The following is a 144,179-nucleotide window of genomic DNA, read 5'->3' as shown; positions in this document are numbered from 1 at the left end:
TTCTCCAGATGATCTGGTTTCCTCCCACTGTCCAAAAACATGTGTTTCAGGTCAGCTGGTGACTCTAAATTTCTTTTTCTTGTACGTGAGTAGGCCCACTGTATGGTGGGTCTGGGATTCGAGTCCTGCTTGGGGTACCTTGCAGTAGATTGCCGTCCCACCCAGGGTGTGCCCCCCCCCCCTCAGCCTTGTGCCCTGCTTTGCCAGGTTTGGCTCCACTTCACCGTGACCACGCTTGGAACAACCGGTTGTAAACTTTGTGTCTGTGTTTGTGTGTGTATGCAAATAAATGAATGTGTGTGTCCTATGGTGGATTGGTGTCTTGTCCAAGACATACCATGTCTCATGCTGTGTGCTTCTGGGATATGCTCCATACCATTGCTACTGAAGAAGTAGTTATTGATAATGGATAACTGATATGCACCGCACACTTATATGGAATGCAAGAAAATATCTATGTACAGAATTTCTTATGAATGGTTACCACATACCACTACAAAAAACAATAGTGTATAGGACAGCGTTTGCAACTTAACACCTAGAGCTGAGCATTATGGTACATTAACAACACATAACAGGCATATATGTTTAGCAAGATCATTTTGCTGCTGCACATAAGCACACTCAGTCTCTGCAGAATCATGTGGAAAGCGTTTATCCACCTTCTTTCTTTCCAATCAAAATTAGTCAATGTCGAAAATATTTACTGGTCTGCAGGGGCCTCACATAGTAAAGTGAATGCAAGGGGTTGGTCTTCACAGCACAAAAAGAACATTGTATGCATGTCCAACGAAGAACAATTATACCATCTACTGAACTCAGGAGTATAAATTACATGGATAGGTAAAGAGAACTCAATCCATTAAGCCATCAGCCAAAAAAAGACTTGAAAGAGTTTTTCAACAATCCACAGACATTAATAAAATTACAAACCTGTAGTTTACTTGTTATTTGTAGACATTGAGATCCACTTAGGTAAATCTATGAAACATATATAGAAGATCTAACTCTTGTACAATAATAGATTATTAGAATAAATGGAGTTACAAGTTAACTTTTGAATACAATGGTTTGCTTATTACTTTTGATAACGAAGACAGGTGTGTCACCCGCTGTGAAACCATTGTATTTGTCTGGTTTTACACAGTGTATCTCCACCAAAGCACTAATTTTTAACAAATTCAAAAACTAGCAACCCAAACAAAAAATGCCATCATGATATGAAATAGTTTCCAAGAACTACACAGCTGTTTTACTAGTCTTACAGATGTACATTTACATTTACATTACATTTATTCATTTAGCAGACACCTTTATCCTAAGCAACACACATCTCGGAGAAAAATACAATGAGTGCATTACATCAACAATATGTTATGGAACATTCTGTATTTTTAAACAAGATGCATTTTTTTTTCTTACTCTTCTCCTCCAGTATTGTACTCCGGAATCAGGCCTTTCAAATAATCTTTCCTGACAGAAACAGCCATGATGCCTCGGAGGAGGTTTTTATAGCTGAGGCAGCTAGAAATAAAATGCTCCAACCCTCCGTCTTTTCCAAAACAAATCTTACAACATCCACCATATAGGCAGAGGACTAACAGCTGAGACCATTGTTTCAGATACATTGCCCACTGCATGCCTTTAAAGCTGTGTATGGGCTAGTATGTTTATTGTTAATCTTAATAAGTTTTCCAATCCCTTTGTAATGTGGGCAATTAAATTCTTCCAGTCCCCGCTGCAGTATAGTATCTTTTCAAAAATCTTTTTTTTATTGAGAAGTGCATTCAGTGTGAGTGCAGTGTGTATTCATATTCCTTCTTCTAGTTTCTGAATATGGTGACCAAAACATCTGCTCTTAATCTTCCACTGGTTTCAAGCTATAATAACATACATAAATAATAACCTTGTAGCACAAAAAGATTCTTTTAAAAAGACAACAGGAAAATTAGCAATGCTGACACTTAGCATATTGACACAATCTTTTATTCACTGGAAATCAAGTAGTGTTGAAAAATATCACACTAACACAGTATACCAAGATTACATAAAAATATAACAGCCTACAATATGCGCCTGTATACCTTTATATAAACTGCAATCTTTACAAATGATTCATTTTGCCAACTCATCTCCAGAAAACATGGAAAAATGTTTCATTGATGGTTTAAAATAACTTCATGCTATTTGAGAAGATAAGCAATGATGTTTCTTAATAGGTCGTTTATCACTTTTTTCTTCTATTCAAAACATTTCAGTATTTTGACTGGAATCAGGACACTTCAGGTTATTTGTGACCATAACCACTTTTTGCTGTCTGCTGTCAAATGATTAGAGTGAAAAACCTGTGGATGGAACAAAGCATAAGAAAACAAAGCCTTTCACTTTTGTGTATTTATTAAGGTAAACAAGATTGTGGTTATAATAATAACATGCATCTTAGTTCACTTTTTAGTTAAATGGGCTGGACAGAGATGAGACATTTTTAATGAGAAAGATCAGGTCCAGACATCTGCTACCAAATGGTTAACAAGGAGGTATGCCTGTACAATGCTTGCATATTAGTCTTGTTTCAAGACATGAGACCAACTGCAGGGCAAAGAGCTCAGGGTTAGCATGACAAAAGGGAGAAATAAGGCAAGACATAGAATTTGGCTTTAATAGAGTAAGCATGACAATTACGGGCATTTGAACCACTTCATATTTAATACTTCATTTAGGCAGGATGACCCTATTCACCACACTAATTACAGGATTTTTTTATCAAGGGAGAGGAACTTGGCATTAGTAAAGCGTCTGGAAAATAGAAAAGTGTGCTATTCCATCCAGGGGTTAGATGACGAGATCCCACTGGAACCCAACTAAGTTTTACCTCCTGCATAGCCTGTGTTAATTTACTCAAAATATTTTCTTGTAGGAAAACAGAGAGGGCCTGTTATGAAACTGCAAATTCTATTACAGATAAATTATGACCTGCCTTTATTTGACATTTCAGCAAAGGTGCGCTTGCAAAGTGTTTGCATTGCTTCCATTTTCAGGAAAATGTTCATCTGGAAGAACCTTAACCCCCCCCTGCACTGAAATGTGGTAAAATATTTGGCTTGTGAATGGTTGGGTGAAGAGACCGTATGGCTCTAATACAGAATTTTCTACAAATCTTCAGAGACCCAACAACAATCAAAGCCTAATAAGCTCTTTTTTGTCTGCATTTCAACTAAAGGTCTCATGAAAAATCAGGAATATTAAACAGAGCCTTTGCCCATCTGTTTCAAATAATTGGCTCTATATCTCCAAATACATGTCAGATGTACATCCTGTTCTCTGAACATTACTACGGCAGTCTTCAAACGCCCCCCAAAAAGCAAAATCTTTGGCATCTTAACCATATTAAGGAATAATCTGTGATTAAAGTTGCCCTTTAGTTCCAGAAAATAGATGAAACTCAAACAGAAGAAACATCCGGTTTTCAAAGTAGGTGATCTCTAGTGTTCCAGCGTTTCAGCACTTCCAGCATTTACATGCTAAATAAACATTTCAACAAAGATCAAAAAAATGACAACAGCTGTTTCTACAGCTGATATATAATATGTATTTCTAATATTAAATTTCAGGATACATACACAATGTGAAGCACGCTCAACATTGTAGCAAGAAATAACTAAACATTCAAATGCTAATAATGAAATATACTTGGAATCTCACTTTACCATGTAAAGTTTATTTTAAAGGGTAGCATTAATTCTTGGAATTCACTTCTCCTGGTCAGGGTCACAGCGTCCAGAGCCCGTCCTGGAATCAGTGGGCACAAGGCTGGGGGGGTACACCCTAGACAGGATGCCAGGCCATTACAGGGTACCACACACTCACTACGTACAGGCAGTGAGTAGCACAGCATCTCACAGTGCCTGGGTGGTGTGAGAGGATGTGGGTTTGATCCCAGCTCAGTCTGTATGGAGCTTGCATGTTCTCCCCATGTCAACATGGGTTTCCTCCCACAGTCCAAAGACATCCTGTTCAGGTTCCCCCATAGTGTGTGAGTGACAGAGAGAGTATGTTCCACCCATAGTGTATGGATGAGTGACCCATTGTAAGTAGTGTATCTAGCAGTGTAAGTCACCACGGTGAATAAGGTGTGTGGGCTGGTAACACTACATAGAGTTGATTGGAAGTCACTTTGCAGAAAAGCGTCCCGCTGACCATCCGTTTAGCTCATTTTTCACATTATGCCCATAGCTGTGTAAATCATCAAACAAACTAAGTCACATTAGTCATTTTGTAAATGTAATATATATATTTAAATGTTTAATTCTAAGTTACCTGTACCAGCTCTGCTTTCACCAGTTACAAAGCCAAGGTGAAGAAATGCAGTAATAAGGACATAATTGTTTCACTGTCAAACTTTTCATGAGATTTTTCCAAATGCATGAAATCAAAGCCCCCTTTTTATGAAAGTCTACTAAAATATTTTCTCATCTTTGTCAGGATGCTGAATATAGTTTTTATTCACAGCTTGTTTATATTTTAAATAATTTCCACTAATGCAGCAACTGACAAATTCGTGCAATAATATTCCTCTCTAACAATCTACTATTAAAATAGGGACAGCCGTAGCTTAGTAGCGAGAGCTGCTGCCTTTGGACCGAAAGGTCACAGGCTTGATTCCCACCTTGAGCTGAAGTACCCCTGAGAAAGATACTTACCCTAAATTACTCCAGGGGGGTAAATTACTCAGCTGTATACTTAGTAAATAATTGTAAGTTGCTTTGGAGAAAAGTTCCAGATAAATGTCATATGGTAGTATAGGATAATTACCAACAGATTAATTCTATGAAAAGTGAGATGCTGGCATTTACTTTAAATAGCATTTAGTCTTTTAATTTTCATATATATTTGTACTTTAAGAAGAAGCCAAAACTAGATCCTTTTTTTCTGTAAGACTGTGCAGAAGGTAATGACAGCCCACTGAAGAGGGAAGAAGAAAAAAAAAAAAGTATGTAAAGGTTGGGTTGCCACCCAAAGAACTGCGAGACAATGAAATGCAACTATTCAAATGCAACAAGATTATGTAATCGTCAGACACCCACACAGAGAAACCATATTCTGTGAGATAAATTTCTACTTAAATAAAATCCAGATAAATGTGTTTAAACAAGAGACCATAAAGCATACAAAATTTTAAAATCTACCCTCTCAACTAATAATTCCATGATCAGCCAGAAAATGTATAGAAAAGTTGAGAACTACAGTCTATTCATTAAAATGGTAATGCCATATATACAAAAACAAAAGAAAACTGTCAGTTACTATAAATGTAATTGTGTGAATACCATTTATTTAAGTGACCAGTGATAAAATTGAATACAGTTTATTACAGCACAGTTGTTTCAGCATAATGTAACTACATTCAAAATACCACTGAATACTTGTTTCCTTAATGGTTAACAGTCTGCCATTGGTTATGTCATTTGAACACAGAAGAAAGATATGTCCATTTCAGCTGTTCAGTACTGACCACTTAAGTGACAGGACAACTATTATTGAAGCCGTTAGGCTCCCTTCCAGCCCTGAAGCCACCATGACTAAAAAAAAAAAACTACCAGTTGCATTCTGTACTGGTGCAATAAACGGTTTAGACTGTAACATGCAAATCTAAGGAGGAAGTGGCTGGTCTTTGCTGGACACTCAAAAATCAATCTGTTGTTAATTAGGGTCTACACTGCACTGAAACTACCAAGGCAACGAATAAGTGGAATATAGCTGGTTCAGTTCCGAGCAGTTAAAACAATTGCACACACAAGCAAACTGTCAGTCTGCACTCAAGACTGCACAATAACCATTTAATGTTGATCAAACTGTATTTTACATCAGTAACACTCATATCATTGTGTTTTCAAGTGACCAAACATGCCAGAAGAGCTTATTGTAATTTTAACTAATTCTGAGTATAACAATTATTCTTACAAAAATGTTAAAAAAAAGAAAACTCATGCCAATTATCACTGAAAGAATTCTATGAGAAACAACTGGATGAAAATTATTTCTTACAGCTGCAAGATTGCACAGTGGTTTACAGTAACACACCCACACTTAATTGAAGAATAAAAGAGAAACATCTTGTGTCATCCTTTGTCATCAACACCAATGAGTATTATAGTGCAGTAATAACTTGATAAGGCTAACATACTCAGAGTAAATAAGCTTAAAGTTATGGAGTTACTTGTTTTTACGGAATGACCGAAACTGACAAAAATATTAGTAGCTAGTTCTGTAAATGACGCTATCAACAAGTGAGAAAGATTCACTAGACCAATGACTATAGCCGACAATAATAATGTTCTGTTGTATCTCAGCAAAACAAAGGTATTAAAAAATGTTTCAAATAAAGACCGGAGCAAGTAATAACCCATTCCATTATTTTTCATTTCGGAAGCTATGCAGATGTATGAATGTGGCAATTTATTTTTTATTTACTTCGAGACTTCCTCTCTGAGCAGCCCCAGGTTCCTTTTGCAACTTGTGCTTTAATACTTGGTTAGTACTGCTATGTGTGATCCTGTTCATGGTGGACAACAGGAGGAAAAGAGAATGAATCCACTATGACACTGGAAATAGATATCTATATTTAAAAAAAGATTAGGGTAATTCTCATTGTGCAAGTTCTGATGCATCTAAAGATGCAAGAAACTGATTTAAAAAACAGTCTCGAAAGCTGGACACTTGTGGCTCCTCAGTTTCTTTACAGCCTTTCTGAACTCCTTACTGGATTTGTCCCACTTGTGGATGCCAGTCAGTAGGTACTGCTTGTCTACCTTTCGCCCCATAATCAGGTAGGTGTTCCCCAGGTGGTCAAGTTGCTGGCAGGGGCAGTCAGCCCCATTCTTCAGGTAGAGCACTAGACTTTTTAGGTCCTTCTTCTTCAGGTTCCCCAGCTTCAGTGCCTTCTTCTTCTTCTGCAGGACAACCTTGCGATCCAAATTCTCCTTTTTTACTTCCTTGATCTTAGTCTTTATGGCTGAGAAAAATCAGACAGATGAAATATTAAACATATATAAATAAAAAGGAGCCGTCCTACTTACCCTCAGACGAAGTCTAATTCCACTTTGAAATAACGCAAGACAAATTTGTCACATTGCCATGGGTGTGTGATGTCACATGTATCTATCAATTACCTGCATATATACTAAGTACTGTACTTCAAAGCCCTTCTGTAGCTAGGCATGCGCTTCGCCCAAAGGAAAATACAGTTATGATACTTTCTAAATTATTACTTTGAAGACTTCAAATCAGTGACAAGCAAATATTACCTGTTAAAAATGCTTTCAGAAATCAGGTCAGCTGCAAATTCATGGAAAGAAATTCAGTAAACTTCAAAGGATTTATTTCAGCCTTGAATCATGACTCAACGCAGACTGCTTCCCGTTAATAAAACTCAAGCCATATACCAATTTACCATAATAATGACTGAATACATACCAATTTATAACCCCCTAAAGAGAAATGCAATTTCAAACCTCATTTTTTTTTCCCCCCTTCCTGACAATGTTCTTCCATATTTATCATTTCCTCATGTCGCACTTGTGTTTAGGAAAACAGCTGCATTTTACTCTTTTTGTTGAAAGTTTTTGTTAAAAGAAAAAATGAAATTGTTTCTTGAAAATACACCATGCAAACTAACATTGCTGAGAAGATACCATACCCTTGGAATTTAGAACAGGCATTTACTTTTACACGTTTTACAGAAGCAACTTCATGTTGAAAGGCTGCAAATGTAGGACCTTTCTGTGACTAAAATCTCCAACCCCTTCATCAAAAGTCCACCTTTTCAACCATTGAAAACTGCAGATAGATTTTTAAGTTTCCTGTTCCCTTCATGGTTTACCCCAAGAAAATAATGTGAACAAGTAATCACACACACTTGTGCATGGTTAAGGTCACAGTGGAGGTGGCCAGTGAGGGTGGTAAGGTTACCTTGGGGCACACTCAAGATTAGAAAAAGAATCAAGTCACATAATCCTTCAAGGCAAGGGTCAGTGCCTGTCAGGAAAAACAAAGGGAGTTTGATGGCCAGGGGTAATGAGTTGCAAAGCTCAGATGGACAGATTCACAAAAGACCGTGGAAAGATTACACCAGGGAAAGCAGAAAGAGAGCTCTGGTGTCCAGTGTCAGCTTTGCTTCTGGGCCCGTGTGGATCGTAATAACACAAGGCCTCTCTGGAAAGGCCTGACAGCCCTACAGAGGAAGAAGAGGGATCTAGATAAAGGTTCTTTCTGTGGAAAATCAATCTACCAGCCTTCCTTTCGATTTTCCCAGTACTGGAATGAGTCCTCAAATTGCTTCTGTCTGCATTCTGCTTCTCCTGAGATAACATGAGCAGATGTTTTCTGTTATTAGTCAATTAAGAAAAGATCAGTGCTCTTCACTGGCCTCTGTCTGAAAGCTCTGATACAGGGAAGGCAGGATGGGTTTGTTCAATGAAAACACTTAATTTTTCAATACTGCTGGTTAGTTTCCATTTATAAGGAAAAAAATTAAAATGTGTAGACATTTAAAATAAGACCTATTTGAAAATGAACATACTGTCACTTTACTGTCTCTCAATATGTGGTCCGACATTCCCCCAGTTCTGCCTGTATAAAACCTCTGATCTCTTTCATCTCTGTCCAAATCTAGCTCTGTCTACCTCCAATTTACGTTAATCTGTCTGATCTTACACTAAACTTTTTTCAACCTCCTAATCTCCTCGTTTCCTTCCCCATCTCTGTCAAAAAAGGTGCAAGCGCTGACCCCATGGTCCTTGGAGTAGCTGTTACACAGGCCACATCTCTCCACTGAGGATTAGATCTCAACACCCCGAACGAAGAGAGGTGACTACACTTTCGCGGAAATGAGAGTACAACGGGTGGTGTCTAGCTCTTGATCCACTGACTTCAGTAGTTCAAGGTCCAGACTGCTGACCCCCTTGTGAACCGCAGCCATTTGCCACCTTACAAGGAATTTCTCCCAATTACTGCCTAGATTAGAAAGCCCCCTAGAAGAAGACAGCCACTGGAAATCAGATTTATTGCCAATTATCCTTATTAAGCTCGATTGGCCTATATTGCTTGTCAGCAAGCAGACCACAGTGTAACCAAATCCTCTACATGCACCACTGAACTTCCACTAATCCCCTCTGTGGCAAACAGCAGAAATGGCAAAAAACCATAAAATGTACCCCTGAACAAACATTTACAATTAATGTTACATTCCAGGTGGCATGAATGAGGCCAAATTCATCCTCATTTATTTAAATAGCTTTATGTGCATTTTTGTTCATGCCGTTGAAGTTATTTTACTCTGCCATTTGAGTAATAAAATGAGTAATGTATGTCTGGTACGTTTCCTGGCTTTCTACAGAGCCTTTCAAAATTTAAAAACTGCACATGTGAAGCATTTAATTATAATAAGCTGATTATTTAACGGATATTTAAAAAAAAAAAAAAAAAAAAAAAAAAAAAAAAAAAAAAAAAAAAATCCAATATCAAAAGGAGTAAAGGATCCAAAAAAGCTCTCTCAATGCAAAGTTAACAAATGTGAAATTTACTTATCCACACCTAATGCATCCTTCTCTGGCCCATTCTTACATCTGTAGCATCACAATCTAAATTCCATTATGTAAGGCACTAATATGACCCTTCAGCCTGAGCCATTCAATTGATTTTCCAGTTATTTTCCACTTCATTAAACAAATGGAGTGCATTTGTTTTTTCTTGTAAATTTCTTAGAACTACATTTTTACACAATTTCACAAATTACTTTCTCATGTAGACAACTGATTTACTTGCTGTCGATTTTACAAAAATACGAGTTCTATTTTTTCCAAATTTAAAAATGAACACATTTTACAAATTAAACATTCAGTAGCTATGCTAAACTTTATTTTACATGTCCCGTAACCTTCATAAACTGAATATTCCAAAGTGATGTCAAGGATATTAGTTCAAAAAAAAAAAAAAAAAAAAAAATGTAATGTTTACCATATACCCAGGTTTAATGTATAAACATTTTTTGCACATATACTGTGACAATTCATTAGTTCTAGATGTGGTAAAATGTTAGCAGACCTAAGAGAACATTCAACGGATCATAACTTGTTTCATGGAATATAACTTAAAAGTATAATTTATTGATTTCAGACAGAAGTTTGTCGGTTATTTTAATCTTCTATATTTCAGTTCAGAAGAGATCTTTCTTTAATGCCTTATATGAGAAGGAGCTTAAGAACACAGCAATAGCACCTCACTTAAACCATCATCAAACCAAATGTTCAATCCAAGATGAGCTGCTCTGTTCAAATCCATAAGGCCTGGACACATTCACTAATGTTAAAAAGTTCAGCCAGTTGGACACACGCATCTAATAGACAGGTCATGTTTCAATAGACAGAATGGTGGCATAAACAGACATTGTACATGAAAGGGTAGGGTTCCTCCCCTTAAATTATGCTGTCACCAATACTGCTCATCTCTCTCCACAGGCTGCCCATATCAAATTTAAAAGTCTTGTTACTGTCTACAAGGTTTTCAATGGATCTCCTCCACAATATCTACAAGAACATCCATCCCTGTACTGCAGCAGGAGCCCTTCATTCCTCCACCTCTGACTTCATGGTGGTCCTACTCAAAAAGGGCAAAGAACTAGAAGTCTGTTGCTTCTCAACTTTGGCCTGATGGAAAGAGCTGAAATGAGCTCCCTCTGCTTCACAAATACCAAATTCCTCCCAGAATGGTCTCAAAACTTGCAGGTCTGTTTTTCTCTGCCGAAAGCAACACAAATCACAAATATCACCCCATCTGCCATGAGCACCTATGTATTTGCTAATTAACTGCAATTTCTGCAGGCAGCTACTTGAGTATTTTGTGCCAGAAAGACAGCAATATCGGAAAAGCACGTCATGCTTTGATGTGCCACCAACAAACCCTGTCTGTATCTAAAGCCCTGTCTGACTAAATGCAGTTTTGAAAATCCTGAATTTTATTTTTGGAGACAAACAGCAAGTGAACAATTGTTAATGGAAATTGATAATGAACAACATTGCTACAATGTACTGTATTATATAGGACTTTTCAACTACACCCTGAGGAAATGTTAGTGAGAAGCAAAAAAGGCTTCAGAAGTTTTATCATCAACAGTTAAGGTTCTCATAAAATTGTTTGCCTTGTTTTGCCAATCATTTAAAGACCACGCTTGGATAGAAGTGTTCAAAATTCTAAAAATGTGATTTCTGTAATGCACCAACTGTAAACATTCCCACAATACCCATTGAAATTGACATTACCTGAAAACTGGGTTATGCAAGTATTCGAGTATCTTTATGAGTGTATTTTACACAATACGCAAACAAAAATTTATTCCTTTGGCTGACACGTTTCTCCAAAGTGACTTACAATTAGTTACCCATCTAGATAGCTGGGTAATTTCATTGGAGCAATTAGGGCTAAGTACCTTGCTCTAGGGTACTACAGCTAGAGCTGGAAATCAAACCTGCAGCCTTCAGATCCAAAGGGAGCAGCTCTAACCACTACACTACCAGCTGTAGTGATTTTAATCCTTACTTTTATTTAAAAAAAAAAAAAAATAAATAAATAAAACTTTTCCAAGTTTGTCTGGACACCTTTTACGGCTGCTCATAAATAGAGATATAAATAAGGCCCTGCATCACTGATACTGTATATTTTTTTTGGCTTTGGTTTTACAGAATTAAGCAAATAGCATCATAAAATATTATTGCGAAAATATGCACTCATTTGTTCTCTTGCCATTTTGTTAAAAACCACATTATATCAACCGTTGACTTGCTTTTAAAATGTTTACTTCTGTATTATCTAGATGAACTTGTCTAGGATTGGCAATACAAAAAGCACTGTGGAAAGCAATTTTAAGTTGAAACAGTAACCAAAACATGTTATTTCCACAATGTTTGTCTTTCATGTTACAGAAATTAATCTCTGGTCAAATATTTTATTGACATGTAAGGCAAAGTACATGGTTCCATTATTTTCAGTGACAAAAACCGGGTTGTCATGAAAAGTCTATTTCCATGCACTCTTCTTCAGAATACACTTAAGTTTAGGATTTTTTTTTTTTAAAGTTAAAATCCATTGCTCTATAATCACTTCTTTTCTGCTAGCCCATTCTTTCCAAAAAACTCAGCATACTGACATTATAATCGTATTTTAATAGAGGGATGCACATACTGTACTTAAACTTAGAAAACCACCCATCAGTAAAATGCATACATCATTACCTTGCTGTAGGTGCTGTTCACCATCACTAAAATATGCTGCACTTGAGTCTGTTTTGCAAACTTTACAGAATACTACAAAATTTATATTTTATTCATAAGAAGGTAACTTACAATTTTAAGCCTTGAATGTTTTATAAAACTTTTCCAAGCTGGGTCTGGACACCTTTAATGGCTGCTCAGTCACTCTGGCTCCAGCTGCAGAATTTGCATGTTGACACGTGCATAAGTGCAGAAGTGGAAATTCCCAACACAAACCCAAAATTTTTATAATGCATGTTCCTAAAGAGTACATCACCAATGTTTAAAAAGCCCTAGATACTGTGAACATGACATCTTGTTGGCAAGCCTGGTCTACAATTAAGACAAGTTAGTTTATTGGCTATGGCTAGCTATTAAAAATTTCAAGATGAATATTTAGAAAGAAGCCAACATACAGATACAAAAATTCAGCAAGTGAAACATTTTTTGTTTTGTATGAGCTGCACATTTATCCAGCTATGACTAGCCCATGAACTATCCACTACCAATAAAGTAATAGACTCCTTATGACAGTCCCATGTGCCCCCATATCATTCAGGGCTTCTTTAATGAGCTACTAAAACATGTACTTCAGCTTGAAAGTACTGCTAATATGTCTTAGATTGGGCATAAAAATGCACACACTTAAGAGATGAGCACTCTTCATTTTTTCCCCTCAAAAACAAGAGAATATTAAATATGTGTTCTTCCCCACATCTTAAGTAGAAAATATGAAGTATGCTGGGAAACCATAAAAAGACTTAGAATTTACATTGTACAACTATAATCCAGTTCATACTAAAAGTGAAACAAATGTAACACTTCCCCTCCCCATCCCCCAATCTTAGTCAAGAACAGATCCAAAATATTTAGTTTTTAAAAAAAATCTGGGGATAAGCACATTGCCATCTTCCAATATTTAAATGAATATTACATTAAATTCAGCTTATGATCTTAATTTACTTCAGAAATGTAAAAACGGCAAGTATCCAAGATCCCGAGTCGGGAGATAAGGGATAGATACAACACTTGGCAAACAAAAAAAAAAAAAAAAAAAAAAAAAAAAAAAAAAACAAAAAAAAAGCTATGCAAGCTACAGTATACGATAAGCTCGTTGACTAAGAAAGTAAGGTAACAAAGCTATGTTCAGGCTATGTACTGAACCCAAGAATGAGGGGTGGTAACGTACAGCTGTGCCCCATGTAAATGAGGTTACCATCCTTGAACAAGTGGCTGCTGTTGTATCGCTGCCTGGATGAAAGGGCCCCCCTTGAAGGAACATCTTAGCTATTCTACACAAGCTTGGCACCAAGTTACAAACCCTCCTAATTTCATGCCAACTTAAGGGAAGGGGAAATTTAAACACAGGAACAGACAGAAAACGTCAGCAATGTAAATAGCCCCAACCACTAGAGCCTGAGAGGCTGGCCACATCTCTGATTGTTTCATGCTAATTATTCCAAGGCTTATAACTCACATCTGGCAGAAATATTCTTTGCTTTAGTCGCTTCTTGTCTGATTATTCTTTCTGCTTTTCTAATTTTTTCTTATTATTCATTTACTGGCCACCTTACCCCAGTGTAATTCCCCCCCGAAAAATCACATTTCGATATAGGCAATAATTTTTCTCTTTTATGGTTATAATTACTATAACTGCAGTTTTTCCCTGTACTTGAGCTTTGATATGCATTTTAAATATTTTAACTGTTGGCTTGTACACACTTGCTGTGAATAGTGTATGCTTAAGGTTTCGGATAAGTTATGATACCTGTTGTAAGCAGACAGATACTTCCACATTTAAATATCTTCATGGAGGTAGAAATGTGGCTTTGACAGGTGTTTTTGCTTTTCTTCAGACTAAGAAAAATACATTAAAACAAGACAAGCTCTGTAGTGGTGGCTAACCATTAAGCTTTTTAAGTCATTACGTCACATAGTTGTCCCGTGACATGTGTCCATTCACACACTGAAAAACAACCGTTGGCTGACAATAAATGAAGCACTGCACTGTTGGCACTTCTGGCATCTAAAATGCACATTTTTTTTTTTGTTTATAGGAATAAGAACAGATGCTATGTTTAAATAGAACTAGCTTGTAAAGATTTACTTAATTTAACCGTTTTCCGCATTCAGCACTATAAACCGTAATGCCAGAAAATACCACAGTTGTACCAGTTTTCTAAAATCGTTAGCACATTTTTGTAAACTACATACATTTATCTGGTAGATACTCAAAATGAAGACAGAATCCCTACAGATTTATGAGGATGTCTTCTGAAATACAGTAGATGTTAACCGGCCTCTGGAATCAGTCCGTTTTAAGAGTTGATTACGGTCCAGGTCAAAGAGCATTTCCCCTAACACAACATGTGGCACATTTGCAACAAAAAAAGGATTGTTTTATGTATTATTAATCCGCAGGTTCTGGATGAGCAAGGCCACTTGATCACTCACAGCTGGGATTGGTTTAAAGCATTCCACATTTTCAAGCTAGAATTACTATATGCCTACCACCAACCCAGCAAAGCAGAGTTTAACTCTCAAACAGGAGAGACTTCCATGAGGCAATGGAAGTACAACTAGATTTGATGGCAGGTGTTCAAAACAACCATCAATCCCAGCTGGATTAGATGAAATACCAAGCATAAAGAGGAGAAGTAGAAATGGAAAAACATCCATTATATGCCTTTACTCCCCTTTGAGTGTGCAGGAAAGCAGAAACATTTAAGCAATGTGCAGTACCAAAGACAGACAGAAACATGTTTGGGGGGGTCATATTACTGTTTAAATTAAAATATCTTCATGTATTATGTTTGACTGCACATCTTCAGTAACACCATCTTTGACAGCAATAATATAATTCTTTAAATTTTTTTGTTATTGGCTGAATTCAAGAGGACAAAGGAGACCTTTCAAAAACCAACCACCTTGTCCAAACTCTCTGCTACCAATCCTATTTAATTACACAAGCCTTGGTTGAGTTCTCTCTTTGCATTGGAGGAGTACCATTTCTACAAATGTTCAAGCAAACAAAGATCCCATATGGCTAGTATATCTACTCATGGTGAGGAGGTATGGACCAATGAAAACTAGAGCTTGCTTTGTGGTTAAAGTTTCAGGAGGTTGGTGACCTTTAGTAGGCCATATCTTTTCCTGCAGCACAGACAGAAGAATAAATAGTTAAATTTACAACCCCAAATAACTACTCAATAAAAGGTTAAGTGCTTCTTGGAATTACTGCTAATTCATTCGTCACAGAGCATTAGCCCATTAACGGGCAATACAGACCATGACATGGATTTAGCAGGGTTAAAACTTCTCTAGATCTGTTATTTCAACATGCTGCAGGTGTTTCTTGCGTTGAGTAGTAGTGTAATTCTGAATATCCCTGGAACACAGTTTAGGCATTATACTAGCATGGTGATGGGGAGGAAACACACACACACACACACACACACACACACACACTTTCTGAACCACTTGTCCCATACAGGGTCGCGGGGAACCGGAGCCTACCCAGCAACACAGGGCGTAAGGCCGGAGGGGGAGGGGACACACCCAGGACAGGACGCCAGTCCACCGCAAGGCACCCCAAGTGGGACTCGAACCCCAGACCCACCAGAGAGCAGGACCCGGTCCAACCCACTGCGCCACCGCACCCCCGCGGGAGGGGACACTTAAATTCAAATGAGAAGAGGAAAAAAAAAAAAAAAAAAAAAAATTCCTCGCATCTCAAATTAAACATTACATGTTAAGGCAGACAATTTCGGGAGCACACCTACAGAACACTGATTTAATTATTTTAAGACTTGCTTGATACATACTCATGATTTTCTTAAATACAAATTTTCTAAATACTTCAGAAACAGTGTAAACCATAACAGTTTTAAACCTGACCTGGTCAAAGTCTTATAAATTCTTGTGTAATCAAAAACAGACCTCTGTCTACCGGCCCAGTAAAACATGACACGATCTTGGAAAATAATTACATTCTGAAATGTCTGCACTTCTGGCTCATCATATAAACTCAATCGTCAGTAAGCTACTTCCCATGGAATGTAGACTGATTACAGTTTTAAAAGATGAATTTTATTCCTTCAACTATAAATCCACTCCACAGTATTTTGACTTACTAAGTTCCTTTAATGCACTGTCATCACCACAAGAATTTGGAGATCAGTTTCGTTACACATACTGGAAGTGCGTACATGTAATGTGTGTTTTGATTTTAAATGAAAAAATGTTACCAGTTCATTGATTTTGAAACCACCGTTCACCATCTATAGAGTTTTATATTACATAACGGGGCTTATTCTGAAAATCAAATGTACAGTACCACTGGCATGTTTGATTATAGTCTCCCCACCTGGCACCATCTACACTCTTGATATACACTACATTCTCAAAGAACTGCAAATTAATCCTTGCTTTTTACATCATTCATAGATGAACAGTAGCCAACAAAGCTACTCCAACTTTGATAATGCTGATTTTCTTATATGAAAGGGTTTCCACTTAAGGCCATACGGTGTAACTATGTTTTATCAGGTAGTTTTTTTGACAGCATGAACTCAGACATACATACATGAATCTAGATTATGAAAGAAATTGTTATGTAGTGGCAAAAAAAAAATCAGAGGAACAATTAACTGGTAATATTGTTACTGTGATTAACAACAATTCCATGCAAAAAAATCATCCATCCATACACAGGAGTTTTAAGCTGAAAGCATATGAAGACATTTTGTAAAACATCTAAATGTATATCCTTACATGTTTGTCTGCCATTTGTGTATCATTCAATTTAGCAAATCTAGATTCTTATGGTATGGCCAGTAGTTTTACCGGGGGGGGGGGAGAAAAAAAAAAAAAAAAAAAAAAAAAAGACAGCGACTATTAGATAATGTGCTGATATTCCACTGTTTCTTGCCGAAACTAAAGAAGCACTTGGCAAAATGCGATAAGGCTTGCTGTGCTGTTTCAGTATGTGCCGAAAGGTAAGGCTGTATAGTTTGCTGTCCAACCTGAAACACTTCCTTAAACAACCGTCTCCCGTTAAAGCTGTGGCAGTTTGACAGGAGGGTACAGCTCCTTACCAAATTCACTGGCACACAAGTGCTCCAGGATGGCGTCTGTTTTCATTTCATTATCACATGGTGGACAGATGGGGGAAACGCCTGTAAGACAGACATGTAGCTGTTAGAGGTGAAGCAAACAACGCTGGCCCCAGATATGACAGCAAAGCAGTGACATTTCCAGGATTACTGCTTCCAGAGGCTTTAACTTCTTTTTAAAAGAGATTAAAGCAAAATATACACGCACGTTCCAATACCCCATTTATACAATATGTTAAATTTATACATAATACCCAATAGTGCATTTACATATTCATTCAGGAGACACTTTTCTCCAAAGAAACCAGTAAAATTACAATACATCCCATCAATTCTTTAATGAAAATAAGCCATTATGAGCAACACACACACACACACACACACACACACACACACACACACAAAAACCGCTTGTCCCGTTCAATTATACACAACTGCTATTGAACACAATGGGAAAACCAGAAAAACTCAGTGTCTTGATATTTTGGTACACAGAACCACCAATTTCTTAAAAGTTAAATTATTTAGAAAATAGATCATCAGAATGAAAGCTTCATCATATCAAAAAAAATAAACACTATACTTAAATTGACTTAAGGCTAACCATATTAATTTTTCTTCAGGAAGAAAAAAAAAAAAAAAAAAAAAAAAAAAAAAATTACATTTATTGATTAATCTCTCACAAACTTAAAGTAATTTATGATATATTGTTTTAAAGAACAGCAATTATATTGTAGATTTTATTTTTTTATTTTCAGAAGGGGGGAGGGGGAAAATCAGCTTCAACCATTAAAGTATTTCAATCAAAATTATTGGATTTTACAATTCAGCATTTTTCACACATAGCCAAAGGTTATTTTGCTCCCATTTTTCCTAAACTTCTCCCCTCAAGTGATGTTCAAAGGGTATTTAGCAATTATTATAAAGTGTTTAAAATACAAATCAAAGGAAGAACTGATTCCAAGGTTGCGCAGCTCTTACACAATAGGTCTCAGATTCCACAAGAATGAGGGCTCTTAAGATCTTAAAACACTTATCCATGTTGTCACAAAGTAGGCTGCATTGGGATTATCAGCAAAACTGAGTTATGAACTCACATGAACTGTCTCATTTCGGAGCTCCTGGGATTAATGCTAAACGTGACAAACTAAAACCCCTTGTGGATGAATCTGAACAATTACACCCAGTGCCTTTGACATATGTTAACGCCTTATCATTTGTAAATGATCCATTGACCCGGCCTTGTCTTGGAATTTGTTTTTTTTTTCCTTTTACAACATAACTAACACCACGACCTGCAATAAAACATGGCTGCTTTTTTTTTAGGTGGTAACCAAAGAGTAAAAAGAATTAGCTTTATCTTTCCACTCCTCTTGCTTCATTCCTGGGCCATAAATACGTTGGTTTCTTCCACCAAGGAAGAGACAGAGTGCATTAAGATTCGAGAGAGCTAAACATGGGCTGGTGTTATAATGATCAAACATTGGAATGGGACATAGCAAAGCAGAAACTACCATTTAACCAAGGCTGTGATTTCACTTCTCTTGCAACTGTGAGGAGTTGTGAGATTGAGTGGATCTGGCCATGCATTTACAGCCCCTGCACTCTCTCCCTGCAGGAAACCTCAATCCAGCTGGCGCTTTGACTACTGCTGCCAGGCTACAAGGATCCAGACCTCCCTTAAGGGATCCAAGACCACTTTATGGCAGCAGCAGCTGACCCCAGTCCTCGCACCACAGCTGGATGTGTTATGCAACACCTTTTATGTCCACTTCTCCCAGCTTCATTAGTAAGTACTTTTAAGATGCCGTTTTGTCTTCCGTAAAACCCAATCAAATATTAATAAAAGGTCTGAGGTCACAGTTTTATCAAAAAAAGGCTGTCTTCACTTCTCAAGGCTCCAAAATTCTGTACATTTGGCTTTTGAATTTCAATGAGGTATATGGTAATAGAACTTCAAAGTTTGAGGATTTTTTTCCCCTTTTGGGGAAGGTGCTAAAGTAACAGCTTAATGCAGTCAAGCCAACAATGCCATTTAACCTTCTGAGGAACACAGTAGTTTACAACAGAAAATTCCTGAGCTGGGACAGTAGGTATCAAATGTATATTCAATCCCAGTTTGCATTCTATTGCATTTGTTATGAATTTTTGACTGTAAATTGCCTGTAGCATGTCAATGTGTCTGTACATGAGACTACTCTGCGATGGCCTAGCTTCTCATCCACGAGGTAACCCACTCAGCCTAGTGCCCTGTGCTTCCAGGATCTCTTGGATGATCAATTACAGACAGACAATTAATGAATAAATAGAAGAAAATTCCTGGAGAATTAAGTATTAAAGCCAATATTCCAAATTCTTATTAGACGATATACCACTAGTGGTAAGATGCACAATGCGCAGTGGTTGCAAGTTAGAGCGCGTAAACAATCCTGTTTTCTGGCATATGTCATAGCAGGGATAGCTCTAAATGACAGTAGCTCTTTCAAAATTTTTTAGGGAAAAGTTCAGATCAAAGTGATTTACACTACAACTTTATTTTTCTGCAAGAATTCAACAGATGCTATCATTACAACATTTGTTACGTCATAAAGCTTTTGTTAAGGGAACCTTTTAAGCAGAAACACCTGCAGTGTGTCTTCACTCAGTTTTACATGTATACATTGTACATTACATAAAATTTGGAATTTTATTTTGATCACAAACAAGATTTAACAAGACAGACTAACAGGCAATTTTATGATCTTCCCCACCAAATAATAAATACAAATATATCTATAATAAATAGAAATAGATGGGGGGAATACTCCTTGGTACTGAAAATTGCAGTTCAGTCCTACACTTTGCATCTGAATAATAAACCCAAAGACTGGCTATCAAACGCTTAAGCAACTGTAAATTTAAGACCCTGGTTATGGCCTACAAAAGCCTCAACAGAATTGCTCCCAGCTATCTACAAAACTTGATCATTTGATACACCCCAGACTGCTACACTCTTCCACATTTGACCGCTTGGTGGTCTCACACATGAAAGGTAAAGCATGGTGATTCTTGGTTCTGGCTCTGTTGTGGTGGAACAACCTCACCCCCCCAGCTAAAAACTGTTGAATATCTTTCCTCATTTAAATAGAGTCTGAAAACTCACCTCTTCCAGACTCACTTCGCCCATGAGCTCTTAAATTCATGTAAGATATAAATGTTCATGCACTATAACTTTAAGATCATGCCTGGATCAATCCGTTACACTTCTACTCCTGTAATGTGTCCATATGTACCGCAAAAAAAAAAAAAAAAAAAAAAAAAAAACCCACACACTACTAGGAAGGTGATCAGAAATCATTGATATTCTAGTAAAGTTTTTATGCAGCTACTCAAGTGAATATCGATGCCTATGCTGAAAGAAAAACTGTACTGAATCACACATCTGCAACTACGCCTCTTTCTCAATGTAATACAGAAATTTTATTTTTTTTATGAGATGTACATCGCTTTGGAGAAAAGCGTCTGCTAAATGAATAAATGTAAATTCTTCTGTTTGAGCAAAAGAAGACAGCCATACAAAAGCCTGTCCCCTCCTAGATTATCATGTAAAGCCAAGGAGGAGTTTATGCCTGCAGAGGCTATGATGAAACGAAGCTCCCTCCAAAGGGGTGGCTCAATCAGCCTTTGACTGGACCAAGAAGAGTATTGTGCACAAGGCAATAAACCCATAATACAATCCAGCTCCAGGATCCACTTCAAATCTGCATTAATCATGGAAAGGGGGTGGAACAGGCTGGAGGGTTTCTATAGAGAGCAAACTATTCACTTAGCCTTTCAGCAATGTTCAATGTGATAGAGAGTCACCAGTATTAGTTTTTATAAAGTGCAGATTTACTGAAGTTAATTCCATGGATAAATTGCATGGAGAAATAAAATAAATGGGCTCAACTTTACTGCACCGATCTGCCCTTCCCTCATCTCTTTGCTTGAGACGTTCAGCGGACACCTTGCCGAGCTAGCTACTTAAGTACTAAAATTATCAGTATGTAAAATGTTGCATTTCCAATAAGCACTGCTTAACCACAAGCTTATACAATAGGGGGGAAGGCATAACTTCAATCCTGAATTTTAATCTATGTGGAAAGAACAGAATATCAAAAAGGTCATTTAGTATTTCTGTACAGATAACAACGATACCAACTCATCTTCAACATATTAACACATGACAGGAAGGTGTGACATGGTTCTGTTTATAAAGAATTTTGTACTCATACTGGACTCTCCTTGAATGAGTGGTTTTGCATCAAGAAAAAGGCCAAAATTACTGGAAAAGACCTGGTTGTTCCATAGCTAAGAATGCATAACCAAATCATAATATGAACTGACAGGTTAACAATGAGTCTCACATTATTTTCTCACAATTAATACTTTTGAAGATATGCCTCTGAATGAAACGAATTTATAAAATCAAATAGTTCTAAAAATATTTCCATTCAATGGGTAACTCCATTATCACATTCAAAAATCTTTCAGATAAAAGTACAATGCCTCATCTTCCATTATTATTCATTACAGATAAATTCAGACATCTGAAAACCATTTTTTGTACTTGGAATGAGCTCCTCAGTCGTGCTCCTGAACTTACATTTCGCACTGAAAATCTTTCAAATATACACTCATTTTCACAGAGGTCTTAACTATAAAAATCAATTTCTTTATACATTCAGGATTGTGTAAAGGAATGACAATGTGTCATTGTCACATACTGCATATTGTTTTTGAGCAATCTTGCCTAAGTCTTGTGCAGCAGGAAAGACTCAAACCTGGAACCATTACAAGGTGACAACCGTAACCAATGTGCTACTTGTTATTCCCATTTGATTAATTTCTGTTTACACCTGTTTTTAACAATAGTGATTTGGATTTATTAGCAACAAAACAAGTTTGCTACATGGTAGTGTGCCATATCAGGGACGATTTAAAAATGAAACTTCTTGGTCAATTCAGTTCAGTTCCTTAACTATGAGGCTACGCTTTAGGTGTCTCCTAGTTTTTTTTTTTTTTTTTTCCTCCCCCTCCCCCCCTTCTTTTCTCCCCCTACTGTGATAATTCATTTTTAAAATATTCCAGTTTTGGAGACAGACTGATGGCATCATGAAAAAGTTCTTTCACATGCACTTGGAGAATGTACTGCATTGCATTCCACTTTTTGGAATGGAGACAAGAGGGTCAAACTCAGTGTCTGACTTACCATCCTGCTAGTGTTCCGTGACAGTTTATGGAGATTGCCATTTAATCTGTGGTCTAACCCTTGTGATAAGATGTGATCTGCAATCATCCGACCTGTGTGGTCATGAAACCCAAGATGACACTTCTTTGCTGCTTTCCAGTACAGGACACAGCCTTCTAAAACACACCGTTAAGTGTACTAGTGTGAGATATTTAACACACACACACACACACACACACACACACACACACACACACACACACACGTGTTTTTAAAAGTGTCAGCCATAGACCATTATGGAGGACCATTGAGCCAATGAATGCCATACCTGGCTAGTTTTAAAAGACTTCAATTAATGGCATTTAGTCAGAAGGAACAACTGAATGATAAGATGTCATCCATCTTCTGTTTGGAAGTAGCTGTAAGTTCCTTTAATGTCTGTCACGTTATCCAATTTTCCATAACAATTTCGCAATCAAATGCAAGAATTGAGTAATAAGCTGGTGTGCAATTCTGTCTTGCAGCTAAACAGGGGGAAGCAATAGATTCAGAGTTGGAAATTCCCTCCAAATTTACGAGGCTCCACCAATGCTTTGTACTTTCCCTTGGACTATATAGTATCTTTGTACAAGTACCAAGGTGCCTTCTAAAAGCTTCCAGTGTAATGTAACGCAGCTCATAACACATGGGATTCCAGAATTCAGAAATGGTTCTTTTGTGGTGCTTTTAAAAAAAAAAAAAAAAAAAAAAGTCACTGCCACTGGAAAGTGTCAAATCTGCCAGAATATGAGCATCAGCTTGCCATAACAGTACATTAACGCTCACTCCCAAAATATAACATCACACAATCAAATGGGATCCCAAGCCATTTTATATTTATTGTAGGCTCTCCGGCTGTAAAAGTCAGTATAAAACGTGCAGTCTTATACTGAGGATATCATTTCAGGATGGAAAACCAATCAGTTACATTTCTGCAGCTGAAAATGTCAAGCAAGTTTGGAAATGGCAATAAGCACACACTTTAATATTTTGTGTATTTGTGAAACATCAAAACAATGGGTTAAACATCAGGGCTTAATACCATTACAAAAGAAAGTTGTCATGAAATGATAGTTTTGACAAATTCAGTGGTCAAGCATCTTTCAGTGATCTGCACAAGTGTTTTTGACAAGAGTCCTAATATTGGACTCTGAGGGAAGCTTGTGGTTTCACTATTAATGAAACACAGCTACATTAAACAAATTACTTAGTTTGACAGATGCAATCCCACAAAGGAGACATTTTCATATTATGTGGATTTTTTCAATTATAGTCAGCTATTTTCCCAGAGTAATTCCAGTTTTCCCCATTTCAACTGAATGACAAGAACTCTGACCCCCTAATTACTTAAGAAGCATATCACTGAGAAAAGGGGGACTTCGTAGTCTTTGCTATCCAGGCCTAACTGGCAAACCTTAGAAAGATGCTCTCAGTCGCCAAATGTGTGAAATATTCACATCCGGTATATAGTGCATGGGGGAAAAAAGGCCAGAAAATGTGCACCGCTTATTAAGAGATAAACTGATACAATTCCAAAGATAGGCATGCTTTACATTAAATTATAACACCTTGTTTGGAGTGCCATTATGGGTTCCAGATAAATTCAACTTTAGTCATTTCTAATCAATTTATTGTGGGACACATTTCTTTGGTTTCAAAAGCTGGCTCTGACTTTTCTGAAAAGGTTTGAAAGTCATCAGGGTCATAGCTGGTATAACTAAGTTTACTGACTTGAGTTTGTGAATAGGGCATGCAAGCAGATCACAACTTTCAGACTTATGTTCTAAACCCATACAAAAAAAAAAAAAAAAAAAAAAAAAAGCAGCTCCCTAACCTAAAACCACAGATCAGTCACAGTCATCACATTTCTGAAACCTACCTGGAATTTATCCGTTTTACAATGGTCCTAGTGTGCTGGAATGCTGAGACAGGGCAAGACGGTAAGATGGACCTCAAGGAGGCACCCAGGACTGGTCTTACCTGTGGGCTTGGTGGCTTCGCTGGCATTTGATGAAGTCCTGGAAATGCACACATCCCCTTCAGGAAACTTGTCACAGGTGAGCATGTCAGGCCAGGGGAAACCAAAGGCCTCCATGATGGGTGTGCAACCATCACGGACCGCTTCGCACAGCCAGCGGCAGGGATAGATGGGCTGCTCCAGACACACAGGGGCGAACAGGGAGCACAGGAACAGCTGAGTATTGGGGTGGCAGTTTTTGTGCACCAGGGGCACCCAGCTGCCCGCCTGCTGCCGCACCTCAGCCATAGTCTCGTGTTCCAGGAGGTTGGGCAGCAGCATCTCCTTGTAGCCCACGCCATGGCAGAGGCGCAGGTCATCCGGGATGTCCACACACCGTGGCGGCTTGACATAGATGGACCCGGCGTGGTAACCGTCTGACTTCCAGCTCAAGTAGTCATACTCAGAAGCCCTGCTCATGTAAACCAGCTTCAGGATCAGAGCCATCTGGGTGAGCTGCAAGAAGCATGATCGTGGAAAGCCTTTCATGGTCAGCAGAGTGTGCAGGTCTACAGGAGCCAAGACAAGAGGCAGCCTCTTGAACAGCCAAAAGAAAAACTCGACAGCTTCGGAAGCACGTCGTTCCAGTCAGTAGAACTTCAAACCTCCCAACAGCAAGGCTGAAGTTCTTGCAAACACCGGCGTGCGCGTGTATATGTGCGCTGCTGTGCCAGCCCCTGCTCCTGCAACTGGTTCACACTGGTGCGCTCCTAGGTAACACTGCTCATAATTCAACACAGCCCTCGTGCACGGGGGGGCGGGGGGGAGGCTGTTCTGTACTTCTCAGCCAATGGGAGCAGACCTGCCTTCCGACACACAAGTGTCAGTCAAAACCCTCAATTATCCAATCAGCAAAGATTGGCTTTAGCATCCCCCCACCCCGTTTGGCCCTGGTGGGGGAGCAAGTTCTCTTTTATTTCGTTTCAGTTTATTACAGATGTACATTCTTTTAAATGCTTTTTACTCAAATAAATTCAGCCCTTTAGCGCTTCACGTTAAAGTTAATTATATTTTAATGACCCTGCCTGTTTACTAATTCAATTGAAGCTAAGGCTTGCTCAAATTGACATTATTTTGGTTATTATAAGGACAGATTATCATTAAGGTTGATATTATTGTCCGCGTTTCCCTAGTTTACGCAGTATAAAGTTCGACTAGGGGGAAGGGGCGCTGTGTGAGAGGGTTAAAAAAAAAAAAAAAAAAGTTTCGCCCGGTCGCGGTTCGGCGGCAGAGGCGAGCAGCTGTGCACTGGTGTGGGTGTCGGAGCTCCGGTACTGCAAACACATCGGAACCGCTCATTTCACGGGTTCTCTTGCCGAGACTCGCAGCACATTTCTCTACATGCGCCACTTTAAATTCGTCGTGATGTCTTTCGGCTGGTATGTGGCAATGACGGGAAAAGGAAACGAATTAGCCTTCAGAAGCTTCTTGGAAGACGCACGTTCGGGAACCTCATCATAGTCATCCTTAAAAATGACGACCTAAGTGTGACAAAACGCATGAAGCGATTTGATTTCATATCGCCATTACGACTTTAAAGTTAACGTTAAAACAAACGTGTAGCTGTAAGTGTATATTATTTAAATACCCCATCGCTAATGAAATCGGCAATGATTATTTCATTTAGGAATAAGAGATCACTGTCCCACAAGCCCGCATTAGGTTTCCAATCACTAAGTTAACGTAGCCTACATACTGATACTGTATATTTCCTTCAGAAAATGCCTACTGCAAATATTGGAATAATGAATTGAATAACCGAACCGAACGGTTTCCTTATCTTTCTTTCCCTATACTAGCCTAGCGTCCTATGACGTTTTGCTTTTGGGCATGAATATCTTTAATATACCGAAAAACATTGTTCTCGCATCTTCGACAATTTCACTGACAATGTTTTTAGGCTTAATTTTTAAACATTCTGACTTGTCTCCGGGAAAACGCCTAAGCCCCAATTAAGAATAACCACTAAACTAAGCAAATGTGCGGGCCACTAACCGAAAAGACTTAGATACTAACACGCTGAATACCTGAATCTATGGAGGTGGTGGAAAGAGCGTAATTGAAAAAGGTTCTGGTTTAAGCTTAATGGGAGATGACTCTTTTCACGGCCCTGAGAACCTGTTTGCCGTTTATTTGCGTGCCATTGTCTTGCTAATCATTAGCAAGTAGCTACTCATTGTTGAACCCATTAAGGAGCGCGTTGAGAAAGAAGCGCGTGCTAGCGCGAGCGTGAGCGCGCGCACGCTACGTTCGGCGCGCCTAGTTGGAGCGGAAAGGCCGCTGGCAGTGCTGAAGCTGGGCGCTTCCCAGTTCTAACGTACCTGCATCTGAAACTGATTTCATTTTGAATAGTAGCATCTCGCAATTCGCAGCATCCGGCCATGTTATACATCGGAGATTTACTGTAATAACTCCTAATAAAACCAAAATGTTATGTCTATAGGCGGTTAAATCATCGATTGATCTTAGATCAAAACATCTGATCACCATACGTGTAATTATTCAGCTGCTTTTTCTGCTGTTCACATTGAAGCAATTGATGAAATTTCCAAATGAATGACAAAGACATTTTGTAAATTGTACACCTCATCTGGAATTTATTCGCTCTTTAACGTGCGGTAATTCCACATATTTTACAGATTGCCTATATGCCATGGTCGGTATAAATTACTGCACATAGAAACGATTCATTAGCTGGAGTACAAAAGGCTGGCGAAGTTTTGGATGCTCTTGAAATGGAAATTTTGGGAAAAAAAGAAAAAACAAACTTCATACATTGGAAGCAAACGCACAAATCACCTTTTTGTTTTATCTATTAATTGCACGTCTAACTTTCTTATTTGTGACTGTAAAAGAAACTCAATGGCATGGTGATTAATGCCTTTGTAATTACCATAGAACATCAATAAATTCTGTGGTATGATTGATTGGATGTGGTATACCCTTTCAAAGTCTACATATTATTGTGATTTCCTTAGCATACTATTTACCACAAGCCAATAGCAAAATATCTCCCTTGTAATATGGAAATAATGGCATCGCTGTCATGAGATGCAGCAGATGCTTCATAATGGTCTATGTAAAAAAAAAAAAAAAAAAATCGTATGTCCTTTTTGCAACATATCACCACTGGTTTGTAGATTTAGTGAAGCTTTTTGTGGTTTTATAAAATCACCCTAGAAAGCTAACCAGTAATTTATTTGGTCATGGACTTGTACAGATCTCTCTCAAGTTATCTGAGACAGCCAGAAAAATGCAGAGTGCAGGTCCGGTTTTAATGTGAATTTATGTGGGCCTATTAGGTAAAATGTTGTTTATAAAACATGCAAGCGGGTGTCCAACAAGCATGCAACTCGAACAGCTTTATGAAGTGTTGGCAATGAGGAGTTTGTATAAGGATGGCTGGTAGAACAACCTTTTGATATATAGATGGGGAGGGTAGGGGAAAAAGGCTGTTGGGAGACATTATTTCTAAGAACACCAGTGTCTTGGTGCAGATGAATGAGACAGTTTCTTTTTTCTATGATGTGGTGGTGAAATTGGTTGTTTAAAAGAAGCTGTAATTTTGATATTCTGCAAATATTCAGGCATTAAGCCAGCCCAAGAATAAGAGCCAAATCAGACAGAACCAGGTAATGTGGTGAATTTACATATAACAACCAGACTTTGTCTTCTGTAGCTGTTTATATGAGATAGATGAGTGCTCTCCTTCAATATAACATGTTTTTGGGCTATATGAACAAACTGGATCATGGGTGTCATTAGCAATTACTGCACAAAATGAAAGAAAACAAAAACCAGTAATTAAGTAGCTGCTTCAAAGGCACTGCAAGGCATAAAAAGTAAATCCAAGACATAAATGGTAGCCTGTCAAGTTTACTTAAAAGCATTCCATTCAGTCCAAACAAAAAGGATCTATATATATATCCTGAAAATTCCATATCCACATTCAAATGGCTTTCTGCAGAATTTTCTCTGTTGCCATCATCAAATTGTAGCGCAAGGAAGACATATCTGTTTATTTTCTTAGTAACGTTGAATGCTAAACCAGGAACACTTTTCTAAGGTTGGTGTATGCTTTAACAATGGAGAATGGCTAAATATTTAGAGTCAGGGCCCAGGAAAATGGACTATGTCCTCTATGGGGTATTACAGAAATCCATTTATACCCAGCAGTATAAATACATACACTAACATACATGTGCAAGAATCTCTCATGAAAGTATATCTGGTAGAGCAGCCTGGCCTTGGAGGTACAACTAAACATCTGCCTTCTGGAACTGGCCCTTATCAGCCTACAACAACTCTGTCAGCATAGTTTCTATACACATATGGCATAGGATGTAGTTAGGAAACAGGTAAACAACAGGGAAGAAAGATCTAATTTAGCAGTATAAGGGAAGAACATTTTCTACAATTAAGAATTTATGTGCATGACACGTTTTCTCCCAATCTCCTCCATGTGTTTTTACTACAAGGTCAAATAGTCCCTTGAAGCAGTAATTAACAACTTTTGTTAGTATTAGTTTTATGCTCTGGGTTGAATGGGGCTGATGACTTTAATGTCACACCACATAATTCCCTCAACTAATGTAACTGACTTATCACAGGGAAATTAATCCCGTGAATTTTCACTGTAGGCCTCCTGCCATCACATTTGAATCAACAGAGCTTAACAGAAGAGGTCTAAGTAGGTGGCCCATTAGTATTTAATGGAGGCCTGTTGTGTGAGGAATGGTGCAGATCCTTATCAAAACATAAGAATTTAAGTCCACTGGATCTCAAGTAATCATTTAACAAACATAGCTATCACCAAGATAGCAGCATGGCATGATTTAAAAAAAGCAAAAAGGGACCAATAAAACAACGTATGATATCTCATATAATCTACACTCACACTCTCTTTGGAATGTTTTTTTTTTTTTTTCCAATATACGTAGATAAATATAGTCTTAGCAAAAGCTTATTCAAAAAGCCCCCACTAAATGAAATTAAAGAAATACATCATAGTTGCAGCACTGTCTTTTACATACCAATGGAAATTTGTGTCTAATTTTAAGACATCTGTTCATAGCTGTTTTACATATATATATAAATATATGAAATACACAGTATTATAATACACTATTTTACTTTCATGAGGGATTCTTGCACAACACACACACACATATATATATATATATATATATATATATATATAGTAAACCTTGTGATGTATTTAAATTTTATCTAACCTTTATGTTACATTATCACAGTTATAATATAGAATATATCTCACAGTGGTCTAAATTTAAAATCTCTCAGGAGCTTGATCTTGACAAAGGATTATTAGAATCCATGTTTCTAAATTAAATGTTCTTAATACCCAGATATAAAATACTATCTTCTTCTTTGAAAAATGCATTTATTTAAAGACAATTTGGCAGAGAATTTTATAAAAGACATAAAAAAGTATTCTTATACTTTTTGCGGCTCTGTTTGCCCTCAAGTCATTAATTAGTATTTAGATGAAACCTTTGCCCAGGGTGATTTACCATATTAGAAAGGCTATACTAAACTATCTACAATCATTCACCCACTACAAAGCAGAGTAATAGGACACACTGACTGCCTCACATGTTTACAGACCACAGCCTTGGTGTTGGCTTTCCTGTATGCATTACATTTATTAATTTAGTTGATGCTTTTCTCCAAAGCACCTTACAATGTTAATCTACCAACAATTATTTACCCATTTCTACAGCTGGGTTATTTTACTGGAGCAATTTAGGGTAAGTACCTTGCTCAAGGGTACTAGAGCTGGAGGTGGGGCTCAAATCTTTGCAAACTTTGGGTCTAAGGGCAGCAGCTCTAACCACTAAGCTACCAGCTGTTACCCTGACTAGGAGAAGCTGAAATGGGAAAACTCAACTGCAAAATTCAGAAGTCTTACCATATTGATCTCATATCTGCAGAGGTAAAAAATACTTTGTGTATTGAATGTGCATGGAATGTACTGGATGTGTATCAATGCACTGGTGGACACAGTGACTACTACAATATTTAGAAGGAATGCAGTGCTGACTTGGTCTATATTAGAGGATCACTGTCAGAGCCACTTCTCAGCAAGTTCTGAAGGGCCCATGAGCCACAGTATTGCAAGGGATGGCATGTCACTCTTCATACTGCCTGTGTGAAATATTCTGACTTTAGAGTGTGCAGAGCCTCCCGGAGGCAAAAATTATTTATTCTGACATATTCTGGATAAATAGGGGGTGCAGTGGCGCAGTGGGTTGGACTGGATACTGCTCTCCGGTGGGTCTGGGGTTCGAGTCCCACTTGGGGTGCCTTGCGACGGACTGGCGTCCCGTCCTGGGTGTGTTCCCTTCCCCCTCCGGCCTTACGCCCTGTGTTGCCGGGTAGGCTCCAGTTCCCCGCGACCCCATATGGGACAAGCGGTTCTGAAGATGTGTGCGTGTGTGTGTGTGTATTCTGGATAAAAGTAAAAAAAATAGCAAAATTCTACAAAAAACATAATGCGGAATTGTAGTGCAAAAAAAAAAAACCCTTAGAGTAACCACCCATTTTGACCCTAATTGCTATTTTGAATATTAAACAATTTAAAAAGTCATTAGTACAGAATGTTAATAGAGAACTCAAAGCTGATATTTATTTTCAACTAATGTAAAGAGTATTAAAAACATTGTTTTTTCAAAATATAAAAATATAGTCTTTAGCAGGTTTATTGCTGCATTATCTTCCAGGTCACCTTTGTGCCTTATTGAGCCTGTTGTGAAAAACCAGAAACTTAATTTTTCTAATACAATTTTTCTGTTGTACAGTCTGTGATAGAGAAAGCACTCAGAACCTGTGAAACGCATCATTCAGTGTGTCACTTGGGAGGCTGTCAGGACTCGGTCCATAACGTTCCCCCGTGGACCCCTGCGCAGCAAGCTTCTGGTCTTCGGCCAGACGTGTCAAACTGATTTGTGTGAGGAGAAAATGGTAAAACAAACAAACCATTTGCTTTTCTTTCCAAGTTCCTAGCCAAGTGTCCATTTGCTGCTGAGCTCATCTGCATGTTCTGGTGATGGATCCCTACTCTTTGTTAACACTCAGTATACATACACAAGTTTCAGTTCAATTTTGATTTATTGTTAAGTAAACATTCATGGAAAACTGCATTATAGATATGTATGAAAGTTTAAAAAGCATTAGAAATCACATGGGTCTTTATATATTTGTGGTAGAGTATAGAGTTTGAAATTTCTCAAAAGAAATTTACTGTTGAGTTGGTTAATTTACTGCATTTTATTCGTACAAAAATTTATGATCAGTAATGCTCGCACATAAAGAAGCTTAATGAGCTGAAATTATTTCTAAACAAAATATTACTTTATGAAAGATTGGTATTCCCACTGGCAGTAACACCACTGATGAAATCTGAAGAATGGGTGATTTTCCAATACAGAGGATGTAGTGTCTAACATAAAATGTTATATTTCTATTGACCTTTAAGTGATGGGCGAATGTGATTAAACATTTAAAATATTCAATCGTGACTCAGTTGCAACATATTTAAAAATATAATTTAAGATCTGTTGGCATGTCTTCATTCATTATTGAGAATCACTTGCCCAAATGCAGGGTCACAATGGTCCAGAGACTATCCTAGAAGCGCTGCACACATGGAAAGGTAGATCCTGAATGGGACACCAGCCCATCACAGTGCAGTCACACTGCTCAAAATTTAGAGTGACCAGTTCACCTAAAATGCGCATGTTTGGGAGAAAACCGACATGAACATAGGGAGGATAAGCAAACTTTAGACAAACTCAGCAGTGGTCAAAGCTACATCTAACTCTACAGTCCAGGTATTGTAATGTATCTTCAGTGTGCTTAAATTGTATAGATTAATGGTAGACTAGGTTTGCTCCATGGAAAAATGGAATGAAATGAAGAGGACTTGTTCCTTCCAGAGACAAAATGTAGCCTCATATAAATACATATTAAGTGAAAAATTACAACAGGCATCTTGTTAAAAATGGCAGAAGCTGATTACTTTCCCAAAAGTGAGAGAGTGTGTGGATTTCAAGAACACTGCAGTGGCTATTACCCTCAAAGGATATTTCCCAGCTACCGCATCAGCCCTGGATTACGAAAAGGCCAGTTAGCTGCACATTTTAGCAAAATGGACTAAAATCCTTACAGCGCTGGATCCCCGCAATATACCACTGTCAGTCATACCTCTAACAGGGTGCTTTGATGTGGCTGTTGTGTTAAACAGTTTACAGCAACTAGTTTTTTAAGTCAAGAGGATGAGGGCATTTGTCAGCCAAATGTTTCACGTTCAAAGGTGACATAATGTCCCAGGTCACAAACCTTTCACATGGTTTAGCGCCAACAGCCTCTTTAAATGTGAGATGCTTGTCCCACATTAAGTATCGCCTAAAGAAATTAGCAATGGGCGTCAGTGGGAACTGTCACCCCAATAAGAGTCCTCTGTTGGCCTGGAGTGCAGTAATTAATCTCAGCAGGGGTGTGGCTTTGTGTACTTGCCAGGATTTCCTCACTAAACTGCAAATTGTGATTGCAGTTTGTCCGCCCCCCCCACTGGTAATACCCTAACAATTCTTTAAGTCCTTAAAAATAACTTACCTGAAGGCTTTTGGGTCTAAGAACTGGTTTGTACCTTAAGAGCAACTGAAAACAGTACGTTTTGTAAATTTTGCCACTGTATGCATTAAAACAAAAAGAAATGGAATATGTACTTCAAACAAGTGAAAGGCTATGATGTTAATTTAAATTTTGAAATATTATGCAAAGGTGTAATCTTCTGACAACAATTGGAGGGCCTTAAAAAATCTCTAAATACACAAAAACTTCATCCATCGGCACTGACTTTACTTCCTTCCAGTCCTACTTTGCCAGCACCAGCTTGCTATGCACACTGGTACGCCTGTGAAAGTAAAGCAAAACAGAGATGAATTCGCTCTCTGCGGACACCAGGCAAGCCCAGCGGTTTTCCTCTGTGACCCACCGACTCACAGTTGTGAATAAAAGCAGGACCTGAAGGCTGTAACGCATTCCCATGCACTGTGCTATGCAGCATTGCCTTGCAGGGTGCCTGTTAAACGCCAGACAGCTGAAAGAGCCGTAAGAGCGGGCTGACAACCTCTCATCTCTAGATGAACGTCCACATCATCAACACCTTTGGTGTCCAAGGGAAATAAATAATAACATGGTGAATTTTCTGTCCGAGCTCTTGACATTACATCGCAGCTCATTGGGTCAGTAATGGGTTATATTTGTTGTATATAAACTCCCGAGTTCCAACAGGTTAAAGTGTAATAAGAGAAAGTGCTCATTTATTTATCACTTCTTTCCAGAGCACCTTACAATGTTAAGTTATTTATAATGGTTCACCCATTCAAACAGCATTGTAGCTTCGACTGAATCAGTTCAGGCTAGGTACCTTGCTGAAAAGTACTATAGCAGGAGATGATATCTGAACCTGTACCCTGTGAGTTCAGAGGCAGCAGCTCTATGTACAATGCCATATACTACCCATTGTCAACAAAACATTGATTACATTATCTTTATTAACCTTAATTTCTGTATTAAAGTATGTTTGTGGGTGGGGGAGTGTGCCTACATAGTTTAAAGTTCATTTGACACCACTTAAAGCATCAGATATCATCTTATTTAAGTACTGTTTAAACCAGCACAGCTTAACACCTTTCATTTGTTATGTTGCTGTCTATAAACATAAAGTTTCCTTAAAAAATGAGCAGAAATGATTATGAAAAACAAGAAGTCTTGCAACTGCATAGTTAGACCTGTGTAATGATTTAGATGCTCATTAATTGAGATTATTCTATCCAGGGGGGGCTCACCATAAAACAAACACTGTGGTTTATTTGTGCTGTGGGAGTTTTATTTGTATTATCGCAAATATTACAAAAAGAACCTACTGGAAAGGTGCTGGACTGCTTAGAGTAACTGAATTACAGTGTTGTGAAATTTTTAATAAAATGCAGCTCAGTAATGCAGGTAATGCAAGACAGGGACCAGTAGACACCAACACATGTGTTCTGGTGGCAGGGAGGCCTGCAAACTTTTCTCAAAGACACCAAAACGGCGCAGTGCCGCCAACAGAGTCCAGGCTTTCACTCGCATGCCATCCTCTTGATGTAGCACAGAGTGCTCTGTTGAATGTTAGCACTCGTAAACATTCCCTCTAATATGGTTTCAGGACTACATGTGGTTAAACAGGCATTATTTTCTGTGAGTCTTTACAATAGGTTGTATCCCAGCTTTTGGTCTCAGCAAACTGTTTGGCAAAAATTGCCCAGAGTGGGATAGGTTCATTACCAATATGTTATCAGTTAATTATTTATATCGGATGGTTCTTTTGAAATTCTCGTATATAGTTACGTACTACAGCGACCCTGTTCTTGCTGCGTCTGGCTCAGGGTCATTAGCAAGCCCTCTTGTGAAAATGGATGGATGGATGGATGGATGCAATAATTTTCTACAATTAATTAAACACAAGTATCTTACACAGCAACGTTAGAAATGAAGTCTAAAGTTGAAGTGTCGTTACCAATATCTAAAGGTATACTTTCCTAACAATTAGGTCCAAGATCAAAAGTGGTTTAATCAGGTTACACCTTGACTGCATGACTGCTTTATTATTTCCATGAAAAATTCTTGTTATAATACAACATACTATTATTGCTTATAAAAATACTTCTGATTGAAATTCAGTTTTACTGAATTATTGCTGGGGGGGCGAGACAGGTTTTGCCAGTGTTCTCTGTGTGGTGGATCTGGGGTTCGAGCCTTGCTTGGGGTGCCTTGCGATGGACTGGCGTCCCACCCTGGGTGTGTCCCCTCCTCCTTTGGTTTTGTGCCCTGTGTTGCCGGGTTAGGCTCCAGTTAGCCGCAACCCTGGTCAGGACAAGCGGTTGTTGACTTTGGTTGGTTATTTCCTATTTTTTTCTTTTTTTTAACTGAGTGTATTTTTTTCCTTTTAAGTATATTTGAAGAATTACAATATCTTTGTGGTGTCTTAATTTATATCGGTTCATTTTATCAGTTTGAAAGCTTACTTATGTAAAAACATGATTTCCTTTTGACGTTAGTATTCATTCTTTCGGAAACATTATCATGTCTGGCTACTTCTGAACAATAATTTATGTGAATGGTAATTTAATATCTTCCTGGCTGTGCTGACTGACACAAATGCTGTCTAGCAGGAATTTTTACAAGAAACCACCCTTCTGTAAATTACAGTGCTTTGCTACTTGTCATGTTAAACCTTCTATCCTGTTTGTTTCTGCAATATGAATACCATCCTGCTGTCACCAAGTGACACCGTCTCACTTCCCTTCCCTAGGACTTTGCGAACCGTTTCATGCCAAGTGGCTCCGAACCAAGGACCCGAGCAGCCTGCCCGCACCCTGTCCATTGTTTACAAATCTACCCACCACCAAAATTGTGCTGGCTAATTTCACCCATTGCTTTGTTTTACACCAAGAACCTCTACCACACACAGCTTTTTATTATGACCAGTCAATGTGCAGTGCTGTGATGCCAATACAAAATTTTCCTCATATACCTGATATCACTCATTGAAAGGCCGTAAAGGTATAATGAATTAATAGTTTGTCACTTTTTTAACATGATACACTTTAACAAGGAATCTTAAACCAAATCTCATTAATAAACACACACACTGTCTGAAACAACTTGTCCCAAGTGGTATCGTGGTGAACCGGAACCTAACCCGGCAACACAGGGCACAAGGCTGGAGCGGGGGAGGGGACACACCCAGGGTGGGATGCCAGTCCATTGCAAGCCACCCCTGCAGGACTCGAACCCCAGACTCACCAGAGAGAAAGACCTGGCCAAGCCCACTGCACCACCGCACCCCCCTCCATTAATAAACAATGATGGACATTTTTTTCCCTAATACATCCATCTATATATAACATCTTTGTATATCATTTACACAAATATAAGTAATGTGCTACAAATCCATATGGCTAAGGTCCAAGGTTAAATCATCTCAGTGTTCATTTGATAAACAACTACCATTATGTATACACAGCTGCAGAAAGACATAAATATCCTTTAAATGTGACTGATGTCTCCATACTAAATACACTCAATGGATTAGTTATAAGTTTGGGGTTTGACCCCTAACTGTTTGAAGGTGATGAATCTGGAATAAACTCGGGCTTTGTAGAGAGCTTGTCTCTGCTTCAGTGAATTCAACATTAATTTGTTCTTGCTTTTTTAGTAATATTCAGTTGTAACCATAACAGTAAATCAGTCATCATGGGACAGGGGTCTAGCTTGAGTCTGAATGAGGTTTAAAATATAAACCAAAAATATTTGCAACTCGCAGGTGCTGAATGTGGTGATAGATCATACACTGTGCAGTATTTTTTCTATTAAAAATCCTGGAAGTTTTGCTTTGACGCTCTAACACTATTTTCTGAAATGAGAACAAACAGAAAAAAATTTCACTTTTTCACCTGTTTACCGTGCCAGTGAAATTCAGAAAATGGAATTTCCACACAAGAAGATGTTTGTGTAAGCTGAGTGCTCAGTCCACACTTTTAACTTATCTGTATCAAGAAATGGAAAAATCTCCAGCATCTTCAGGAAAATTATAATAGCATTAGGTTTTAAGATACATTTACAAGGTAAAAACAGATTCCGTCTCGTTTTTCAATAAAACTGATATGCAATACTAGTAAATGTGCCTTATCGTACATTGACTTGCAAGAGTTTTGGTGTTAATGTGTTGTTTTGTTAAGAGGGGAATAAATGAAGAAGAACTTCTCAAATAGCTATCCCTCTAGAATCAATAGCTTTTACTTTATTTTCTAATGTACCAGTATGACTGTTGCATATACTTCATTTGTGTGTGATAATGTTCCCAGTATTCTTTGAATATCTGTGCTGCAGTGAATTTGTCTGTTCACCACCAAAATTTATTATGCATGAGACCACAGTATAAAAGAATCTGAGCAAAGTTATCCAAATAGAACTAGTGGATGCAATTGGATACAATTTCATTTCCCAAAAAAGACTTTACTCTTTTAGTAAAATTTTTTTTCCCCATCTTTTTTCTTAAACATCATGCAACTTTGTAACACTAAGTTAAGATTTTTGTCTTTAATGTGGGGGTGGTGGCACAGTGGTTTTGACTGAGTCCTGCTCTCCAGTGGGTCTGGGGTTCAAATCTTGCTTGGGGTGCCTTGCGATGGTCTGGTGTCCTGTCCTGGGTGTGTCCCCTCCCCGCCAGCCTTGTGCCCTCTGTTGCCAGGTTAGGCTCTGGCTCGCTGCGACCCTGCTTGGATCGAACGGTTTCAGACTACGTGTGATCTTTAATGTGCATTTTGGTACGTTTTCATCAGTGTACCTCAAATGAAACTACCACACTGCCTCGCTGATTGAAAAAGATCATCAGAAAGAGCATTTTTGCTCATTCTGGACTTAAGCAGTGCATCATAAATATCCAAAAATTAAAAAAGATGTAAAGAGCTGGGGTGGCATGTTTTGTGGTCAAACCACCAGCTTCCTGTTATGGCCCTCATATCCAAGAAGCTGTCAGTCTTGTAAATTTCAGCCATTACTTTTTAGTGAGCCCAACGGACCGACTAGTGGGCTACCGATAAAAGCAGAGAAATAGGCAAAGGCGTGTTCAGTCCTGGTGTTTTCCAAAACCCTGTGTGGGCAACTCCTCCATATTGGTGGCTTTCCTCACAAAGCCACCCGAACGTGGTTTCAGCAGGAACTCATTGAAGTTAATGAAGAAGGCATGTCGCTGGGTGTTGAGTCATTTTAACCAAGAATATTTCTTCCTTCCTCAAAATCAGCCACTTCCATTAAAAATGTCCCAGTGCCTATTTTAAGAAGTCACACACACAGCTTTGACTTAATCTTTGTTGAGTTTTAAATTTTGATTCGAGCCAATGTTGGAAAAGTATACCCAAGCCATAGACTAACTCCTATGTGGTTTAGCTCAATGGGCCAGAAGATTACTTCATTTTGTAACCTGTTAATTGCAAGACCTCAGCAACTGTATCTAGTTGCATCATCGCACTAAAACTTCAGCACTTTGAAATGTTTAAATTTATCTCATGGCAGCATTATCATTTTAAATTTTAATTAAATGATCAATTAATTGATCATTTAATTTTTATTCATTTTAAAAAAAATATTTTTTATTTACGGGGGATGTGGTGGTGCGGCAGGTTCACCCGGTGCCCGCTGTGTGGTGTGTCTGGGGTTCGAGCACTGCTTGGGGTTCCTTGTGATGGACTGGTGTCCCATCCAGGATGTGTCTCCTCCCCCTTTGGCCTTGTACCCTGTGCTGTCAGGTAGGCTTCAGCTTGCAGTAACCCCGCTTGGAGACAAGCAGTTGTTGATGTTGGTTATTTTTATTCACATAGAATTGAAACCTACAAAAAATATAAAAGCAAATGAGCCACCACAGAAAACCCGATTTATCAATGCTTGATGGTACAACTTACTCCAGTTTCTACAAAAGAAAAGAATAAAATGCATATATAATGCACAAAAAAATGTATGCATTTTGTTCAAAATAAAATAGCTGATTTGTATTTGCAATTTTCTGAAGCCACCCATGAATTTTATTTTGTGCCTTTGCCTAGATCTCTTAAGTCTTGTGATAAATCTCTTCAGGATATAAACTGAAAAAGTACTCCCATCTGAAGGAATGTGAGAGCTTTTAGCTCTGCCAAGAATCTCATTCAAGGAAGGGAACATAGTATGTGGGTATATGTAGCTGAAACTCTCACATAGGTGTCAAGTTTTGTCTGATAAGAAAGTTGGCTGACCTGGAAGACATAGGTGTAGGCAGAGACGACTCACATTCTATGGCATCATGTTGCACAGAGTCTGAAGCAGGCTGACACAGTTTCTTCACCTGACTGCAAGCTTCAGCCTTGTTGCTGAAGTCAAGATGTACTGAGTAATGGCACACAAGTATGGAAAAGCAATCAAATCAATTATGGGTGACTTGGTGATGGACAAGTACCTTGACAACATTTCTCATCCCAAGAAAAAGAAGGCCATGTGTTTTTTAAAGGAAGGACACAGACAAAAGAGAGGCGTACTGTGTCACCAAGCAACCAATGTTCAAAACAGACAAGAGGTCATGGAGGAACTTGAGCCTGCTCCAATTCATCCTTTTTTTCTCAGGATTGCCCAAACCTTGGGGTCAGACACATCGTCTGACCTTTGCTCCTCTCTTCACGTCTTTCCGTAATTACCTTCAAGCAGCCAACCCCTTGCCACTCCCACTGAAAGCCAGTGCAACAATTTGTCCTTTCAGTTGTCTGTCAGTCATTCTCTCCTGGCTCCTTTCAGTGGGTGTTTACGGTTTCCCCCCCCATTTCCATGCATTTATATACTATGGCTGGAGAGCAGGGGCTGACTGGTCAGGGTTCACCCCAGAAAAAAAGACCTTTTTGTTAACCATGGTTTCACATTGAAATGACCACCTTACTTCTCCTCTGTCTCTGCTTCCACTCTGTCTCACAGTGTTCAGCCTTGTTGTACTGATGCCTTCATTTGAGTACCAAATCCTGAAATAGGGGTGCTACATCATCGTGCACTGAATTTCTATAACCAAACACAAGTTAATTAGCCATCATCACATATTTGTCTACCAGCTACTCGGCTGAATAATGGCTGATAATTTGTAGTGTTAAGTGGCAGGTCTCTATTTTTTTTGTGTTGTGCAAGATTTTAAAGCTGATATACATTTTGTAAAGATGAGCTGCATTATGATGAACCAGCATATATATAATGAATTATGGTCAAATTTCAGGAAAACATTTTACATTTAGTATGAAAGTGCTGCAGGAAAATTTCAGTTCATATACTTTTTTATATATATTTATATATAGTTTTTGTGATAATAGATTGACAAATCTATCAGTATTTTGTTTAAAATTTCTGGCTCATAGAAAACAAACATATAACAAATTAATATCTGGCATCCTCTAACAGCAATGGAGTAAGAGCATCTAGAGTGATTGTAAGATGTCAGATACTTTAGCTCTGTTCACAGGGAAAGCATGAAGACATTATTCTTCATTTACATTTATTCGTTTAGTTGACGCTTTTCTCCAAAGCAACTTACAATGTTAAGCTCGCAATTATTACATGCTTCCAATAATTTACCCATTTATACAGCTGGGTAATTTTACTGAAGCAATTTAGGGTAAGTACCTTGCTCAAGGGTACTTCAGCTGGAGGTGGGGGTCAAACCTGCAGCCTTTGGTTCCAAAAGCAGTAGGTCTAACTACTACACTACCAGTTGCCCCATGCACTTATATGCAGTACTTTTATGTACATTTTTCACATTTTAAAAACAGTTACTTTTTTTTTTACTTGATTTTGTCAAACTTATGAAAATTAAGTTACAGTGGAAAGCAGTTATTAGGATTGCTCTCTCTTCTATGTCCTTATATGTTATCCTTGGAAAGATTTACAAGAGGGACAGCAGTCAATTAGAAAAGCTCAGACACAGACAGCTCTGGGACTGAAAATGGTCCCCTATCAATCACTCAATCTATATTTTGTATGGCACCCTTCGGAATTGAGTCATCGCAGAATGTTTTTTCCAGTTCACAACACAGATGTGTTGGCAGGAACCTGAATAAGTCAACATGCCGTGCACAGCGTTCCGATGGGTTGAAGCAGATGTTCTTGTATCAAAGACTACAAGAGTGCATGCTATCAAGCTACAAATGGCCATGCAGAGAAAAAGGTAAGGTGAATCCCAGAGGTTCAAAGCACTGTTCTCTAAGTGCTGATGGTGGCTGGCCTTGAGCAAACAGAAATATAAATGGAAGGTCAAGAACTGGAAAAAATATCGGTATTGGTGTTATGAAAATGGCAGAAATAAATATATTAAATTTTAAACAGAATATGGTTAAAATTAATCAAAATAGTCAATGACCAAAACTTCACAAAGTTTCTAGCCTTTTTAGTTAAATTCCCTACTAGCAAAATGAAGGGCAAGTGAACAGACAACAAAAACACTGAAAGCCTTTCTCACACTCATTTGCCAGAGCACTGAAATCAATCACACTGTCAGCCAGCTGACTAGAAATGTCACTAAATCACTGAAGGGCTGGAAAAGAAAGTTATAAAGGGATAAAAGCTTAACTGGTGTGCAATATACCTTGGAAAGAATTCCGCCAATTCATTAATGAGAAATGAACTCTATCATCATCATTGATTGAATCAGTATGACAAAAAACCCATATCAACACAGTTAGACACATATCATCTCATTTCATTTTCAGACTTTCAGTCAAAGCTGTATGCTGTAACAATACTAGTAATAATAAGATGAAGCAAGAAATATTGATATAATTCATAGTTGTGTAAATTCGTTTTTTCAGTTAGCGGGTGAGACATTTTCAAGACTAGCACATTTGGATTTGTTGAACATGCTGGCATCCTGAAATGGATATAGAAATGCTGAATTTTGATGACTATTATGTGAGCAAAGGATAACAAATGCTCACAGCCTGCAATCAGAAATAAATACCATTCCCTCCAAAGTTCCAATGCACTCCTCGGTCACTTGAGTTGCTATTTATTTGGAAGCTGTAAGCATTTCAACATGTCATTTTGGTTACTGTGATTTAAGAACACTTACGGAGAGCTGAAAGATAGATTGTTTATAGTCCCTTTCTTCGTGTTTTTTCTTTGCCTCCAGCCATGACTGAGTCGTAACTGAATTAAAGACAAAGGAGAATAGAGATACTCATGTGAAAAAATAACAGATAATAACCTTATTACAGACTACAAATCTCGCCATAAAAAAGGTAAAGAACCTATTTTCTCCAGCAAAGCAGAAACCATCATAATGAAATAATCAGACACTTTTGACTGTCAAAGAGCAAGCTTCAGGACTTTTTCATCCATCGCATTCTCGATTTACAACTAAAAATGCATTTTTATATCAGTGCTTCAGCCCCTGTGACAAGCCCATGGGTTTGCCCTCTGATAATTTGTTCTAATTCAAGAACCACAGACAATAACAACAGCACAAGTAACATATTTAAAAAGTAATAAAGTCTGAAGGAATGGCACGGCAGCACTCAGAGTGACTCCCCAAAAAGAAAGGGAACACTCCAGAACACAAAGCCCTTCAAGTTTGTCCAAAGGCGGTGCTGATGTTTAACACACTGCAACCACATGGCCTTGCGAATGAAGCGGTCAGCTTAGGAAACGACGCCTGAGCTTTGAGGGGAGGGATTGAGCAACAGAGTAAGCTCATCAGGTCACCCCTGCCTTGATGTCTCTGTGATTCATCATTGCGTGGGACAAACAAGGATCCCCAAGCCAGATAGAGATATTTGTCAAAATGAGGTTTGGTGATAATGAATGTGGCATGGGCTTTAGAAAACAATATTTAATTGTGAAAACAGTACATTAAGACTTCTAACTGCATAACCACATTAAAACATAAAAGAACAATACATTTCTTAATGAAAGCCAGAAGACAGAAGAGATGGTTCACATTTGAACAATTTAATTGTAGGTGGTTTGGGTGGACTAAACAAGATTATAGCACTCTATTTGGTTTGTGAAAGCCATTCATTTTCAATACGCTCTATCATGTTTTTCATGAACTGCAAAATCACAGACAACCATGCAAAGGATAAGATAAGCAAATGATCAGTGTGAGTTTTTTGTTTGATCACTCTGTTTTTTATAGGAAAATGGTGGATCTGGAGTAAATACAATACCACGTCTTATTGAGTCAAGACGTATTGCCCCCCAACCTCAGTTATCCTTCATCATATATTGTACTCCTTCTAAAGTTGCAATATTTTTAATTTAATGAAATATACTATATATAATTGTTTGTCCTAAAAAAAAACTTTTAAGGATTAAGCTTGTTCACTCCTTTCATACATTCACTTTTAAACAGAACATGGATCTTTTGCATCATTTGCATGTGTTATACTGAAAAGTCCACTTACAAGTTGTTGAATGTCCAGCTTTAATAACTAAACTGCTTCTAACCAAGTCGTATACTTTCTGCTTTCAACTTCTAATAATATTTGACTCATTACCATCTCTTAATATGTGCATCGGAATAGTCAATCCATTAAATTATTGTTCACTGACTGCCTTAACTGCAGGTTTTGTTAATTAAAGTGTAATAAAAAAATATAAGAGGTATTTCTTCCAAACTATGTGATTGAAGCAATGCAAAACTGACTATGTTACTTATGTCACTATGTTTATCTGACTTTTCAATCTTTTTCTAAATCATGTGTCTCAAGCTGGCTTTCTTTAGGCTTCCAGTTCGCAGCTTGGTGCGGTGTCTTCTCTTTACTGAGAGTGTAAAATTTTACAAGGGGGTAGAGGTAAGATCTTTGAAGATTAACATTAGAGTAAATAACTCTTTTGTGTGCTGTAGAGCACTGTGGTTCAAAAACACACAATACTGCTTGTTTCATTGAACAATAAAACTGTCTTCATTTTTTCTGGAAGATTTATCCTCCACCTCCTCAGCCTGCAGAGGAATGTCTAAGGTCATCTCCTTACTCTGATTCCAAAAGGAAGGATCTTACCCTTAGAAGGAAAACAAGCTGCTCTGTAACACCTCCACTGAGTGTTCAGGTAAAGCTAGTTTTCTTTGCACCAGTATTTGCTATTGCAAATATCAGCACAAAACATACCTAGTTGTCTATTTTAAACCTGTTAGAATGAAGACTACTATGAGAAGCACAGACTATAAGGACAGCTGGTAGTGCAGCCATTATAGCTGCTGCCTTTAGACCCCAGGTTTGCTGCTTCAAGCCTTGCTTCTAGCTGTAGTACCCTTGTGTAAGGTAAGTTTCAGCAAAATTACCCACCTCTATAAATGTGTAAATAGCAAGTACAAGTTGCCTTGAAAAAGTACCAGTGAAGTAAATAAATGCACATGTTTCCATTTGCTGGTTCAGTTTCAAAAGAAGCACAATGTATGTCACTATTTCATGTTTACAATATAATATATGTTCCATTTTGAAAAAAATGTTATTCTCATCTATGTTATCCATTGATAAATAAAAACTTTAAAAAAGCAAATTTTATAGATGGAATAATGATTATAAACTGCCCAAACTGTGTATGTGAGAGTTAATGAGTCTGACTGCCCTGGGATGAATTCATGTCCCCATTCTGGGTTTACTCTGCTTAACCTAACACCCTGTGCTCCCAAGACAGGCTCCAGACCACCATGGGCCTGAGTCAGACCAGTGGTTAATGGTAGTAAGTGTGTGAGAGTGAGTTCATGCAGATCCATCAAGGAATCATACTATTAGCTATTACATTGTTATTTTTGTATATTATTCCCTTTAATGAGTCTTTGTGCAGGTCCTTCTGTTATACACATTTACTGGAAAGAATTTTATTTTATTTTATATTTTATTTTATTTTATAAAGCATTTGATTACCAGTTTCAACAGGAAATAAGACAACATGCAGATACCATAGATGTAGGGGACTTATAGGTTGCATGACAATATTTCCCAGGGTGTCCAGATGCACTCAGGCTTTTGACTGGTACTGCACATTTGTTGCAATCTCTGGCGAATCATTTCAGAATATCTTTAACTCAGCAGATGTGTCTTTTCCATGCTGCATACCAGCAAAACTGATGTTTACCTGTATGTGAGGTAAACGGAGTACTGTTTGTAAGTACTTAACACATGCAAATCCTAACAACCTAATAGGGTAGCGACTTGCTGTGAGCGTACAGTTTTAGTGTCCTTTCACAGTAAGATCCAATAAGACTCAAATTTGCAAAAACTAAAAAAAATGTGCTGTTTCCTTCATCACAACAAACAAGAGCCTTGAATTCTTACCATGCTGAAAGATAAAATTGTGCCTTTGCTTAGTGGGCTGATAAACAATAGCAAACGCTGCTGTTTGCAATCAAAATGTGAATGTGTGAAAAAGAACAGGGAAAAAAAAAAAAAGACCTTGCATGACCTTTACATGTGACAGATTAAAGGTAACTACTAAATATGTAGTTATTAAAATATTTATCTTGAAAATGAAAGAATTTTTAAATTAATGAAAAGGAAACAATGAAGGAGCTCAATCAAGGAACTGATTGCAACCAACTAATAAAAAAACATGCTAAACAGGATATTAAACAGCTAATAAACATTTAAGTGCATACAGTGCAACTCTTTAAATGTTTGCCAGCTTTCTTGAAAGAAGTGTTTTCAGAGTGTCGAACAAAAACTCCCAGCATGAAAATTGTAAATAATTAGTAATTTACATTTACATTTACATTTACCTTTATTTTAGTAGTTTTCAAAATTTCTTACTTTCTTTTAGAAAGAATATTACATTCAAACAATGGAGGAGAAATATATGCAATTTCTGCTGATACGGAAGTATAATTATTACAATCTTGTACAAAAATTAATAAGCAAAGTTTATCCACAGGAGATCAAAAAAACATAAAAAATATAACATAAAATATAAGAAAAAATACAAAATATAACTGAGCGATTATAACCAACAATAGTTCTAGAGGGTTGGTTACATGGTGTGATTTTTTTTTATTTGCCATCGACAGTAGGTGGAATAAACATCACAATGAAAGCCAAAAACTTTGGTGATGTTGCAGCTGCGCCAGTTTCAGGGAACGTATGTTTAGCCAAAGCATAATGACTAAACGTTTATAAAAAGGAAGCGCAAATTAATCTGCTAAGAAATAGAATAATTTAAAAGCATAAACAAAAGTTTTGTCTCTAAAGTATGTAAAAATTTAATGTGTCTATTCAGTGTGAAGTATCAGTAATTTCATTCAACAGGATTTAGGTTTTTGCCATTCACCTGATTCCACCTACTGAATCATTTTTTTCAAGACTGTACATTCTTCTGTTCGTGGTGTTTAACTGAACGAATCTCTAAATGTAAAACATGCAAACTGCATGTAAGATACAGTATATCCATGAATAAATGACAGCAAAAAATACTGTAAAATGAAGAATCTATGTTTTCTCTAGGAGTTCATTTTGCTAAATCTTAACTCTACACAGCTATATAACTGTATGTTCACATCAGATTATTCCTGTCCCAGAAGCTCAAGAAAAAGGACCAAATTTATATATAAGAAAAACTTGATGGCGTGGTAAAAATATACTACTCATTTTCCAAGAAACATCTTGATAAAAGTGCAAAAAAAGACTAGTACAGTTCTGTAAAAGTCCAGCTTAACATTAACAGCAGCTCTCGCAGTCTCACTATTTAAAAAAGATGATGGTTTACATCTCAGCATGGCTGGCTGAAACAGTACACACAGGCATGCCAACTTACAGTTTTAGACCTTGCTGGACGTATAGCAGTACAGGGACATTAAACAGTTTCAAATCCTTTTCAGTAAATGTCATGACAGCAAACTTCTGCAGCTAGCCTGGGGCCCCCAGTTAAATACCATGCATCTTGATCTTGCACCAGGGTTCTGGGTTTGAGTCCTTGCCATGCCACATTAGTCCTCTGTAGCAAGGACACCCCTGGACACACTGGCCCACGTTCCCCTGGTTTGTTCACATGCATGGTTGTGGGTGGAATCAGGTGAATGTTCACTCTCCTACAGGCGTCTCACAGTGCTGCACGAAGAATGATGAAGAATGCAGTCCTACAATTGGAAGAGGCAGGGTGATCGCAAATGATGAGCTGTCTTCCTGCATCCACTTCCAGGATCTAGCTGTGACTAAATCTGGAGAAGAAGGGGTACAAAAAATAAAAACCTTGTAAGCTACAGCCATTAATCTGCTCTATGTTTATCTAAAACAGTTATCAACATAGTAACTCTGTTGTTAGCTGCAAAACAAGTTTCTGAAAAAAAATGCCAAAAACATTTTGATTTAGTAACAGGGAAGGAAAAATAACTGGGTAGGTGCTACATGTGAAACACATTATATGATGAGCTAGAGCATTCTCAAGGAAGATTTCTACGATGAGTGGACATTTTTTTAATACCAAGGGAGGAGCTTTGTAACATAGGTAATGGGCCGTAGATGAAAATGTGGAAAATGTTTTCCAGTTGTGTGTCCAAAGCCATTAGTTGGAGAGTTCAGTTTAAAAGAGCCCAGCTCTTTTGTCCTTCCTGGGCTGCTGAGCCAAGGTCAGAGCCATGCAAGAGCCTGTCACAGGGGGACTGGAATGCTTGTAAAATCATTGCTACCCAGTGTGCTTGAAACTGACGCAGAGGACAACTGGGTCTGTGCTGGTCTCCATAGGAACCAGAATCATGTTGCTGATGCAGAGGCACAGATTACTGGCTTCTAACACTGGGTAAACACGATGAACACCCATGTTGCCAGAAAAAACCGCCCATCTTGCACTCTGCTGCTTCCTCTTATTGTTCTTTTTCTTCACTTGACCTCTGCAGCTTTGTTACTTCTAGAGAATATGGGATGATAAGTTTATCAGACTTTTTTCTATTTTTTTTTTTTAAATCATATGTCTCAAGTGTCTTGTACTCAAATAAATAAATAATTTTAATAATATTTGGTGATATTGGTATTTATATATTGCTATTGGTATTGGTATTGGTATTGGTATTCGAAGGGGCATGGTAGCGCAGCAGGTTTGACTGGGTTCTGCTCTCTGGTGGGTCTAGGGTTTGAGTCCTGCTTGGGGTGCCTTGTGACAAACTGGCATCCTGTCCTGGGTGTGTCCCTTATGCCCTCTGTTGCCGGATTAGGCTCTGGTTTACCATGACCTCACTTGGGACAAGTGGTTTCAGTCAGTGTGTGTGGTATTGGTAATACTGTATTTAGTAACACTGAAACAGTGTTGAACATATAAAACATAAATTATGATGAATTTCAATGAATGGATATAAAAGATACAACAGCAGCTCTTTAAAACAACAAATTGATGTGTCGGCCCTAAGCTGCAAGCAGACTACATAACGCATCTGTTATTTATCAAAAGAGCACTGACCTCCGTGTTACAGGTAAATTGTGGTTTACGTTCGCATTCCAAGGAAACAAAATTACATGATAGAATGTTATTACTGCATAAAATTTATCAAAATTATTTAAAGGAGGCTTCAGCAATAGTCTTCAATGCTGATGCCCTTTATTCCTGTTTCTGAGCATCTGAGCAAAAAAGTTTAAAGTTAAAGAAGCCATCCATGGTGAAGTCTTGTGACTTGGAATGAAAGCCAAGTGTTTGGCTTTGCACAATGACTTGAGGCCACTCTCACCTATGTCACACGCTGACCCTGGAGAGTTGCCAGGCATGGTCGGAGGGGCCCTGTACTCTTTTTTTACACATGCATACACACTCACACAGTGCTGGGAGCACATCTGTTCCTCATTGTTTCTTCTCCATGCTCACTATTAAACCTTTGTTATTCATTCTTGAATACAGCAATAAGCCCCTTTTGGAGAGGGAGATTTCAGAAGAAGGCTGGACTTAACTGCAGATTTTGTCTGGATAGTCTTTGTATTGCATATTTTTGAAAAATTTGAAAGGCACTGTGTGGAGACATTTACAAAGAAGTCTTCCCCTTTGTGTTATAAATCATATGATGTCTGAGTCTTTATAGAAAGAAAATGTCTCCTGGATGAAAAAGAATCTAACTGTAGAAAATTAAATTTAGGGTATAACCACTTACTCTGCAGAAAATTACATTGAAAAGTAAATTTAAATCTTTTGCTATTAATATTTATGAGTCAAAACTAATCTATAAATAATGCCTGTATTTTTTCAAGACTGTCTTTAAAATTTGAACACTTTGATTTTCTAGACTGATGATGTAATTATTATCTTATATCATAGCTGCAGCATCCTCAACTTTTGAATGTTTATAACTGTTGCCAAAGCTTCATGGAGGGTAATATGTGAGCACAGTTACTACTGCCATCCATAGTTTATTTAAGGAACTGCATCACACTGATAGCTACACTTTTGTTATTTCATAAATAAATAAATACATAAATAAAGGTTGGTGTGATTCTGATAATTTTTTCTAGTCATAAAAATATAACAAACATTTACATCACATGAGTAGCTGTATAATTATTGTACTTTATTCAATAGTTGAGGGGGTGTGGTGGCACGGTGGGTTTGGCCAGGTCCTCCTCTCTGGTGAGTCTGGGGTTCAAGCTCTGCTTGGGGTGATTTGCAACGGACTGGCATCCCGTCCTGGGTGTGTCCCCTCCCCCTCCAGGATGAACCCCTCCAGCCTTATGCCCTGTGTTGCCGGGTTAGGCGCCGGCTCGCCGCGGCCCCACTTGGGAAGAGCAGTTTCAGGCAATGTATGTATACAATAGTTATAATCACAAAAACATTTAAGATATCATGGGAGAAGTGAGTCTAAAGACCCTTCTTAAATGTAGAGAGGGATTCAGCAGTTCTAAGTGAGAGGGGGAGGTCATCCCACCACTTTGGTGCCAGAACTGAAAACCTTCATGCTATTGATTTTGGACCTTTTGTGCATGGGACTACCATGTGGGCAGAGGTGGAGGAGTGTAGCAGTCTGCAGGAAAGGTTTGATGGCAGAGGCCGGAGCACTAGACGGGAGAGAGTTTCAGTAGTCTAGGCCAGATATCACCATGGCCTGAACAAGGAGTTGTGTAAAATCAGTTGTTAGATATGGGCAGATCCTGCGGATATTATATAGGATGTCTCTGCAGGTCCTAGTTGTAGCTTCGTTGTGTTAAGAGAAAGACAGACACACACACTTTCTGAACCGCTTGTCCCATACAGGGTTGCAGGGAGCTGGAGCCCAACCCGGCAACACAGGGCATAAGGCTGGAGGAGGAGGGGACACACCCAGGACCGGACACCAGTCCATCACAAGGCACCCCAAGCGGGACTCAAACCCTAGACCCACCAGAGAGCAGGACCCGGTCCAACCCACTGCGCCACTGTGCCCCCTGAAAGAAAGACAGACTTGAGCTAATCATCACTCCCAGACTCCTATGAGTAGAAACTAATCTGTAAATAATGCCTGCATTTTTTCAAGACTCTCTTTAAAATTTGAACACTTTGATTTTCTATAAGGATGAAGTAATTATTATTTTACTCATACCTGCAGCATCCTCAACTTTTGAATGTTTATAACTGTTGCCAAAGCTTCATGGAGTGCACTATCTAAAATAAATAAATAAATAAATAAAGGTTGGTGTGATTCTGATAATATTTTCTAGTCACAAAAATATAACATTTACATCACATGAATAGCTGCATAATTATTGTACTTTATTCATTAGTTGAGGGAGTGCATGAGTTGTCCCATCTGATAGAGTTCACAACATGAAGACAGGCCACCTGGGAGGTGATGGATCTATGTTTTGGAGAGGTTCAGCTGTAAGTGATGATCAGGCATCCAGGTAGAGATTTATGCTGTATATTCATTGGAAATGAATGTTTCGTTCTTGTCAGCTAAATCTAACATTGCACCGAGACTTAAAATGTCAACATTATGCTGCAAAAAAAAAAGAAAAAAAAAAGGAAAAAAATGACTTGCAAATCTTCAGGTATGTCTAGATGTGAATGTGATCCATGTTAAAGCTCTGCCAACAGGAAAGTTGTTGTCTGACATTTTGAACCTACATTGTGAAACGGTGCTCAGAAATTTTCTTCAGGCAAAGATTTTATTGAAACTGAGGGAAGTGAGGCTGAAAGACTTCTTTTTACAAGACATGAGATACAGGTCATCTGATCAACCCAATCCTAAAAAAGAGTTATCATCTCATCTGAAGTGAGCAGTGGGAGGCCGTCTGCCTGCGACCTTATTGCTACACTCCTTTACTCGGTATCTACCACACTGGCTAAGAACACTTACAGCAGCAGACCACCCAACACACTGGGCATCATTATTTGAGTGCTATACAGTTTTTTCTGACTTCATAAAGTGCTTTTTCTGGAGTTCAGCCAATCCTGTATAAGTACAATCAGTTGACACAAGTTCATATGGTTAATGCTGTGATACATTAATCCATTATGGGAATGTTTTGAAACGAATAAAGCAATAACATAAGATTCAATTGTCTTCATTTGTCACCTTTTTCTTCTGAAAAACAGGAAGTGTTTTGTCTGGTGTCAGTTATCAGTGCTGCACAATCTGTTGAGAAACAAAGTTCATTTTTTTTATTATTCTGTTCAGCTATTTGTTGGGTGAATTACATCATATCTACTCCAATTCAAAAATTTTAATCAGAAACATACTATCATGAGAAAAAATTATGTAAATTAAACAAATCTGTTTTATCTTCCAGATGTATGTGCTGCACTCTATGCTAAATTAAGCAAATTAATTTGCTTTGAAAAAGGGGGTGTGGTGGTGCGGTGGTGCAGTGGTGAAGTAGGTTTGACCAGCTCCTGCTCTCCAGTGGGTCTGAGGTTCGAGTCCTGCTTGGGGTGCCTTGCGATGGACTGTCGTCCCATCCTGGGTGTGTCCCCTCCCTCTCTAGCCCTACACCCTGTGTTGCTGGGTTAGGCTCGAGCTCCCTGCATGTGACAAGCTGTTTCAGTTTGTGTGTGTAAAACTGTTTTCAGTCATTCATCCATTGAAAACATGTTTCTCAAAAGGAAGATTTGCATTTAACTTCATTATTTGAAAGTTTGGTAAATCTCAAGTTTTGTATTATTTTCATGTAATTTATTTATTAAAAACTATACAGTAAACATACAAACAAAATTATATTGTAAAAATTCATCATTGTCTAAAATATTACATTTTATTCTTGCAAAATTCCATATTTGTTGCATATGAAACTATTCTGACTTTAGGGGCTGTGGTATCATAAGTACAGATGTACAGACACATTAGTCACTCATATAATCCGGTTTGTTCTGCAAAGACCTGTACATACATTTCAGATCAGACAAGACTGGAGGTATAATCATTAGTAAAAAACAAGTGTGAAAGGATGATTTCAGAATTATAGGGGTAGTGTAGTAGATAGAGCTGCTGCCTTCAGATCCAAAGGCTACAGGTTTAAATATGAACCTACTGTTGCAATGCCCATGAGCATGGTGCTTACCCTAGAAAGTTGCTTAAATTAAAATTATCCAGCTATTGGAATGGGTAAATCATCCTTAGAAGCTTAACATTATAAGTTACGTTCGGAGAAAAGTGTCAGCTAAATGTAATACACAGCACTGTTTCTCTAGTGGATGTTCAGGGAGAAAAAGAGGTTTAGAGGTCTGCTTAATATCTTGCTTTTAAATTCACTGAGCAGACTGGGTTTAAAGCATGCCTCCTCTGATTCCTCAAACTTTAGCCAGAGCACGTCTGTAGAGTCGGTTGGAGGTGGGGAGTTCTATGAATCTGGAGGAATTCTTCCCTCATGTATCAAATGGAAGTTCATCTGTGCCTTGGAAGCAAACGATCTGTTCAAGCAACCCAACAGCTCATCATCACAGGTTGAATGTGAAATGTGATGGGTATGAACCTTTTTGTTCTGGGTCTTAGTGTAATATAGCTCCTTAGTGCAAAAAAGTATTGCCTGTAATGTATACACTGGAGATTTTTTTAGGCTGACTGTGCAGTATCTGCACTGGACTTATCAACCCTAAAGCCTCTCTGCGACAGACTTTTTTCAGGTTCGGTCTTTTTATTTTTCTTTTTGAATCTGTCCAAGACTGCTGAGTTGCAAGAGGTTCAGACCTTCCTTCGGGCAGCTGGTATCATAATAGCTACAACATAGTCTTGTAACCTGAAGATCAATCTCTGAAATGTACTATCACTGAAACTCCTTTGTTGTAACCAAGCAAAATAAATGGAGAAGAACAAGCCTTCTGTGGGAGGGAACTGAGAAATCTTGAAGTCTGTGGAAAATAAGAGGTGCAGTTCAAATATGATTACAAGGAGATGAGACAATGCATTGATTCATTCATAGATACAATAGTATAAATAAGAACATTGAAACTTTATAGTCAGAATATGGCATTTTTACCAGTTAATGGTCACAGTGCTGTTTTGCCAATACATTTTTGTTCTTATCCTCAGTTCATCACAGTTTACATGTCTCCATGAATTCTTAAAAATTGTAGAAAATGTTTATATTTCCAGATGATGGAAGCAGAGAGACCCTAAAGACAGAGCTACAGTGTGTTATAGATTATACTGAAAGACAGAGGCAAGAAAATCATTTGTACAAATTGATTATTTTAATTTTACCCTGTTTACAAGACAAAAAAATGTTTCAGTGAATGAAATTTGTTTCGTCTGCAAACCAATATATTGCATGTCTGTATCTGCAAGACATTTCAAAGGTACACACAAAAAAGTTTTAACAGTCAATGGTGCACAGTCAGTAGTGCTGCTGTCTCACGGCTCCTGGTTGGGGTGAGAAGATATGAGTTCAGTCCCTACTCAGTCTTTGTAGAGTTTGCATGTTCTCCTCCCATCTATGTGGATTTCCTCCAGGTGCTCCATTTTCCTCCCACAGGTCAAAGACATGGTGTCCAACTGGATTAGTGACCCTAAAATCACCCAGAGTGTGTGTGACAGGGTGAAAGTGTGTTCCACTGATGTATGGATGAGTCATCTATTGTAAGTAGTGTATCTAGCAGTGTAAGTCACCTTGGTGAATAAGACGTGGGCTGATAACACTACACAGAGTTCATTGGAAGTTGCTTTGGGGAAAAGCATCTGCTAAACAAATGAATACAATACAATAAGTTATGTTTTCATGCATGTTGACAATACGGGATTTTTTTAGCTTTATATACATTTTTGAATACTTTATCAAGGTGTATACTTACTGATACCATAGTATATTTTGAACACTGTAAAACATGTAGACAAATTGCTTATGGATTTTGATGCATTTCTATTTCCTTTAAAACTTTCACAATATATCAGTATGTCACTGTGTGTTAGCAATGCTCCAGCCCTTGCTGGGCTTACTGTTTAGCCTGACAATCTGAATGAGTGAGGGACTGTGACTATATGAAAATTATTTTTCTCTGTCCTGCAATAAGTTTCATTCCAGTGCCTGGTTTCTTTATCCAAGCCAAAGCACCAAACCAACCACAATTCAACACAAAAAACATAATTGATGTCCTCCTTATTGAAAACTTGTGTTCTCATAGAAGGACACACTTTATTAGTAATTTCATACAGTTAATTTAATTTTGCCAGTTGTTCAGGGGGGTACATACAGGTAAGAATTGAGGGGCTTGGGCTCTGCCATTGGATGTAGGTTCAATCCCCGCTCATTTTCTGTCAAGTTTGTATGTTCTTGCTGTGTTCCCATGGGTTTCCTCCTGGTTATCTGGTCTCTCCCCACAGTCCATATACCTGTTTCAGGTGGATTGGTGGTGATTGCGTGAATGTTTGTGGCCACCCTGTGATGGACTGGCGTCCCATCTGGAGTGCACGCTGCCTAGCCTGGCACCCTATGCTTCTGCTTCAGACCACTGCACTGATGCCTTAGGGTAAATGGTTATTGAGAATAAGTGACATGGTATTAACCTTCAGAATTTTTGATAACATATGTGTTTCCTGACATTTTAGGGATTTAAGGTTTTCTCTCTAATGCACAAACCAAAATTGTATATCAGTTATGAATTTAAGTCGTGACATGCTTGTAAATACAGAATGCGTAAAAGTCTGGCATTTGCCAACAAAAAACAGACTGGCTCATGTCTAATTCCTCTGGAACTGTTCTTTGGTATTATTTCATTTTTGTTACTTTTTTGCTTACACATGCAAAAGCATATAACCGATGACAGAATGTTTAATGAAATGATTTCCTAGAAGAAATTTTGACTAAAAGTCTGTCAAGCACAGTCAGAAAAACCACTTGCAAGTATCAAACATTTTTGAATTAGCAAACACCTTTTCAGAATATGATGATTATATTTACATTTATGTGATGTTTTTCTCCAAAGTGACTTACAGCGTTCAGGTTACAATTATTTACCCATTTCTACAGCTGGGTAATTTTTACTGGAGCAATTTAGGATAAGTACCTTGCTCAAGGGTGCTACAGCCAGAGGTGGGGATCAAGCCTGCAACTTTTGGAGCCTAAAGCAGCAACTCTAACACTACGCTACCAGCTGTCCCCATATTTAAAACCTCTCACGTGCACACATTCATTTTCATTATTTTAGTGTTACACGTAATTACAAAGTCTTGGCAAAGTTTGGAAATAACAGTAAAGACAAATAATAAAAAAAAAAACTCCCAACAACTCTGGTTTCCTATGTAAAGTCCTTTACAAGAAATCTTGAAGGGGTCAGTTGGCTGCACCTGGTGTTTAATGATCCCTGTCTCCAGGTGTTGCTGTCTCTCTGGGAAATGGGTATAGCCAGGCTCCTGCCTGCTATACTAATAAATAAATGTAATGTATAACTGTTATTGTAACCATGACAGTATCCAAAAAGGCAGGTGTAGCATGGTGCCTCTGCCCCCCATCAGACATAATTCATAATTGGTTTTTTCCCAGCACCCTTTTTTGGACTAATGCTGAAACTGAAGAACTTATTTCTGAATTTTAAAAATGTTATTTTTCATAGAAAATAAAGTAATGACTGTGTATGTAAGATTATTAATGCTTACTGGTAATATTTTCTTAATACGAAATACCTTTTGCTCCTTCAGCTAGTTTTTGCGCTTTCGTTCCATCACAGTTGACTTTATTATATTGTGTTGTTAAGCTGTCTTTTACACAAAGCTACTTCGTCCATTTGAACGGAGCCACAGAGGGTCAGTATTTTCCTCAGTGGTACTACAGCAGCAGTGGGAGCTGGGATTAAATCAGCAACGCACAGTTTACAATTCAATGCCTGTACTACACAAACAGCTTGGGTTTCCTACACAATTTACATTATGTATAACAGCCATGGACAGAATCAGTCATAAGTTAAGCACCTTTTTAAGGGCACTACACAACGTCTCGTGCCGTGGTGGGACAAATGTGAAATTGCAGGTCACCACTATGCTACCTGCTTTAAATATGTTGGGGGCATTCTCAATAATTTTCATGTATATTTTTTACAGCATCTATCAATTTATAGATTGATGTGACAAAAGTGGGTTTACTAAAGAATTAAAAATAATAATAAAAAAGACTACAGCGGGCAGCATTCGCACACTCCGCACGATTCTCCGTTTTGCCTAGGAAGTCTTCGCCACGGCCGAAGTGGATGGTGGGAAACACGTCACAGGCGCCTTCACGCGCTGCCTACAGTTGTCATGAGACGCGAATGGGACGCAGTGAACTTCCAACATGGCGGAGGTAAGGCGATGGTTCTCTTCTTTTTGGGAGCTGTTTCTGTGCGTGATTACATACGTTCTTTTGTCTCAGTAAGGTTTCTTTTTTCTTGTTTGTGTGGTGGCGACTAGCCGTGTTTTTTTTTTAGAAAAAATTAGTACATGATGCCTAAGAGAACCCGCCAGTCAGGACACGGTCGGCGACGCCGACGGGAAGGTGGAGAGATAACTTAGCGATAAGGTAGCGCTTCGCCAGGATCGTCAGAAGACTGACCAGGGACTTATGAAATCGTACTTTTTAGTCATGATTGAAAAGTAAAAAGAATTCGGGGAAATGAGACGGCGTTGATCGATGTTTCAGTGTACCTAGTAGACTCTAGTCTAGAGCCCAGGCTAGCGTGTATGAAATGATTATGAACTGAAGCAGGAGGAAGTGCGTTCGCGCGCTGGACGTCGTTGGCCGAGTCCGCCTGGGGATTTTATTCATGATAATATTCCAGCGCAAAAGAACAGCGGCGGTTTCCTCAACAACAGTGCGATACATTTATTTAATGTATTACTACTTAGTTATTGTAGAAGGCCTGAGTACCAGGGGAAGTTGCACGTAGAGAGGTTGCCCGCCGCCCCGTTTGTTTACGTCTTTTGTTTACATCATCATGTGTGGGTGCGCGAGCGAGGAGGGCGGACCGGCGAACGGCACGTCATCTCACGTCCTGAGGTCCCGGCGGCTCCACAACCCGCGTTATTGATTCCGAACTGCTCGCACAGGTCAACATGATGATTGTTTGGCTCTCGGAATAAACAAAGCATTGTACTTCTTGTTTCACTTTCTCTCACACGTGTTTTGGTCAAAAAAGATGGAAGTGTCAAAAGCCGACTCTTATTATTATTAATAATAATAATAATAATAATAATAATAATAATAATAATAATAATAATATTTGTTGCTTAATTTAAGGTTCTGTCTATAGAATTTGATCCATGCAAACATACGCATTAGAGCAGGTTCAGATGCCACCCCTGATGTAAAACCTGGTAGGATAACAGTTAAAGACTGAGTTGTAACCTGATGGTTACCAGATTAAGCATCACTACACTACAGCTGTTCCAACACTGTAGTCACCCCTTCGTTTATTGTAAAATAACCATATCAATAAGTGGGACAGATAATTATTACTATTATAAATATCATTATAACTATTAAAAATAGTCAGTTAACTTTTACTTTTTTAGCCAATGCTTTTTTTAGCCCAAAGAAGAACTCAATATGTTAAATTACACACCCATTTATTCAGCAGTCCCCCCCCCCCCCCCATCAATTTAGGGTAAGTACCTTGTTCTGCCTGCACAATTCAACCACTATTCTGACTGGTTTGTACAAACAGCATTGGGATTTATTGAAGTGCACCTTCCCTGTTCTTCTCCCTACGTGACTAAGAAAGAATGATGATTCGAAAGAATGAACGTGTGATAAAGTGTGACTGTTTAAGCGCTTCACTGAGCAACGCAGGCACCACGGGGTGGAGTTCTGTCTCTTGAGTAAATTCCAGAATTCCATCCTGTATTGCCAGCCCTCATCCTCCAGACTCCCAGATTTTATATTTTCTGTCTTCACACTATTGGATGATTAAAATGCTTGTTTATAGCCAGACTGTTTTGCATTGATAAATTAAGCACGTAGTGAAATGTACAACGTCTAAATTTGTTTATTTTTTTTTTCTGGCTGGTGCTTCCTATTTCATCCATGCTAAAATCGTCATCATCTGTCGTATTTATAGTAGTCACCTTCAGGATAAATTATATGTTGGAGACATGTCTGATAATCCATCTGTTTTCATTAGTGAGAATGGCTATGATGAAGAGTACTGATAAATGTTGAAGACTTGAGTTCTTGTAAAGCTTTTGAGCATCTCAGTTTTTTTATGAAACACCTTTCCTATCTGTTTTAATTGAACCAGTGAGCTGTCTATCCTTGTCCTTATACATTTTTGTTGATTTTTAAATTCACTTTCTGGCTGAACTGATTCACATGGGTGGAAATCTGAATCATGAGCCAGACGCTGACTCCTGTTATCCCTTTTCCCCTCAGACCCATAGCCTGCAGGACATCAGGCAGCAAGCTACAGTCGCTGCCAAGGTGTTCATCCAGAGGGACTACACTAGTGGCACTATGTGCCAGTTCCAGACCAAGTTCCCCACCGAACTGGAGACGAGGGTACAGTAAAACACTAAATAATGTGGTCCTTATGGGGGCGAGAGCTGTTTTGGTCTCTGTACTGTTCTGGGTCACTTTCATTGGAACAGATAGTCCATACTGTTTGAATGTATATGAAATCAACAGTCTTTCCCTTTATTCTACTCTGTAAAACAGCACGTGGCATCGCTGATGTGGTCCTCAGTCTTTTTTTTGGGCTTAAATGTGTGAACCGGAGGACTCGAGTTCAGGCAAAACAAGACATGGGGTCAGGGATTTTTGAGAGTTGTGCCAAGCTTTCCAGTGTTTTGGTGAAGAATGAACCACTGGTTTAGATAATGGAGCTCTGTTCTTTGGGCCATATAAAAATATAAACTAACCTTAGCATGAACCCTTGGACCATATGAAAACAACCTACGCAGGAGTTTTGTCTGCAGCCGAACAGCTAGTTCCTGCAAAGTAAGCTGGTGAGGGCAGAAGTCATAGTGTCCCAGCGATATGAATTTAGGAACCAGCAAGTGACATTTGGCAACTGTATAAATTAAATTGGTCTGAAATATTATAAGTTCAGAGAATCTTTGTTGACTAGTCCTCATTGTGGGTAAATGTGGTATTTACCCCCGTCAGATGTGGAAATGTCTTGATATTATTGATCTATTTAACCTGTTAGACCATCGTTAAAAAATCAAGTCCTGGGTTGATTATGCTTTTTTCCAGCACTGTCACATGAACTTAAGCTTTATTTTCAGTTCTCTTGATGTAAACAGTTGTTACTTTAAGGAATAAAAGTGTTTTCATGTATCGTTAAGATGATATCACTTAATCACATGTTTGCAACTGTCTCTCTTTCTCCTAATGTAATGCACAAATGGTATTTTCGCTGAGATTATGTCGCTTTGGAGAAAAAACATCTGATAAATGAATAAATGTAATCATTAGGAGAAATAATTCAGCTTTCAACTTCTGGAGTTTGCATGCTGAATGTGCTCTGAAGGAGCAGATTTATGTAGTTTCACCCATTCACATATTTTGTGATAGATTTGGATGTTCCTGTTTCATGTTTTCTTGAAGCATAAATTACTTCAGCAAAGTTATGATGAGTTGAAAGTGGCTGGCTAAATTCAAGCCAAATCTGTACATGTGTCTTTCTTCTATTAGTCTGCTGACATATTTACTGTGGGTATCTGTTGCACATCTCCGCAGTACGATGACCAACAACTGACTTACAATGGGCTCTTGTTTCTTTGGAGACCCTGCTTTCTTTGTTCACTCGGTGTTGTTTTCAGACAGCTGAATTTGAATACACTGATATTTTGAATATTGCTGTGTGATGCAGTAAATATTTTACTGGGCTTGCAAAGGCAGATGCAAAAGGCTGAGCATTGGGAATGTGTGGCCAAAATAGTTTCCACACTGTGCGCCCATTAAACAGTCATCAGTGCAGCGCCTTGTAATGGAAAGCTGCAAGCAGTTTGAATCCTAGCTGTCTGAGTCCAAATTAGAGGGAGCTCAAGGGTTCTGCGACAGGTATTGGGCACACATCAAACCCTTGATTTCCCAAAATGTGCTGCACAGTTCCTGCCCAGAGACTTTGGAGGGCTGGCTGCTCACCCCTCCTTCAGGTCCTGCAAAGTACAAACCAGTATCTTTTCCATCTTCTCACAGTCAGCCTAATCATGAGTATGTAGCATTTTCCTGGTTTCAGTTTCTTAACAGTGTATTTCCATTTAGAGGTGTATGTGACGGAGATTTTATTGCGTTTTCATCATTGTTACCACTACACAGTACTCGTGCGTACCACATAGCTTTGGGTACAAAGTGAAAACGGGCGTCAAATTCAACGAGCTGCCAGGGCATCAATGATATATTCAAAACACTGGAATGGGATTCTGCACAGTTTATTTCTGAGAATCTACTAGCCAGTTTATCACTAGGATTGGCAGGTGTTTTTTTTTTTTTCTTTTAAAAAGAAAAAAAAAGACAAGCTGGCTTGTGTTAAATGCCTGCACTTTGTGTGACTTTTCAGAAGCACAGTTATTATATTTTATCTTAAATGATGTGGAAGAATGAATAGTGACGTTGAGCAATTTGAACTTTTTCTGCCCTGTTTTCCCATATATTTCACGGTCTGTCATTACCCGTAGTGTACTCATGTGTGCTTGGCAGTAAGTAATCAGACTCTGCCAAGTCCTTTGCTTATAATGCAGAGTATTAGTGGTAAGCCAGCTGTGAAATGCTAGCTATCTCCATTCCATTTGGGTTCTTTTTTGTTTAGTGGACAGATTTAACCATGGGGAACAGGTTTAAAGTAGGGGTTTGGGAGAATGTAACCCACAATAAAATTTTTACTCTCAAAGAAAAGAAAAATATTGTTTTAGATGCCTTCAGTGCTATAAATTAAACTGTAGATGTGATTAAAGTATAATTTTATTTGTTTACCTTAGATGACCACATGCTTCAAGTGCTATTTTGCTGGAAAGCAGTAGATATACTACAGTTTGATTACCTCTTCATCACAGGTTGTACCTTGTATGATGTATACGTTAAATATTTCTGTGAGGTTTGGAATAACATGAATACCCAAAAGTTTGTGGGGCATGTTAAGGGCATATTCCTTATGAGAATAGTAAACTAGAGGAAATAAAAACATGATTTTTAAGGAACTAGGTTGCCAGTTTTATTCTCATTTAGATTTTTGTTGGAGTGGACTAAGGAATATTATTTCACTAAAGGTAAAGTCCCCACAGTGACAGGTAAACTGATGGTTAACTGTGCTTACTGCAGATTGACAAGCAGCAGTTCGAAGAGACCGTGCGGACGCTGAATAACCTGTACGCCGAGGCAGAAAAGTTGGGTGGCCACTCGTATCTGGAGGGCTGTCTGGCCTGTCTCACAGCATACACCATCTTCCTGTGCATGGAGACTCACTACGAGAAGGTTTGCACAGTTTAATTTACAACATCTGCAGCCTTATAAATCAGTACCATAGTGAAGAACAAATGGGATGAGAGAACAAAGGCTTTCAAATTACCCTGAGATAACCATTTCCATTGCCGATACTTTGGCAAAAATTTACACATATGGCCAGTATTCCTGAAATGTGAACAGATACACTTAGTTCATGGGTTCTTAATCTGGGGTCCATGAACCACTTGGGAGACCACAAAGCTCAGGCTTGCTTTGAAAATGAACTGTCTAAATAAAGGTTAAAAATAAAATAGGTATATTGCAATACTGTGACATAAATGTCTGTGACGGTAATAATGTCAGTGAAATAAATACAGAATTTTCTCTGAATTTATTTATGGCCATTTTTCTAGGAGGGGTACTTAGCTTTTGTCATGTTCTTAAAGGTGTCTGTAGCCTAGAAAAGGTTAAGAACCTTGTACTTATTTGAAGAAGTCTTGTTGTGCATGTATGACTAATCTGTGAGCAAAATTCCATCAAGTCAAATGTTTGCATATGTGTACAACATGTTTGACATCTAACTGAAAGAATGCAGTGAGAGTTCCCCACATTTCACTTTGTCTGTCATCAACCAAACTTGATTCCTTGGTGAGTCTTGATGTTCAAGCTAAGCAGGAATTAATGGTGCCAAAGATATGAGGAAATATAGTACTAGTGTTCCATAGGACCGAGAACAGAATTCCTGTCCCCACTCACTCGCTTGTGAGCAATCACCAGATGAGGATGAAGCTTCTTGGTGACTGGTAGCAACTGATCACATTGCCTTTCAGCTAGAGGCACAGGGGAATAAAGCGTTTATTGAGGAGAATACTCAGCCCTCTGAAACGGTATCATATGATTAACAGTGTCCTGATAAATGTGCAGGTGCCGTAATGGGGGCTTATGTGCATATGAGGAAGTGTAGAGAGATGACTTGAGAAATCATACACACATACACACATTGTCAGAAACCGCTTGTCCCAAGCGGGGTCGCGGCGAACCGGAGCCTAACCCGGTAACACAGGGTGCAAGGCTGGGGGGGCGGGGGGGGCACACCCAGGATGGGACTCCAGTCTGCCACAAGGGACCCCAAGCAGGACTCGAACCGCAGACCCACCACATAGCAGGACCTGGTCAAACCCGCTGTGCCCCACTACTTGAGAAATCTGTCTTCTGAATTCATGTTTTTGCTTGAGTTCTTTTCAGCTGGGCTGTGGTACATGATGTTAGTCTAGGAGATGTTTATTGGCTTTGACTTACTCTGCCAGAACTTGCATTCTTCTGTGTCCTCATATTCCTTGCATTTGCAGTATGTTTCATTAGGAATACTTAATATAAAGAGTGATGGGATCAGTGAAGTTATTAGCAGCATGTCTCTTACCTTTGCCTTTTAGTGTAAAGTGCTATAATGAAATATGATTGACCACATTATTTTGTAATCACTTATCGAATGTTTCTGCTGTGCTAAGTGTAGTTCAGTAACACACACATTTCACTGAGACCTGAAACATGTTGAGGCTGTAAACTGCTATTTCAGCTTTCTATAGTTTCTTGAAATGTAATGGTGGCATTCTGACTTAAACTTCTACTACATTTCTTGAACTTTAGAAACTTTATGTAATTATGTAGGATGTTGGGATAGGTGTAAAACTTAATACTTTATGTGATCTGATGGGACAAGCCCTAAACAGAAAATGTAGGATTTTATCTGAAGTCATAAGTGTGCTTCCCTAAACAAGGCATTACTGATCCATAGACAAACTAAAAATAAACTACTTAACTAGAAGAATGATTATAATTAAAACCTGGGTCTAGAAAATTAGGTCTCACCTTCACAGTGATTTGATTTTTTTTTTTTTGGTTCACTTTTTCTTCTCCTCTCTTCTTGATGGTTGCAGGTTTTGAAGAAGATAGCCAAGTATATCCAAGAGCAAAATGACAAAATCTATGCACCACGGGGCCTGCTGCTCACGGATCCAATTGAGCGGGGTCTAAGAGTTGTATCCTTTACTCAAGTGCTGTGGGTTTTGTTAGATGTATCTGCAGCGTGTTAGCCAGTAAAGCACAGAAAGAGTTGGGAGAACAGATTTGGCGGGGGGGGACTTTGGCCAGCTTACATGAGGTCATTTAGCTGTCATTATTTCGTCCTGTAACAACCAGTAATTAAAGATTTTGATTTTGATTTTTGTGCTTACGGTTAAATATGAGTAGTTTTACCCTCAGATCAATGGCAATCACAGCATGAGATTTTTATATGGATTTGGACACCAAATAAACATGCCATGAGTACTTTAGACGCATGAACTGTGTCTGAAATGAGGCATTTTTTGTATATTTACTTTTCCAAAAACCCTAAACTGTTAGTATAAGTGTGCAGTTTACTATGAAGTTGTCAGGAGATTTTGCACATATGACCGAAGTTCCTCTTTGAGCTTGTGTACATACCTTGATGTGAAATAAACTCTGTGAACTAGCTGCCAACTGAGCCCTGTCCTACATCAGTACTGCACTGCAACATGTTGTTGACTACAGTGACAGTCTGAAGGAAGTGAGATACAAAAAATATAGGCAATCAAAGGTTACTCCTGCAACGTAGCCGCTTTATATCGGAATGGAATCAAAAAAATCGTTGCTTAGCTTCTGGCAGTTTTTGTTAATGGATGTTTCCTACTGACAGATAGAAATCTGGCCTCTGCCTCTTGAGCCATGAAGTCAAGGAATGTTTCTCTGTGATTATGGAAGTAAAAAAGTATTTGTGTATTTTGTCTGCATAACATCTGAGAGACCTTGCCACGGCTTGCGTTGTCCAAAAGCCTAATAGGCTTGACATTAAAATTAATAGTGGTGCATGCTAGACCTGTAAAATATTGTTCAAATTTGGCTGTAGCCACCAACTCCCTGCCCTTTCCCTGAATATTTATTGGCTGCGTGATGAGCTGCATTATTTCTCTAGAACATCTCTGCTGGGCTGCTGATCTTGGCCTGAGCACAGCATCGAGGGGAAAGTGGAAAGGAGCTGCCTTCCTCCACTGGCAGCTTTAGGTTCGTCAAGTGACCCCTCTTTATTAACTGAACTCTTTTCTTCATCTTTCTTAATTCTGCTGTCACCAAGATTGAAATCACCATCTTTGAAGACAGAAGCACTGGTTCTGGAAGATAAGCCCTGTGAAGGTAAGCATTGTACAGCACAAGTCCCAGTGCAGCACTTCCCATTTGGGACAGGGCAGATACAACACCACATTAGTTAGCATCTGTGCTGCCACACTTTCCCTTTGAAAAATGGTTCTCATCTTTCACATGTACAAAATGATCCTCTCAGCAGATGGAGTTGTAGTTTCTGGTTTGCATCAGCTGCAGCGGAGCTCCATCTCAGCATAGCGAGATGGTGAGAGCGGAGGAATTAATTTCATGTTATCCAGAGTTTTTTCAAAATGAGAGAGGTTTGAACAGTTGCTGGAGGATATAGGTAAATATTACTGGTTATCGGTCGATGTTTATGTTTAGAAAATAAAGTACCAAGATGAATTGGAAGGTTTCAGTATGTTAGCCAGTTGCATTATTACACCCTGTACTTTATCATTAGGTCCTTAGTGTATCTTGCATTGAATTTCTTTCTAAGATTTTGAATTGCGACAACTGAAGTTGACCAAAAGGGACTGAATAATAGATATGCAAAAAATATTGGATTGCAGGCGGTTTCATTACAAACATTCCCACAAAAGTCGCTTTTTTATCAATTAAAAAATATTGAAAGAGATTTCCTTAGTAAATAAACATGAGCTTGCTTTTAATGATTTTACTGTAGTTAAGCAGGCACATACTGTATACGCAGAAATGAAATTCCTATTTTTAACCAAAAAAAGATCATATTCATAACTCAAGGGAAACAAGTAAATATCACCTCCTGAAAACAATATTAGTTACAAATTAGAAGTTGCCTGTTGCAAGGATGACCTGGAAAATAGCATTTTGTGTATAATTCTGTATAGTTCTTGGAATAAGTGTAATTTTTATTATTTATTCAGTTATTATCAGTTATTGCTTGTTCATTTCAGGATTGTGGTGGTGTGGTATTGGTCTTGGAAGCATGGGGGGGTAAGGTGGGGTACACCAACCCATTGCAGAGCCTGCACATGCTCATTCACTCACACATGTATACATTACATGCAAATTAGTCATCAGTTTGATTCTAAATTGCCTGGAACAATAGCCACTGGTTAGTCAGTCCCAGTCCCAAGCCTGGCTGAATGGTGAGTATTGCTATCAGAAAGAGCATTCCAAATCTCTGCTCAAACCACACCTTCAGATGCTACAGCACTGAGACGTAAAATGGATTAACCAGAGTTCTTCTGGAAAAGTAAGCCGTGTAAATTGAGAGCACTTAGTTTTCAGTTCACCTGAAACATGTCTTTGGACTGTGGGAGAAAACTGGAACACCCAAAGGAGACGTCATGCAAACTCAGTAGAGACTCAGCCCATTTCAGATGTACGTCCAAACACACCGCCCAGGTGTTGTGAGGAACCAGTGCTAACTGCTGCACCACCTTGCCACACAGGTTTTGTTATTCAGAATCTTGATCACACATGGTTAATGGATTCTCTGATTGTGGTCAGATGTATGGATTATTTTAGATTTTACCATTTTAAGGCATATCCCCTTTTTTGCCTTTTGTTTTTGAAATGTTTTGTTCATCAGTTCTATCAAACATTTCACACCCATGGATGAACAGAGAAAATGCCCTTTTTAATGACCTGATGTGACTGTTCCACTTTTCTCATCTGTGTGCTATAGTGTTTAAAAATTTTGTTTGCATATTATGCTATTCAATTTTAACAAATGCAATATTGTACGATTATGTTAATGATACTTACAAGTCCTACAGTTAAATCAGTGGATCACTTGCTAACATCATGGCTATGATTAACCTGTCAGAACACACACACAAAGCAGAATATTTATGCAGCAGAGTTGTAGCTTATTAAGCATAATTATCTCAATGCAGTGAAGTAGCTGTTGATGTACAATACAGTGGCCTGTAGGATTTTCCAAGATTCATTGCCGTTTAGAAGGTAATTGCAGCATATGTGGAGAATTTCTAAATATGATGTAAATTATGAAATAAGAAAATATTTGTCTCCTTCCCATGTGGTAGCATTAGCACAGTGAAATGTGTCTTGTAGTAAGGAGTTCACTATTGTCTTCCATGCACCTCCTACAGTCCAAGCTGTGGTGTGGGTCCCACAAGAAATCAGGTCTGTAATTTAACAGCTCTGGGTGAAGTGTATGATGGATCACTCCCTCATGCATAATTGCTGCAGACCACATCACATACTGTAGGAAAACACACCATTTAGTGATAATGGCTTGAAATGACTCATAACTAAACGGCCATTGCCAAGCTCCACTGACTGCCGGGACCGTGTGCTGCTCAGAGCACCCGGGAGCAGCAGGCTGATCTACCTTTGCACTTCATCCCACCCAGCTCCTACTGATCCGTCCAAGGTGCAGGCTTAATCCTGTGGATCAGAATGCATGATTAGTCAGTATCAGATATCATATTTATTTCCCAGTTTTACATTGATATTTCATAGCAGTTTTTATGTTTTTTTTATTATGAATTTCATGATGTGAACTTGCAACCTTTTGATCACAGATCTTGAGAAGTGGTGTTACCTGGTGCCTCAGTTGGAATTTTGTTTTGTGATTGTGAAGGCAGGCAGGGAACTGGTTGCTAGCTGCTTCTTAAAAATGTGCTAAGCACGCAGTGTAATGTGGAAAAAGATTCAGCTTGGGAAGGAGCAAACCCTGTCTTCATAACGTTAAGGCACTGTGGACCACCAAGGATGATTCAGAACTGAAGATGACTGAAGGGGTGGAAATCTGGAAAAACCTGAAAAACATCCATTAGGTAGTTGAAAATGGTCTACGGCAGCCTCCCAAAATATTTTTACATTTATTTTACTCCATATTACAGTATTGTTTCAAAATGGCAGCAGTAGATGACTTCAGCAGTTAACTTTTCCACCCTGTATCACCTTACAGTGCCTTTGTCACAACTTCAGCCAGCTGACGGAACACCTTATGTCTCCAAGGACGGCACCCTCACCACCCTATTCCAGCATGGGTGCTGGGACTGTAAGCCAGTAGCCTTCCCTACCAGTCACCATCCCAGAACCACTGTGGTGAGGAAAGTACTGCGTCCAACAATCTCTCCTGCTGATTATATGTACTGTACATCTTATGTGCGTTTGCCATATCTGTATTTGCTCTGCCATGGATTATTGTTGTTCATAAGAAAGAAAAATATTTCTGCATTCTGTAAAATGAAACACCTTTCACTTGCTAGTTCAGAAGTCTCACCCTTAAATACTACTGTTTCATCTGTACTGCCATCTTATTGATAATTGAGTTAATTTCTACATACTGTCCTTTCTAAAGATAGCCTTGAAGCACTAAATATAGGAATATCTGCAGAAAGTACAAAAACATGCAACAAGTAGCATTAGTAATAACTGGTATTAATAACAGGTTATATGTGCAGTTCTGTTGGGTTTTTTATTTTATTTTTTTTTTTAAATATTGTTATTTAGTAAACATCTTTGCCCAAGGAGACGGACAGTTAGGTTTTTACAACGCAGAAGTACTTAGCCACATAATAGCAGCGATGATGATGGTTCAGGATGAAATGCCGTGCTGCAGTTCAATTGGGGAAAGACACAACTGTCAAGGTTAAATAAAATGGAAATTTTGCAAACTGAGGCAAGAACAAAGAAATTGGTAAAAAAAAAAAAATCTAAATATTGTCGTTGAGTCAGTAGTAGTCAGACAGTGGGGAAAAATGTAATCTTTTGTGAATTTCACCTGTGCCATACATTTTTACTGATAATCTCAACACATACAGCCATGTTTCACTCAGTGTTGAGCAGTGAATCTTTAGGTGCATTGGTGGCAGAATTTAGTTTGCTCTGAGTTGAGTTGTGGGGGTCAGTGTTTATGTCAATGCAATGTTTCCTATCTCCATATAGGAACAGCAGAAGGAAAATAATGGAGTTGTTCAACATTCTCTTTTTCTTGTTCTCATGTCATTTACACATGCACAAGTGTAAATGACATTACACATGTTGTATACAGGTGTAATATTTTAATAGTAAGTGCTTAAGTAGCAGAAACCTCTAACATTAAAATTTGCTTATGAAACATGTAATCACATATTAAGATGATTTGTCTAATGTTTTGTGTATTCAACATATACAGATTGACTTTTGTTTTGTGGGCAAGTAAGGATTGAATAATTATCCAATGTATTGTAAAGACAATTCCCTAACTTGTTTTCATATTTGGAAAGAATTACTTATAATAATCACCACAGAAACCTTAAAAACCCGTTTATGACTTTGTCACTCTTCTGTTTTACTTCATGTAAAATCTTTATACACTATATAGTATCTAAATTATTTATTCATATACACATTGAAAGTCAGAAGATTAAAATGTAAGTATGCACATGGATGGATATATAATATATATATATTTTTTTTTTTGCTTAGATGTTCTCACAGCATCTTGTAGCCTTTTTAAACTCACCGTCTGTTATTGAAGGATAGGCTCATTGTTTTACATGCCTTAGATGTGTCATTTTTTTTCTCGGCAGCAGACCAACCCTGCTTAACCTGATTAACTCTGAGCCCACAGTTTATTGTAAAAGCACAAAGTGGATCTGTAAATGTTAGATTCCAAGTTGCACAATGAATCCCCATGGGGGGCAAAGAAAAAAAAAAAAGAACATAGAGGAGTATTTTCTACATATGTATTTTAAAATTTGTTAATCTGGTCAGAAATATTAGCCATGAGATTCGGTAACAGTGGTGGCAATGTCTTAATTCTGTTTAAAAGCAGAAGCGTCTTTGTCTTTTGTAGACACTTGCAAGTACCCTTTATTACAGATGAGACCTAACTATGGGTTTAAAATTGAACAGCTACTGAACCACTGTGAGGACATCATCTTAAGCTGGAAAGGAATAGACTACCACTGGGATGTTGGGATCATTCCAGTGTGCTGGATGCCTTTCAGTTTATTTCATCCTGCATCTGCGTGTTCACTGGGAAGGAGCTCTGTGTGTGTGTGTGTGTGTGTGACTCCCTTAGGCCTTTCATTGATTTAGGGCAGTCAGTAAATCAGGTCTGCCATTATTCCATGTCTGTTTCTCAAGGTGATTGTAGCCTGGCAAAAAGTTGATCGTGAGGTGGCCAGGATTTCACCATCTGCAAAAAAAGTGTACAATGTTTATTACAACAATTAAGAAAGAAATTATCAGGGTAGTTTTAAAGTCTCAGGACCCTGACTGATTCTACATTTTTATGTGGTAGAACAGGAAGGACCAAGGTTAGTCCCTGTTTTTAAGTAACAGAGATGGCACTGGTGGAGAGTGCCGGCTGGATATCTGCATGTTTGTTATGGATGTATAAATTCAGGGCTCAAATAGCTAATACCACATCAGTAGAATTAGAGGAGAGAAGTATCAACTAACTGCTTATTTTCTTTGTCTTCTTTACCATAGCCTACTTGTGTGCTTGGAAAACTACTTCCAAATGTCTCTTTGAGGATTTCACATAAGGTACAAGTAAATTCGGTATTTAAACCCACGACCAAAAAGGGATCCCAACCATTTGGGAAGGGGCAGAGATCAACTATGGGAACACTAACATTTTAAAATTAGAATTTTATCAAGCTGTAGGAATGGTTACTTGTTGAAATTATTTTTAAAAAATTAAGAAATAATGAATGCCAATACAGCCTGGAAAATGTGCATTGGTTAGTACCTTTACTATTAAAATAACTTTGTGTAGTTTTGTGACATAGCCTATGGTGGCCTCTGTTTTCTGGGTCTTCGCAGAGGCATTAGACTACTTCTCACATGAAACTGCAATTACATGCTGCCCAGCTAAGCGGAGAAGCCTAAGAGCAGCACAATCTGTTAGTCCTCAGCTTATCATCATTGTGCTTTGCTTGTTTGTACATTGCTATCATTTTAGGTCTCTCCTGAACTGTTTTGTTGGCTAAGTACCTTAATGAAAATAAAATGTATCACACACGTAACCGATTTAGTGTCATTATTGAAATGTTTGTGTGTCAGCTCAAATGTTTAATAAAATTCTTTTTTTTTTTCAGGGGGGGGCACCTTTTAACAACTATAGTACAAAGAGTAACATTTTTCTCAGAGGCTCCCTAAGTTAGACTTTTAAGCCACAGCAGTTGGATGACATAGTACCCACACAACCATTTATGCTATGCATAGTTTATAAATTTTAAATTTTTTTTTTTTTTTTCTTTTTCACCGGACAGGAACTGTAAACACTACAGAGGTGAGTTGAAATGAATCTCTCACTACCAATTCTGCATGTGATTCACTGCCAGCTAGAGGCTAGATGTGGAAATGCATGTAGCTTTCACTCCACAACAGACATCGTTCAGAAAATGGAAGAAAATACAATTATAAATAAAACTGGGGAAAAAAAAATAGCTGTAGTAACTTGGAGCAAGGTACTTAACCTAAGTTTCTTCAGTAAAAGTTGCCCAGCTTTATAAATGGGTGAATTATTGTAAGCAGCTTAACATTTTAAGTCACTTTGGAGAAAAGCATCAGCTAAATAAATGTAATGCAATATGGCTTCGGCAATAAACCGATACATTTTAATGGAAACCTCGAAAGGCACCAGTGAAACGGCTGGATGTGAAGGAAAATTCAGAAGTCGGGGGACAGAAATGCTTAAAGTGAAATGAACCTTTTAAGTTTAGCTTAAGTTTCAAGTTTATTGTTATAGGTACAAGTACCATGTACAAGTATCATAAAATATTGAAGCCACAACCCGGTCCTGCAGATACATCATGCATAATATTCGTAGGATCTGTCCCTACCTCACTACTGACTCCGCCCAAGTACTTGTCCAGGCCATGGTGACTTCCTGTCTGGACTACTGCAACTCTCTTCTGTGTGGCCTTCCTGCATATGCCATGAAACCTCTGCACGACTTGTGTTTGATTTGCCAAAGTGCTCCTATGTATCTCCTCTACTCATCTCTCTGCACTGGCTTCCTATAGCTGCCCGTATCAAATTCAAAACCCTGGTTACTGTGTACAAATGCATCAACAGAACTGCTCCTAGCTATTTACAGGACTTGATCAACCGGTACACCTCAGCCAGGCCCCTTCGCTCATCTACTTCTGCTCGCTTGGTGGTCCCGCGCACGAAAGGCAAAGCTCGGAGGTCCTCGGTTCTGGGTCCGTTGTGGTGGAATGACCTTCCCCTGTAACTCAGAACTGCGGAAACTCTGTCTGTTTTCAAGAAGGGTCTGAAAACCCACCTTTTCCAGAACCACTTTGCCCAAGATCTCTTCAGATCATCTATGGTGTAACTGTTCATGCATCGTAATTCCATAAGCATCCCCAGATACAACCTTTATTCAGCCATTACTCTGATATTGTACTGCTCATTTGTGTATCTTATAATATTTAATTAAAAAAAAAAAAAATTAAAAATTGATGTGGGTATCGGGATTTGTCTGTCTTACGCACCTACTTGAACGATGAACCTCAGTGCAGCAAGTGGTAGGGAACAAACTAGGTTTGCTTGAAACTTTCATGTCTGCAGCTGTCTCCTTCTTTCAATGTAATGCATCAATTGTACTTTTGCTGAGATGTACGTCACCTTAGACAAAAGCGTCTGCTAAATGAATAAATGTAAATTTAATTCTTCTTGAATGCTTTTCCACAGACTATGAACAAAAACAATAGACATACTGCACAAAACAAAAACAATGACAATGAGTAACCCTAATAACAATAATAATAAATAACGTAGCAATAATAACAAGTAACAGTAGACAGCCAGAGAACTCAGAACATGAGAATGAGAATGCTTCAAGTGACAGTGTAATCTTCCAATGTGCCTGGAAGGAGCAGTCCAACTCTAGTTAGAAGGTGGCACATTGATGAGTGTTGTATACTCTTACAGCAGTGGGGTAAAAGCCGTTCCGGTACCTAGCAGTGCGGGGAACGCACTGTTTTCGGAAAAGTGTAATGAATTGTCACACAATGAGTGAGGAGAACAGAGCTTTGCGTCTTCTCTTCTGCTCCTCAAGGTTTCTGTCACTCCGACTGTTGAACGCCTCTTGTTGTCGGCCCATTAAACTCAAACTATAAAATTGTTCCATGTACATCTGTAAAATGTGCTGCTTTTTATTTTCTACCCTGAAACAAAAACGTGCTCTAATTTTAGTATTTTATTTATTTTCCGGTGGGTTGTGAAGAGGTGGAAAGTGCTAACAGTGAGTCGGTACAATATTCCTCATGGTTTGCTGCAACAAGCATGAATATTAGTAATTTTGAGGTCATTTTAGAGGAAACTCAAGATAACCTCTACTCTCCTGACAATTCTTTCAGCCTTGGCTCTCAAGAAAAGGTGTCACTGTGCTGCAATGTGCAAATCCGTCGTGGCTCATATCGATTAAATGGACCCTGAAGCAGGCAGCACTGAAACACCTCTTCTACCTGCCATTCTGCATGTCTTGCAGTTTTCATCGTTATTTAGTAAGAAGCAAACTGTCACACTGGATTTTACTTCGTTTTACCCTCCAAAAAAGAAAATGAGTTGAAAACCTGGAAGCTTTTGTACATGGGGGAAGGCAGAAAAGGTAAGGGTAACGAAAGGTAATGAAAAACAGCAATATGTATCAATATCTGTGCAGCACTGTCCATTATAAACCAGCACTAATGATTCAACTGAAAAGAATAAACCACACACACACCGTCAGAGCCGCTTGTCCCATATGGGGTCATGGGGAACCGGAGCCTACCCGGCAACGCAGGGCATAAGGCCGGAGGGGGAGGGGACACACCCAGGACGGGACGCCAGTCCGTCGCAAGGCACCCCAAGCGGGACTCGAACCCCAGACCCGCCGGACAGCAGGACTGTCGTCCAACCCACTGCACCACCGCACCCCCTATAAGAATAAACCATTTAAATTTTATTGAAAGCTTAATTTTTTTGAATATTTGCAGTTGATTTAAATTGTTTTTGTACTCTTGTAAATCCAAATGCCTGAAAGACATAAGACATAAGACATTGAATGAAAGACTAAAAGAGTGTTGAATGTCTCACACACACACACATTGACTGAAGCTGCTTGTCCCAAGCAGGGTTGTGGCAAACCAGGGCCCAGCCCAGCAACATAGGGTGTGGGCAAGGGACACACCCAGGATGGGTTGCCAGTCTATCACAAGGCACCCCAAGCAGGACTCAAACCCCAGGCCTGCCAGAGAGCAGGACCCAGCCAAGCCCACTGCACCACCACAACCCTGTGCTGAATATACACACACACACACACACACACACACACATACACACACACACACACACACACACACACAGCAAACTGGAGCCTAACCCAGCAACACAGGGTGTAAGGCTGGAGGGGGACAGAACACACCCAGGACAGGGCAGCAGTCCATCACAAGGCACCCCAAGGGGGACTTGAACCCCAGACCCACCAGAGAGCAAGACCCAGCTAAACCCTCTGCACCACCACATCCACCTTCTGTGTTGATATCTAATCCTAATATATGGACACTGAGCTTCTGTCAGATGATTCACAGTTTAAGTTTCTATAACATGGTGGCTTCCAGCTTTGGTGCAGCTCCTCCTTTCCTCCCATCACTGCAGTGTTATGCTCTTTCCTGTCCTCACTCTGCCACTTCTGCGACCATCCCACAGGGTCACTGAGAACTACACATCCATCGCTCAGTGCTTCTTCTGTCAAGCGATAGCAGGAACAACAGTGTGTCACCGTCAACCTTCAGTGCGGAAAGCTGCCATGGGGCTCAGTGGCTCCTCTGCATGTTTTGCACGTTCTGTACATGCTCTGTTTTGTACTGTACTGATGGTGTTTGTGTCTCCCCTAGGTTATCCTCACAGGTCAGTGTCTGGTTTCCTAAAGGATACAGGGATCTGACCAACCTCCCAGCAGAAATGATGCAGAGATGCCACCAAAAGAGCAAGGAACTAGGTGGGGCCATCTATCCCACCAGGTACATAAGGATGGAAGCTGATTGAAACTGGCTAAGGGCTTGGTGGCTACAGGCCAGGTTCATCTGGGCTCCTTGTAGAGGGAACATCTTTGTTTAATCCTGCTTCAGTCAAGCGGAAGTTCACCTGGTCATGCTCTGCCATCTAAAGGCTCTTATTTGCCAGTTGCAGAGTGGGGTAAATTCTCAGCCCTTGCCAACTCCGTCAACTGCCCCGGATTGTCTGCCTGGACTGCACGTTTCCATGAGTTTTGAGGACTGTCCAGAAGATGTCAGTGTTGCACTGCAAAAGGCTTCCACATAGCCAAAGGCAGAAGACAGGATTTTGGAAGTTTGTAATCAAGAGGTACGTGACAGAAGGTCACTCACTCATATTTGAAAGGTTTGTCAGAGTTGTAAATCACAAATCCAGTGTTCTGGGGATAGAAGGGCAACAGCAGTCCCGTCGAATCATCCCTGTTTTATGGGGCACGGTGGCACAGCGAGTAGCACTGCTGTCTCACAGCGCCTGGTAGGTGCAAGAGGATGTGGGTCAGTCCCCCCTCAGTCTGTGTGGAGTTTGTATGTTCCCATGTCTGCATGAGTTTCCTTCCACAGTCCAAAGACATGCTGTTCAGGTTCACCCATAGTGTGTGAGTGACAGAGAGAGTGTGTTCCACTGATGTATGGATGAGTGTATCTGTTGATGATACCCAGCTCTTCCTCTCCTTTCCATCTGGTGCGTCAGACATCTTCGCACGCACTGCTGCCTGCCTGTTGGACATCTCTTCATGGATGTATGATCACCACCTCCAACTCAACCTCTCCAAAACAGAGATTCTTTACCTCCCAGCTGGCCTGTCCTCCTGTCACAACCTCTTGATCAAACTGAGCAACTCACTCATTTCGCCTAGCTCCTTCGCTAAGAGTCTGAGAGTAACAACTAATGCGAGTCTGTCATTCTCTCAACATATCGAAGCCACAACCTGGCCCTGCAGATACATCCTGCAATATTCGTAGGATCTGTCCCTACCTACTACTGACTCCGCCCAACTACTTGTCCAGACCATGCTGACTTCCCGTCTGGACTACTGCAACTCTCTCCTGTGTGGCCTTCCTGCTACTGCCATAAAACCTCTGCAGCTTCTACAGAATGCTGCAGCACGAGTTGTGTTTGATTTGCCAAAGCGTTGCCATTATCTCCTCTACTCATTTCTCTGCACTGGCTTCCTATAGCTGCCCAAATAAAATTCAAGACCCTGGTTATTGCCTACAAATGCATCAATAGAACTTCTCCCAGCTATTTACAAGACAATCAACCGCTTCACACTATCCAGGCTCCTTCGCTCGTCTACTTCTGCTCGTTTGGTGGTCCCGCGCGTGCAAGGTAAAGCTCCGAAGTTCTCGGTTCTGGGTCCGTTGTGGTGGAATGACCTTCCCCTGTCACTCAGAACTGTTGAAACTCTGTCTATATTCAAGAAGGGTCTGAAAACTCACCTTTTCCAGATCCACTTCGCCCAAGATCTCTCCAGCTCATTTACGGTGTAACTGTTCACACATCGTAACTCCATAAACATTCCCAGATGCAACCTTTATTCAGCCACTATTCTAGCATTGTACTTGCTTACTTGTGTATCTTATAATACTTTAAAAAAATAAATAAATAAATAAATTGGTGGGAGGGTATCAGGATTTGTCTATCCTGTGTTTTATGCACCTGCTTGATCAATGAACCTCGGTGCAGTAAGTGGTAGGGAACAAACTAGGTTTGCTTGAAACTTTCATGTCTGCAGCTATGTCTCCTTCTCTTAATGTAATACATAAATTGTACTTTTGCTGAGATGTACATCACCTTAGACAAAAGCGTCTGCTAAATGAATAAATGTAAATGTAAATGTATCTAGCAGTGTAAGTCACCTTGGTGTGTGCGCTGATAACATTACATTGAGTTCATTACAAAGTTGCTTTGGAGAAAAGCATCTGGTAAATAAACAAATGAAAATATGATGCTTTTCTGTCCTGGATAATTTAGCTTTCCCACAATCACAGATTTGTGTCAGTGAAATATTATGTATTCACTTTCATACATTTATCTGTATTGTCTTATTTTTTAAAGTCAGTAAAAATCGTTTAGGTCTTCTCATTGACCCCTTTTAACTACCTGACAATTTTATTCCAGATGAAAGAAAAAAATTGAAATGACATTTAATTTAGCCGATACTCCAAATTCACACGCACACTGTCTGAAACTGCTTGTCCCGAGCCGGGGCTGCAGCAAGCCAGAGCCTAATCCGGCACACAGCGGGTTGGGCTGGAGGGGGAGGGGACACACCCAGGACAGGATGCCAGTCCATCACAAGGCACCCCCAGCAGGACTCAAACCCTAGACCAGCCAGAGAGCGGGACCCAGCCAAACCCGCTGTGCCACCGCACCCTACCATCTACTTCAAGTTGATGCATAATTATTATTTAGTTGTATTTCACTGATGCCTTTGTCAAAAGGATAGTTTACGTATCTTGAAGTACGTACTAGTAGATAAAAAAATGGATGTCTAAATACCCGCTCAGTGTGTTACATTAGACTACCTACAATCATTACAGTGTACAGTAGAAGAAACATCCATCCATCCATTTTCTAGGCCACTCAATCCTTCGAGGGTTGTGGTGGCAACAGGGAGAGCAGAGAAGCCCAGACGTCCCTGTTCCTCACAATTTCCTCTAGCTCAACCTGGGGGATCCCTAGCCACTCCCAGGCCCACTGGGAGATATAATCCTTTCAGTGGGTCCTGGGCCGACCTCGGGGTCTCGTTCCAGTTGGCCGTGCCCGATATACCTCCAAAGGGAGGTGCCCAGGGTGTATCCTTACCAGATGCCTGAACCACCTCAACTGGCTGTTCTCAATGTGAAGGAGTAATGGCTCGACTTGAGTTCTGGATGGCCGAACTCCTCACCCAGTCATGGAGAGTGAGTCCCACCATCCTGCAGAGAAAACTCATTTCAATCTTATTCTTTTGGTCATTACCCAGAGTTCATGACCATAGGTGAGGGTAGGGATGTAGACTGGCCAGTAAATAGAGAGCTTTACCTTATGGCTCAGCTCCCCCTTCACCACTACAGTCCGGTACAGCGACCACGCTACTGCTTCCACCACTCCCAGTCTGCAGCCGATCTCATGCTCCCTTCTCCTGAGAAGCATGAACTCAGACTTGGAGGTGCTGATCCTCATACCAACCATTCCAAGTGTGTGCTGGAAGCATTCATGTGACGGTGCCAGAAGGACATCATCGTCGGCAAAAAGCAGAGACACCACCTTCAGGCCCCCACACAGAATGACCTCGGGTGCGCCTTGGTATCTTGTCCATGAAAACCACAAGCAGGAGTGGGGACAAGGCACAACCTTGGCGGAAATAGTAGAAACACTAAGAGTCATTTAGAGTGCTCACTTCTCTTGAAGTATGTCTTTGGAGTGTAGGAGGGGCACAAGCGGTTTCAGACAGTGTGTGTGTGTGAGTGTGGGAGGAAACCAGGCCACCTACAGGAAACCCACACGAACACAGAGAACATGCAAACCTCAGCGACTAAGCTAGACTTGAATGCACTTCTGAATGAAATAGCTCATAAGCTGCGAGGCTCTGCGCCACTCACTGGTCATCATACCAACACTTATTGGAAAAATGTACTGCTTTGCTTTGATGCTCATTATTTGATAAAGCAGTTCTCCAAGTTTACATCTTTCTTGCATTGCACTGCAACTCAATGATCCTGGTTTAGTAATTGTGTACATTATTTTTGCTGGTGGTAATAACACTTTGGCATATTTGGAAGCTGCTTAGAAAGGCTCTACTGTGGATCTCAAATTCAGACAAGAATGTATTGTACGCCAATTTCTAAATAAATGACTGCTTTGTGAAAGGTGCAGAATTTGTAAGTCTCTAACCATATGTCAGTATGAACACTGAATATGCATGTTTTTTGGGACAGATCTTTGCAGACGTGGGGAACATGGATATTGTTATTGAGAAAGACCAGAATGACTACTGCTGTTTTATGAACGTGCATGTTGAGCCAGGGCTGTCTGAGCATTTCATTGATATATATGACTTCCCTGCAGTGCTTGAAACAGGTGATCTGCTCGATGCCTTTGAGGGCTTTAGGTAATGTATAGTAGATATCACCATGTTAGCTTTCAAATTACTATAAAATTTAGGCGGTACACTTTGAAGAATGTCCTCTCTTTCTTTATCCTTATTGGTTGGCTCTGGTCATAATCTGATGAACCGGATTTAATTTTTCTCTCTTACCAGAGCAGGAGATCTGAAGACAGAAAGGGTTGTTAGCAGCCATACCATCGGGATTTTCTCCAGCAAGTCTGCAGGTATTTTTCTGGGTGCATTCGTAGATGTCTAAGACATGTAATTCTGATAACCCAGTTAGTCTCTAATGGTCATAAACTTCAGATACGATATCAATGTTTTGGATACCTGGGGAAAGCTCAGTGAAAGTTCACATCTTTCTTGCATTGCACTGCAACTAAATGATGAATTTCTATGCTTCCTCAGCTGTTTAACCCTTTCTGTAAGGCACCCTCTTCTGAAAGTACAGAAGTCGACAGAAGGCATCAGGAAATCAAAGAGGAAAGCGGTGAGCTGTGTGTGAAGTATGCAAGAGGTTCCCTAGTTTTACGTGGTATTTATTCTATATCATAATTGGTAAACAGGTACTGTCAATCAGGGAGCATGGTGGCATGGCAGGTTTGGCTAGTGCCCGCTGTGTGGTGTGTCTGGGGTTTGAGTCCTGCTTAGGGTATCCTGGGGTGGACTGGCGTCCTGTCCTGGGTGTGTCCCTTCCCTCCTCGGCCTTGCACTGTGTTGCCAGGAAAGGCTTACTGCAATCCCGCTCAGGGCAAGTGGCTGTAGACATTGGTTGGTTGGTAGGTACTGTCAATTTTTCAAGTCTCATAATAGTTAAAGACACACACACACACACACACACACACACACACACATTTTCAGAACCGCTTGTCCCTTACGGGGTCACGGGGAACCGGAGCCTACCCGGCAACACAGGGCGTAAGGCCGGAGGGGGAAGGGGATGCACCCAGGACGGGACGCCAGTCCGTCACAAGGCACCCCAAGCGGGACTCGAACCCCAGACCCACCGGAGAGTAGGACTGCGGTCCAACCCACTGCGCCACCGCACCCCCCACTAGTTAAAGACATTACATTGTAATTAGGTGATGCTAGCTCAGATCCTAAAAGGAGCACTCCTACTGAACCCTTGAGCAGGACACATACATGATGTTAAAAATGGCTGCACAAAGTTATGAGTGAAGTTATACATTGTTATGAAGAATAATGTGAGATAAGCATTGTAACAGAATAATGCATAATCCTGGTTTGCTCCTGAAAGTAACCCTCATGTAACTTCTTCCAAACATCCAGTAACTGGTGGTTTTGTAACACTGCAGAATAAGGAGAATAGGGTTTATCTTGACTTTCAAGTGTGAACATTTATGTAAATTAGTTGAATTGACTGTATTGTATCTGACAATGAAAATGTAATATGAAATTCAGTATTTTTAACATACACAGCAGTAACACTTGTAACAATGAAACAGTATACATTTCCTGGTTCATGATTTCGGATTTACCGTAATTTAGGGAAGCCAGTATGTGTTTTTCCAGTTAATCTGGCGCATGAGAGGACCTCATAGAGATAGTCCTGTTTCCCAAATAAGGTGCTGAAGGTTCACACAAGTGCGCTTTTCATCCGTTAAACCAACTAAGAGTAACTGTAATGAAAGCTGCCGATTTTAAACTTCTAGCCTTGAGGAATACGTTTAACAGAATTTCTCAAACAAGATATGTAAATAGGGGAAATACTAATCTGATAAACTACAATACAGGGGGTCCTTGATTTACCACCGTGTTCAGTTCTGAGGACACCCATGTAAGTCCAGTCAGTCATAAAGGGATTTTCTACTTACATGGACCATAAGGACATGAACATTTAACATGCATGAATGCTACATTGCCCAACAGGGCTTTTTTAGTATATGTTTTCCACTCATTTTACACATTCATATCAAGATAATACTAATGATGGGAATAATAACAGAAAAAAATAGAATATATGAAATCATATTTTCATGATGTGCTATTTTTAATTTTTATTTCTAAATCTGTTGTCTTCTCCTTTTTCTTTTCAGCACCACCAGAACCCTCACTTTTTCCTCATGATAGCCATTTTAAATAAAAAGTAATTTGTGATTACAAATCTAAAGATTTAAAAATAATACTCAGTTGCTGCTAGACACCAAGGCATTGATGAAGATGGAAACTATAAGAAATATGGGTGCCTTTTGGTAGCACGGCCAGCCAGGGTTATTGTACAGCAGATGCAGCAGTTGTTTTTAGACAATACAACCAAATACAAGGGCTTAACATAACAAGGTTAATGGGATGACCTTCATAAGTACAGTTGGCTGAAATCTGCATGTCGTAAACCCAGGACCACCCATAGTTACATTAACACATGGCATAGTCAAAGCATTAAGTCATAGCATTCATCAAAGCTAATGTCTTCAACTTGTTTCCTTCAATGAGTTTTAAACCAAGAATACTCAGGATCGTTGTTCATAAGAATGTACAAAAATGATGCTTAATAATCAGTATTTTATTATGATGAACAAAAAGGCACTATGGACTTTTACCCTTCTTTCAAGTATAAGCATATGTAACATAACCATTTAGCTGGCAACACGTACCCTCATAAAACAGAGGGTTACAGTTCTGTAGCACCATTACAAAACACAAAATAACATTCACACTAAGCCTTTGATTACACAACTTGTAAAACAAAATTGAAATCCCTGACTTTTACAATAAGTTACTTATAAAATGGTAGCTGAAAATGGTTAAAAGAGTTTATCTAAATGCAGAAAAAAGTTTTTAACTGAAAGAAAAAAAAAATTGCACATCACCACCTTTTCACCAGCTCAGATCTCACATGTCCCTATAAAGCTTGGGAGATTCCGGAAATTTTTTTAATTTGTGTGTTGTTTTGGCACACCATACTGTTTTCTTTATTTATACTTTTAATCACATGATATAATGAAAAATGCAGTCTGTGTTCTTAGCTAACCCCAATAAAGAACTTGCTCTGAATGTTAAGGTAAATGTTATAGCAAAACAGAAGCAGAAATCTGCTAAGTCTAGTTATTACAATGACTTTCAAGATGTTTATTCATTATTCACACTTGTTGGATGCTTGCATGCTGGCTCACAAAAGAATAATTATTTCCTTTTATATTTAACTTGTTAAAGGTTCCTTTATTTTCGACTATTTCACACAGTCTTTCACGCTGTACTTAAAATGCACAGGTAATCAAACCAACCAGTTTTAAACTAACAAAAATTGCTAAGTTGAAAGTACTGAGGGACATAGCATTGGTCCTGTTTCTTTTTTAACTCTAAAAACCCCCTCTGAGGTATTTTTGTGTATTTTGTTTATTGATGGATTCTTGTGGATCTCACAGTAAGTCTCATTAAACTTTACAAGAGTCAGTGCTGTTTTTTTAATCAGGTTTAAAATGTCCAGACAATATAAGCAGTAAAAATCTGCCACTGAAAGTCTTTGTGCACCAAAGAAGTACATATGAATGAATGTCCCCATTGCACAATTTACACACAGGAGCTTCTGATCCAGGTGTATCTTTAAATGATCCAAATGATGCATGAAGACTATATTTGTATGTGTGAAGGGAGCTTTTCTCAGGGAATGTTAAATGTGTCTCTTAAACGTGAGATCAGTGGTTTAATCACTCGTTTACTTGGAAAGGGGTTTTTAGTCTAAAGAGCTGCTGAATTGTTGTTTTCTTAAAAGGGACAGCTGTTTGTTACAAAGCAAGATTATTTTAGTTGCAATATCTGAAAGGTGTGATGGAGGATTTACAGGTTTTCTGTACTCATGGAAGAATCACAATGGACTTGACCTTGATTAGAGGGAAACAGGCATTCATCCAGCTCTCTTTGGGTGGGAACAGAAAGAAGTCTAGTGGTTTGGATGATTTCACTGGATACAAGATGTTATAAGTCCAGGTCCTGCTCTCTCTGCCTCCTTTTACCTGTGGGCCACTTGGTTGTTCAGAAGTCCAGGGAAAGTATCTTCAGTTTCAGAACTGAATGCTCCACCTTCAAAATCAAAATATATACAATTTGAACATTTGGTGAAGTTTGTGGAAGACAACAGCTGGCTCCTTATATGAGAATTCATTACCCTGAAATGGATGTTTCAAAAGGGGGGATTATAGTTGTAATCATATCAGCTAAATACAATTTTTATTTTTTTCCTTAACAAAGACCTTTGAGTGATTTAAGGGTTGATACAGCCACCCATAAAAGCTATTTTTCATGAATTTTCTTGACATCTTTGATCAAGAAAATTCATGAAAGTAACACCAGTCCTAGCAGGTAAATGGTGATCCTTTCTGTCGCTCTTTTCATGGGGTTGAGCACCCGCTACAATAGCATTGAGTTCAAACGATTGTTTCTGTAGATGACAAGTTCTTAAGGATGACATGTTAAGATATTGCATAGAGTCTCACCTATATGACAGCTGTACATCCATATTCGGTGACCATCGTATCGACACCTGCACTTCACGACATTGTTTGTGTAGTCTGATTCAGCCACTTCATAATTGGGATTAATTACTACCTGTATGCGAAAGATTAGTGTAAGTGTTACCCTGAATGAAAAATTCCAGTTACACTGCATTCCTTGAAATATTGATAGGAGCAAGAAGTTCAAAGTAGATTTTTTTTTGCTGGATAATGGGACATATAATAACATATAATAATTTAATAATAATCATTTCCAGTTAAAATAGCTCAATAATGCTTGTTATATATACCCCGTAACACAATAAAAGAAATTACCTGAAAGATGTAGTCTCCAGGTTTCACATCTGTGATATCCACCCACTGACAATCAATGTCATGTCTGTACGTATCCCAGCAACCCACTGTAATGCCCTGCTCACCAAAGTTGGCACACTCATATCTCTTTTCAATTCCTGTCAATTCACAGTGAAGCAAAAACATTCAGAAAAACTAAGCTTCTGGGGGAACACAAGTTCATGCTTTGTCAGAAGTATGTTAACATACCGTATGGAGGAGATCAATTGGAGCTAACCTGTCGTCCAACAGAACATCTAGGCACGTAAATGCCACATGCGCTCCCTCACCTTCGTCACACTCCGAGTCCTCCAGGCAGAAGCTGGCCTTGTGTCCTTCAGCTACCTTGGTGCCATTGAGGCTGAGCAGGTCATAGTTAGTGAACACTTCCATACTGTGGTAGTGCCTGTAGAAGGAAGGAGGAGTTTCTACACATCGGTCGTTTAAATAGATAAGCAATGAAGGAATTAGTGTTGTGAAAACTGATGGAGACACCAGGAGAATGTTACATGGTGGTAGTTGAGTGACTTTGCTCTCAGCTTGGCATGGAAATGATTAACATCTGAATAACTTGCTCCAGCTTACACTGGTTCACATTTACATTTATTCATTTAGCAGACGCTTTTCTCCAAAGCGACGTACATCTCGTAGAAAATACAATTTGTGCATTACATTAGGAGAAAGAGACATAGCTGCAGATGTGTAACTCCTAAGAACAATTAGTTAGTTTCCTTCGCCATATGAACAGACGTTTGGTTTAATGAAGATAAATGTCTTTGTAGATTTTGCTCTGTTTTTTGGGCCCACTGACATCTTCTGACTACATGATACTGGAAGATGTATATCCTGGACCTCTGGACTTTTGCTCTGCTCAGCATTACTCCAGGTTTTATTCTGATTTACTGTCTTTTCTTCTGTTATTTTCCCTGTCTGAAGTAGACATGTTTTTAGAGAATGGTCTTTAATTTTTCACATCTTTATTATTATCTTTCCTTGTTTTCCCAAGGTTGGTATCGCATTATGAATGGGGGTTATTGACAAAATGGTGATTTTCTTGGAGTACTACAAATGCATAGACATTTCTAAGGATATTTAAAGGTAAAAAAAAGTTTCATTTAGCTACACCAATACTAATTGGCTGTGTTCATACCTATATGTGTTTCACAAGATTTTCTGAAGCCACATACTTTTCATACATTTATGATGCCTTGTATGTTAAATTCATGGTTTGATTTCATATTGTGGTCCTTTATGTGTACAGCATATGACACAAACAAAAAATATTGCCAGGTGACGACTGCTCTTTCCTCAGTGGTCCTTTGCTCTGGTCAGCTGTTCCCACATTTAGTCCTCAGAATGTTTTGTGTTCAGTCACAAAGGGTACACCATGTGTTGTTTGTATTTTTCTAATAAAGAAACTGCTGTCAGAAGCATCACGGATGTCTTTTCTTAATATACAATCATTCTTTTGTCTGTTCGGACTTGGCCAGTGCAGACTGAGGCCAAATGGTCCCCTCACTACACTTCACGCCTACCTCTGTCCCACTCTAGACTTTTTTGAATGTTTCCATCAGTAACTGTTGCAGATGATGGTGGGAGGGAACTCTGACTTGTTTCATGGACAAAGGAACAACAGGAGGTCATGCTTTGCACAACTCTTGTGTCTTCAGCTGGGTAACGACCCTTTCAATGTATCTGTTATTAATGTGGGGGGTGCAGTGGCGCAGTCCTGCTCTCCAGTGGGTCTGGGGTTTGAGTCCCGCTTGGGGTGCCTTGCGATGGACTGGCGTCCCATCCTGGGTGTGTCCCCTCCCCCTCTGGCCTTACACACTTTGTTGCCGGTTTAGGCTCTGGCTGCCCACAACACCGTATGGGAGAAGCGGTTCTGAAAGTGTGTGTGTGTGCGTGTGTGTGTGTGTGTATGTGTGTGTGTGTTTATTAATGTTTGTCACACATTTCTTCATCTCTCAGTACTGTTGCCAGATCTGACCCAACATCCTTTTTCAACCACTGGAAGGGTTTAATTTAGATGCATGTTCCCAGTCAAGCCCCCAAAATAAACATTCTGTTTAGAATTACATATGTTTAGAAATTCTATATAATCTGTCGGGCCGACGAGAAGCAGTCAGGTTTGAATTTTTACTGCTTGTGCCATCGGCTTGCGGGCATGATGAGTGACTGTGGAGCTGAATGCAGCAGCCAGTCCAGGAGCTCAGCCGCAAGCAGCTCGGAAACCACATGTGCAGAGCACAAACTTAAACACAACCAGCAGATTACAGGGCACAGCGATGAGAGAATGGAAAATGCCATTTGAACCAAACTGTACTGCGCAATTCCTCTCCCCGGCCATGATCATACGTGTCACCCACTCAGCAGAAAACGTAGTCCAGTATTTAAACCGCTGTTCTACATTGCTTGGGCACCGCTGGTAATTTTTATTCTTTATTTATCTGAAAATCTCATCTAAGTCGACTTATTATGAGTGGATTGTTACAACATACATATTGTGCTGTTGAGAGTACAGCAATGAGATGATACAATCCTACAGAAAGTTATAGTAATCATTTTAGGATGATAGCGAAGGGTGGCTAAGTTAATTGTGTTCTTTAAATGCACAAGAAGTGTTGATTGTATGACATGTACCAGAAGCGTCTGCGGCGCTTGCCTGTGGCAGTCGTGCCAGACCCAGGTTTCCCGGCTGGCCTTGGGCCGGAAGTCAGACTGGCCATTGTTGTGGATCTGGGAGGAGAAGCGAAGCAGGCGCCGGTATGAGTCGGCTGGAACTTGACTGGCGGTGGTGGCGAGGCAGTTCTCCTCGTAGGCGCACTGCAGCATCAGCATGGGCCGGTCTTCCAGGTAGGTCGTGTGCTCCACAATCTGGGGGTTCAGCACCAAGTCGGGGGCCGCTGACGGAAAACCAGACGTGGTTATGCTGATGTTATGGTGCTGCCACACCTTGCACTTAAGCACACTGCCCCCTCCTCACGTGGAGAAACCACATTAGCCATGCCTTCCTCATTTCACTGCAAGTCAGTCTGCACCAGCTCGAATATTGAAATATAAAAATATGCGGTGTGGGTATTAGAAACATTTCACAATCCAAATCTACAATAATCATGCACTTTAGGGTAACATCCCCAAGAAAAAAAAATATACCTTTAAATAGAACATTTCCATTTGTGTGTTTGGGTGGCATTTATCCTATGGCAATGATTTTCCTGCCTAGAGTCTCGTCAAAATAAAAAAGCCCTGGTTCTGCGTACTCTCTGAGCAGGAGACCCCGGCGGCGAAGCGGGCCCCTCCTTTCGGGCAGTCCAGGTGCTCTCCATGGTGCAGACAGTGGGACAGCGACATCTCCGTGCCCGAACACCTCACCCCACTCATCACCACACGGTCAGCGTTCACCTCACCTGGCCAGTACCACGTCTCCTGTAAGACACACAAGTAATTCAAGAAAACCTTTGGAATGAATAAGACACACTCCAATGCTCCTCACCGGGAATCTGCAGACCTGTGATGGAGGGCGGAGAGACAAATTTTAAGGGCAAAAAGTAAGTTGTGATGCTGCTTACGAAAAGCTGCTTTCAGTTTTACCCATCTGTTTATCAGGGTATTTTCCTGGAACAATTCAGGGTAATTGTCTCGCTCACGGGGACAACAAAATCGATTCTTCTGAGACTGGGAGCTGGCACTTTACAGTTCACATTCCTAACACCACCTGCTGTCCTAAATGAAACACTCAGGGTCTGGTGTCAATGCCTGCTGAACAGACACAGCCTCAACACTCTTGGACTGCACTTGTAATGACTTTCTCAAGCTTTTTAAACCAACTCTCTGCATAAAGCTGAATCTATTTTTTCTATACTTTTATCATAGATTACTTCCCTCTTTATTTAACTGTGTCTCCTCAACAAGGTTGGAAGAGTAACTAAAATTTTCTCAATAATTTCACTGAAAGATATAATTGTTTCTCATTTTTGAGAATATAACAGATTAAAGAACTTACTTTCATTGTTTTAAAAAAATCAAGAAAGAAAGCCATGAGAAGAAAGCGTGTAAGTTCTTTGGAGGACCACAAGAGGGGAGCACCTGTACTTTTCACAATAGAAATAAATCTTTTCTTTAAATATTTCCTTTAGTTTATGGAAGCGAGTCCTTTTATTTGGAATCACTTTCTCCATTTTTCCAATGTTTTTATAGTGTGGGACGACAAATTCACACAAAATTTAGCAGCGGTTTTGCCGAGATGCACAATCTAAATGTATTTTCTCTTGGAAATTTCAAAAAATACTGAAAATATGAGCTGTGCCTCAGATTTTTACTGAAACTGGACAGAAAGACAGGGAGAATGATTTTAAACGTTTGTTATAAACTTTTGGAAATGATACCAAAACTAGTCATTTTATGCTCAGAACAATAGCTATTGATGATATAATGTCTTGGTTGCAGAGGTCCGGGGACAAGCCAGTTCTCCATGTGCTGTCAGCTGCAGCCTTCCCTCAGGAGATAGAGGAGGCCACTGTCAGATTTTCCATGTTCCATGTGCTTGCGTCTGGAGAAGTACTTACACATGACTTGGAAAGAGCCCTTGTCCAAGAACACCCATCAAGGCTGTCAGCAAGAAGACTTTTAAAACTTAACCTCTCTTATCCCATATATTACAGCACCTCCACATCTGCCCAGTTATATTTTTTCCATGGCTGTACTGATCCATCTAATAAGCTATCTTTATTTCTGGACAATTTTGCGAAAACGTAAAATAAATAAGCAAGTTTGAACATATGGGTTTTAAGTCTGGATTTGAAAATGTCTGCTTCTGATATTCTGGACTTGGTTTTGAATTAAATTTTCATTGTGTTCAAGAGATGAAGCTGAAATTTTGCAGGTTTATTTGAAAAACATGACCCTTTCGAGATTTAGAAACGCATTATCTATATTACGTTATGAGAATTTGCTTTAGAAGTGAATTCCTAGAGACAAATTATGCCTGATGTGAGCTAAGCCTGCATTGGCTTTCACCATATTGCTAATTCACTGCTAGTAATGACTATTTACTATAATCTGCAGACCTGGGAATTAATTTTCATATCACACTACGATATGCTATTTAAATAACAAAAAGTTTCAGTAAAAGTAGTTTAAGAAAAGAGCCTTAAATGTCTGCCTGGCTGCTTCATTGAAAGATCCATGTAAACAGTCCTGGTCGGCTGATCCTCATCTTTCCGACTCAAGGGAAACTCAAAGCTCACAATCATCTGTAATAAATTCAAGGGAAACTCAAACATCATCACTTTCCCCTCTAAAATACCTGTCTCAATTAAAGCATGCCTCCTTTCCTTGATTCATATGTATTTTCCATGAGCATTAGCCCCAACTAGGATATTATTTTCACTGTCAACTGTATCTATTGTATCTCTTCCCTATTGTCTGAACCAGAGAACAATGCTGAAATCATTATGTTCATGTGTGCCAATGAAAGACGGTGGATAACATTTAAAAAATAACACCTATTACCAGAAAAAGATATTTGTGACAGTAATTTTTTAAAACTGCATTATTACTGCACGATTCTGCAGAAATGACAAAGAGGAGTTCTAGTGGAAGTGGTTGCGGATCAGCTGAACAAGAGCCAGAGAATTACCATGTCTCCTTGAGAAGAGAGATTCATTAAAACAGCCTGAGAATTACATGGTCTCCTTGAACTGAAAGTCCAGCCTTCCCAAAATAACAGCTTTTGAAATAAGTGTGGTTAGTAATCACAGTTTGCAACCAAATGACTTCACACAAACAACGAATCCTAAATGAAAGGTAGTGGTGTGACGTAGTTTTAACTATCCCCCAAATGGACTGCGTGGGAAAGCATGTCAACCCATAAATACAACAAATACAGCTTGTGGAATCATACCATGTTTGACCGAAACACCAGAACCATTACTGTTCGTTTTAAAACCAAGACAATGCAAAGAAAAGATAATAACCATAGCTATTTAGAGAAGGGTTTTCAAGTACATCTAGGACTGCAGAAGATTACAGCTGTTGGAGACCAAACAGTGCTCCTGAACAGGAGAGTGGAATCCAAATGTATTATTCATAGTAAATAGCAATAATAAGTTGTACATGGTGTTTTATTAGTACTTTCAAGATTGAAAAGAAAGACCAGGAGACTTTAGCGAAGGAAAAATGTATTGAAAAATAATCAAGCCACAACATCAAAAAGAAAAGTAAGTGCAAGAACCAGGCAATAAGAAAAGACATCACTCAGTGGAGATATTTTAGTGAGGTGTTTTTTTAATCCAAAGCCCAGGGTGGGATTTAGAACTTAATCTTGCATATGTGTTCTTCTTGGGTGTGTATCCTGTGCACGGGAGTTGCTCACCTGGAAAGCATGGTTGGCAAAGCCCAGGCCCAGCTGCCTACACACCACCATGGCCTCCATGGTACCCCAGCCCTCACTGCACACTGTGCCCCACACCAGAGAGCCATTCCTCTCCGCCAGAACCTCCACACGCCCCTCAAAGGGGTTCCGTCCACCACTAAGACGGAGCTGCAATGAACCAGATAAAGGAGAACAGTAAATTCTACTGTTACAACTTACTCATATCTTCATTCTGCACTACTGCTTTCTTAAGGGGCTTGATCTCAATGCGCAGAGTACAAAGGTCATCTTCTCAATGGCCACCGGTGGTCTACACTTTTCATTCTGATCATCCATAAACAGTTCTGTGCCTAAAAACTATTTAAAAATTGAAAACGATCATGTAACTCATTCTATCGAAATTTGATGTTTGTAGAGCCTTCCATTGCCAAGATGAAAATTTAAAAACAGAAATTATGAAATGTTTTCAACAGTCTGACAATAATGGGAAGACGTGTTCTTTTTCAAATTCTTTTAAAATGTATACATTTTTTGTAGCACATTTTGTGAATATTACCAACCCATAGGGGAAAAAATAACATAAATTTGAATTATTATTATTTCTACCACAAGTATTAACTATTAATATTAATATTTGTCACGCCCCCACACGGAGCCATCGCAACTGTAGCGGATCAGGGCACAGGTGCAGAAAAGCACAGCACCCAGCCACCTCCAGCTGCAGAACCTCTTTGAGCAAAAAGGTATTTTTAAGCAATGTAACACCAGAATGTTTTATAAAATTTTGTAACATAAGGTATAACTTCAAGCTTCTCTTTTAATGTTAAACTCATTTTAAATTTATTTATTCATTGTCAATAACTGGTTGCCTACTGCAGTTCCAGAGCCTGTCCTAGAAACAGGGCTTAAGCCAGGTAGGTTGCAACATGGATGGAAATATTGTCATCATTTGTTTCAGAGAAGTTTATGATATAAGTATCACTGCCTGAGTCTTTCAGAATTACAGTACCTTTCAACCTCTTAAGTCGAAATCCTAAACCTACAGAACTTATTTGGCAATAGGTTTTTAAAATAGTCTTTTGGTGACAATCCTTTTTTTCTTAATAAGGCACATACGATTATTACAATGTGTTATTCCAGCAAGTTTTTGAGGCCTCCTGTAGAGTTTCAGGAGAGAAATGTTAAAGTCTATTTAATGATAATATACAATCACAAACAATTCAAAACTTAACTCACATAGTTGACAAAACTTTGACTTATAGTCTGCTGAAGACACTCACGGGGTTTGTTGGAAGAACAGATCAGAGAACTGTGCTAGTAGATCTCCTCACCCTCTCCTGGAAGCCCATAGCTGGGACATTGCACCGCACTCCGGCATCCTCCTCATGGCTGCAGCCCAGGGAATCCTTGTTGAAGAAACATTCAGTGATAGACTTCTCAAACCCAGAGCACTCCACCTCATTCATGTGGACTGGACCCATTCCTAAAGGCAAAAATTTTAATTAATATCTTTCCTCAACAGGGCAAAAAAAAATGTGACAATATAAAATTATGCCATATAAAATTACAGTTAAACTAAGTTATTGTCTGGCAGATACACATACTAAGAATGAATTTGTATTTGACCCACTCTAGTACAACTTCCAAAGTCCACCATGGCCAGTCCCAAGCCTGGATGAGAAAGGAGGAGTGCTGGGCATGAGGCAGGCCAGCAACCCCACTCCATAAAACCCTTGTGCCACGGGAATGACAGTAAGGAAAAAACACAGCCCAGCAACCATCTAAGCATGTCAGACTCAAATTACAGGTTTTTTCAATCGTTTTGACACATTTCTCCAAATGAATGTAACTGCTCTCAAAACAATTAACACAGCCAACTAAACACACTCTTACCTTGACCAAACAGTTCAATTCCACTGCAAAAAGAAGTACTGCCTTCTCTTCTACTAATGCATTTACTAAAATCAAATACTAACATCAAACATACAATTGAGGGGCCTATTGATTGTATAACATAGTCTGATGTACACACACAAATACATGAATGCAAAAAAACGTTTATCATAAAGTTCTCTACTGAGGAGTTCTGTTGTATGACAGAAGCTACTGCCTCAACATCTCCACAGGTCTCTTCCATTGCTTGAAGAAGACTGTAAGGGTTGCGATCATACACTTTCCATCTCCAAGAGGAGAAGAACTCCTCAGCTGAATTCAGGAAAGGAGAATATGGTGGAAGGAAAACCATCCTGAAATGTGGATGATGCTCAAACCACTCCCACATCAGCGCCAAACAACTACAAAATCTTGATGCAATTGCTTTTGATCAACCTGCAGGAAGAGGATTTCATTGAGCGAGTTCAAAAAAATGTGTATCCTTTCGGTGTTGTATGGCCCCAAGATAGCATTGTGTGCCACAACACTAGTAGCTGAAATTGCGGTAGACATGGTGATGTTGCCTCCGCACTGTCCAAGGACATTGACTGCGGCATGATGGCCAATCACTTTTCTCCCTCTTCTCCTTTTTTATTAAGATTGAAGCCAGCTTTATCAATTTATTGGTACTCAAAATGAGTACCACTGCCATCCAATTCTAAAATCCTCTAGAGTAAGAACACAAGGTACAATAAGTAAGTGTTTTTTAAAGTAATGCAATTGATTGTAAAGTTTATACTGTAACTCTTGCAGAACAGTCTGGGTTCCCCCTTTGACACAGCACTATGCCCAGAGATGCCTGAATTTTTCCAATTACAGTGGAATAGTATATAGACAAAATCTTTGTATTTACGGTAAAAGTGCAGTAATTGTGTGGCTTACACGTACATGAACAAACTGGAATCGCAACTCCTTCACTCTGATGGAGTTCCTCTCAGAGGGCACTTTGTATACCTACTTCATCCGGATGGCATTTCCCCTTACAACACGATCAACTGTATTATATAATAACTGTATATTCTGGAATACTTGGTTGTCCTGTATTATTCTTTGCTTTGAGGCGGATGGTGTTGTTCTGGACCACCATGTCAACAATGGTATGCTCTTGTTCAATTGAAAAGAGTCTTGTTTGTCTACCTGAATGTCGTCAAACTTCCATTCTGACAAATGTTTGGATGAGTACGAACATTTATAGTAGAGAACTAGAGTACTAGAGTCTAACCGTAGAAGTACAATGGTTACTTACCAGTTTTCGCTCTGAAATGTGCGGATAATTGAAGTCACTGTGGATCTGCTTATGTTGGGCTGAACTCTCTGCCCAGCTTCTCTGAAGGACAGACCATGATTTATGACATGGTCAATTAGGGTGGCCCTCATTTCATTTGAAACCCATCTGTACCCTATCTTTCTGCCTCTCCTCCATCCTCTTCCATCCTGCTGTCCCCTTCCTCTCTGCTCATGTCTTATTACATTTTCTTCTCTTGCTGTTTCCACTACACCATTGCCCCCCACTCTACCCATCTCTTCTCCCTCTACTCCTCTCCCTTCTCCTCTTCCTACATCCTCGCCTCGTCTCCCCTCATCTCCCTCTACCTCTTCCATTCTTCATCTTCCTCTACCCTCTCCACCACCTCTCACTCTAACATGTCTTCCTTTTCCCGTTCTCATTCTTGTTTTTATTCTTTGTCTTTTTTCTTTTCCCCTTTTATAGTTGTAGGAATTATGATAACTGTGTAATCAACTAGGAAATTTGCATTTCCTGTGTTGTGTGTATTACTAAATCAGCAGATATCAATTTGGGGCTCATACCATGTATAACTGAGCATTGAACAAATGACAGTTTTGCTTGTTGTGTTTGGTAAAATGGCACATAAATGTTTGTGATTTGTGTTAAACCAATAAAAGACATGCAATTGGTTTTTTCCTCATATATTACAGTTCTGGTTGGCTGTATGAACTGTTGTGCAAACATTGCAAAATTTTGTGCACAGTGTTTTGGGAAAAGTATGGATGTCATTTGAAAGTAGTATGAGATAGACAAGAACTTACAATCTGTTTAGGACAATGAATGAAGTGTTCAGATTCCTGTGTTAATTGTTTTGAGAGCAGTGACCGGAGTTTGGAGTAATGTGTCAAGTCGATCGAGAACAACTAATCAGTTGACTCACATGATTCTCTAATTAAAAATATGAAATATTGCAGAATATAATTCAGACAGGTGGGTTTCAGATGAGGAGCCATGCAAATTGCTTGAATACAGCATCTGCTAATCTGCTTATCTGAAATAAAATGAGCCAATGCTTTGCTGCCATTTTACAGAAGTAACACAACCATCTTAACCAATCAGAACCAAACATTTATCTGAGCAGTGCTAGAATATACTCTATCAAATCTGTTCATTTTAAAGAGTGGCAGTTTATTAACAGTTTTGCACACACTGTCACTGGAAGAGAAAGATAGTGGGACGACAGCTGGTACAATAATTCTAAATCGTCGATATTGAAAATATTCTAAATCGTCGATATTCTGCGTTTTATGCAGCTACTCGTGTGATGAACCTTGTTAGATATGGTGGAAAGAAACAAACTGACTGTACTTAAAATCACACGTCTGAAAATATGTCTCTCTTTCTCCTAATGTAATGCACAAATCATATTTTCTATGAGATGTACGTCGCTTTGGAGAAAAGCGTCTGCTAAATGAATACATTTAAACGTAAATGTACAATAGAGGTTAGAGCTGCAGCCATTAGATCCAAAGGTCACAGGTTTTAACTCCAGCTGCAGTACCCCTGAGCAAAGTACTTACCCTAAATTGCTCCAGTACAGTTACCCAGCTGTATAAATGGGTAAATAACTGTAGGTAGCTTAACAGTGTAAGTTACTTTGGAGAAAAGTGTTAGCTAAATGATTAAATATAAAAAGAGTTTATGTTGTAGTAGAGCCAGTGTCTTTTGGTGATCTGCTTTTTTACTCTGCTTTAAGTCACAGCTCAGAGGAAACCTCTCAGGTGTTTTCCTCTTTACTGTCTGTTGATGAAAGGGATCTTACTTGGACATCAACTGCAAAACTAGTAAAAGATGGATTTTTTCTCTTCCTGTTTTCAAATGAGCATAAATCATGTTTTCAAATAATGACTTTTCCAGATCCAACCAACAATTCAGATTTCCACATTGCCTGCTGTTTCTGTGTTCAGGGCACCATTACTCTGGAATTTACAACCTTTTTTCCTGTCTCAGGGTTGAGATCATGTAGTGAATTCTGTGTTAATTATTGTGATCGTAGTAATAAGTGGAAAAAGAACTGTTCTTTTCCTTTACTCTCCCTTTGTTATGGTGGGGAAAAAAAAGATGTTCTAATGACATGGAAAATACAGTTTTTTTTTTTTTTTTTTTTTGCTATAACCAGGTGCAAACATTAGCTTACAGACATCTATTCTGTAAACTCAATAGTTTTGCTTACAGAAGCAGTATACATAAGGCCAGTGACATACAGTATTCTAATAAGGAAATTTTTATAACTACTGTTGTACTGCTATATATGACATGCTGTATTTTTACTGATGAGAAATAAAACCTTCTTAATTCATATTACCTAACTACATTGTCTGAAACCGACCCACTGGAGAGCAGGACCTGGTTCAACCCGCTGTGCCACTGTGCCACCATACCCCCCCCTTGCAGGAATATTCATATAAATTCCTGTCTGATATATTCACATATTTAGAGCTACTCATAAACAATGCAATAAAATAGAGCACCACATCATCAGTATTCCACATGCAATTAATAATGTTCAAAAGCAATAAAAATACCAGTGTAATTGAGCTTTATTGGTTTTGTCCACTGTTTTAATAGAATAGAGAAACCCTTAATTCCAAAGAAGGGACAAAATGTCCTGACAATATCATCTGCAAATCAGTTAAAGTTACTTGAAACCCTAACATGCCAAAAACTTGTAAGCTGTATGTGATTTACATTTAATTCTTCATTTCTGCACTTTAACTGAGGGAGAAATAAATTTCAGAGGTAAAAAAAAGAACGAGAATAAATGTTCCAGAGTGATTTGTGAGTGAGACCTCTCCATCATACCTTGTCCCAGGCGTCCTCCGGTCAAGAACTCCTTGGCGCTGCCGAAGCCCAACTCCCTGCACACCACTGTGGCTGAGATAAGGTTCCAGTTATCATCGCAAATGGTGCCCCATTCGCCATTCTTGAGCACCTCCACACGGCCCTCCCCTATGATGGCGCCACCCTTCAGGCGCACCAGAGGATGCTGGACAAGTGATGAGGGAAGGATGAGAGAATCAGAGGGATGGAGACCAGTTCAGCCGCTCCAGATTCATGCTCTCAACAAGGCAAGCAGAACATCAGGCTAAATATTTTCAATATTAATATTTTTTACATTTATTCATTTATAAGATTATATACATCTCATAGAAAGTATTGACTAATATTTATTCCTGACTGTGTCTTTCAGTGTGACTCAAGCGAACTGGGCTGAGGCACTGAGGTATACACACTGTAAACACTCAGAAATTCCTCTTTTATGATGTAATAATTGGAAAAGCATTGACAATAAATAATAATTAATAATATATTTATAATTAATTATATTTAATTATAGGGGACACACCCAGGACAGGACACCAGTCCACCGCAAGGCACCCTAAGCAGGACTCAAACTCCAGACCCACCAGAGAGCGTACAGGCCAAACTTGCCACACCACTGTGCCCCCTGCATTTATGAAGTATTCAAACAATATTGTACTCAGCCCTTAAATAACACGGTACTGTCAAAAAAAAATAAATAAATCTGCAATTGCTTATTAAAATACAGTATATATGCTTTTTCACACAACAGTCTTATTTTTTTGTACAATGGCATTTTTCCACCATTTTACTTCCACAATGATTATTCTATTTTGTGTAGTAGCATCACTGCTCCTATCAAATATTTAGGGACAGAACCCTAGGAACAATCCTTACTAGTTTTGTGTATTTAATGTATCTAATGTTTTCCTTTTTGCATTGAGAACATTTTTTCTTAAGAAAATAAATTTGTAAGTACAGCAGAAACAGGAATAAAAGCTTGGATTTCCTTTTTAATGTAGACAACAGATCATCATCATCAACATATATTGCTTCAAATAGTTTAACAGTTACTCTTCTTCCTTAACATTTATTCATTTAACTCAGGGTTTTCTAGAAAGTAACTTACAATCTTAGTCTGCCTACATTTGTACAGTTGGGTAATTTTACAGGAGCAATTTTTAGGGTAAGTACCTTACTCCAGGGGAACTACAGCCAGCGATGGAGATTAAACCTGCAACCTTTGGGGCCAAAGGCAACAGCTCTAACCACTACACTACCAACTGTCCCAAATTAATAAAACCAAATACTGCACATACTCCATACTTCCTCTCTATTGCATAAGTCTCAGCCAATCAAAACTGGTGATTAAGGTAAATAAATCTTACAACTGGAAATAGTAAATTTAACACTATTGTTCATAAATGTAAATATTAATTAATTTAAATCATATAAAGAGCTTCTTATCAATTAAATACCCTTACAAAAGCATAAATAACACCTTTAGTTAGTGATCAGCTGAACACTATTTAGTGTGAAATATTTGTTAGTTGTGCTAACAAGAGTGCACATACTTTGTAGAATGAAAACAGGCAGTAGTTTTGTGAACTGTTTTCTTTGTATGACAAACGTCAGTCAGCCAATTTATCAAAATGTTTCCGAAAATGTAGAAAAAAGTGCAAAGGCACTGGGAAAGGCTGTCATGCATAAAATACTTTTTAACTTGGTGTATGAATGAATTTTAAGTGATTTATAATGGTAAGCTGATCGATGTAGTGGGCTCAGCCAGTGCCCGCTGTGTGGCAGGCCTGGGATTTGAGCCCTGCTTGGGGTGCCTAGCAATGGACTGGCATCCCGTCCTGAATGTGTCCTCTCTCCCTTCGGCCTTGTACCCTGTGTTGCTGGGTAGGCTCCGGCTCATCGTGACCGTGCTCGGGACAAGTGGTTGTTGGCAATGGAATGAATTAACCTAGTTACGTAAAAAACGGATGTATATATAAGTCTTATTCCATGTTCCAATATTCGCATAATAATTTGTGGTTTGCTGTAAAGATTTCAGCTAAAAAAAAAATCTGCAAACTTTTCATTTTGCAACATTTCTGAATTTGGGGTAAAAAAAATCCTAGGCAGATGTTCCACAGACTCATGGAGTGTTAAAGAACACCACCCCTCCATACAAGGCAATCTGCCCATGCAGAGCTGAAGAAGTTATTCCAAATGATGCAACCCAGAGGAAAGAGTAATTATTTAGTTGAATATCATATAAACCAACATATAAACATACGCCAGGAATGGCATGCTGAGTAACTGAGGAGCCCTACTGATAACTTTACACAACAAGGCTAGTTGGACTGGGAAGCTACAATGGCATGCAGCTACTCACGTAACACTTCACTTTTACCCACTTTATTCTACATGACCATGGGATTACTTGCTTGAAGGCACATTATTTTGGCAAGGCTGCTGAATGCTGGACACCTTGAAAACTCTGGTGCTCTTTTCCAAAAGCCATGCAGTGGAACGTGTCTGGCTGACATGTGACTGAGGGAAGGGAGGGTGAGATCACTGCAAAGCAGGATACTTTTCAGCATATGTTTTCACTCTGAGTTTCTGCTGGTTTCTGTCCACTCATTCTAGTTTCCCCGGATCCCAACCGAAGTGATAGTTAATTCTTCACTTATAAACAGTGAGTAGGTCTGTGGCTGGGTTGACCACACTTAGTGGATAGCATCTGCCCAAAACATGCCAGTGTTATAATCAACAAGTACTTCGTGTGAATCCTAAAAATAAATGAAAGTTTTATGGAACACTGAAGCAACATAACAGCTGAAAGGGGTTCGCGGAGCCAATCAACTTTACTCAGCTGCCAGCTGGAACTGATGTGAAACAGACATCCAATTAAAATTGAAAAATAGAAAAATACTGCTTCAAAAAGTAAAGTCAAAATGGAACTTATGCAAGAAGTGTTCCCAGAAAATCTTATTCTGATTATAAAGTTGCCAGTCTACTGTGAAAAAAATTACATATAGAAAATGAGAATCTAATGACCCTAAGACAATGGTTACAACACGTATATTCTGCTTCCATTCACCATACTTCGCCAAGCCCTGTAATGCAGAAATGTATGAATACTGTAGTTACTGCAGACTGGATGTAGCCCCCATGCTGAAATGCACAGCGTCATATGGATTGTGCTACAAAATTATTCTTCTTTATTTAATTGATACCTTGTCCCAGGCGATTTACAAGGACTGGTGTAGACAAGATAAAAACAGAACATAGAAGAAAAGAGAATAGCAGCTGAGTCATGAAATCAAGTGAATAAACTGAAAGAGAGAGGTGAATGGGGCAAGGAGACCAACCTCTTGCCTGAAGGCCTTCCTGAAGCCGGTCATAGGGGTGGGGGCAAAAGCACGTCCTGGGACACAGCTCACTACCACTGGCATGCCCTGAACACAAGTGCCGTTGTCCGTCTGCCTCACGTTGCGCCCCAGTCTGCAGCTTGACAGGTGGGCCTCATTTCCTGTGCAGTTCACAGAATAGCCCCAGTAGGTATGCTTTCGCTTGCGGGCGAACATCCTGAAAAGACATACAAGACAACAACATATAGTCTGTCGTGTGGTTGTAGTATTAAGTAATGTCCAGAACTTCCAAACCACTTTCATCTACTTTAAGGTTTTTTTTCATTTCCTACCCTGACCATATGAACAAAACATTTTCTAAAGAGATGAAATAGACCATACTTTGCTCTCAAAGTGAGCCAGAGGTTATGTAAATCTAATTTACAACACAAATGAATTATTTAGACAGCTAAGTAGAGTACTTGTAAAAACTTTGAGCATACTTGATGGACACCTAGTTTTTCCATAACTGGCACCTTGTTACATCCAGGTCATTAGTCTGAGTTGTCCTTCACGTGTTTGTTTCTTAAAATAATCCTTACGCAGCTTTGGGGTGTGTGTGGGGACATTACCTTGCTGAAGACTGAAGCACGGTCCCCCTAGCCATAACCCATGCTCTGTACATCTTACAAATACTTCAAATACAAATACTTCAAAATATTACATGATCATTTAATATGACAGACTTTCACTCCTCAAACATCCAGTTTCTGTGTTTTTTGGCCTAGACAAGCCTGGTTTCAAGTAGATGTACTCAAACTTTTGACTTGTACTGCATTCTTAAGTACTCACTCACTTTCCTTAACCACACGTCCAGGTTGGGGTCATGGCAGTCTACAGCCTATCCAGAAAGCACAGGGTGTAAGGGCAATTGTACTTTCTAATTTACACTATTAGCCAAGCATTTAATTATACTGCAAGGCACTGTATTTTATAATTATTATGACTGATTCTCACACGAAGCGTACCAGTAATTACTAAAGTGAATTGGCAGCGCTCTCATGAATTTTGGCTGGGAACACAGAGATGAAGCCAAGTTCATAATTCTACCAGGGATTCAGTTAGTTTCTCAACTTAGCCTTCTATTATTCGAACTAAGAAGACATAATTTCATAGTAGCGGTAGGGCAACATGAAATCACATGCATATGTAAAATGCTTCTGTTGACTTCTCTTATTTTTTCCATGGTCAGTGGCTCAAAATACAGCTCTCAGACAAGAGTCATATAGTTGTGCTTAAAAAGCAAATGTTTAGCGGTAAAGAAGAGATGCTGTGGGCCTCAGCTATACCGCTGGCACATCCCGGCAGACAGGGTATGTTCCACATCTTTTGAGGAGTGAGAGCCGGCACGTAGGCCACGTGAGCCCGGCCCTCCTCTGCAGCAGCACAGCCTGTGTCAGAGATGGACTCTCCCACACCTAAGCTGGAAGCCAAGAGCAACATAACTTTCACAGACACCCTATGAATATCAGGGGAAGCATAAATTTCAGTGCCACATGACAGTTAAATTCAGGAAATTTTAAGAAGTGACAAAAACAAAAGTGGTTTCATACAATATATTTACATCGGTTTGTAACCCGTTTTTCCCCTGTGGGATACCTTTTAATCTGAGACGTGATTTAAATTTTTCTGGTTAGTTCAACAGGGGTTTTGACCATCAAATACAGAACCATTCAAGGCTCAGGGCATTACAGCTATATCACGGAATGCACTGGCTACTGAAATGAAAAGGGAACAAGGGACCAGAATAATTAATGGTATTCAGCATCATATCAAATGGTATTAAAATGGATTTATGAGCTGCCACATGAAATGTTCCCGTAATGCTGTAGCCTGTACCACAGGAAATATTTTCCTTCCAAACAGCCATATGGAGGTTCCCACTGAATATGTTAAAAAATAATGTTTGTGAGATGCAGTGCAGAGCCACCGAGCCACTGAGAACCAGACATTAACCATATAACTTTCCCTGGCCTCCCGAACACTTGGATATGGACACACAATTTCATCAGTTGTTTAGCTGAACTGACCCCAAAATGCAGCTGACATTCTGCGATTAGGAGATCTGTTATGTTCAAGCCATGTGAAAGAGAGGCTTATTTCTCTCTTTAAGAGAAAAGACATAAAGTTTGTTTGTGTTAAAAAAGAAAAGAAAAAAAAAATGACACACACTGAGCGTTAGTGAACAGATGTGAATATCATTACCAGAAAGGAAAAAAGTCTGTTGGATCATGTGGATTTAGCTGTTTTTATTGTGACTCATCCTTCCTTAGACTGAACAGGGTGAAATTCTGTCAAAATTTTGCCTTTTATGCTGCCTAAAAATGTGCTAATCAAAGAATGTTTCAAAGAACCAGACATAACTGAGAGCCTTGACATAAATAATGGTCCCCTTCTGTTTTTGAAACATCATAATCCACACAAACAATGAATATTTGCAACATGTCACTGCTTCAAATCTTTTTTCATTCAAAGGGTCTGAAGACACACACATACAGATACTGCACCAAAAAACACAGTGTTTAATTTCATTGGATGGAGATAAATGAGAGCAACTTCACTCACTTGTAAACCCTGGCATTATATCTCCTTTCGCTGGGGAAGCCAAACATGCCACAGATGACACGGCTGTTCATGTGGGTCCACTCCTCGTCACAGAGCTGTTTCCAGCGGCCGCCATCCTTCACCTCCACGTAACCCTCTGTGACAGGGATGCGTTTGCGGTAGGAGGCCAGGATTGCTCGAATGCGCACGTCCTCCACCTGGATGTTCAGGCTCTGTGGAGAAAGAGTAGTGTAAGAAAGTGTAATGGTCAGTTTGGAAACGGAAACTCTCACACCCTGAGCCGATAATTCCACTGTAATTTCAGTCTTTTTCTGGAGAAATCGAAATACTGATGACCAATACTGATACCTATATGTATGTACTGTAAATGTGTGTGTTTAAACTGTCGATTTGTAACAATTACAACACCTCCATGCCTGCCGACCCCTGAGATCTTGCTGGTGACACTGTAAATCCTGTCTCCCCGTGGAAAGCCTGGTCTGAAACTGCACATATTTAAGGGTTTGTCCACTGCCTTTGGATCACTTGTGTGTAGCTGTGAAAAATCATGGTTGTGTTGAAAGAGATGTTAACCTACACCAAGTGAAGCCCTCTTCCTAAGCAATTTTTTAATAAATTTTAAAAAAAAAACCTTAGGCAGATGTATCGCCATGTTTAGAAGAACTATCTTACATAACAGCTACCTTACATAACTTTACACACACACACACACACACACACACATACCAAGGCCCCATATCAAGAGTACTGCTTCCATATGTTATGCAAGGCTTGGCCAATACAGGCTTAACAAATTTACCATACATTCCCTTACATAAATACACCATAGAGGCCACTGCCTTGCAATGGTTCAATGAAGACAAAATTATTTTTTTTGACATGTATGAATATTACTCAATAAAGATAAAAATGTTTTTCTTACTTCTGAAATTCAGCTGTACTTGAACACAGTCGTCTTTTCTTTGCAGTCAGTGTAGAACAGTACAGTTTTTCTTATCCAAATCTTTACAAGAAAAACTATTTAACCCCACATCATGACAGCTGAAATTGGGATTAATTCTAAAAATATTTTCTATTGTGTTTTTTCAAAACTGCCACAGTTTTACTGTCTCGGTTTTGTCAGTGGAAAGTTTTCATTTATATTATTTATTACATGACATTTTGTGAAAAAAAATACAAATTTGGAGCACTTTTTTTCAGAACAGCAAACAGACATAATTTGTAAAGAACAATGTAGAATGTTGCGCAAGAATGAACTGATCTTCACGGTGAGGGACTGAGCAGAACTGATTTATTTGACCTTTATATTTCTGTTCTCAAGCTGCAAAGGGGAAATAGATCTTTTTGGTACTTTGGAGTCTTACAAGAGCAGCCTCCCCCCACAAATCTGTCACTACTCTCTTCATCTTTCTGAGCAAGAGGAAGCCCACATTCCTATGCTGCCATAGTGAAGGAGAAGCCAGTAGCAGCATGTTGACAAAGAATTTCTTTGCTCAGGAGAAGCCCTGGCCCTCATACCCAGGAACAATCGCCCAAGAGGGTACCCTGGCCTTGCTTTACAAACCAAAATGGCATCAGCCTCTCGGATTGCATAAATGTTACCATGCCGAACACAGGCCAGCTGCAATGAGAAGCCTTGACTAGACTGCTGCTCAAATAACCACACTAACCAGAATGATGGAGGAAAACGAGGCGGCTGGGGGATCACTCATAATGGCATTTGGCATCAGTGATGCAAAAGAATCTTTCTTGGAACTTTTACACAGAACACTAAGAATGGATGTGGAGTGCTTGTGGTACAAACCAGCAAATGCAGTGGATTTCACATATCAGACACACTGTAAACAACAATATTGCATGCGCAACATTTATGCTCTCAAAACTAAAACTGTACGCACTGAATTAAAGCTTCTATAGACAGTACACTACAATATATTTCCATACTGAAGCTTGAGAAATGAAAACACTTTTTACTGATTGCCCAACTTTATTTTCCCATGATAAGGAAAGGCAAGCAGTCTTCACAGCTGATATTCCATGTCTGTATTATCTAAATCTCTGCCAAGTCAAAAGAGTGGTGGTCAAGAGGAAAATCACAGAGAAAGACCAAACCTCTAACCTCTAAGCAAGACCTTGCTGGCCATAAAATATTCCAGGACTGTAGGCTAAATAGCTCATCCACGAGAGTGGCCTCTCCTATTTACAATCTACACCATACAACAAGGCAACAGTTCAGCTGCGAGACACAATCAACTGAACCCGCTTTGCAATTTCTGTAGCCAGTGTGACCAAAGACATGTATAAAATGGAGAGAGAAAACCATTGGACTTATACATTATGTTTCTCACCATTGCCACATCTCCTTATTGCGGGCTAGGCAATGTCTATAAACGCATTATTTAGACCAGGAAGCTCCTACAGAGTACTGGAAAGCAATAGCACTCTTAAAAGAATTTAGTAAAGACGGGTTACACGGTGACTTTAGTAAACCCTCAAAACAGGATGCATAAGTTATACCACTGGAAATGTCAATCACTTCTTTACCTAGGAGTTTCCTTTTTATAGATGAAGTTATTACTTTGTCTGACAGACTCTGACCTGATATGTGAGCATGATATGAGCGCTGAAGGGGTTTATTCCAATTCGAGGACTTTTAAGCAAGGATCACAACTGCTTGCTTTTAACAGATGTATGTGCATATTACAGGAGTCTATTACATTTAACTGGTGTGAGAGAAACAGCCCACTGGTGCTCAGCAGGCATGTCTTAGAGGGGTTAAAAATATAGAAAAGATCTGTTCACAGGGATCTGTAACATAAAGTGCCGATTGTTAAGTGAAACAAAGTTTTGGTAGTAATTTGGAAGGCTCTTTCTAAAGCTCTCAAAGAAAAACAAAAGGATGTTAAGCCTTCCTAAGTCTTATATTTCACTAAGATATTTCCAAATGCTCAGTTATAGGCTTACTGGCCTACAGAGATTGATATGTCTGAAAAGCATAAAATACTGTATATTGTGAGGTTTCAGAAAAAAACACCTTATTTTTAAACATTTTTGTGTAGTTTTTCCAAACTTTCTATCCACAGCTGAATTCATACACCCTGTAGCACTGCATGATACTAATACCAGCAGCTATAATGAGCCTGTTTTGACTTTGTTTGTTAAACCGCAATGGTGTAAACAGGAAATGAGAGATTATCGACAGCCAGTTGAATGAGAGTAGGGAAAGTAGGGAAAATCAGATAAAACATGTACTCCAAAAACTCACACACACACACATCTTCGGAACCGCTTGTCCCATACGGGGTCACGGGGAACCGGAGCCCACCCGGCAACACAGGGCGTAAGGCCGGAGGGGGAGGGGACACACCCAGGACGGGACGCCAGTCTGTCGCAAGGCACCCCGAGCAGGACTCGAACCCCAGACCCACCGGAGAGTAGGACTGTGGTCCAACCCACTGCGCCACCGCACCCCCCCTACTCCAAAAACTCTTGGCTGCTAAAAAAAATCTCCATTATCTTTTTTAATCAAATTGTCATCTGTCTCAGGACCTGTGGTGAGTTAAAATTAATCTGTCAATGATACCTACAGTTCCTGGCAGTGCTCATCACATGCCTATGAGGACATTCGTAATATTTCTTTTACTTATAATAAAAGCAAGAAAATGAGAATACATGGTTATACTAAATAAGTCTCTTTTTGATACAGAAATTAATACAAGCCTGATCTTGTTTAAGATATGTTAAGAGTAAAAGATTTTGTCATACTCTGATTATATATTGTACATAATAATGAAAATATATATTATAGTGTTTTAAATTTGAGGGGGTGTGGTGGTGCAGTGGGTTGGACCGGGCCCTGCTCTCCAGTGGGTCTGGGGTTCAAGTCCCGCTTGGGGTGCCTTGCGACGGACTGGCGTCCCGTCCTGGGTGTGTCCCCTCCCCCCCCGGCCTTATGCCCTGTGTTGCCGGGTAGGCGCCGGTTCCCCGTGACCCCGTATGGGACAAGCGGTTCAGAAGATGTGTGTGTGTTTTAAATTTGCTTCTTTTTTTTTTCTTGATGTGTGAGAACTTGAAAATGATTTACATATTAAAAAAGTTAAATATGGGAAAAAAAATCTGATTACATAATTGTGACAAAAATGAGAAACAATACACTAGGGTAGTAGTAAAAATGCCAACCCAGCCCAACATAAGTTTTTTCCCAGTTACCACTTTCCAGAAGTCAGTAAATAATCTTTATTTAATTTTATACTTTGGAAGGCCAGTCTTTCCAAATGACTCACAAAATGACTGCATTGCAAGGTCTCTTTTCCTCTACAATGCCATGCATTTCTTCCACTTTAAATTGTTTCCTAACTGGGGTTCACGTTTGGGCTACACGTGCCTGTGTAAAAAGAGGGCAAAAATCTGTTGGTGATGCTGCAGTTCAGTGGAAAAAGAACTTAAGGGAAGACGAATCCTCCCACATCTGTGCCGCTTTTAGGCGGTGCGGGGTGGATTTGGGCTGTGAGGGATGGAAGAGTGGCAGCTGGAATATGATTTCTTATACACATAGCACTCTGAGTGAAGTAACCCAGACTGACCTGAGAAAATGTCATCCACCATGAAGAAGGTACCATGAGGAATGACCAGCAAGCCAACCAAGACTTGTGATTGTGTTTTAAACCCCATTGTTTATTACCCTGGTACTTCCTCAGCTGAGGTTAGCCATTTCCACAATAAATATCAACGTTTTCAAATGTCTACTGAATTACAAGAAACGATTTCATTTAATATCTGCTAAAGATGTAATTTATGACCACAAGATCAATTAACTGTTTGGATTCCAGAAGAGCCATTCCAAGTGAGCTGAAGCTGCTTACCCACATTGAGTGCAATGATAGAATGGGTCTATTCGAAGTGGCACAAACTACTCTGCTAATTCGAACCACTGCTTTACACCAGTGAATTCAAACTGATTCCACATGGTGTCAGCATTATTTATTCCAAAAAACTTGTGATTTATGCTGCACTTTTTGTATACAGTAACAAAATAATCTATTTGCAAACAAGCAGCTTTAAATGAATTGGCTAAGAATTTTTTTTTTTTTTTTTTGCAAATTAAATATACGTGGTGAAAAATGAAATGAAAATACATGCGCACAAAAACTATGGACAACTGGAAAATAACAATCATTTATGTTCCCTTCAAGAAGAACTGAGGAAGAAAACTGAATAAATAAGTTTGCGTTGCTGTTTTTCAAATTGCTGGCATATCATTCGACACCCTAAAACATTTTACATTTTTTAAAAAGACATGCTGAAAAAAATTCTGCTGATCTCAGATGGGGATGTCTGACTGAAATGAATGCAAATCAGATCAAGTTACATTCAGGTATTTCCTGGGTTGTTTAGAAAATTCTTGGAACGGAAAGCTGATGCCCCTGACCAGTGAAAAGTATGACTTTTGACCTTCCATAGCAGATTGCGCTCTGCTCTGACAACTGTTAGAAACATCACTCCAAAAGTTTCATTTGGTTAATAGCTGTGCTCAGCATTCATTTGAAGCTTTGGTGCTTGTTTCTGCATGAATACCTGCAGGATGACAATTTAAATGCTTTCTTCTTCCTTCTCTTCATAAATACTTATAATACAAAATACATAAATATAAAATATCTCCCTCCTCCAGTTTCTGAAACTACAAATTGATGACACAGGGAGATTATATTTATTTACTGTAGAATGCGCTATGTCTACCATAATTAGAAGAGATAAAGAAAATAAATGCTTGGTTGACAGAATGATTATTTATGAACTCACAAGAACTTGCACACATTCACTGGATTACGGTGCAAACACCTTCATACCGATTTGTATTTGAAACAAATTATTAAGTCAGTTAACAATTAATTCCATGCAACATTATTGTATTTAAGAAACATAACTGTATGCTACAAAGACTGTGATGGAGAATGGAAAACTACACAACATCCCACTGCTCTCCCTAACAGTCCACAGCTTGACATGACAGCCTTCATGTTGTTTATGGCTTTTCAGAGCATGAAATTCCCTATGCTAAATGTATTTCATCCAGATAAGTTTTGTATTGCAGATCTAAGAAGCCTTGTTCTTAGAACAAGCAGCTGAAGGGGTCTTTGAACCAATCCAGGCAAAATTATACTTGTAGTTCTTTGGAACAGAAAAAAAAAAAAAGGTTGCAAAAAGAAACAAACCTGACAAACTATTTTCCAAATGAGTCCCCTGTCTTTCACAACACAAACAATCTTAGGAAAGGGGGGACTTGCAGTAAAGAGTGAAAGGGTTTTAAACACTTCATAAAAAAAAATTCTGAAAATACAAGACATACAGATTTTCTATCCATATTCAGGAAAGATTCTAAAAAAAATTAAAGTTGGCTCCGGACAGATTTCCAAACCAATGGAATAGTCTGATTAATAAACAAACATTCTAACATATAACAAGCTTCCAAAGCCAACAAAATTTTTTTTCTGCTTTTCATATTAAAAATATAAATGTAAAGATAAAAGAAATGTTTTAACTGGACAAAATTTAAAAAAAAAAAAAAAAAAAAAAAGAAAAGAAAAGAAAATGGTTGACCATTATAAATTCTGGGAAGAAATGAGCTGTTTTCCATTTTTACACATTTTGAAATTAAAATATATCTGGTAAACACAGGGAAATATTAATAGGCAACTGAGTTAGTTTTTATGAAGAGAGCAAAGCTTTGATTCATTACGTGGTTTCCCAGTCAGGATGGTAGGAAATTATTTTGTCAGTGATCCAAGCTGCTTCATAAACTCTGAGAAGAAAGTGCTCCTCTCACTTACAGTGTTGAATCTAGCAAAAAAAAAAAAAAAAAAAAGAGATGTGTATGTACTCTGTTGCAGGTCAAGCCTCAGCTAAGAATAAACCCCACCAGTGTCACCTTTTCCCACTGTCTATCTAAGAGCTCTGGGTTATTCAGAGAAATCATTAACGGGAAACTGTTTGGCAAAAATTTGAAACATCTTCTCTAACTTCAGTAACTTTTATTTATAATGCAGTAAAATTGCAGCATGTATTTTTGGTGTGTAACTATGGATTATATTAATTTAGGAAGAGAAACACTGTAAAGCCAATACACTGTATTGTTCCTACACACACTTTCAAGTTAACAACACAAAGCTTCAGTTAATGTGGATTTAACTCTATTAATAATATACGGGAGTATGACATGTCTTTTGTTTCCATCTTTTCTTTCCTTACACATTATTCATTGTGACCTGAGGAAAGGTAGACAGAGTTTCTCAAGACGCTAGGGAATGAATGCCTAACAGTTTTGGTTTCCTAGGGTGTCTTCTTGAAAAATTTATAAGTAAATCTAAGGGATCCCTCCTGCTAGACCACAGAAACTTCCATCATTCTTTCCATGAGACAGCAAGACTGATGAGTCACATTATTCACATTCCAGGAGGGTGTGAGCTTACGGACAGTTTGTGAGCCCCTCTGTGTTCATGGCATCCAGTGAAGGTTTGGAAAAGCTGAATTTTATCATCCCCTGTTGTATGGAGCTGTCAGAGGAAACCCTGTCTAGACTTGCACAGTTCCTTGTTGAGCTATGGTGGATAGTCTAGATTCTAGTTATGACCAGAGTGTGTCAAGGTAAAACATACTAACATCACAAAATGATGGAAATGAAGCTATTGGCAGTAAATTCCACCAGGGTTGGCCTTCGACAAACAAACATTTTTGATGTGGTAAGAGCACATGTTAAACCTGGTCTGTAAGGATGGCTGTGTTTATCCTTTCTAAGTCACTGTTTATATAAATCAGATTTTGACAAAAGACACCCAATTGTACTAAGCTCTTCCTTCACTTTTAAATCCTCTTTTGTGTTCAATTTCCTGTTAAATGATTGAGATTATTTTTTCAGCTGAATTTTAAATATTAAATTTTAAATGTACTGCTTATTAGATTTTAAATAACTCCTCTAATAACTTCAGGGATCCATTACTGACCTTCCAATCTTCTGGTAAATATGAAATTCTTGAGGTAAGGGGTTTTAGAGGCATTTCTTGAATTCCTTTCAGTGTTTCAGTTATGCAAGGTCATTGCGAAGCTTTTCTCTCTCTTGTTGACTGCTGGGCCTTACAGTTATATACAAAGTCAACCACAAACTTCCTTGGGACCCTCTGCACATTTGCCTTCAGTTTCAACCAAGAAAAACATAAGGAGTGGACTACACAGCAAAGGCACAGTGAAAACATCCTTATTTTTGGACAAGTTTGTGTCTGCTGCACTTATATCCAGTGCAAGGCTTCCCATTTCAGAACATGTTGTGCTCCCTTATCACCACATGCTTAATCAATCCAGGCACCATGTAGTCCAAATGCCCAAATCCCACCACAAAAACACTGGCAGGAAGTTGATAATTTCTTTATTTTTTATTATCACAACCAACGTAATGGGGTTATAAGCCACCCTCCCTGCATTCACTGAAAAATGTTTTATTTATTTGTTATTTGGCAATTTACATATTAACGACCAAGGAACATGGTTTGAGGAGTAGATATATCAAAGTTCATGTGCAGGGTATGCAATTTCTCTTAGAGAGTTTAAAATATTACTGCAATTTAGCCAGCCATACAGCCTCACTACAAGAGCCACATAATTGCCTAGCCTCACCCCTCTCACCCCTTCTAACCCTAGGCTGAATGGCATTTAAGTATCTTATGCTATTCCCATAGCAGTTAATGCCATTTTCGGTGGAGCTAAAAATACACAGTACAGAACTGAAATGATAGCTTTCTGTCCTCAGCTGTACTTTTTGAAGTCTACGGTATATATTTATTTGGAGTTCTGCGACTGTTTATCCTTTTAATAATGCCTAAGCAACATGTTATTCAAAACACACTAGAACTATGACTAACAATAGAAGCAAGTATATGCATATTAACTTTCCAAATGTATTCTCAAAGAAAATAGCATTATTTCAACTTTCCATAATTATGAGGAGGAAATAAATTTTGATTCATCATTGTTAACTTATTCATCACAGTTATTTTCAATTTCTGACTAAATTAAAGTTGGGCAACACTGAAATTGCATACTCTTGTTCTTGTTTAAAAATACAAACACATTTAGAGGTTTCTGTCAGTGACAAACAGGGACTAGGCTTTACTGCCCAGTGTGAAGCATGGCACTGAGTCAACTGACCAAATGGAGATAATGGAACCCTCCATGTGCCATCATGGGCCTTCTCACACTCATGTCTATCTCCTCAGCATGTGTGAAATTTGTGGGATTTTGTTACCTCCACATTGTTGGTGAGGGCATTGATGAACTTGAAACCAGGGATCCTCTTGTCGCTGCACACCACACCAACATCCTCCGTGTGCTTGCAGTCAGACACCCCGATGCCATTGGAAGAGCATTGGGCAAGGCTCTTCTCCTTTCCAGTACAGTGAACGTTGTCAAACCAAATACGTCCTGATTAACAGAAGAAACAATTACTCAAATCACTCAAAACAATCACTCAGACACCCACACCCTCCCACACACCAAAAAAAGATTTCGCTAGCCATGACTTCTTGTGCAAAATATGTCTAATACATCTAGTCTTGACTAAGTAGAAAGCAGTAAATGAAATAATGTTGTGGAATTAGGACTATGTCAATTGTACAGTACAATGGTTTACAGAAATATTTAATCAGTGCAGAATCAACTGATCCAAACATTTGTAAAAACAGTAAGTCATTCATTTTTGCACCGTAGTTCACAATACTTTAGGTTTTGAAGACAGTGGGTGCAACACATTGGGATCACAAGAAATGCTGGAGCAACACAGAAAAGACTTAGAACCTGGAACACTGGGCCACTGAGGAACAAGGCAATCTCTCTCCATACAAGACAACCACATCTGGTTGTCAAAATAAGGTAGGGAGGGACTGCAAAGCCTGACAAGACTCTGAAATATCATAAAATTGAGCCTCATTTCACTCCCTTTTTTGATACAAGCCAAAGAACTCTGTTCTGACATTCATTATTTTCATGTGAAGACTGATTTTTGTATTCTAATTCAAGTGAACACACAGAGTAGGCCTTTACATAACTTGAAGTAAAATAAAAGAATATCCAAGGATATGGGGAAGGTTTTATCAACAGGTAGATACTGTTTAAGAAACTGTAAATAGCTGTTTTGAGGTCAAGATGAATGTAAAACCTATAAACCAGAGAGAATAATATTTTTAAAAAATCTTGTGTAATCTTTAAGCATAACTCTGTCAAACCAACTAACACTTTATTGTAAAATACATTTTGTTGCAGATGCAAAAACCGGGTTGTTTGACTGTGTATTTCTGCTCCTTTCTGTCAGATGATATCTGAAGTAATACAATAAATACTAAATTGTTTTTTTATTTATGCTGATTTGATGGGAGAAATCAATTGAAGTATTTGTCAATAACTAATCAATAAATACTGCATAACTGGTGTAATGACTCTAAAGACTTGAATAAAGGGAAAACACTGCAGTGTAAAAAGAGCTGGATGTGATTCTACAATGCCACTACAGTAAATTTATTAACTGACTTGGTTCATGGTTTATTGTAAGGACAGTCTTTAATTAGTAAGATATTAGTTTATAATTGCATGTTATTCAATTATAGCTGTCATTAATTCCTTGGTTTCAGGAGAAGCATCTAAAGCCTACAGCCTGAACACTTCATCTACAGTCCTGGCTTACTGTCATGTCCTCCTTGACGCAACGAGGATCACCTGTGGTGGATCAGGGGACGGCCGCATGAAAGGGCGGTCCGGAGCACACTCACACACGGAACCTTGTTCAGCCTTGATCATCGCTCTAGTGTGTGCTTCTTGACACCCTACCTTTCCTGTTCCACCCGTCCTCAACCCTGTTCTCCCGTCTCCTTTTCCTTCCTTCTCACGACCCCACGGTTTCCACAATCTCCTGCTTGTCTCACGGATTACGGCTTTCGGATTGTCCCTCTGGTTACGGTTGTACATTGGCGACCCTTGGATTGTTTTGTGACTACAGTTTTTGGATTAACCCCAACGCTCTGCACTTGGGTCCGATGGCTTTCTTCCGGTGCGACAGCATAACACTTACATTTCTGAACCTTTTCTGACTTTCCCCATACGCAATTTCCATTAATTTTCCCCTGGTTCTATATGAACCGGGAGACCAAATGAAGCTCAAAATTATGCAAATGAAAACTGAGACAATAAAATGATTAAGTATGTAAAGTGGTGTGTGACTGTGACAGAGTGAGTGTGTTTCACCGATGCATGGATGAGTAACCCCTTGTAAGTAGTGTATCTAGTAGTGTAGTCACCTTGGTGAATAAGGTGTGTGGGCTAATAACACTGCATAGTATCTGCTGTAAGTCACTTTGGACAAAAGTGTCTGCTAAAAGAATAAATGTAAATGTAAATGTAATGGTCAACATAATGTAATCTGGCAAACTGAAAAAACCATATCTAAAGCTCACAAAAAAGAGTCAACAACTCAGGATCTCAAGGGCCACGTGGTATGCAGGCTCTAAGGTCAGTGTTCTGGTTGTAAATTTATTCTTAATTTGTCTGTTGATGTAATTATTTGGATAGTTAGGTACCTCATCTCAAATATAAATCAAACACAAATTAAAATGCATAATGTATTCTGAAAGACTGAAATTGCTTTACTGATGAAATGTCATTTGGAATGCTTTCTCAAACAGGACTTGGACCATGGGGGTTAGACTCAAACAGTGGCTGTCCTACCTTCTCCTTTGCCATATTTTGAAGCTGCAGACCATGAGATGGCCTCAACATAGCCTAGTTGTCTACACACCACATGGGCAGCATGAATGGTGAAGTCATCATCGCAGATGGTGCCCCACTCGCCATCATAGAAGACCTCCACACGGCCCTCATTATGCTTGCGCTTCTCGCCTGCCAGGCGCAGCTGAATCTTGGGAGTGTCAGGAGGCAGTTCTGGGGCAGTATAGTGTTCCTGCTCGGCCTCATGGTAACCCCATGGCTCAAACTGAGCCTTGCACACTGCCCACAGGCATAAAAGGGTAAGCAAGAGGTGGGGAAGAGATCTCTGCTTCAGCATTATGATGGATTCTCAAGGTCTGCACCAAAGAGGGTAAATGAAGAAGAGAAATGAAGAAAAATTAGACAAGAAATCTGAGCAAAAATATGGATGTCAACCATACAGTGATGAAAAAATTACCTTCAATGTAAAAAATAAATGCAACATTTTGCTTTAACTCAACTATGCTGCTCACGTGATTTTCACAACGTTTTCTTTTCTGAATATGCATCTGATGTGCCATATTTAGGAAACCTCTTTTAATTTTCTGACAATTCAATAGGCTCAACAGACAGTATAATATTCACACTTCGGGCAAAATGCTGAAACACAAACTACACTCCTTTTTGTAGTAATATGGTAGAGAGTATAGGACAAAATCAAGCATCTGCAGAGATACTGTTTGAGTTTTTCTTGCATATATTGAATTCTATTGACTGCAAAAATACAATTTTCTAGAGCATAAGACAAATGGCAAATAAAATCAATGACCAAAGAGTAACTTCTCTAAAGATAGAGAGGTTGGTTTGGGTTAGCTTTGGCTGTGACATAATGTCAACTCATAATCCATGATTACATACTTTTTAAGTAAAGAGTGGCCACAAGGTTATGATGCATGACACATATCCTTTGTTGCCCTGGGCTGTTTTTAATGACATGTCAGTATCCGTTTCATGTAGAAATGATTGTTCTGTTCAAGACTGCAAACATGAGGCAGAGAACTTTCATGTTGCTGCATGTTGTATAATTTTTTCTAACTTTAGCTTTACAGAGCCACATGCAGTAAGCAGGGACACTACAATTCATTTAAAGGTTACCTAAAGGAGTAAGGTTATAATGGATGGATGGATGGAAAAAACAAACAAACAAACAAATGAATGAAGGGTGTCTTACATAGAGGGGTGGTCTATGTTTCATACTGACATGACCAGGCTGTGTAGCAAAACATGCAGCATATCTGATGCTTGATTCAATGTTTTTCTTGCAGCTTCAGCAGTGAGTCTTCCCAGTTCCCAAATCACATTTTTCATTCAACCAAACAAATGCAATGAATTATGGAATAGGCACATAATTTTTTCCTTGGCACTTTTTATTCTATTTCTTTGTGTACTGAAATCTTTACACATTATGACAACATCCGTGCGGTGCTTTTCATGACATGCCAGGATCTCTTTCATGCAGAAATTAACGTTCTGCTTAAGACTGATTATAACACTTTATAACACTCAACTACATTATAACACTCAGCTACAATGTTATTATTAGCTGTAAATGGTCTTAAAGTCTTTTTTTAATCAAGAATGCCCAGGAGGGGTGGACAGCCACTGGCACAATTCTCCATTGACTTTCAGTTGGAGTTTTTTGTTCTTTTCCTCATAAGGCATACTGTAGTAATGTAATATACAGCCAACTATCTATTTGTCTATTTGTCTTATGCCTTTGTTCGGTGCTCTGTGTCACTGTGTGAGATAAAAATAAATTGAACTGAATTGAAGTGAATTGAATTGAACATCCCACCATCCTCTGTTCCACGGTATAATGTGGCAAGCCATAACACTTATATAAGTTGCAAAAGTAATTCAAATAACTGAATAAAGACCATTAACCACAGTTGCAGGCTGTCTGCAGCACTTGTTCTTGGTCATACCCTCAGTATTACATGTTTTCACCAGTATTTCTGGAGCAGGGGCATAAGGCACACCAGATTAATGGTTTGCACATGTGGGATCATGCTGACTCTACTTTCCTATCTTAAACATTCATCTCCAGTTAGCTCAGATACCCTAGCTCTGGGGGGCTATGTGGAAAGATAATTGAATTATTTATTTTTCCAACCCTTTTTTTAACCTATGCAGTTAAACTATATGAGGGGGTCTCCAACCACCTAAAGAAAGTAAACATTGCATTTGTGTGGTAAGCAACTGCCACCACAATAAACAGACTATACTGAGAAAGATCACTCACAAAATTCTAATCACAAGAAACATAACTGTCCAAATGTAAAACAATAAAATAAACATTAAGAGAAATGATTACACTTTACACAAACGCAGTTCAAATTTGCTTGAGACTTTCATGTCTGCAGCTATGTCTCCTTCTCTCAATGTAATGAATAAATTGTACTTTTGCTGAGATGTATGTCGCTTTGGACAAAAGCGTCTGCTAAATGAATAAATGTAAATGTAATGTAAATGTAAATTCTAACTTCAGTTAAAAATCAAGAGATCATGGCCCTTGGCTGCACGCTTGCAACTATATCATTGTTGTATGTCATTATTCAAAAACTGACAGTAATTTCCAGTATACTATCCCTTTCAGCAATACACCTCAAAATGCTCTCAAATAATAATATCAAAGACTGAAAATATTCCTCCCACATTCTAAAGACATGAACTTATAGCGCTATAATGCCTTTGGTTTGTGTGTGTGTTTGTGTGTGTGTGTGTGTGTGTGTGTGTGTGTGTGTGTGTGCGGCTGTAAATACCTTATAATGGAATGTCTTTCTAGGATAGCACCTGAAATCCCTAATCCTAGATATTACTTCCACATCTACAGATAGTTTAAAATAACAGCTCTGGTACAGAAGGATATCTCTTAGTAATGGAAAATTAAAACTAGCTCAGCTAAAAAAGTAGAACCCTCCTTAATTTAATCCTTACAAATAAGGTTTTAAAAAGAAAAATTAAACACACTTCTTCATATTGTGAAGGAATGCAAGGAGTGTAAGCGATACCCTCAGCACTCCAAGAAGCTCTTTCGTATATTCTCATTTCTCACACAAGTACATTCCAACAATCTTCTCACAGTGGAAAAATCAACACTTGTCCTTAACCATAAGGTTGGATCACACAACAAAAGTTACATCCAACTGGAAACACCCTACTCCAAAAGAAAAGAAGATAACTGAGATAAATATGTAGCCTCTAAGCAACAGCCAAAGTATGGCATCCACAATCCACAAGGTTTATGACCCCATCTGCACAGTTGCTGCCAGTTCTTTGTCCACTCCTGTTTTTGAAAAGCTTTCTGGGATGTGATCACCCAAATGTCGAGCAATGTAAACATCTGATTTCATTCCAATAATTACCTTGAGTCTTATGATTTTTTTTTTCCACACAAAATTGCAATGTTACATTTGACTAAGGAAATATGGCAAAAAATCAAATGTTCTACAGTCACAGGTCCAGGAGCTGTTTCTATACCAACTGGACACAGTTACTCATGATGTTGGGGCAAAAATGTTAGCAAAATTCAGTAAAGCTTCATGGTTAAAATGCCCTTCTCTGTAACAAATTTACTAACAAACATTAATGGGCAAAAGCTATCCATCATTTTAAACTTAAGAAAAATTAATGAATTAAACATGACCTAATGAGAAACAATGTGATGTTGTGGTCTTCCTGACAGAAAATCACAGCTCATTATTGTCTGCTCATTTCACTCTTTTTTTGCTCAAGGTTTAACTCCAAGGTTTCTCATGTGCATAAGGAAAGTTATGTAATTACTTTCAATTAGGCTGAAACATAAAAAAAAAAAAACATTCGTTTGTTACATTCAGACTTAAACATATTAACTTCTCATATTCATTGAAGGTTCACCTTGTGATTCAGTAGACCTTACTGTGTTTTGTAAACACTGTGCTAAATAATAACAGTTGCATCTGTTGGAAAAATGAATTCAAACCATTTTCGAATTATTTCGTACATCCTGCCATGAATAAAATAAGAAATGACAATGTCCTTAAATAAATCTACTATTCATTTGATCAGGAATACGAAATATCTTCTTAAGAGTTCAGCCAATGGATGTACAGAATGCGTCTCACAATGTTACTTCCTTCTGTATGAATATCATAACGCCGGTTCATAATCATATCAGAACAATAGAATATTACCAAAGACAAACCCATTGGGAAAATCCAAAACCAGGATGCAGAAAGCACCAAAACGGATACACTGATTTACCTCACCAACATGCTAAACTGAGAAATGAGACTCTTCCACTTTAACACATAACAAAAACTTTTCCTCTAGATACATCTCCTGGATTTGATGTTTTCCGCCTCTTCCAGAAGTGCACCGCAGCGGAGGAACTGGAGCACAGCTGCGGCGGCTCGGACTCACTTACTCTGCAAACTGAAGGTGTGTAAAGTAATGCTGTTCTTCTGCCGAGATGTTACCGGGACGTCAGCAAATCCTCAACTTTTCTCTTCTTTTTTTCTCCGCTTATGCCACCCGTTAACTTTCTCCACTCCGGCTTCTCAGCGGAGTAAAAGAGAGCCACGCCTCCGGGGACGCCCCGCCACGCCCACTGCAGCGGTGACCTCATCGGTGGCGCGCGCTAGCACAGCTGTGCAGCGGAAGGGTCCGGCGTGAGCGTCCGACGTATGTTTCCACGCTGTCGAGCGTGTGGTGTACGTGCGGCGCGTGCTGCCGTCCTACTGCGTTAAGAGGGGACCGGGGGCGTAACGCGGCGTAACGCGGCGCTGCGATACGTGTCCCCGTGTTTCTGTCAAATTGGCTTCTTTGCGGGACCCCGTTCGCAGGGCTTAAGAGGTGCACGGGTTATGTTTGTACGTAAGCGTTTAAGAAGATTAAAGTACACTGAACTAATTGGCGAATTAATTTTTTCAGCATTTTTCAGTGTGATCAAATATTATAACATAAGAAAGACATCAGAAAGTCAATTTTCTATTTCGGTTCTGCATTTCGTTGATTAATTTCAATTAGTTTACAGAAAAAAATACACTAACGCACACCAGAAAAGTTGAAAATGAGAAAAAAATAGCTTCATAGTTCAATTTGGTTTCATTTGTAATGCAATACAGAGGGGAACAAATGTTTGAAAAACATTGCATTTTAAATATTTAATATTGAACGTTCAGAAACAACATTAAATCCAGAAATTGAGACGTAGTCCGTATTGAACTTTGGCACGCTTATTTCTTTGTTTACATAACGTTCAAACATGGAATGCAGTTATTCTAGAGTTACAAAATCAAAGTGTCGTATTTTTTGGAAAGTGCGAACTAATGTGTCATGACTAATCATATATACTCTACCGTATACCGCCATCTAGTGGACATGGAGCGCAGCTCCACCACTACATACGGTACATACATATTACACACACACTGTAATATCAATACAAATGTCATATAAAATTTTCCTATTTTTTTAATTTATTTAAGTTATTTGGTTATTAAGTTTAGTTAATTTTCGTTACCATTCTTAGAGCCATCAACAGGGGGTGTTATGCTTGCATTGTAGTGGTCAAAGCTACTACCTTTGGTCTCATAGGTCCCGAGTTCAATTCCCCTCTCCAGCTGTCGCATCTTAAAACAAGGTACCTACACTAACCTGCTTCAGTAAAATTTCCTAGCAATGTAAATGGATAAATACTTCTAAGTAGCTTAGTGTTGTTTGGTGGCTTTGGAGAAAAGGGTCAAACAAATGCACAGCTCTATTCCCTGAAAATAATTTCGTCCAGGTTCAACTGCTAATATTGTGAACAGAGAATGAAATATAGCAATTGGCTTGTGGTCTGCACTTCACCACAAAAATGACCCCACCCTTGTCCTTTTGGCTCTCATCTCATGGTTTTTTTTTTCCACATCACCCCAGCTGTTAGTCCATTATCAGAAATAACTCACTACAGTATATTTACTATTCCACAGGTGACCATGGCAGCTGGGATAGTCGGACAAATCCAGACTGCATCTTATTCTAACGTTTTTGCTGCTGCTTTTAACAAAAAATGCCAAATAACATGGAATGACCTTCCCTGTGGCTTTGCAGGTCATCCATTCTTATGCTGCTCTGCTCATCTTCCACCCAATCCCACTGTCAAAGGCTAACACAGCTACAGGTCTCCCTAGCTGGTATCACACTCAGTATCATTTTGTATCACTTTGTTTCAGTACTACAGCACGAGGAACTGGCGGGACTCAGGCACTCATCCCTTCTCGTAGCCAATACTCCACACTGCCAGAGAGCCCCTGACTGGCAGTTCCACGTGCACAGCTAGTTTTACCACATGGGAAATGACTACACTAAATTAGGTTCGACTGAAATACAAGGTCACTGAACCGTTTAATTGTATTGTGACAAGCCGTGTTACTGGGGGGTGTTACGTTTGAGCAGGAAAATGGGTATAACTGTAAATAGTTCAATTGTGGGTAAAATGTAAATTAAGTGTTCAACTGCTGTGCTACTACTACTACTACTACTACTACTACTACTACTACTACTACTACTACTGCAGGCCTGAGAAGACTGGCTTGAGGTGCAAGTCTTTGACAAGACAAGGCTCTTGGACCAAAAGCATTATTTCCATATCCCCCCCATACCTTTCACTGTGTGATTCCAATAAACGTTTATAATGAATGCTGTCCGTGTGGCCTCCTTTGCCCCATCTGAACCCAGAGCAGTGCCCTACAAATAGTATTAAGAAACAAAGTAACACTGCTGAATAAGGAAGATTCTGTGAATAATTCTAGATAAGACATATTCTTAAAAATCATCAGTCAAAATTTTGGATTATCTCGACAGACTGCCATTTTTTATCACTGCCTTAGTCTTTTTATTAGTCTTCAATTGCCAACTGAAAGACACAACAGTCACATTTTGCTGCCACGTTACAAGTAAAATGTACTTTTTTTAGTATTTGTTTGGGGTGTGAGTGAGAGAAGGATGGATTGAAAGTGACTGCACCACACCAAAGAACACCTCAGCAATAAATTAGCTCCAATCCCTAATACTTTGTTGTATTTTCACAGTGTGCTGGATAGCATATGATTAAAAAAAATGAATGTTCATTTCCAGTACGACATAATACCGTTTTATCACAGTACTGTTACATCTGAATGTGACAGACTAGATTTTTCATTCGAATCAATTGGTATTTCTTTTCCTTTAAAAGTTCAGAGGCCGAGGTAAAGCAGAATATAGAGTAAAAGGTTTGAGAGCTGAAGAAAGGATAATAGAGCGTTTCAACTGTCAAGCAGTTGCTGCATTTATTTCTGTAACTTCTCCAATAACAGGTGTATCACAAGTGTGTTTTTTCACATGTACAAGTTTGCTTCTTGGCAGATGAACTGAATTGCTGCTTCAGCACGAGGACTCTGAGCGCACAGTAAAATAAAGCTCAGGCAAAAATAAATGGGACAATGAAGCTAATGCAGAGGAGTTTGACATTTTGAACGATCCCACTGCTGCCACTGTGAGATGACACGTGTATGTTGCTTGATTTTTACAGTTCTAAGGACAGTGACGATTTCGTGTCAAAAGTGTCGCTACCTAGCAATACTGCACTGAAACACCATGCATGGTAACATCAGTGGGTAAATGCGGCCTGATACGAAATCGTGTGGCTTTTAAGACTGAACTTCTACGTGATTCTTAACGAACACAGCCTCAACACGTGCGGCTCATAATCTAATTAGCCAGTGAGGCACATGTCAAGGTGACCGAATCCTTGTGGTTATGCAGTTAGGCACATTTCTATACAGCATTTGATTCAGCCATGGATAATGTCATGGTAAATTATAACACCATATGATATTTTTATGAAGCTGTAGGTGCATAAACATCTGTGTATTTATTTGTAAAAGCGACTATGTAACGCGAAAGAAACGTATTATCAGACAGAATTAGTACTGATTTATGCATCTACTGAACACACTACATGTAATGACAACGTTGATTCACTCGGTTTGCTCAGCGAGGCATTGAATCGAAAATGTGTAAAAACACCAGATCTGTGGCTCTTCGCCTGCAGCGCACTGACACGGGAGTGGGCGGTTCCTTAACGTTCATTGGATATGAGAAAATATCTAATATGATTGGATTGCGTATATATGGCGCATTTATTTAAATAACCCCTTGTAATCTGGGATAGAAATACGCAGGAATGCATCTTTATTTTTTTTTTTAATTTAGTTTTGATTTATTAAAACACTGGTACAAATTCCTAACGAGATGTGTGTCAATGTCTACATCTACACAGTCTACGGCGCACCTTGCCAGCTTTTTCTGTTTAACTGTACATTATTTAAAATGGCTAATAACCGACAAGCTAGACATTCAAACTCATTTTAACCCAGGACATTAAAAATAATTTACAGGCATTGGAACTCGAACACTACAAGTGCTTCTACAGGCCTGTTTTAGCGAAAGGATACGAACATGTCAAACACACCGATCTAAAAGTTACATTTTTTTTTTGGTGTAGACATTCAACACAAATCTTATATTAAAATTATTTATTACAAAAATAAATCCTTCCAACAAATCCATGTTTACAAACAATACATTAGGAATGCACTAGAATTTGCACTTTTATGAAGCCGTGGTGGCTCTTATAAGAGCCTTTGGGTTGTAAAGAGTTCTCTCTTAGGCGCCGTTTACTTCTTTTTGGCGGCCCCCTTCTTCGTTTTCGCCGCCTTGGGCTTCGAAGCTTTGGGCTTGGCAGCTTTCGCCTTCTTGGGAGCCTTTGCCACTTTCTTCACCGCTGGTTTCTTCACTTTCTTCGGGCTTTTTGCGGCCTTCTTCGCCGCCGCCGCTGCTGGCTTCTTCGCCTTCTTGGGAGACTTCTTGGCTGCCGCCGCCGCCTTCTTCGCAGGCGCCTTTTTGGGCTTCTTCGCCACAGCTGGCTTCTTAACCGCTGCCGGCTTCTTCACTTTGGCGACCACCTTCTTCACCGGCTTCTTGGACTCCGTCTTCTTGCTCAGTTTGAAGGAGCCGGAAGCGCCGGTGCCTTTGGTCTGTACCACCGTTCCTTTCTGGACCAGCGACTTGAGCGCGAGCTTCACGCGCGAGTTGTTCTTCTCCACATCGTAGCCGCCGGCCGCCAGAGCCTTCTTCAGGGCAGCGAGGGAGATCCCTTTGCGCTCCTTGGAAGCGGACACGGCCTTCAGGATGAGGTCGGACACGCTGGGCCCGGACTTCTTGGGCTTGGAAGCGGACTTCTTCTTAGGAGCTTTAGCGGGAGCTGCCGCCGGAGCTGGAGCGACTTCTGCCATATCCGAAAAGTGGTGGCTTTCCGTGCTGCGCAGACTGTCAGTCAGACAATGGTTACGCGACACGCCGAACGGGGCGGAACTTAAATACGAGATGAGAACCCTGTAGACTCAACCGTCTGTACAGCGGCTCCGAGCGGACGAAAACACTCCGGGGTTGTGTTTTCTTCCCGGTGAAAACAACGAAATTATCGGCCAAACTAACACTTGTAGCGACAGCAAAGGACGAAAACAAACGCAGAACATCGGCATTTTTCGGGTGCGTGGCTGTTAAACACGAAACGTACGTACTTTTTTAACAGAAACGGGAAAAGTTTCTCCATGTCGCGGGTGAACCGAGCTGCTCGGACTCGACTTCCTTCAGTCTTTCTGAAATAAAATCATCAAAACTTAGTCGAGGGCTGGGCTAAATTGTATTTCATCGAAGAAAAGACCCTACTTCACATTAATATTGTTTTTTTAAAAGTAAACTGTGCACGGTGAAGGAATACGACCACTTTATCCGAGGTGAAGTTAACACAGTTCATCACAGGTCGCCATTTCATCCTTTCCTAATCGGAATGACGCATTCATTCCTTGATTATTCCTATTAAGTGTATCTGTAAATAAAATGTAACCATCGATTTATGCTTGCTTTCATAATTGGGCTTCGTCAGTAATATTTGTGGTGAAACGTATATAATTCACTAGTTGTTCTCTATCGGGAACTTTGCTATTGTTTCAGTGCCGCCCAGCGAGAGCACTGCTCTGGCATTTGACCAGTGTGATTATTGATTATACATAATATGCATATGTTAAATATGGTTTAATTATACATTAAGTTCATGCAGATATAAATTAAAAACAAGCCTCGAATATCTTCCTTGCAAAAGTTAAATAGTCGAATAGACTATGTTATTTGACAAAGGATCTCGTGCCTCTTCTCATCATAAAAGACTTTATATTTATTCCCCTGCCTTATTAAGTGTTTTTGTGCATTATTTCTTGTCTGTGTTATATTGGTTTGAGCACTTAAAATGTATGTCTCTACACTAAAGTGAACTCTGAAGCACAGTTGGGATACTAACTGGGATCCTGAGCCTTAGGTAGTCATGTACACACTGGGAGTAACATTAACTTAATGATTAAGTTTGCAGAGAGGTTTTTCACAAAGTAATGCATTTATATTTAGTGCTTTAAAGCATAATCGTAATGACTCTGATCTTAGTTTGATACATAATAATGTTGAAAATAAAATTACAAGCATAGGCATGATAAAATGGGGTGGGTGGCATGTGTCCTTCCCAAGTGCTAATGTAAGCTGTTCCCCCTTTTGCCCAATATTTCTATACAATGCCAGAGTATAAAAGTCTATATATAATTAATATGTGTAGGTTTTATGTGTGTGTGTGTGTGTGTACAGTGTATATAATATATATATATATATGTATATATACACACACACACACACACAACGTATGTATTAGCTATAGTACTTCGTCGTGTATTCAGGGCCAATATATACATTATCTATAAATCTGTGGCAGCACTCCGGATAGTTCTACACACATATATATATATATACTGCTGAGTACTACTGCAGATGTTATTTGGCCCTTCCATCCCTGAAAACAATATATACTCAACGTTACCCCGTCGAATCAACTAAGCAGCTATGTAAAGACGTAAATCGCAGATATTCATAGTATACAAACCTATAATCACTTAAGTATTTAAAAACAGAAGTAAAACACAGAATAACATTCTTAACAATCGAAAACTGCTCTTTATTCGGACTTTTGGGTGGCTCTTAAAAGAGCCTTTGTTTTTTTTTTTTTTTTTTTTTTTGCTTTGTTTGTTTTTGGGGGTGGGGGGTGACAAGTAGGCACAGGAGCGAAAAAATCTTAACCTCCGAAGCCGTACAGTGTGCGTCCCTGCCGTTTTAAGGCGTACACAACATCCATAGCAGTGACAGTTTTACGCTTTGCGTGCTCGGTGTACGTGACTGCGTCGCGAATGACATTTTCTAAAAAGACCTTTAGCACTCCTCTTGTCTCCTCATAGATAAGGCCAGAGATCCGCTTCACACCCCCACGACGCGCCAAGCGACGAATGGCGGGCTTTGTAATACCCTGGATATTGTCGCGAAGTACTTTACGATGACGTTTCGCGCCACCCTTTCCAAGACCTTTACCGCCTTTCCCTCTACCAGACATTATACAGTGCGTACAAAGACCTGAAGACGTTTGAAACTTTTCCGTTCAAAGGGGCTCTTATTTACTGCAAGCGGACCTGGTTGAAACCTCCATAATTTTTGGCAACTATCGAGGAACATGTGATTGGTTCGTTTGACTGCTGCAAAATTAACCCTCTGTGTTGCGCATAGTGCCAGAGAATGATTGACGGTATCTTCCGCCATGATAGCTCGAAGTAGCCGACATTCTTGACAAACGTATGAGCTAGGGTAGGTTGGTTCAGCTATAAAACTGAAAAAATTATATATTTTAATCGACCTGATTTGTTTTGGTTATTGGTTACCGTTTTACACTTTGATTTTATTGTTAATTATTAATTTCTCCATTTCAAACATTGTTTGCCAAGGACAAGGTGTTTCGTAGTGTAAAACAATGACATAAAAATGATAATAGGCTATAGGTTACATTGTGCTTTAATCTTTTTGAAAACAAAACGCTCCTTGTAACGTATATTTCACTTTATAGTTTTAATAATACATAACGTACAGTAAATCGGTAAAATGCAAAGCCACAATGACAGAAAATATTTGCGAAAAGTAAGTAACGGCAACACAGAATTACATTCTTAAAACTGATACAAAAGAAGGTTGTAAAGACATGGTCTGTCACTAGTTACTTCTTGGCTAGAACCACAAGGGGGTAGAGTTCTAATGTAAGGACAACGTCTATCGCCTCCAGCAGGTGTCATATATATGATATATATGTAACCAGATATTTTGCGGTGTTGGGTGTGTCTTCGCTTGATAAAAATTTCAGTACCTAGTAGACGGTGCGTTAGGCAACTCCCCAGTCGAACGTTTGTTGCAGTCACAGAAGAGCTGCGACTGTGATATTTCCTTTGCAAATGCCATCAAGCATTCCTTAAGTATGCACTGTATCCCCAACTTCTTACGAAATGACAGTATTTTTGTAAGAATTCATCTTCGCAGCATTTTTTACTTTAGTGGTATGTAAATTGTGAACACAGACAAGAGTTTTTTTATTGGTTAGCAAAATAATTTCGCTCAATGATTGGCTAGTTCAGAGCAACGTCATTTAAGACGTCGGCTTTTTGCCCTAACGTATCCCAACCACACCACATTGTGGGCGTGGGCCTCCTGAAGTAGAAACCGGTTCTAACCGGAATATATTATAGATAAGGGCTTTAGGTATAACGCTCGACACAATCAACTGCTATATACACATACTTAAAAAGTTCGAAATCGTATATGAAGTTCACAGCAAGCTCTTTCCATTGAACAATGCTTTATTTGTTATTTCATACCAGTGTATACATTTATATCCGTTTAGGGTTTGACAAAGTAAACAAAGGCACAGAAAATGATTTTTTTTTAATTTGCATAAACGTCGTTCTGTAGTTTTTGCAGAGATGTAACACTGTCCCAGCAGTGCCTCCAGTAGTATGTCATTGTATAATATTTCTTATATTTTGTTTTTTTTTTTTTTTTTAAACAGAGAAAGGGGGGGGGGAAGCTGGACAAGATGAGAAATACATTCTTTGCCGTCCAATCAGCTCTACTCTCGAAGCAATGGCTGAAAATAAAGACAAAACTGCAGTTTAAATACACATTAAAACTCACTCTTTGGCTTCCGAAACACTACAATTTCTGTAACAAATTTGTATACTCCTATCACTTCCAATGGGCAGCCAATACTGAATATGGAATGTATTAATTCTGAAAGTTCTCTTTTTCAAGTTTTAATAAACATACATAAACAGTTTAGCATGTTAAAGGCTTAAAATAACATCTGATTTAAGAATACAATAGTCTTTATGGAAGGACAATTTAACAAAAATGACAAAAACCCTTATTATAATCATAATAATGAGTCAAGAAAACAGAACCTTTCAGGGAGCAAGATTACAGAGCTACAGAACCAAATAATCCACATAACAAAAGAACTATACCAACTAACAATACCTGTCGCTTGAATTGGCAGGCACTGAATAAATGGAGGACATAATAAAAAACATGTCTTTGATATATATATATATATAAAAAAAATAAAAAAAAAAAGACATTTAGGAAAAAAACAGCATACTCCATGTATCTTCTAGCTGTTATACTTACTCTGGAACTCTCATCGTCAGGCCCTGGCTCTGGTCGCTGCCATTCTGGATTGGACAGTATTTTAAGCACAACTAATCCAAACACTACTATCAGAATTCCCAGTGAATTAGCAAACACAGCCTCTGGTGGCAGCTTGGAGTATGGCTGCGTCTGATTGGTGTTTCCTTTACTGTAAGAACAACCAATAGTTTATCAGACTAATGTCAGACATTGTACAACAAATAAAAACGTACACCAGTACAAAATCACTATGTATTAGTTTCTGAATCTGCACACAGAAAAATTTATAGTAGAATTTAAGAGCTGTTTAATGTTATTTGTACACATTACCGCAAGCTGTAAAAAGAGAAAAAATACATGTAAAATTGAAATCAACATTAAAGGTAACAAATACTACCTTAATTTTATTTAAGAAAGCCTCCTATACTCATACATTAGCTTCTAAAGCATGATACATGACTCCAGGCCATAAAAATATTGTAGATACTCACAGTGCAAAGAAGAGCTTCTCATTGATGCCAGAGATGCAAGATGCAATGCCCAGGACAAATATTACGCTGCCCATCCATACATGTACAGGTTTGAGTATCTTACGGAAGGCCATTGGTGACCAAGGGACTAGAAAGGCACCGGACCCCAACACCCACTGAGCAGAAAAATATGGGATAAAATATTCCATCATTTATTGTAAATAAAATATGAAACTACACAAAATTCAGCCTGTAGCTGTAAGTTTACTGTAAAACTGAGCTCCTTTAAAATTCCTGGGTAGCAGTCTTCAACCCTTGTACTAGCAAACACTGTACATGAACATTTGCTCCAACCTACATTGCACTGAAACAAGCATTTGTTTGGTTAACGATATAAAAATGAAAGTTAAGTTTGTACAAAACCATGTAAAACATGGTTATAAAAAGTTCTTTCACATGTCAGAGAGTATGGCAAAATTTGTTATCATTGCAGAAATTAGAGTGAAAGAACACATACTAAGTAAAAGACAGAAGTTGGTGACCAAGACAAGGCCACATTTACCCAACATCTTTTACATTAGAGGAATCTAGAAACTGGTTAAATCTCACGGCAGGAAAAACAGGCTGATCCCACATCCCACAGTTGTACCTGGGCAGTGAAGAGCACTGTGGTGCACATGCCCAACCAGCTGTGCAGCGAGTACAAGTTGGGGATGCCCCCTTTCTTGTGGTAATCGAACACAGCACACAGCCCCAAGACAGACAGGAAAAAGGCAAGGAACAGCAAGCCAGCATGTAGAAGTTTCCAGGGCTGCTTGTTCTGTCCCCAGGTTAATGGGATACGGTACACAACTGCAGCTGTACCACAGGCAAAACAGAAGGGAACATATGCATGTTCATTCAGTATGGTAAAGTACTGAAAATGATCATGGCATGCACATCTCCAAATTAAAGATACAAGTATTTACATTAAACACATTGACAATTTGTATTGAAATTTAAATTAATGATGCATGTGTTTAAATACATAAAATGGTAAATTAAACTCAGATGCAGTATTATTAACCAATCGGTGCCACACCTGTTAAGAAGTATAAATAAATGAGGGAAGCGAAACTAATCATCTGACAGTTTCCTTAAGCGCGGCATCATATAACTCAATTTTCATCCTACGGCAACTACATTTTCATACATATGTAAAAGAACAATTCACCACCTGACCACTGCGACTGCTGAGAATCATGCGATGGCCTCCTCCCTTTACTTACCATTTCCGTACAGCACTACCAGTCCGGTCACCATCAAGACAGGGTGCCAGTTGAACTGTAGAGCTGTGCCATCCCAAGCAAAACCACCACGCCACGTGTTGTTCCAGTAGCAAACAAACACCACACACACAATCCCAAGGCACAGGCAAAGCAAGTAGCTTAAATAGAAAAGTAACACAGATCTCATTGCGGACCTGGGCACTCCTGCAATGGTACAAGACAAAAAGTGAGAAAAAGAAGAAACAAGACAGACCATATTAAGTGGCTGAAGTTAAGTCATCCACCACTACTCAGTAAGATCCAGGATAATAAGACAAAATACATGACATAGCACAACTTGAAACTTCTGACTTAAACACATACCTGTAAATTGAAGTAGGATACACGTGTCAGATTCTGCAGGAGCTTATAAAAGTCACAAGATTGTTCCAAACACTGTAAAGACACCAAATTACAGACGTATCTAAAAATACTAGGATTGTCATATTTTGCTACACATAACAAAAAATGTGGTTCAGCAACAATTAAATCCCCCAACAGGCAAAAGCCATACACTGTTCTAATCTGGATGATCCCTCAGTACCTAAACAGTAACTGGAATACAGAGTAGAACAAAAGGAGCACACAAGGTTATATACATAAGGTTATATACATAAGATATAGAACCACAGAGAGACATGGTGACCTCATTTATGGTCATCCTGTACTTCACATACATGGCTCTATGCAGTGAATATTTAATTTTTTTTCCATAAAGTGGCCAAACAAGTATTTAAAGTTTAAATAAATACATTTATTCATTTAGCTGATCCTTTTCTCCAAAGCAACTTTGGAATGTTAAGCTACTCACAATTATTTACCTTTCATACAACTAGGGAATTTTATTGGACTGATTTCAATTTAAGCCTTTAAGGCAAGTACCATACTCAGGGGTACCACAGCAGTATAGGAGGTTAAAACCAGCAACCTTTGGATCCAAAGGTAGCAGCTCTACTATGCTATCAGCTGCCCCCAAATACCTGGATATTAACTCACAAAATAAACAACCACCACTTTGTCTTCTTTGGTCTTTTCTTGCTCAAGACTTCTTTACAGACCTTAATAATGAATGTTTTCAATAAATTCTGTCATTTGATGTTCAGTTTCAATCCTAGACTCTCACTTCCCCTTTACTTCAACATAGTTCCATCTCACTTCCACATTTTCATTGTTTTACCCAAATGGTTATTTTCTTCAGTTCTGTCTTTTAACAGACAAACAGTAAAGTATTATACTGTGTATTTAAGTGAGGGAATGGGGAGGCAGGAGTGTCAAATGACTGAGTAAATTACATTTAATTACAGACCACTAGACCAAATGTTTATTGGTTCTACCTGACTGAACACCTGAAGTCACTGAAACGTGCTCTTTTAGGAACTGAAAAATGAGCATTTGTGGATTCAGAGACTGATATCTTACCTAAGAGTACCTTGAACATTTAAAAAAAAAAAAAAAAGGGAGGCAGATTTAAACAATGATTAGGTACTGCTTAACAGAACTAAAACTAATCAGTATGAAAAACATATTGAAGACAAATATTTATAAACAAATTAACAACCAGATTAAGCAAATGAAAGGAACACATGACAGGCCAACCGGGTTATGTACAGGTTATTGTATAGAATTGTGACTGAACAGAATTTCTGTTATCTCCCTAATAGTATAAAAAGTTAAAAAAAGAAATGGAAATTACATCACCCATGAAGTGCCCAAATAAACCTTAACTTAGTATGTTGTGTCATGTCATGCATCCTGTTATGCCAGACATTATGCATCTTAGTCACGAACAAAACCCTCCAAAAAACACAAATACAGTCGTAAAGTCACAAGGTTTGTAGGCTTGTTCAATCACCATAACTCTGCTTTGGCTTGATTTTGGTTTAATTAGGACAAAATTACTTGCAAAAAAATAAAGATGTAGCAACTTAATTTCACATCACACTAAAAACAGACAAAAAAAACTTAAGTTAAAGCTGTAACTCAACTGAGCTCAATCAAAGAACATTTTACACAAAATTCAGAGCAACTGAATCAAAAGCCGAAAACATCACAGCACACACCTAATAAAATACACAACAAAGTCTCTGCTCTTGGGCTAAACACAACACTGAACAAAATTAAAAAGTAGTTCTGGAAGGTGATAAAGTTAGACACACAGACACACTCACTCATTCATTCATTCATTCATTCATTTCCATTCACGCACTTAATTAGTCACGAGCATTCATTGTGTAATCTACTCCACAGGCCTGAAGCGTGTAAATTACACAGCGTAAACTTAACAACAGCAGCGGTAACGGTAATGGTTTCATCATGGCCCTCATTCAATGATTCATTCATGCATCATGGTTGTTCATCTGACAAACAGATTCTCCTCCTACACGTCCTTACACACTAAGTTACTAACTAATACATTTCCCCTGTTCTGTCTTGGGCTCGCCTTCGCGACAGCCCTGGATGTAAACGCAAGCGTAAAGCTTACGATACAGAGAGCGGCAGCCCACAGCTAAAGTGGAGTAAAACAGAAAGGCGAATGCGTTTACCTGCCGCCTGGCTTGTATCCACTCGCTGTCCATTCCGCTGTGGATTCTCAGCAAAGTAGAGGCGCGTTTCCGTGACGCCCTCTTTGTGGGAGGAGCCTCAGCAAAAAAACGTGCGGGGCGTCGCGGCCTGTTACAGTATTTTTTTATTTAAAAAAAAAAAATAAATAAACTGCAAAATGCAATAGTCAACGTGACGTGGAAGTATGGACAAAAGAGGAAGGAAATTACAATAACAAAGAAATAATACATCGTTCGCATTCCTGTTTATGATATGAGCCGTCCCTGTAAAATTTAAATAGCAAAAATTTAAAGACACACACACGGCAATGAATCCGAAAGTTGCAGGAATTCGTGCAACTTGTTATAAAAAGTACCGTGGAAACTCAGCGTCGCTCTTGTAATACAGGACAAATTACCGAAATTCCTAAATTTAGTCGCTTGCTGAGACTTTTATAGTCTAATATTATTATATTTATAGTGTAGTCAATCTACTAAACATACAGCAAGTGGACATGTTAACTTAAGGTGAGGTGTGTTATAGCGTTCAGTGTGGGTTGTGAGCATTACAGAGCTTGGCACGGTTGTGTTGTTTTCAGTCACATTTCCTTCGTTCCTCTATTGCATTACTAAGTTCAGTTCACCTGGTACTCTCCACTGTCTTGCAGGCTGCACTTACTGCCCTTCAGTAATCTATTACACTTTATTGTCTTTTGCACTAGTAAAGGCCCATAAGACCATTTCCGTAATAAATCGTGACTGTTTATGTCTTTGTGGCTGATAAAGAACATGTGACTAAAATAGTACAGGGCTGAGCAACTGTATTGGACAGGTAGGAAGATAACAGAATCCACATTTTCAAATCTTTTGTCCTTGTCCATTCCCAATGAGCATTTTTTCAGTGGCACGTTGATGCCCTGCCAGGCCACGGGGAAGTAGGGGACAAGTTCAGTATTTGGAATGCAGGCAGGATGTTGCAGCTTGCTTGCACCCTGACCTCTCATGGTTTTTGCCGTTTCCTGGCGTATTTTAAGATCAGCATGGAGCTTTTAAAATGAAGCTGCCAACGCTGAGCGCTTACATACCTCAAATGAAAACAACAAACCTCATGTGAGTGATCGTAAGGCCTGTAGTCTTAATTGAAATTAAGGTTCCATTACTTCCAGTTGGGGGGGCATGGTGGCGCAGCGGGTTTTGCCGGGACCTGCTGTGTGGTGGGTCTGGGGTTTGAGTCTTGCTTCGGGTGCTTTGCGACGGACTGGCGTCCTGACCTGGGTGTGGCCCTGCCCCCCTCAGCCTTGAACCCTGTGTTGCCGGGTTAAGCAACGGTTCGCTGCGACCCCTCTCGGCACAAGCAGTTGTGGACGGTGTGTGTGTATTTCCACATGTGATACAAGGGTATGTCTTGCAAAGGAACTAACCAGATTATGTGGCAGCAACATGGATATTTATGACGTTTAGGTTTTCTGCCCATATTTGGAAAACTGAAAAGAAAACCAGTTAAATAACTGACCAAGCCTGACCTTCAGCCCAGTTTGGCTAGAAAGGGACCTCTGACCTCAGCTTTAGGTCCTGCCCAAGCAACAGCCCCTGAAGAGACCGCTTAGGAGCAGAGGTCCTGATTCCCTACCACAGTGAGGGTTGGCTTTCCATGTTGGACCTCAGAGAACGGCCTCTGAGGTTCTGTTATCCTCTGTTATCCAATGACGAATAACACCAGAAGATGTACTCTTACACAGGCACTGCTTTTCTAAAAACATTATGTACTATAACGATTCATAAAAATGTTTGCACTTCTTTTAAAACTACTGAAATGTTTAGCAAAATAATTTTATTAAAAGTAATGAAGGCATCTATAGTGTCTTTGTTCTCTATTTAGTGTGATCACACTATTGCCTTACACATCATGATGTAATTAACCAAAAATAACACAACTGCACTAAGTCATAAAGTAATAGAAAGTTCAGAATGAGGTTAAATATGTAAATTAAAACTTACTATACATCTCTGTTGCACTGAGCTATTTCTTAACCTATAGATGTGATTGTACTTGTAACTGTATTGATTATCATGTCATGTCAGTGTCCAAACTGCTTGTCCCACATAGGGTTGCAGGGAGCCAGAGCCTAACCTGGCAACACAGCGCATAAGGCTGGAGGGGGAGGGGACATCAGTCCATCGCAAGGCACCCCAAGCGGGGCTCGAACCCCAAACCCACCAAGGAGCAGGACCAGGACCAACCCACTGCACTACTGCACCCCCTGCTGTACTGATTGTGGTAAGTCTTAAATAAGTAACCACCATATATAAACACACACACACTTTCAGAACCGCTTGTCCCACACAGGGTCACGGGGAACCGGAGCCTACCCGGTAACACAGGGTGTAAGGCCGGAGGGGGAGGGGACACACCCAGGACAGGACAGGACAGGACACCAGTCCACCGCAAGGCACCCCAAGCGGGACTCAAACCCCAGACCCACCGGAGAGCAGGACTCTGGTCCAACCCACTGCACCACTGTGCCACCACACCCTCCTTATATAAACATATACTGGATATATATGATATATGGTTAATAGATATATATGCTTATATGTGAACAAATACTGGAAATATATGGTGTATGGTTTTTTATATATATATATATATATATATATATATATATATATATATATATGTATGTATATATGTATGTATATATTATATTATATATATATATATGCTTATATGAAAACATACTGGATAATAGTGGAACCTGGAGGATACCAAATGTTATCCTAGATTTCAATATTCAAAGTATGATATGGAATGTTACTCAAAGATAAGTGTCTACTGTGCTTGCAGGCAGTGAACTTTTATAATTCACCCAGCAATGAGCCTGTGGCGTGTAACTTTGTGTCTTATTTCAATGTTTCCCCTGACTGGTGGTAAGAAAGTAACAGAATGGCTTCACGACCCTTCAGGTGGGGCTGCATGCAGAGGACTTTTTCTCAATGGCCAGGAACCGTATGGTTTGGAGCAAGCTTCAGTTCAAATGGATCCCATCTGTCGGTGCTTTGTGAACAACTGCATCTTTGTGGCTGTGCTTAACAGGCTGAAACAAATTCCAGTGTACTGGGCATACAGTATCCAAGAAGACCAGTTGTTTGACCCTTCAAAGGATAATTTTGTAAGCAAGATCAGCAGCAGGTACATGGATCCATTGGTAAGCCTGGTTTTAGTATTCCATGTTGTTCTTAGGCCATGATTATAGTCTGCATACACTGTCTATTGTCAAAGAATACTAAAACATTTTCATAGGCTGACCAAATACACACCGACACAGGCCCATATATACACCCATTCCTTTATTTCTGTCAGGTGATTAACTAGCAATACACTAAAAACATATCTTTGAATCTCAGAAGAGCTGTTTTTATTCTTTTAATTTTAACAAAGTGAAAAGGAATTCAAGAAGCTTTTTTTAAAGATCTTTTTTTTATGTGAACTGAATGGGAACTGGTTACATATTGAAAACGGAGTAGTTTTGTTTAATTCAGTGGTTCCTCTGATATTTTAAAGCAGTTTTATTAATGAGATGTTTAGAATTTTAACATTTTTGTCTATATACTTGGATTGTTTATAAGCATAGTTCCTGCTGAGACCAACAGCAACTTATGCTTAGGTCGCGGAGACATAATTACATTGCACACACCAAAAATGCTACCACCATAATAGTTACCTAGTGAGTCAACAAGTGTTATAGTGGCTAGAGCTATCACCTTCCACTTAATTGACACAAGTTTGGCTCCTGCTCTCACTGTACTTCTGTTGACCAAGGTACTTACCTTTAATTAATTTAGCTGAAAAACTACCTTAATGTATAAATGGGTAAATAATAGTAAGTAGCTTAGCATACAAACTTTACATTGTAAATTTATTTCTATAAAAGCATAATCTTAAATTGATTTATGTGCACATTGAACCTTAAATCTAAAGGCATGCACAACAAAGGAGGCAAGCCATGGAAACACAAAGTACAGCCTTCATTTCTTTATTTAAACATCCCAGAAAAAGGACTTATACATTTTTTCATTAAGCACAACAGTCAACTGTTATGTAAGATTCATAAGGCTAACAGACAACTATCAATAGTTTAACACTTGGATAAATTTGAACATTAATTCTGCAGAAAAGTGTAGAATGCACTGCAACTGGTATCTGCAGTGGAGGAGGTAATTCTCTGATGGTGTACTATGAAAGCATATAATAACAGTAGGTTGAATGAACATACTAACATTGTCAAAGACTAGAGGATAATTTTAGCAAAACTGTGAAAGGTATGTGTTGGAAAGAAAGAGAAAGCATAAATAGACCCTTAAATACAATCTTATCAACATACTATACAGGATCCATGAACTCAGCAGCAAGCAAATTAGTGTCATTATCAACATGCTCATTGAAATGATAAAGTGGGGGAGTTTTTATCATATTGCAGCATGGCAACAGAGGGAAAGCTTGTGAGACTTGTGAAATAGCATGACCAATTTTGGGGCAGAGGTAGCTTTATGGGTAAGAAAGAGGCCAAGGACAATAAGGTTTTCCAGATGTAAAAGGGTTTATTGATAAAAACAAACCAAACAAAATGAAGATGATCAAAAGCTATACTCAGTTATGAAAAAGAACAGAAAACAGCCATGTGACATAGATAGACCTATTATTTATAAGAATATGTGCATAAGAACTGTGAACAGGTTTTCAGAAAATGTGTTTGCCTGAAGAAAAAGGAAACACACCTTACCTGTTGACAAAACAACTGCACAATCACCATGGCGGCAAAAGGGAGTTACGGAAATTTGAATTCTTAAATATGTCAACTGAGGTACTGTATACAGTTGCAAAGTGTTTGGTGGGAGCAGACAAAGTTGTCTTTTGGTTATTTGAATTAAATGGAAAACAAAGTACCATTGTAGAACATTAATGTAATAAATTTAATTTGGTGGTACTTAATAAGGTAAATAATTAAAATTAAAAATTATTTGTTAACCTTGTTGCTGAAAGGAATGATTTTTAGTTGTCTTTTATATACCGTGCCTTACATTTTGGAGGAGAGAGCAAGAGGAGTACAGAAAGAGGCAAGGGCTAAACAGACTTGTTAAGGTTATTGTTTAAGTAGTGAAAATCTTGAGCACAGATATATTTTAGGTTGTTCACCCTAGTAAATAATACACTGCACTGCAAAACTGCACAATTTGGTTTTCATTTTGTAACTAAATTGTGGATCCATACTTCCGTGTATGGGGGGGCGTGGTGGCACAGCGGGTTTGGCTGGGTCCTGCTCTCTGGTGGGTTTGGGGTGCCTTGCGACAGCCTGCTGTCCCGCCCGAGGTGTGTCCCTTGCATCCTGTGTTGCCGGGTTAGGCTCCGGTTTGCCGCGACCCCACTCGGGACAAGCAGTTGCAGACAGTGTGTGTGTACTTCCATGTATTTCACCTCTGTACAAGGCTAATAATGTCCATTATGTTCAGCCCTGCATCAAGCCATGACATTACCATTCACAAGTTCACAAATGTACCTCTTCAGCTTTAGGCCCACCCTCTGGTCCGAAGTGATAAAGAAAGCAAAGCTGGCATGATGTCTCTGGCTATACATTCCACTTGGAAAGTAGCCCTGACCTTAGTGGCTCTGACAACATTTAGTAGCCACCAGCCTGCCCTTGGTCTTTAACAGATCATCTGCTAGCCCTCCTACGTAACAAGAACAGGTGTCAAAGGTGTCAGGCATGCAGTTGCAAACCAAAGTCTCAGGAAGTGTTAACATCTACCAAGCTGCCTGGCACACAGCAGGAACTTCATACAATGGTGACATCTGGAAAAGCACTTTGCTTACACATCAAGGACTTATACCTGTCATCCCTGCCCCTCCTGTGTCCCCTTCTATCACCCTAACTTGGAGTTTTCTTAGTATCTCATTCCTCCAGCTGTCTTCATCTTTTGCTCTGGAGTGGAAAGACAGTTTACACAGGAGCAGATTCAACTCAGGGTCTTTTGCCTCAACATCTGGATTCTGGCCAAACCATGACTCTAGGTTTGCTGAGCCTCCAATATTTCTGTGTCTAATGGATCACCTCTCTGTCTCCTGCAATGCCATATTTGTAGTCATTCTCCACCTGCAGAAAGCTGTCATTAACAACTGTTGAACTGGCCAATCCCTGGCTCTGGAGTTCCTCAGCCCTTTCCATGGGCTAGCAAGTTGCGTACTTGTTAATATGAGCTCATTATACTCCACCAGTCCTGCCTGCTAGCTGGAGGGTCTGACACCAGTTCAACGGGTTCTTCCTGGGCTGATCTCAGGGTTGTGGTTACTAGATTTCCCTGTAAGGGCTTCTACTGTAGTTTTGTGCTTCTAACAGTGTCTGGTCATAGTTGCTGTGGTTGACCTGAGCAGTTGGTGAGTGAACAGATCATCTCCACCATTTCCTCTTCCCAGGACTTCACTCAGTCTTGCTCTCCAGCTCCTCCTGAGTTGTTTAACTTTGGGAAAAAATCACCCAAAAGTAAAGTGTCGCTAATGTCCTCAACAGACCCTCTTGTGTCCATACCCTTCTCCAAAATATGGTTGATTGTGGAACAATAGTGGTCACACGGTCAGGCAAAAGGCAGCAGGTTTTCTTCACTGAATAGGGTCTTTTTGACAAAAGCACAAAAATAAAATGAGGAGGATCTTTAAAAGTTTAGATTCAGTCAGGCACAATAAAGCAAATATAAAGAGTCATCACAAAATAATTACTGAATTTGTACTCTGAAACAAGGGTAGTACAAGAATTCTTCAAAACTGAATGAGTTGAGATAATTATGTGAATAATACTAGCAGCGTTCTTAAGTTTTACTGGTGTCACATGTCGTTTTTATTTTGCCCACTCTGATGATTCATTATTTCATTGCCCATCATTAATCCTTAGAGCCTGACTGCTGTACTTCAGATACACAAAGTAAGCCTAGGTAGACCCAGAAGTTGTGGCAATGTTGCTAATGTGTAGTATACTAGTATACTTAGTATAGTTTTGCTCATAGTTTTGCAGATATGGTATAGTAATATTCACTGGTCTTGTTACAAAACACAACAAAATTAAATATTTGCAAACTATCAAAGAGCTATTTATTCACACAAATTTCTGAACTGCTTGTCCCATATGGGGTCGCGGGGAACCGGAGCCTACCCGGCAACACAGGGCGGAAGGCCGAAGGGGGAGGGGACACACACAGGATGGGACGCCAGTCCGTCGCAAGGCACTTCAGGCGGGACTCGCACCCCAGACCCACTGGAGAGCAGGACCTGGTCCAACCCACTGCGCCACCGCGCCCCCCGCTATTTATTCATTTATTTTTTATTTTCATTTGGATGTATTGCATGAGGCCAAGCAAAGGTTATTCATGATTGCTTTTAGAATACTATTAGGTAGCTTATACCACATTGCCACTGCCGTCACATTCAAATTTCTCAGCATTTGGTTGATCTTGTTTACATATCAAGAATATGTGATCCATAGGTGCACACAGCTACAGGCACCACCTTATTTCATAAAACTGTGGCATGGCCTGAGATATCTCAGTGCTGTTTTTGCAGATCAGGTGTTCCATCATTTCACGAAGAATACAGAAACTAACACACATGATTATCTCACTGGCTATGAAAATGTTTCACTCCTTTAGCATTTTTCACATATTATTTTCCCATTTTGGGCACAGCCTTGCTGCCACATAAAATTACTCTTAGGTCTCTCTCATAATTTTTCAGTGATCGAGCATTGTAACTGTGAGTGTGTCTATAGAAATGAACTTTTTTACAAGAAGAGCAAGTGCAAGCCTTGTTTGCTGTAAAACAGAAGCCAACAGCCATGAAGGCAAAGAACAATTGGGGGAGCTGAGAGTTTTTGAAGTAGTCGGAAAGCGTTGCATTTGAAATGTATGACAGAAAGTGTTTTTTTATTTTTCATTGTCTCAGTCAAGTTGAAGAAAATAGGATATTTTACTGTGTTTGTAAAATGTTGTGTTACCCAGCTGTTATTCTGTTGTATTTTAAATGAAAGACTGCTGCTTGTTAATTTAGCTGGTGAATGGACTGGGTAACAGCAGAACCTATTGTACATAGTTGCTTCACTTCAGAAGCAGCGAGAGAAGAGTACTGCTGTTAAGACTGTTGTCCTTCACTAGTTTTAAGTAAGGGAGGTATTACTGGGACTTTCGGGGATCTAAATAACTGGCATATTGATTCGGTCCAAGATCTTTTGAAACGTTTGAAAAGTCACATCACATCCCAGTGGCATCTGGCAGCCAAATCTTATTCTGCTAGAATAAACTGCATTGAAACAGCATGAGAAATAAGGGGTTTCTTCTGACACCATGGACAGTGTCTTGGAAAAACATTCTAACAGAAAATTGTTTTTTAATATGCAACAAAAAAATTATTTGATGCCGTCATATTCTGTTGGGTCTAACAACTTGATTTGAAACTTATAGGCCTACATTTGTCAGTTTTGAAAGACTTTTATTGTACAATTATGATTTGTAGGGAATGTGCTTGTGACACAGGGAGAAAACGCAAACTCTACAAAGACTAAGAGGGGATCGAAGCCATGTTCTCTTGCATCACCCAGGCACTATGAAGTGGCAGTGCTACTTACTGCGCCACTGTGCCGTCTTCAAGTGTTAATGAGTGTAAATTATTTGGATTTTTTTCTGTTTGATTATTGGTGCTGTCAGTGGATCAGTTAAGACTGTTTTATTAGGATGATTATGATAACTTAATTAGTAACTCGATAATTCAAAACTGAGAGTCTGAGAAAGGAGTCTGTGTGTATTTGTGTATATGTAAGCATGTGTAGGAAACTCTTGTATATTCTGATATTGTTAATCATCTATTTTATTCTGTTTTATTTTAATTGCTTCAGAAAAAAACATATTCTTATTGATATTGCTAATATTAAGAGAGGGGGTGCGGTGGTGCAGTGGCGCAGTGGTTTGGACCGGGTCCTGCTCTCCGGTGGGTCTGGGGTTTGAGTCCCACTTGGGGTGCCTTGCGACGGACTGGCGTCCCGTCCTGGGTACGTCCCCTTCCCCTCCAGCCTTACGCCCTGAGTTGCCGGGTTAGGCTCCAGCTCCCCGCGACCCCGTATGGGACAGGCGGTTCAGAAATGTGATATTAATGGTAGTAGAAGTAGTAGTAATACTGTCATACTTTACTTGCATTTAAAGCTGTAATTATTTTGTTCCTAGGATATCAACTCTATCTTAAAAGAAGAAGAAAGCTTTAACTTCAGACATGGATGGCAAAAGGGAAAAGAAGAAACACATAGCGAGCCATTTACTTATATAATAAGTGGAGTAATTCCCTCAAACAAGGTTTGTAAAGGAAAACAAACCAACACCTTAAGCATTTACTGGAGTGCTTATCATCATATTGGGTTTAGAAGGACATTTCAAGGAGCTCTCTTAAAAAGCAACAATAAACATAGCAGATGGATACAGGTAACCCTGGAGAAACTTGAAAATATACTCAAGCAGATGTTTGTTGCACCTACACCAATAAAAATCTTCAACTACCACACGGACAGAAGTATTAAACAAAGACTGAGAAAAAAGCATTCTGACCAACAAAACACACGGGCTGAGCAGGCAATTCATCAAGAAGAAAATCAAAAAATGCCATTTGAAAGTTACACATCCAAAAGAATAAATTCTTTTTTGAGTCAGTATGCTCAGCAAAATCCAGACAAGCAGAGTAGATACAGAGAAGGCAAAAAATTTGAAGAGAAAGTTCAACTAAACACAAGCATGAATAAAAATTCCAATGATGAAAAAATGCAAGGATTGGAAACATGTTTTAAAATGCTTTTTGAAAGTATGGTAATTTCACAAAAACAGCAGGTGAAAAACCAAAAATATACCAAACAAAAAAGGCTAAAACGACACAAACATATTGAAGGGATGACAAAAGACAACATGGATGATTTGTCCAAAAGAGTAGCACAACCAACATGGACATCAGACGGACAAAGTAAAGAAAATTCTCTAAAAGACTCTAAACGAAAACACAGATGTCAGAAAAATGAATCTGAAACCAATAAAAATGAGGAAACACTGTCTGAAAAAGAAAAAGAGAGAAAAAACAATACACATGCTAGAAACCCAACAAATGAAGTGCCACATAATAGAAAAAACAAGACAGCATCTGCAAATCGAACTGAAAACATAACTCTACCAAATCAAGAACACGACTCTCCAGCAGGGAAAGCTGAAACACCCACTGCGGCCGAGAATGGAGGTCCTCCGCCAGAGAGCAAAGGTGGCACTTCATCTACAGGGCAGGAAGCTTCTACTGAAGGCGGTGGTGAAACTTCACCATCCGGTGAAGGACTACAACCACCAGCAGGGGATGCTGAAACACCAACTGCGGCCGAGAATGGAGGTCCTCCGCCAGAGAGCGAAGGTGGAACTTCATCTCCGGAGCAAGAAGCGCCATCAGAGGGCGGCGGTGAAACTTCACCCTCTGCTGAAGGAGCACCACCACCAGCAAGGGAAGCTGAAACACCAAGTGCAGCCGAGAATGGAGGTCCTCCGCCAGAGAGCGAAGGTGGAACTTCATCTCCAGAGCAAGAAGTGCCATCAGAGGGCGGCGGTGAAACTTCATCCTCTGGTGAAGGAGCACCACCACCAGCAGGGGAAGCTAAAACACCAACTGCGGCCGAGAATGGCGGACCTCCACCAGGAAGCAACGGTGGAAGTTCATCTCCAGAGCAAGAAACTCCATGGGAAGGTGGCGGTGAAACTTCACCCTCCAGTGAAGGAGCACAGCCGCCAGCAGGGGAAGCTGAAACACCAACTGCGGCCGAGAATGGAGGTCCTCCGCCAGAGGGCGAAGGTGGAACTTCATCTCCGGAGCAAGAAACTCCATCGGAGGGTGGCGGTGAAACTTCACCCTCCGGTGAAGGAGAACAGCCGCCAGCAGGGGAAGCTGAAACACCAACTGCGGCCGAGAATGGAGGTCCTCCGCCAGAGAGCGAAGGTGGCACTTCATCTCCGGAGCAAGAAACTCCATCAGAGGGCGGCGGTGAAACTTCACCCTCTGGTGAAGGAGCACCACCACCAGCAGGGGAAGCTGGAACACCATGTGCGGCCGACAATGTCAGTCCTCCGCCAGAGAGCGAAGGTGGAACTTCATCTCCGGAGCAAGAAGCGCCATCGGAAGGTGGCGGTGAAACTTCACCCTCTGGTGAAGGAGCACCACCACCAGCAGGGGAAGCTGGAACACCAACTGCGGCCGAGAATGGAGGTCCTCCGCCAGAGAGCGAAGGTGGAACTTCATCTCCAGAGCAAGAAACTCCATCAGAGGGCGGCGGTGAAACTTCACCCTCTGGTGAAGGAGCACCACCACCAGCAGGGGAAGCTGAAACACCAAGTGCGGCCGACAATGGCAGTCCCCCGCCAGAGAGCGAAGGTGGAACTTCATCTCCGGAGCAAGAAGCTCCATCGGAGGGTGGCGGGGAAAGTTCACCCTCCAGTGAAGGAGCACAGCCGCCAGCAGGGGAAGCTGAAACACCAACTGCGGCCGAGAATGGAGGTCCGTCGTCAGAGAGCGAAGGTGGAACTTCATCTCCAGAGCAAGAAACTCCATCAGGTGGCGGCGGTGAAACTTCACCCTCCAGTGAAGGAGCACAGCCGCCAGCAGGGGAAGCTGAAACACCAACTGCGGCCGACAATGTCAGTCCTCCGCCAGAGAGCGAAGGTGGCACTTCATCTCCAGAGAAAGAAGCACCATCAGAGGGCGGCGGTGAAACTTCACCCTCTGGTGAAGGAGCACCACCACCAGCAGGGGAAGCTGAAACACCAACTGCGGCCGACAATGGAGGTCCTCCGCCAGAGAGCGAAGGTGGCACTTCATCTCCGGAGCAAGAAACTCCATCAGAGGGCGGCGGTGAAACTTCACCCTCTGGTGAAGGAGCACCACCACCAGCAGGGGAAGCTGAAACACCAAC

At 39.3% G+C, this 144,179-nt stretch overlaps 6 protein-coding genes across 7 annotated transcripts; 1 reads left to right on the top strand and 5 right to left on the bottom strand.

The window, feature by feature from the left end:
- Positions 1–5,324: 5,324 nt before the first annotated feature.
- Positions 5,325–25,396, bottom strand: sfrp1a (secreted frizzled-related protein 1a). The gene is made up of 3 exons (XM_018744026.2): positions 24,645–25,396; positions 17,399–17,479; positions 5,325–7,012 (listed from the first exon to the last, which is right to left on the bottom strand). Exons 1-3 carry the CDS (start codon positions 25,168–25,170, stop codon positions 6,690–6,692), a joined length of 930 nt encoding a protein of 309 aa, XP_018599542.1. The 5' UTR covers positions 25,171–25,396; the 3' UTR covers positions 5,325–6,689.
- Positions 25,397–56,877: 31,481 nt separating this feature from the next.
- Positions 56,878–69,846, top strand: LOC108929541 (golgin subfamily A member 7). The gene is made up of 6 exons (XM_018744148.2): positions 56,878–56,951; positions 59,016–59,141; positions 61,905–62,057; positions 63,965–64,066; positions 65,179–65,237; positions 68,110–69,846. The coding sequence occupies exons 1-5, from the start codon at positions 56,943–56,945 to the stop codon at positions 65,224–65,226; spliced, it is 438 nt and encodes a 145-aa protein (XP_018599664.2). The 5' UTR covers positions 56,878–56,942; the 3' UTR covers positions 65,227–65,237; positions 68,110–69,846.
- An 11,946-nt stretch (positions 69,847–81,792) lies between these two features.
- On the bottom strand, positions 81,793–118,785 carry loxl2b (lysyl oxidase-like 2b). Its single transcript, XM_018744129.2, has 14 exons — positions 118,652–118,785; positions 114,208–114,563; positions 111,740–111,915; positions 102,448–102,659; positions 99,844–100,060; positions 96,482–96,665; positions 91,791–91,942; positions 90,460–90,627; positions 87,347–87,512; positions 86,749–86,989; positions 84,374–84,489; positions 84,066–84,202; positions 83,733–83,844; positions 81,793–83,319 (listed from the first exon to the last, which is right to left on the bottom strand). Exons 2-14 carry the CDS (start codon positions 114,542–114,544, stop codon positions 83,249–83,251), a joined length of 2,289 nt encoding a protein of 762 aa, XP_018599645.1. The 5' UTR covers positions 114,545–114,563; positions 118,652–118,785; the 3' UTR covers positions 81,793–83,248.
- Positions 118,786–122,297: 3,512 nt separating this feature from the next.
- Positions 122,298–123,616, bottom strand: histh1l1 (histone H1 like1). The gene has a single exon (XM_018744131.1). The coding sequence runs from the start codon at positions 123,543–123,545 to the stop codon at positions 122,928–122,930; it is 618 nt and encodes a 205-aa protein (XP_018599647.1). The 5' UTR covers positions 123,546–123,616; the 3' UTR covers positions 122,298–122,927.
- Positions 123,617–125,384: 1,768 nt separating this feature from the next.
- zgc:153409 lies at positions 125,385–125,777 on the bottom strand. Its single transcript, XM_018743981.2, has one exon. It carries the CDS (start codon positions 125,735–125,737, stop codon positions 125,426–125,428), a length of 312 nt encoding a protein of 103 aa, XP_018599497.1. The 5' UTR covers positions 125,738–125,777; the 3' UTR covers positions 125,385–125,425.
- Positions 125,778–127,208: 1,431 nt separating this feature from the next.
- cyb561a3a (cytochrome b561 family, member A3a) lies at positions 127,209–132,240 on the bottom strand. Of its 2 annotated transcripts, XM_018744017.2 has the most exons (7): positions 132,169–132,240; positions 129,950–130,021; positions 129,587–129,790; positions 128,968–129,176; positions 128,340–128,494; positions 127,849–128,017; positions 127,209–127,309 (listed from the first exon to the last, which is right to left on the bottom strand). In XM_018744017.2, the coding sequence occupies exons 3-7, from the start codon at positions 129,771–129,773 to the stop codon at positions 127,292–127,294; spliced, it is 738 nt and encodes a 245-aa protein (XP_018599533.1). In that variant the 5' UTR covers positions 129,774–129,790; positions 129,950–130,021; positions 132,169–132,240; the 3' UTR covers positions 127,209–127,291. The 2 variants fall into 2 exon arrangements, with proteins under 2 accessions (XP_018599533.1, XP_018599532.1); XM_018744016.2 differs by lacking the exons at positions 129,950–130,021; positions 132,169–132,240 and having other exon boundaries at positions 129,587–129,891.
- Between the last annotated feature and the right edge of the window lie 11,939 nt (positions 132,241–144,179).

The sequence above is a fragment of the Scleropages formosus genome, chromosome 12 (assembly GCF_900964775.1).
Source record: "Scleropages formosus chromosome 12, fSclFor1.1, whole genome shotgun sequence".
NCBI lineage: Eukaryota > Metazoa > Chordata > Actinopteri > Osteoglossiformes > Osteoglossidae > Scleropages > Scleropages formosus.
This window is presented reverse-complemented; position numbering and strand designations above follow the sequence as displayed.

What these genes read in the sequence shown, in the direction of transcription:
- histh1l1 (XM_018744131.1), bottom strand. Translation starts at nt 123,545, where the DNA reads ATGGCAGAAGTCGCTCCAGCTCCGGCGGCAGCTCCCGCTAAAGCTCCT.
- cyb561a3a (XM_018744016.2), bottom strand. Translation starts at nt 129,842, where the DNA reads ATGGTCTGTCTTGTTTCTTCTTTTTCTCACTTTTTGTCTTGTACCATT. An exon ending in GGTAGTGCTGTACGGAAATG is followed by an intron (nt 129,177 to 129,586) that starts GTAAGTAAAGGG and finishes CCTGTGGTACAG; the next exon opens with CTGCAGTTGTGTACCGTATC. An exon ending in GAGAAGCTCTTCTTTGCACT is followed by an intron (nt 128,018 to 128,339) that starts GTGAGTATCTAC and finishes TTGTTCTTACAG; the next exon opens with TAAAGGAAACACCAATCAGA.
- LOC108929541 (XM_018744148.2), top strand. An exon ending in TGGAGACTCACTACGAGAAG is followed by an intron (nt 62,058 to 63,964) that starts GTTTGCACAGTT and finishes TGATGGTTGCAG; the next exon opens with GTTTTGAAGAAGATAGCCAA. An exon ending in TTGAGCGGGGTCTAAGAGTT is followed by an intron (nt 64,067 to 65,178) that starts GTATCCTTTACT and finishes GCTGTCACCAAG; the next exon opens with ATTGAAATCACCATCTTTGA.
- loxl2b (XM_018744129.2), bottom strand. Translation starts at nt 114,544, where the DNA reads ATGCTGAAGCAGAGATCTCTTCCCCACCTCTTGCTTACCCTTTTATGC. An exon ending in AAAATATGGCAAAGGAGAAG is followed by an intron (nt 111,916 to 114,207) that starts GTAGGACAGCCA and finishes TCTGTTAATCAG; the next exon opens with GACGTATTTGGTTTGACAAC. An exon ending in TTGCCAACCATGCTTTCCAG is followed by an intron (nt 87,513 to 90,459) that starts GTGAGCAACTCC and finishes TGTGTCTTACAG; the next exon opens with GAGACGTGGTACTGGCCAGG.
- sfrp1a (XM_018744026.2), bottom strand. Translation starts at nt 25,170, where the DNA reads ATGAAAGGCTTTCCACGATCATGCTTCTTGCAGCTCACCCAGATGGCT. An exon ending in CGAAGCCACCAAGCCCACAG is followed by an intron (nt 17,480 to 24,644) that starts GTAAGACCAGTC and finishes TCTGTCTTACAG; the next exon opens with GCGTTTCCCCCATCTGTCCA. An exon ending in CTTGTGTGCCAGTGAATTTG is followed by an intron (nt 7,013 to 17,398) that starts GTAAGGAGCTGT and finishes GATTTTTCTCAG; the next exon opens with CCATAAAGACTAAGATCAAG.
- zgc:153409 (XM_018743981.2), bottom strand. Translation starts at nt 125,737, where the DNA reads ATGTCTGGTAGAGGGAAAGGCGGTAAAGGTCTTGGAAAGGGTGGCGCG.